This window comes from Chlorocebus sabaeus, chromosome 16 (genome assembly GCF_047675955.1).
Source record: "Chlorocebus sabaeus isolate Y175 chromosome 16, mChlSab1.0.hap1, whole genome shotgun sequence".
NCBI classification, from domain to species: domain Eukaryota; kingdom Metazoa; phylum Chordata; class Mammalia; order Primates; family Cercopithecidae; genus Chlorocebus; species Chlorocebus sabaeus.
The window spans coordinates 61,553,859-61,690,974 of NC_132919.1; the positions used below are offsets into that span (position 1 = coordinate 61,553,859).

Below are 137,116 nucleotides of genomic sequence, written 5' to 3' on the forward strand. Positions count from 1 at the left end.
AGACCCCATCTCTACTAAAGATGCAACAATTATCTGGGCATGGTGGTGTCCACCTGTAGTCTCAACTACTCGGGAGGCTGAGGCAGGAGAATCGCTTGAACCCAGGAGGTGGAGGTTGCAGTGAGCCGAGATGGTGCCACTGCACTCCAGCCTGGGTAACAGAGTAAGACTCCATCTCAAAAAAAAAAATCATGCCTATGTAATGAAACTTCCATTAAAACCTCTAAATGATGGGGTTCAGAGAGCTTCCAGGTTGCTGAACACACCAAAGTGCTGGGAGAGTGGCGTGCCCGAAGAGGGCAGGAAAGCTCTGGGCTCATTCTCCCTTGCCTTGCTCCATGCATCGCTTCCATTTGGCTCTTCCTGAATTGTATCCTTTGTAATAAACCAGTAATATTAATTAAGCACTTTCTTGCATTTCACTAATCATTCTAGCAAATTGTCAAGCCTGTGGGAGGTGGTCATAAGAACCCCCAAATTATAACCAGTTGCCCAGAAGTATGGGTGGCCCGGGACTTGCAACTGGGGTCTGATTAGGACAATCTTGTGCGACTGAGGCCTTAAATCTGTGGAGGCTAATGCTAACTCTGGGTAGTTAGTGTCAGAATTGAATTGAATTGTAGGACACTCAGTTTGTGTTGGAGAATTGGTTGGTGTCAGGAGAGGAAAAAAACTCTCACTTGTGAATATAGATGCAAAATCCTAAATAAAATATTAGCATTTTTGCTAAGGAATTAGAAAAAATCAAGCATCCATCTAGGATTTATTCCAGGAATACAAAAGTGTTTAATATTCTAAAATCAATCAAGGGAATTCATCACATTAGTAGGAAAAAATAAGATCATAAAATCATATTGATATATACATAAAAATGATGAGTTGATAGATACATAAAAATGGTGACTTCAGAAAATGTGGTTTCAAGAAGTAACATCAGATTCAGTTTTCTTTCCTCCTTTGGAGTTCTGTCCGTCCAGTCTAGATTGATTTGTAGGAGAGAACTGCAGTCTCTTCCATGCCTAGCCTGAGCCACGGCCTGCACTACCTGTTATGCTGTAAGACCTTCTGATTTCTGGGACCCTCTGGCTTTGGATTTTGGTCACTATCTTTGGTTCTGCATGTTTTATACTGATGGTTCAACCTGCAAGACAAAAAAGAAGGAGGTATTGTTTAACATCATCATTGACATATTTAATATAATTATTGTGTCAGACACTCTGGTAGGTTCTGGAAAGACAAATGTGAACCTAAGTTCTGGAAGTCTAAGTAACTCATCGAAAGTCCCACTGCTGGTAAATGACAGAGCTGATATGTGAACCAGTCAGTCTGGCTTTGGAATTCATACTCTTACTCATTGTGTCACTAACTCTACATGACCGACCACAATACCATTCATTAAGTGTCAAATAGATGTAAGTTACACAGGCTGTGAAAGCATAAAGAAAAGACATCAGTTCTGGCTAGGGGTGGGTTGGTTCTGGAAGGCTTTTAAAGAAAGAGTATTTAAGCTGATACTTAAAAGATAAAGATTTTTAACTGGCAGAAAATAAGAATGCATTACTCAGGATAATTTAGATTATGCTGTGGTAACACAGGTTTAACCCAACAAGGGTTTCTCTCTCTTAAGAAAACGATAAGTCGGCCAGGCGTGGTGGCTCACGCCTGTAATCCCAGCACTTTGGGAGGCCGAGGCAGGTGGATCATGAGGTCAGGAGATCGAGACCATCCTGGCTAACATGGTGAAAACCCCGTCTCTACTAAAAATACAAAAAATTAGCCGGGCGTGGTGGCGGGCACCTGTAGTCCCAGCTACTCGGGAGGCTGAGGCAGGAGAATGGCATGAACCTGGGAGGCGGAGCTTGTAGTGAGCCAAGATCATGCCACTGCACTCCAGCCTGGGCGACAGAGCAAGACTCTGTCTCAAAAAAATGAAAAGAAAAGAAAAGAAAAGAAAAGAAAAGAAAAGAAAAGAAAATGCTAAGTCAAGTTGGGCAGTGTCCAGGGCCCTCCCTTGATGTCTTGACTCAGCTGTCTAGGCCGCTACCATTTAGACTTTCTCATTCCATCACATGTGCTCCATCACTGCGCAGGGGAAGAGAGAAAAACATGGAGAATTGGTACTTGCCCTTCAAGGCTTCGGCCTGAAAACCCACACAACACTTCTGCTCATGGCCCATTCATTCTAACTCAGAGAACATAGGCTATTTGGCAAGAAGTTGCTGCTTCTGCTCCAGAGAAAAGGAGCATTTCAGGCTGAGGAACAAGCACGTGCAAAGGCACGAAAGGGTAAAACTGCATGGTATGCAGGGGAGAGCAAATAGATCCAGGACACAGCAGGTCTTCAATGCCATTCATAGACAAATGGAAGCTCTCATGGAGGAGCAGCAGAGTTTGCCTTGTTCTGCAAAATTATAGATGGTTTTAGATGTGCAAAATTATAGATGCAAAAAAGGAGGGCATGCAGAGATGAAAGACCAATGAGCTGGTTATAGCCATGCCCTTGGACTTCCCAGCCTCCATAATTGTGAGCCAAATAAGCTTCTTTTCCTCGTAAATTACCCAGTCTCAGGTATTCTGCTGGAGCAACAGAAAATGGACTAAGACAGATGATAAAGAAATACTTCCTGGCCGGGCGTGGTGGCTCAAGCCTGTAATCCCAGCACTTTGGGAGGCCGAGACGGGCGAATCACGAGGTCAGGAGATCAAGACCATCCTGGCTAACACGGTGAAACCCCATCTCTACTAAAAAAAAATACAAAAAACTAGCCGGGCGAGGTGGCGGGCGCCTGTAGTCCCAGCTACTCGGCAGGCTGAGGCAGGAGAATGGCGTAAACCCGGGAGGCGGAGCTTGCAGTGAGCTGAGATCCGGCCACTGCGCTCCAGTCTGGGCGACAGAGCGAGACTCCGTCTCAAAAAAAAAACAAAAACAAATACTTCCTAGAGGAAGTGAACTTGGAAGGGAACCCATGGTATGGCCAAGCAGAGAAAAAGGAGGAGTAAACCTTTCTGTATCAGCGGGAAATAATCATGCAGGAGAGAGCGTAGTTCAGGCAGAGGCAATGAGGAAAAGTAAGAGAATATGGTCACTAGAAGCACTATAGATGAGTCTCGTGTACTTAGACACTGCAATCCTAATTGCACAGGAGCTCAAAAGGGACAGCAATCATGGGATGGTCCTGTGGTTTGAATGTGACCCCCAAAAGTTTGTGTGCTTGAAACTTAGTTGATAATATATACAATTTGGTGAAGGCAAGAGAATATGATTCTAAGATTTCCTACCCCTCTGCCAAGCCAATAGTGGTAGTCAGTATCTAAAATAGGAAACACAAAAGAAAGCAGCCTGTTTTGAAAGAGAAAAACTTGTTTGTGATGTGCTCTGGAACACATACACAGAAATGTGTAGGAGACAACTGGAAATACAGCCTCAAGCTCTGGTGTGAGGAGAGGCATCCCAAGATGAGGGTACAAGAGAAGCAAAGGAATGGAGATAGGAAATATCAGGGTATACAGGAGACCTACAGTAAGAATGAAGGTCATTCCTCACCCATTTACTCTGTCCTTGCCACCCTCCTCAGAGTCACCTCCCGCTGCCTGCTACACATCTGCACCCGGAGGGCCCCTCAAATGCAATCAACTCTTTGGCTCCTATCAATAAAATCCAGAGCCATCCATACATACTGCTCTGTCTTCATTGAACTGTTTCAATCTTGCAGTAGCTATTTTTCTGCCATTAATCATAATTCTATGCAGCATTGTATGAGCCCTCAGTTCACAAAGTCCTTTTAACATATATGCACGTAGCCGTCCTCTGAATGAGATCACTGGTTTTTCTAGCCTCCGTGAAATTGAAAAATAGATCATGTCAGCTGTGTGACACTGGGCCAGTTAATTGACCTCTCTGAACCTTAGTATTTTCATCCACTAGGGAAAAAAACATCTAATATCTGCTCCATCTATTTAAACGGGTGGTTGGGATCAAATGAAAATAATGAGTGTGAAATAGTTGTATAATCCCTATGGGCAATATAGGAACAGTGACAATAGGGTGAGAGTGTTAGTGATAGAAGTTATCGTTGTCACCATATGCCTTCTAGGGACCAGTCAGTAAAGACACATAAGAAAAACTCAGCTAGACAACCTAATGCAAAGAGAGAGATTTAATTGAATACTTTTTATGGATCCAGTGGTATGACTGCTACAAATAAACGGCATACTCGTTGTCCTCTGGGAGCTGGGGTGATAAAGTATACAGACAGAGATGATCAATGCACAGCACAGAATAAAAGTGCGTCTCATGTGAATCATACAGATCCTAATTGCACAGGAGCTGAAAAGGGACTGTGATCACAGGCTGCGTCTATGGGTTTGAGTGTGTTCCCCAAAAGTCCATGTGTTGGAAACTTAGTCACTAATGTAACAGTATTGAGAGGTGGGGCCTTTTAAAAGGGAATTAGGTAATAAGGGTAGAGCCTCATAAATGGATTAATGCTGTTTGTGAGAGAGATCATTTCCAAGGAACTGAGTTAGTGCCCTGAGGTCTCTTTGGCATGCACTCTCTTGCCCTTCCACATTTCTGCCGTGTTATAATGCAGTATGGAATCCCTTACCAGGGGCCGGGCGCAGTGGCTCACGCCTCTAATCCCAGCACTTTGGGAGGCCGAGGCGGGTGGATCACGAGGTCAGGAGATTGAGACCATCCTGGCTAACACGGTGAAACCCCATCTCTACTAAAAATACAAAAAATTAGCCAGGCATGGTGGCAGGTGCCTGTAGTCCCAGCTACTAGGGAGGCTGAGGCAGGACAATGGCGTGAACCCGGTAGGCGGAGCTTGCAGTGAGCCAAAATCGGGCCACTGCACACCTGGGTGACAGAGCGAGACTCCGTCTCAAAGAAAAAAGAAATTCTTACCAGAAGCTGTCACCATGCCCTTGGTCTTCCCAGCCTCCATAACTGTGAACCAAATAAGCTTCTTTTCTTTTTAAATTAGCCCATCTTAAACACTCTGTTATAGCAACAGAAAATGGACTAAGACAGATGGTCAATAAATGCTTCCTAGAGAAAGTGAACTTGGGAAGGAGCCCATGATATGGCCAGGTAGATAGGAAGGAGGTGTAGACTAACCTGGATATATCAGAAGAGAGCTGAATCAGAAAAATCCTAATTGCCCCCTCCCTCTCAGCCAGCCTGCTCCTGAAGCTAGAAGGCTCCAATCTTCCCAAGGAGGGAAAGAGTATGGAACAATGTCTTATGCCAATACTAAGGAAAGGGATTTCCTATTTCAATCTCTGTTGCTAAACAAGCATTTGCAGCTGAACCACAATCTCAAGAAACGGGCCAAGATCAGGTGCACAGGGAAGGCTCTGAGGAGAGCCTTACCACTCAGCATTCCGGGCACAGCGCCAGCCACTCAGACAGCATGCAAAACACGGCTGGGGCTCCTTGTGCAAGACTGACTGCAAGCTTTATCTGCATGGACACTTTCTTGGCTCACAGAATTGTTTTGGAACAAAAGCTATTCATTTCAGCTTGATTTGGAGCCACAGTCCTTGGCTTTCTGCAGTGTCAGGGCTTGGCAGTGTTTCTGGCCACTGGGTCAGCCATGAGGCCAACAGCAGAGAGGGGAGCAAAGGCACAACCCCCGACTGTATTGGGGGATGCTGAGAGGTGGTCCTGCTCTTCCTGGGATGGCCAGGGGACTGAAGAGCCAAGGCTGCTGGAGTGATTCTTTTCAGCAGCAGTCAACGGTCCCCTCCTCCCCAACACACACACACACACACACACACTCTCTCTCTCTCTCTCTCTCTCTCTCTGTTATGCTAGTTTCTGATGACAAGGCTTAAAGCATCCTCGTCCTTTCAGTCACAACTTTTCAGATTATAAATACAGTACTTCATCAGGTGAAATAACCATCTCCTTAGTAGTGAGGCAGAGGCAGCTAAATGGCGGATGGTGGAGTTGTACCTACTTTGCCAGTTAGAAATTTAAACTTCTCTGATAAAAATGGCAGTCACTCTATTTCTTTCCCTTTGTGTTTAAAAAAAAAAAAAAATCAATCTCTGAAGAATTTGCAACTACCCCTCAAAGAAGATTAACAGGAGTTATTTCTAAAAGCACAATCAAGAGGGGCTTTCCAGCGATGATGTCTCTTTACACAAAGGAGGGATTTGCTGGGAAGAGGGGAGTCTGTGTCGTGAACATTTTTAGGAGTCTTCCCGTGAGGGGACAGAATAATCTTCCTCCAACCATTTCCCATGCAAATTCACTTAAGGGATTCCTTTTGAAATTGTAATAAGTCTAAACTACAAAAAATATGACTGACTCCTTGGGTCCGGAATGGTCTTCAAGAGGTGATCTTGGTGTCCACTCACGACGGGAGAAAACCCACCTTGATATTCAAGCTCCCCAGGAAGGGTGCAGCTGTGGCCTTTCTCCAGGCCAGCCCTTCTTCTGTCCAGCGTGCATCCCTTCTGAGCTATCTCCTTTCATGAGATACATTGAAGACCCCCGGTCCTTCCCCATACCGTCACCTCCCCACCCCACCCCACCACCGTTGACCAGACCACAGCTGCCCAGTTCTCCCAGAATCCTGACTTCTCCACAACTATTTCCTGAGGCCTCAAACAAATGCTGCACAAAAGGGTCATCACTGGGCCAGGCACAGTGGCTCACATCTATAATCGTAGCACTTTGGGAGGCCAAAGCGGGTGGATCACCTGAGGTCAGGCATTCGAGACCAGCCTGGCCAACATGGCAAAACCCTCTCTCTACTAATAATATAAAAATTAGCCAGGTGTGGTGGCAGTTACCTGTAATCTCAGCTACTCAGGAGGCTGAGGCAGGAGAATCGCTTGAACCCAGGGGCGGAGGTTGCAGTGAGCCGAGATCGCACCACTTCACTCCGTCGGAAAAAAAAAAAAAAAAAAAAAGCGTCATCATTGGACTCTCTCTGACCTCATCACAGGCCTAGCATTGCCCCTCTCAGATTCCAGCTGAGTGAGGTATGACATTGAACATTTTAAAGAACTCAGACAGTCACTAAAAGTATCAGAAAGTGATAGTCTCAATATTCCATCCATCCCATAGTCACAATTTCTTCTCATAGTAAGTGGGCGTCACGCTCTACAAGATTTCGGGGACTAGAACTTTCCTGTAATCCAGAGCAGGCTTCCTGGAAGACAATCGTAATTATGTGTTTGCTGTGCAGCGATGTAAATAGTGACCCCAAACCATTGTGCTCTTTTTTTTAGTAGGCAACTCACATCCCAACTATAGCACTGCCAGCCACAGTCCAAATGCCCAAGTCTAATATGCCCTGTTAACTGTACCCAGCCTCAGAAACGTCTCTCATCTCTATTACATTCTCAATGACCCGTTTAATGTGTCTCCCAGGTTTTTCAGGCCCTGCCTCCAGACACATAATTGCCTACTGGACATCACCATCTGGCTCTGACCAACAGCTGACACACAATAGATCCAAGTCAAGTTCACGTTCCTCTTCTACCTTTGTCCCAACCCTCTTCCTGGCACCCTATCTGCCCTAAGAACAGCCTCACATCCTGAAGACCCAGAGAAATCACCACCATATCTTTCAGAACGCTTTCTTGACATTCCACCCAGGATAAAGTAAAGGCCCACACTTAAGCACCCTCTTTACCCTCCAGCTGTCTGCATGGCACCTGCGCCATGCCACTGAGTTGATACATGTGGCCATCTCCTACCACTAGACTACAAGTCACTTGAGAACAGGGACTGTGTCCTGAAGGTCCTGAAGTCTGTGTTATTACAGTGCCTAACTATACCTGACACATAGTAGATGCCCAATAAATGTCCGTTACATGGAGGAATGAACCAATGATACAAGCAATTCTAAATTCCACCCAAGCCTTATTAAGACCCTTCCTTCCTGTAGCCCTCATCTAAGTTCAACTCTCTTCCTGGAACCCCATCTGCTGCAAGAACACCCGCACATCCCCAAGTTTTCCTTAAGTCAAATAGGAAAGCATTTTAGAAGTCCAGATGGAAATGTTTCCACCTCGCCCCAGGTGGTCAGGGCTGCGGGAACACAGGAAATGAGAGGCTAGGCTGAAACAAGAGCCCTGCATGTGCTGGAGGCCACAGCAGGTTGCCCAGCCCTGCTGTTTAGTTCACTATGTGTCACCAGCTAACACCCCCAGGCAGAGCCGCTGGACAGGGGAATTCTTCATCTCCTTCTACACATTAAAAAAAAAAAAAAAAAAAAAATCTACGTATGTATTTTTGAGACAGTGTTTCACTATTTCACCCAGACTGGAGTGCAATGGTGCAATCACAGCTCACTGCAGCCGGGACCTCCTAGACTCAAGCGATCCTCCAACCTCAGCTTCTCGAGTACCTGGGACTATGGGTGTGCACCACCAAACCTGGCTAATTTTTTTGTTTTGTTTTGTTTGTTTTTTGTAGAGACAGTGTCTCACTCTGTTGCCCAGGCTGGCCTCAAACTGCTGGGCTCCAGCCATCCTCCTGCCTCAGCCTTCCAAAGTGCTGGAATTATAGGCATGATCCACCATGCCCAGCCTCCACCACATTTTAAACAAGTCCAGGCATCAGAGGTGGGCATCAGCTTGGCTGGTTGGCATCAGCTTGGCTGGTAGACATACCTACACAAGGCTGCATTGAGGGTGGGACATCACAGGAGAGATAGGTGTGAAAGCCTCGACAATCACAGGAGAAGGGCCTTCTGACCAGCACCACTCCCTCTGACCCCATGGAAAGCTGTCATTCCTAGGTGACTGGAGTCGCAGACAGCACAGAAAGACACTGCGTGAATTCTCTTGGCTCAGGGAAGGAAATATATCCCATCCATTCCTCTGGCTTATATTAGAGTCCTCGTTTGAATGTAAATCTGGCCACTTCACTCACCTGCTCTTTGGGGAAAAATAGCACCACCTTTGTAAGGCATAGACCTTTCCTTTCCATCCCTGCCTGCCTGTCCCACCTCACACTCCCCTTGTACTCTATGCTCAGCGAACAGCAATCAGCGTGCCCTCAGACACGCCAGACTCATACATCGCTGTGCTTCGGCAGGGGCTGCTTCTGCAGCCACGGTCTTCCTTCCTCTGCCCAGCGGAAGCCTCAGGATCCTCCAAGCTTCAAGGCTCTCTCTTTATAGATGACTACCCCGACTCTTCATGTAGAATTGGAAGCTCCCTCTCACCACAGTCTTAATTTTATGTTTCTCCTGGCTGGGCACAGTGACTCATGCCTGTAATCGCAGCACTTTGGGAGGCCAAGGCAGGCAGATCACATGAGTTCAGGAGTTTGAGGCCAGCCTGGGCAACATGGCAAAATCCCATCTCTATTAAAAATACAAAAAAAAAAAAGAAAAATGAGCCAGGCATGGTTGTGCCTGCCTGTAGTCCCAGTTACTTGGGAGGCTGAGAAGGGAGAATCACTGGAGCCCAGGAGGTCAAGGCTGCAGTGAGCCGAAATCACGCCACTGCACTCTAGCCTGGGCAACAGAGTCAGACTTTGCCTCAAATAACAATAGTAATAATAATAATAAAATAAATAATGATGTTTCTACAATTGTAGTGAGACCAGTTTTTCTGTATCATGTCAACAGTTCTTCCAGTGTTAGTCCTTACCAGCCTCAGTTTCCTTACCTGTAAAATGGAGATAATAGTTGAACTACCCTTTCGCATGGGTGGGAAGATTGATCCCCGAAAGCAGCTGGTGCCTGGGGAGGTGGGACGGGGCAAGTAAGGTGGGCAACGCAGGGCTCATTCACGAGCAGCAACCCCTGTGGGCCACCTGAGTTCTGCCCTACTGGGAGCCTCTGGGAGAAACAACGTAGAACACCCTCAGAAGAGCACCCCCCCCCCCGGGGGGGTGGGGAGGAAGCTGGGTACTTTTTATCAAGCAACTATTTTTCACTATCATTTGCAGGTTGATCCAGGGGGCATCCACTCCCTGGTACTCTGGCCACGTGTGGCAGTCATGTTCCTACAACCAGAGAAAACCCCCTGAGCAGAGAGGCTCAGGCACTTCCCGTGTAAGTCCCTGATGCTGGGTGGGATGTCGACACCGTCTGATGTCATTCACCTGCAGCTCTGCCATTGGCTGGCTGAGGGAACTTTGCTCCTCTAGAAGGTAGATATATTTGGCCAGGTGCAGTGACTCATGCCTGTAATCCTAGCACTTTGGGAGGCCGACGGGGGCGGATCACTTGAGGTCAGGAGTTTGAGATCAGCCTGGCCAACACAGTGAAACCCCGCCCTACTAAAAATACAAAAATTAGCCAGGTGTGGTGGTGCACACCTGTAATCCCAGCTACTCAGGAGGCTGAGGCAGGAGAATCGCTTGAACCTGGGAGGTGGAAGTTGCAGTGAGCCAAGATCGCACCACTGCACTCCAGCCTGGGTGACAGAGTGAGACTCTGTTTCAAAAAAAAAAAAAAGTAGATATATTTGACTGGGGGCACCCTAAGGTACCTTGTGGTGGGCCCAGTCCTCCATCAGCCCACATTCCCCAAGGCTGGGCACTGTTAAGCTGCCCTTGGGTGGGCCACTTAGCCTCAAGGGACTTTGAGGGCAGGAGCCATGCTCATTTTGCTCATCATTGTGTTCCTGGTACCTCGAGCAGTGCCCAGCAGGTGCCAGCCTCCAAGTCCACATTGGCTGCCTGGCTGACAGAGAGCACGTGGTGCAGAATGAGGTTATAGCAAAGGAAACCCTGACATTCAACCTCAAACCTAGCCCCAGGACCCCAAGCAATGGAAGACCATGACCACTGCCTTTGCATCTGTGAGTAGGTTGTGGTGTAAGATACGCTTTTAAGATCTATGTGTGTAAGATACGTTTTTAACTTTCAAATATCACACTTTAGATCCAGAAAGGGCAACTTATAGGAGCTTTAAATTCGTAGGAGGCTGTCTGGGTTACCTTATGTGACTCAGAGCTGGGGCGGGCCGCCTGCACTGCAGTCCGTGGATCTCTGTCTTGGTCTCCAGGCCCAGGACGCAGCTTGCAAACCTAAATGGAATTGTCTTTTTCACAACTCACACCAGTCACTTAATGAAATCGAGTTGCACAAAACGACCCAAAGGGGTGCCCTCCACTCCTGCCCCACGTGTCCTCGTACGCTTCCCAGATGTGGTCCCCGCCCACTTCCCAGGGCCCAGGTAAGGGACCAGGGTTACCTTTTGGAGAAAAGCCATCCTCGGCCTGTACTGCAGGCCTTGGTATCGGATTTTCATTCCGGCCCCTGGATGGATTCACAGCCAAAGCACCAGTGGGAGACAAGAGGAGAAGCCCCCCAAGTTCGAAAGGCAGCCTGGCTCGCTCCAGCCCTGGGTGGTCGACGGGGAGGCGGCTGGGCAGGGAGGGCGTGGGCCGGGACCCCCGACCCTAACTAGGCGCCTCCAACTTGGAAAGCAGCTGGAATCCGCGCCAGCCAATCCGCGAGCGGCGCCGCGGGCTTATTAGCATGCGCTGCGCCGGCGCCCACCTGCCGCCAGAGGGCGCTGTCCGGCCCCCGCCGGGACCCCGCCGAGCGGCAGGTGAGACCCGCAGGGTAGGGCCCCGGGGCGGGGGTGGAGGGGCCGGGGAGAAGGAGGAGGGAGAGGAGGAGGAGGGAGAGAAGGTGGAGGAGGAGGTAGAGGAGGAGGAGGAGCTGTCGCGAGGAGGGAGAGGAGGATCTGTGGCAGAGGGCGAGCCTTAGACTGCACCACTAACGACTGGGGAAGTGAAAACAGATGTAACACGCTTTGGCTCCCTGGCTAGCCAGCCCCCAAATCATTGAATGGCACTAAGCAAATTATTCGGTTTTTGCCATTAAAATGGCAAGCCACAATTACTTTTGCACCAACCTAATATTTAAAGTTTGTCAGCATCAGTTTCCCCAGCTAACACAAGAAAAGCAAGTGGTTAGGAAATGACTCATGTGCTGTGAGGACTGAATAAATATCTGGGTTAAGGACTGGCAGTGGGGTGTGCTTGGTAGCGAAGAATGCTGCTCACGGGCCAGATGGGCTGGCTCTGAGCCCTAGATTTGCCATCTAGCTATAGGATCTCAAGCAAGTTATGGAAGCTCTCTGGCCTTCCTTTGTCTCATCCGATAAGTGAGAATCACTGCACCCTCTCCAGGGGGCGGGCAGCGGTTTGTTTGGTTCTGGTTTTGGTTTTAAGATTACTGAGCTGATTCATGTACAAGCACTTAGAACTATGACTGACACTTGGTGAATGTCCAATAACCAATAGTTTCTCTCTTATGTCTCTTGGGACTCTAAAAAAAAAAAAAAATTTACTAGGCGTAGTGGTTCCATTATATACATAGTCTGATATACTGATATATATATATATATATATATATATATATATATATATATATATAACATTCTGAAAATAATTCTCAGAGTTCTCAAAATAATATGAAAACTGTTGGAGTCGTAACTGGAGGTAAAGTATAATCTCTGGAATCAGATTACTTGGGGTAAAATATCAACTCTGTTACTTACCCTCTGTGTGACTTTGGGCAAGTTACTTAACCCCTCTGTGCTTTGATTTCTGTAAAATGAGGATGGTGCAATGACAAGGGACAAAAGAGTAAAGAATCAATAAATACCAGTTGTTGTTAGTATTATCAACATTAAAATCTTTAAAGATAGTTTAAATATGGAATGCTAGCTACATCTCCGGCAGGAGGAGATTTTCCAGGTTTAACATTCAGGATCAGGGACGTTCCCATCTTTTATTTCTAGAGCCAGGTGGCCTGAGCATGGCAGACAAAGCTGATGTCAGATGGAGGCATGTGGGCATTTGTTATAAGAGGTATGCTCAGAAGATATGTCTTCAGATCATCTGCGTCTCATTCCTATGGAAGAGCCACGTTTCCACCAAGCTACCGAGACATCTTAGCTCCAGGTTAGAGTACTGGAATAAAAGTTTCAGAAATGAGACTCTGAAGTCTGGTTGACTCACAGGGAAATGTCTAGGCAGAAAGCCCTGAGATGTAGCTTCCAGCCCTAGTTTGGCCACGGCCACAGTGAATGACAACGTGGAAACCAGGTTTTCAAATTTAGTTGAATCGGTTCAGCAAAGCAATTTCAAAATCATTTCAACTTCGTGTGTTTCTGTGATTGGTTCCCATATTCTCTTATTTTGCTAATTTGGGCTTTCTGTCTCTTTTTTTTTTTTTTTTAAATGGAGTCTCGCTCTGCAGCCCAGGCTAGAGCGCAGTGGCATGATCTCAGCTCACTGCAAGCTCCACCTCCCGGGTTCATGGCATTCTTCTGCCTCAGCCTCCCAAGTAGCTGGGACTACAGGCCCAGCTAATTTTTGTATTTTTAGTAGAGACGGGGTTTCATGCTGTTAGCCAGGACGGTCTCGATCTCCTGACCTTGTGATCCACCCGCCTCGGCCTCCCAAAGTGCTGGGATTATAGGCTTGAGCCACCGCGCCCAGCTTCTTTGATTCTTAATGAGGTTAGATAGTTATTTTTTTATTATAATGAGATGCATGTATTATTTTTCCTTGAGAATCAGGGTTTTTTTTGAAAGTTAGAACTTTAGGTCGGGCACAGTGGCTCAAGCCTGTAATCTCAGCACCTTGGGAGGCTGAAGCAGGTGGATCATTTGCGGTCAAGACCAGCCTAGCCAACATGGTGAAACCCATCTCTACTGAAAATACAAAAATTAGCTGGGCAGTAGTGGCGCGTGCCTGTAATTCCAGCTACTTGGGAGGCTAAGGCAGGAGACTCACTTGAGCCTGGGGGGCAGAGACCATGTGAGCCAAAATCGTGCCAGTGCACTCCAGCCTGGGCGACAGAGTGAGATCCTGTCTCCAAAATAAATGAATAAATATAAATACATAAATAAAAGTTAGAACTTTAAAATTATTTTGCCATCAGATATATATGCAGTTTAGTTAATAAATATGAGGGGGTCCTGTAAATTACAAATATCTTTAGGTATATAGAGTGACAACTTATGTCAGGTTGCATTTATTGTCCTGAAATAGCTAATGGTGCCCTCTTGCACTATCAAAAGTGACTATGTTTAGGCCGGGTGCAGTGGCTCATGCCTGTAATCCCAGCACTTTAGGAGGTCAAGACAGGTGGATCGCTTGAGCCCAGGTGTTTGAGACTAGCCTGAGCAATATAGTGAGACCCTGTCTCTAGTAAATAAAATTATTTTATAATTAAAATAAAATAAAACAAAAAAAGTGACTATGTTTGGATGATAACTCATGTGGCTACCCTCATCACATGCTAATTTCCTTCTCTAACAATTATCAAACCAGGCCTCCTTGTTTCCTAGATGAGGGAGACACCCATGGTGTGCTGGAAAGTTAATATGACTAGGACTTGTGACACTTGGATTCTAATCCCAGATCTACTGATTGATTAGGGAACTTAGACAAGGCACATTATTTCTCAGAGCCACATTCACTGATCAGACGTGTTCAGTGTTTCCCAAAGTTTGCTCAAAGATCAATGTTTCTCAACATTTAATGCAAATGTTCGTCTCCTGAGGATCTTGTTAAAGTGCAGATTCTGGCCGGGCACAGTGGCTCACACCTGCAATCCCAGTGCTTTGGGATGCTGAGGCAGGAGGACCGCTTGAGCCTAGAAATTCAAGATCAGCCTGGGCAACAAAGGGAGACCTCCCTTTCTACAAAAAAAATAAAAATATGAGTTGCATGCTGTGGCGTGCATCTGTAATCCTAGCTATTCAGTAGGCTGAGGTAAGAAGATCTCTTGTGACCGAGAGTTTGAGGTTGCAGTGAGCTATGATCACACCATGGCACTGTAGCCTGGGCAACAGAGCAAGACTGTCTCAAAAATAAATAAATAGGCTAGGTGCAGTGACTCATGCATGTAATCCCAGCATTTTGGGAGGCTGAGGCGGGAGGATTTCTTGAGGCCAGGAGTTCGAGATCAGTCTGGGCAACAAAGTGAAACCTCCATTTCTACAAAAAATCAAAAATAGGAGCCGGATGCTGTGGTGTGTGCCTGCAGTCCTAACTACTCAGGAGGTTGAGGTGAGAAGATAGCTTGTACCCAGGAGCTTGAGTATGCAGTGAGCAATGATCGAGCCACTGCACTCCAGCCTTGGTGACAGAGCAAGAACCTCTCTCAAAAATAAACAGGCTGAACATGGTGGCTCACGCCTGTAATCCCAGCACTTTGGGAGGCTAAGCTGGGAGGACTGCTTGAGCCCATGAGTTTGAGACCAGCCTGGGCAACATGGCTGGTCTCAAGTCAGATGAACACCTTGTCTCTATTTTTTTTCCTTCTTCTAAACAAACAAACAAACAGGCCGGGCGCGGTGGCTCAAGCCTGTAATCCTAGCACTTTGGGAGGCCGAGACGGGCGGATCACGAGGTCAGGAGATCGAGACCATCCTGGCTAACATGGTGAAACCCCGTTTCTACTAAAAAATACAAAAAACTAGCCGGGCGCGGTGGCGGGCGCCTGTAGTCCCAGCTACTCGGGAGGCTGAGGCAGGAGAATGGCGTAAACCCGGGAGGCGGAGCTTGCAGTGAGCTGAGATCGGCCACTGCACTCCAGCCTGGGCGACAGAGCGAGACTCCGTCTCAAAAAAAAAAAAAAAACAAAAAACAAAAACAAAAACAAACAAACAAACAAACAAAAAAGGATACATGTGTAGAACATGCAGGCTTTTTACACAGGTATACGTGTGCCATGCACCTATTGATCCATCCTCTGAGTTCCCTCCCCTCACCCCCCACTCCCCAGCAGGACCCGGTGTGTGATGTTTACCTCTCTGTGTCCATGTGCTCTCAGTGTTCAACTCCCACTTATAAGTGAGAACATGTGGCATTTGGTTTTCTATTCCTGTGTTAGTTTGCTGAGGATACTGGCTTCCAGCTTCATCCATGTCCCTGCAAAGGACATGATCTCATTACTTTTATGGCTGCATAATATTCTATGGTATATATGTGCCACATTTTCTTTATCCAGTCTAGCATTGATGGGCATTTGGGTTGGTTCCATGTCTTTGTTATTATAAATAGTGCTGCAATGAACATACGTGTGCATATGTCTTTATAGCAGAATGATTTATATTCCTTTGGGTATATACCCAGTAATTGTATTGCTGGGTTAAATGGTATTTCTGGTTCTAGATCCTTGAGGAATTGCCATACTGTCTTCTGCAATGGTTGAACTAATTTACAGTCCCACCAACAGCATTCCTGTTTCTCCACAGCCTCATCAACATCTATCGTTTTCTGACTTTTTAATAACTGCCATTCTGACTGGCATGAAATGGTATTTCACTGTGGTTTTGATTTTCATTTCTCTGATGATCAGTGATGATGAGCTTTTTTTCATGTTTGTTGGCCACATAAATGTCTTCTTCTGAGAAGTGTCTATTTATATCCTTTGCCCACTCTTTGATGGGGTTGTTTTTTTCTTGTACATTTGTTTAAGTTCCTTGTAAATTCTGGATTTGAGACCTTCGTCAGATGGGTAAATTGCAAAAATTTTCTCCCTTTCTATGGGTTGCCTGTTCACTCTTGTGATAGTTTATTTTGCCGTGTAGAGCTCTCTAGTTTAATTACACCTCATTTGTCAATTTTGGCTTTTGTTGCAATTGCTTTTGACATTTTAGTCATGAAGTCTTTGCCCTTGCCTATGTCTTGAGTGGTATTGCCTAGGTTTTCTTCTCGGGTTTTTATGGTTTTGGGTTTTACATTTAAGTATTTAATCCATCTTGAGTTAATTTTTGTATGAGGTGTAAATTTCTAATTTAATTAATTAAATGTATTAATTTAAATTTATAAATTTATTAAATTAAATTAAGTAAATTTAAATGTATAAAAAATTATAAGTTTATTAAATTAAATTAATAATTTATTTTTAAAATAATTAAAATTTTTAAAATTTTAATAAATAAATAAAGTACAGTTTCTGATGCAGTAGTTCTGGGGTGAGGCTGAGATTCTGCACTCCTAACAGGCTGCCAGGTGAGGCCCAAGCCAACCTCAATCTGAGTAGCAAGATGTAAAAGCAATGGCACGTTAGCTTCTAACAGCTGATACAAAGAAATATAAGAAATGGGGGTACAGGCGGGGTGTATTATAGCCAAACACATTCAGAAGTCTGTGTGTTTAGTACATTTAAAAACGATTATTGCCGGACACAGTGGCTCACGCCTGTAATCCTAACACTTTGGGAGGCCGAGGCAGATGGATCACCTGAGGCTGGGAGTTCGAGACCAGCCTGGGCAACATGGTGAAACCCTGTCTCTACTAAAAATACAAAAATTAGCTGGACATGGTGGCAGGCACCTGTAATCCCAGCTACTGGGGAGGCTGAGGCAGGAGAATCGCTTGAACCTGGGAGGCGGAGTGAGCCGAGATCACGCCATTGTACTCTAGCCTGGGCAACAAGAGCAAAACTCTGTCTCAAAAAAAAGGGAGGGATATTTTTTAGTGCAGAGCTCCCCAAAGCCTCTAACATACTTCCAAATAGAATGACTTAAGCAACTCAGAAGAAAAGTTTTTCAGAAAGACAAAAGTGTTTATTTGCAATAGAGGCAAGAGGGCAACTGGTTTTCCCACACTCCTGCCCAATCCCTCTCCCAGATGAACAGATGATGTCTTGCCATACTTAAACTTCATTGCAAAGAAACTGGTTTCATCCACATCTCCCTTCACATTCCCACCCAATCCCTTAGCTTCCATTTTGCACCATGGGACTTGACTCACAGACTGGCAATCAACTTGTAACACGGCCAGGTATAAAAGGATGACCTGAGCCTGGGCAACGCAGTTAGACTCCGTCTCTGCAAAAAAATTTTAAAAATTAGCCAGTGGTGGTGGTGCATGCCTGTAATCTCAGCTACTCAGGAGGATGAGGTGGGAGGATCACTTGAATTCAGCAGGTCGAGGCTGCAATGGGCTGTGAATGCACCACTGCATTCCAGCCTGGATGATGGAGAGAGACCCTGCAAAAGAAAAATAAAAATAAAAAGATGACCTGGACCAATCAACGACATGATCATTCTTGGAAACAGCCAGTTGAGCCAGTTGGTAGAGTTGGACAAATTTGAAAAGGGTGGCATCAGGCCAATGCTGAGGCAAAGCCACAGGAGAGCAACGTTAGGAGGGAAGTGAACTCTGAGTGGGCAGTGAAAGCCCACGGTAGAAACAGAAGCAGAATGTTCTGTTCCAATATGGAACAGAAGCACAGAGCACTGCAGAGATGCCCCAAGAGCTCTTAGAAATGGAAGTTGATACGGTGTGGATGTGTGTCCCCTCCAAATCTCATGCTGAAACGTGATCCCCAACGTTGGAGGTAGACATGGTGGCAGATATTGGATCATGGGGGCAGATTTCTCAAGAATGACTTAGCACCATCCCCTTGGCGATAAGTGAGTTCTCCTTCAGTTACTTCACATGAGATCTGGTTGTTTAAAACCGTCTAGAACCTCCCCTTTCTCTCTCTTGCTCCCTCTCTCACCATGTGACATATCTGCTCCTGCTTGGCCTTCAGCCGTGAGTGAAAGCTCCCTGAGGTCTCTCCAGAATTGCAGGGGATTCTGGCACCATGCTTCCATTACAGCCTGCAGAACCGTGAGCCAATTAAACCCCTCTTCTTCAGGAACCAACACAGAAGGGAAAGACGCTGGGAGCTATTGCTGGGTCAAAAAGAGCAGCTTAGTTTTTCATGATGGTAACAGGCTACAGACTAGAAGAATAATACAGTTACGTTTCAATGAGACTTTTCTGTTTTTCTTGTTCGTTTGTTTTTGGGATGGAGTCTTAATCTGTCACCCAGACTGGAGCGCAGTGGCGCGATCTTGGCTCACTCACTGCAACCTCCGCCTCCCAGGTTCCAGTGATTCTCCTCCCTCAGCCTCCGAGTTGCTGGGATTACAGACGCATGCCACCACACCCGGCTAATTTTTGTATTTTTAGTAGAGACAGGGCTTCACCATTTTCAGACCAGAGGGGAAAATGTGAACTTTGCCCCCTTCCCTCTAGAAAGCCCAAAGCCAGTTTGCAGCCAACTTAAAGCAATAGTAGAAGTTTATTGCCTTTATATCTTCATTCTCTCCAACCTCACCCTATATCCACCCTGGTCTTGACTCCATATTTAATTTGTTTTTTTTTTTTTGTCCTGATTTTTAATTTATACTTTATCATTTTATTTGATGCATCTCCTAAATGCTTTGTCGACTCACTTGTGAAAAGACACACAACAGCCGGGCACGGTGGCTCACACCTGTAATCCCAGCACTTTTTAAGAGGCCGAGGCGGGTGGATGACGAGGTCAGGAAATAGAGACCATCCTGGCTAACACGGTGAAACCCATCTCTACTAAAAATACAAAAACCAAATTAGCTGGGCGTGGTGGCGGGTGCCTGTAGTCCCAGCTACTCCGGAGGCTGAGGCAGGAGAATGGCATGAACCCGGGAGGTGGAGGTTGCAGTGAGCCGAGATCACACCACTGCACTCCAGCCTGGGCGACAGAACGAGACTCCGTCTCAAAAAAAAACCAAAAAACAAAAAACAAACAAAAAAACAGAAAACAAAAGAGACACAGAGACACAACAATAAATAAATGTACCAGATGAGAGCTAAGTGAAGTGATTTGTGTCTGAATGATCATAATCCCAATTCCTTCTATTAATCATCATCACAGGCATAGAGATAGGTCTATAGAAGCATGTCACAGGATTCACCCAAAACTGCCTCCTGTTAAAAATTAAAATGATTTAGATAACAACATTGATGACACACTGTTTACATTTTCAAACAAAGATGCAAGTGGAAAGAATGACTAACACGTTAGAAAATAGGATTTGCTTCCAAAAGTTCTTGCCAATCTAAGGGTAAGCCAGTGTGCTTTCAGGAACTGATCAAATCTCCACTGTGAATCAGCATCTCTGGGCTAAAGTTCAGTGTTACAGTTTCCCACTATTATCTAAAATCATTATAAGAATTAATTGTACTGGGTGCTGTGGCTCACGCCTGTAATCCCAGCCCTTTGGGAGGCCAAGGCAGGCAGATCACTTGAGGTCAGGAGTCGAGACGAGCCTGGCCAACATGGTGAAATCCTGTCTGTACTAAAAATACAAAAAAAATTAACTGGGCACAGTGGCTGTAATCCCAACTACTGGGAAGGCTGAGGTGGGAGAATCGCTTGAACTTGGGAGGCGGAGGTTGCAGTGAGCCAAGATCGCACCACTGCACTCTAGCCTGGGTGACAGAGCGAGGCTCCATCTCAAAAACAAACAAACAAAAAACAAAACAATCAAACAAACAAACAAAAACCACAAGAATCAGTTGTGTGAATTTCTCTTTGAAAAAAAATTGTGATTCGACACCAATGAGATCCAAACATTGTTGTCAAAGAATTACCCATTCTATCTCTCTACCATGTACAATAGGAGAAATTTCTTTCAAAGTTTAGTACCAAGAAAAACTTAATTTTCCTTAAAAAAACTCAGAATGTTTCTGTGCTCAAGAGAGATGTTTATCATGTTTCTTTTTTCATCGTGACCATCAAATCCCTTCAGATCTGCCATCAGCCTCCCTTGGAATAAACATTTGACTTCTAATATTTTCTCCACTCTTTTCCTATTTTGATTCCTATACAATTGGCTTTTACTATCTGGGCTTTTATCTATTGGTAAGCCACAACAACTTTTTTTTTTTTTTTTTTTTTTTTTTAGAATGACTTGGGATATAAATAAACTAAATATATCCTATTTGAATAACAAGTGGAAGACAGCTTGATGAATTGGACAAGGTAGGTGAAAAAAGGGCAAAAAGGAGCAATCTCAATAGTTTTCAAGATAAATAACTATATCAAACTGATTTTTTGAATCTACGTTGTTTTACTTTGGTCCAAGACATCTGCTAGAGGGAGAACAGTCTGAAGAAGTGTATTCAGGTTTGATAAGCTTGCTCCTTCTTATCCTTACATTCTTTTGCATCTTTGTTTAAAAATGTACACTGCTTAGAGCACCTCTCTCCATCTAAATGAACTGGCTTTGCTTGACAGTAAAAGGATGTCTTGTTCCCACAAGCCTGGAACTCTGTTCTTCTCCCTCCACCTCCACCATTTCCAGGCAAGGTGGGCCAGTGAGTAGGTGAGGAAGGGAGGAGTGGGGAGGAGAGTGGGTTTTAGGGATTTCATGGAGAATGATTTGACCGAAGACAGACCTCCTGGTCACCTCCTCCATAGGCTACCCTACAATAAGAGATGTTTCCTCCTTTCCATCCTAAGGAATGGAGTTCCTGCAGTGGTAGAAATTTCCCAGAAACACTTGCTAGAAATTATCAAAGACAAATATGGCAATACCATCCCGTCTTCTGACCTCCCCCCATGACACCCCACATGCCTCCTTTAGACCAAAGTCAGATGAATTCTAATATTAATATTGATGTCTCTGCTTTCGCAAGTCTCTTTTTCTCCACTATAAATATTATACGTGTCCCCTACTGAAAATTTAGAAAATAAAGAAAAGCAAATTTTTACAGATGTAATAATATCTGCACCAGGCATGGTGGCTCACATCTGTAGTCCCAGGTACTCAGAAGGCAGGCAGGAGGATCACTCAAGCTCAGGAGTTCACATCTGCCGTGAGCTATGACCTTGCCACTGTACTCCAACCTGGACAACAGAGCAAGACTCCATCTCTAAAAACAATGAATCTGGGAAAAGAAGTCTAAAAGACGTGAAATTAAATGTATGATAGAAAGGGATGTACTGAGAGTCAGAAGACTTGGATTATAGCCTCACACCTGCCGTAACTATTAATAGCTGGGGTGATCTTGGGCAAGCAATTTAGCCTTGATGATTTTTTTTTTTTTTTCACTTGTGAAAGGAAAAGGTTAGGCTGGGCAGACCTGCTCTTCTAGCATTCCAGGATCACAAAATGGTTCAACAGGAGACATAATAATCAGTCTGTCTGGGTTTATATTCCCAACACTGCCACTTATGAGTTGTTTGACTTTGGGTAAATTTCACAGCCTCTCCACGTTTCAACATCCCCATCTATAAATGAAAAATGATAATATCTCTCACATATTGATGATTTGGTGAATGTCAGCTACTGTTATCTCTCCCTTCCCTTCCCTTCCCTTTTCCTTCCTTCCTTCCTTCCTTCCTTCCTTCCTTCCTTCCTTCCTTCCTTCCTTCAATCCTTCTTTTTGCAATAGGGTCTTGTTCTGTTGCCCAGGCTAAAGTGCAGTGGTGCTATCTCAGCCCACTGCAACCTCCACTCCTGGGCTCAAGCAATCCTCCCGCCTCAGCCTCTCAAGTAGCTGGGACTACGGGAGCACACCACCATGCCTGGCTAATTTTGGTATTTTTTGTAGAGATGGGGATTTTCCATGTTGCCCCAGGCTGGTCTTGAACTACTGAGCTCAAGCAACTGCCCACCTTGGCCTCCTGAAGTGCTGGAATTACAGGTGTGCTATTATTATCTTAAACATGGCCCAGTCTACCTTTCCAGCTGTATCTCATGTCCCACAAGACCTCTTTTCTGAAAGCCACATGTCCAATGCTGTCTACCCAGCAACACCATAACCTCACATGTCATTTGGGATCTCAACTTTGTGATATCCAAAACCCAGTGAATAATTTCTATGCACCTACAGTCCGTGTCTCCTTAACTGTTTCCTATCACAGCAGGTAATACCAACACCTACTCACTTGCTCAGCTCAAAGACCTGGGAGTCAACCAGAGACCTCTTTCTCCCTTACTCCTGAGAGCCAATCAATCATTAAATTAATTAAATCTGTCTCCTTAATGTTTCTTTGATGGATCAATTTCAGTCATCTTCACTGCCACCCACCCTACCAGTATCTCTTGCCTGGGCAACTCCCATGGTGCCTCACTGGTCTTCCTGCATTTGCTCCTGCCCCACACCTCCTTCCAGCTTCCAATTCATTCCTCCACTGTGGCCAGAGCAACTTTTTTTTTTTAACTCTGTATTTAGACATTCCACTTTTCTGCTTAGAGGGCTTTAGTTGTCTACCACAGCTCTTAGAAAACAGCCCATTTGTAATGAGTCCCGCATGGCCCCCCAATCTGGGTGCTGCCCACCCCAGGGATCCCCCCCATGCCCCTCTCTTTATGGATCTCTGTGCCCCGGTCACACTGTTCCCTTTCCATTTCTGGAACAATCTCAGCTTCTTTTTGCCTCGAGCCTCTTATGTGTGGCCAAAACTAATCTTCACTTACCTTTTACCCAGCTAACTTCTCATCCTTTGGGCTCCAGCCAAAATAGAACTTCCTCAAGGGAAAACCTTCCCTCTCTTCCCCTACTAGGTTAGATCCTTCTATTATGCCTCTTTTTAGTCCACTTTCCTTAACCATACTTTTTTTTCGCTTGTAAAAGGAAAAGGTTAAATGTACACCCATGTTCATAGCACCGTGATTCACAATGGCCCGAAGGCGGAAGCCACCCAAGTGCCCATCAACGGATGACCCAACAAATAAAATGTTATATACATGCCATGGGACATCGTTCAGCCTTAACAAGGAAGAAAATCCTGACCCATGCTGCAACACGGATGAGTTTTATGTGATTCTCCATATTGTCTGTCTTGCTCATTGGTTTGTCAGTCCCTGCAGGGCAGAGATTTTATTATTCACTCTCTCTACCCAGCACTTGGCTCCATACCTAGCACAGAGCAGTTCCTCCATCAATACACAAAAGAAGAAGATTCAGAGAGAGATGCAGAGACCAGAGATGGGAAACCACACAGCCCCAGGAGCCTCTGTTTCTGCCTGCTGGGTTCCAGCCCTGGAGAAGCTCAGCTGTCCGCTGTCCATGGAGGCACAGACATATCATTTAAATTCCTTTACTTAAGGTGGCATGAGGTCCTTTTTCTTCCTGGAGAGCTGGAACTTTGCTTTTTCCCTCTTCAAAAGAGAGGCCGATGTGAGCCTCATAGGCCAGGTGTGGTGGCTCATGCCTGTAATCCCAGCACTTTGGGAGGCTAAAGCAGGAGGATCACTTGAGCCCAGGAGTTCGAGACCAGCCTGGGCAACATAGTGAGACATCCTCATCTCTACAAAAAATAAATAAACACAATTATCCAGGTGTGGTGGTACACACCTGTGGTCCCTGCTTCTTGGGAGGCTGAGGTGGGAGGATCACTTGAGCCCAGGAAGTCAAGGTTGCAGTGAGTCAAGATCTCGCCACTATATTCCAGCCTGAGCAACAGAGTGAGACCCTATCTCAAAAAACAAAAAACAAAACAAACAAACAAACAAAAAAGCACTCAAGGCCTTTCATTTAATAGCAAAGGTAATAACCAACATTTACAGAGTCTATCTGTAAAACATTCATATAAAGACCACTCATTTAATCTTCATGACCAGCCCCTGAGGGCGATATGGTGATAGCCTCCTCATTGTTCAGATGAGAATCTGGAGGCAGGTGTGGACTTGGCACAGAACTGCGAAGTAGCGAAGGTCAGATTCAAAACCTGGGTAGTCCAGCTCCAAAGTCCATTGCCGAACCATTATACTGATTGCAACGCCCTGCCCCAAGTGTGGCATAAAAGTGTTTGTAGAATAGACATAAGAGACATGGAGTAGCTGAATGTTAGGGGAAGGCTTGCTCCCCATTCCCCTTTTCCTCCTTGAGTCTGCCCCTTTGCTGGCTGGGCCCTAGGAGAGGTGGAATGACTCACTGGATTAATACATTTGGGAAGAACTGTATAATGAAAAATAAATATTATAAATCTAATATAAACTATATTCATACTAATAAAATATTTATACATTATAAATATAATATATAGCTTATAAAAATATATATAACTGTTAAATTTATTTATTCATTTTATTTATTTAATTTTTTTGAGATGTAGTCTCGCTCTGTCACCAGGCTGGAGTGCAGTGGCGTGATCTCAGCTCACTGCAACCCCCGTCTCCCAGGTTCAAGCCATTCTCCTGCCTCAGCCTCCTGAGTAGCTGTGATTACATGTGCCCGCCACCATGCCCAGCTAATTTTTGTAATTTTTAGTAGAAATGGGGTTTCATCATGTTGGCCAGGATGGTCTCATTCTCTTGACCTCGTGATCCGCCTGCCTCGGCCTCCCAAAGTGCTGGGATTACAGGCGTGAGTCACTGTGCCCGGCCGTTAAATTTATACATAAAACATGAATATATAACATATTTCTATTAATGCCTTTCCTCTTAGGCATTGAGCTTCCTGCAGACAGCATCTATTCTGCATTACTCCACCCTAGACCAGCCCCTGCCTGGGGCCAGTGTGACTGTGACCAGGTGGGAGAGTCCACCCCACTCTGACTTTAGGCAGGCCCGTTTGGCTCTCAGACTAAGCTAAGGTCTTCACTTAGCCTGTGTCAGAAATGAAAGCGTAGGCCAGGCAGAGGCATGAGGATTGCTTGAGCTTAGGAGTTTGAGACCAGCCAGGGCAACATACTGAGACCCCTGCCTCAGGAAGGAAGGAAAAGAAAGAAAGAGAGAAGGGAAGGGAAGGGAAGGGAAGGGAAGGGAAGGGAAGGGAAGGGAAGGGAAGGGAAGGGAAGGGAAGGGAAGGGAAGGGAAGGGAAGAGAAGGGAAAGGAAGGGAAGGGAAGGGAAGGGAAGGGGAGGGGAGGGAAGGGAAGGGAAGGGAAGGGGAGGGGAGGGAAGGGAAGGGAAGGGGAGGGGAGGGGAGGGGAGGGGAGGGGAGGGGAGGGGGAAGGAGGAAGGAAAGAAGGAAGGAAGGAAGGAAGGAAGGAAGGAAGGAAGGAAAGAAAGAAAGAAAGAAAGAAAGAAAGAAAGAAAGAAAGAAAGAAAAGAAAGAGAAAGAAAGAAAGAAAGAAAGAAAGAAAGAAAGAAAGAAAGAAAGAAAGAAAGAAAGAAAGAAAGAAAGAAAGAAAGAAAGAAAGAAAGAAAGAGAAGGAAGGGAAGGTAAGGAAGGAAGGGCAGGCACACTCCACACCCATTAGGATCTTAAGGGAGTACTGAGTGGTCTGGGTGGAGGGCTGGGGTTCAGTGCCAGGCCCCTTTGACTCAGACACCCGAAGCTGAATTCCCAGTAGCAGGCACTCAGCCATGAGTTAAAGGATCATAACCCACCTTTACTGGGTGTTTGGGGTCCCCACCTCTCAATTCATTTAATTCTCACAAAAACATCCCTATGAGAAAGCAGCAATTATGATCCACATTTTATAGATGGGGAAACTGAGTCCCAGAGGCTTTAAATCACTTGGGGAAACTGAGTCACAGAGGCTTTAAATCACTCGCCCGGGTCCTGTAGCTTTGAATGGTAAGTGGCAGCACTGGAGTTTCGCCCTCGGCAGGCTGGCTCTGGAGTCCACACTCCTAACCCTTCCCGACCCCTGCCTGGGCTGCTTCGGCCAAAGAGACACCAGCTGATGGCCCTCAGAGACACCAGCCACCAAGACCTCCCTAGGGGTCTTAGCATCCCTAATGTTCCTGCTACTCAAGCTGAGCCTTCCAGACCCCCAGCCCCTCCTTCTGCTTCCGGCAGGCATCTCCTTCCGTGAGCAGCAGATGCGGGGAGCAGGAGCCGGTGTATCCACCCAAGACGCTTCACCACAGGGACTTTCCGGTTCCCACCCCTGCTGCTCTCTACCCCTGATTTTCCTGGGAATGGCAACATCTGGAAGGGTGCAGGAAGATGACTGAGCCAGGATATGCAAAGGAAATGAAAACGGGAGCACCTGCAAGGATTTTGTTTACTATCCCACAAGTTCCACTTTCTTTCTTTAGACAGGGAGTTTCAGATTCCATCTCCTTCAGTCTTCAGGTCCTCCCACCCTAGTGTGAAGACTCTCCCTCAAGTCCTCCAGGTGTGGGACCATTTGCGTTACGTTTCACAAAACATAACTGTGACATCACATCAGGACACTCCCAAGGCTCACCATCCGACTAGGGTCCGTAAACTGTTCATCCCCTTCTTGAACTTGGCAGCTCTTTTTGCAGCTCTTACACATTAGCCCATCTTCTCAAGCTCCTGACCAAGGCTTCACTCCTCTCATTCTTGGCAGGTGACAATGCATTTGCTTTGCTAAGCTAAGCAGCTGGCAGCCTTGACTGCTACTTCCCCCACCACAAATGCATCTTCATCTGCAGTGTTAGAGGGTGATGTATCTCTTTCCTCTTCAAGGCCACCCCCTTCAGCTGTGCGTGCTCTCCTCCTACCTCCTTTTTGACCTAGCCCACCCCTATTCTCTTGGTCTATAAATATGCTAAAGTCATTTCTATCCTTTATTTTTATTTATTTATTTATTTATTTTTATTTATTTATTTATTTTTTTTTTTTGAGACAGAGTCTTGCTCTGTCACCCAGACTGGAGTGCAGTGGCACAATCTTGGCTCACTGCAACCTCTGCTTCCCGGATTCAAGTGATTCTCCTGCCTCAGCCTCCCGAGTAACTGGAACTACAGAGGCCTGCCACCATGCCTGGCTAATTTTTGTGTTTTTAGTAGAGACCAAGTTGACCAGGCTGCTCTCGAACTCCTGACCTCAGGTCATCTGCTTGCCTTAACCTCCCAAAGTGCTGGGATTACAGGTATGAGCCACCGCGCCTGGCCACCTTTTCTATCTTTTAAAAAAATATAGTCCTCCCTTCCCTGCCCTCAGCTACCACTTTGATCTGTTTGCTACCACGCTATCTGTTTTCAGCCCTTCTCTGTGCCTTCTGGGCAGTGGTTGTCTCTTGCTCTCCTCCCAGCTACTCCCTAATCTGGGGCAATCTGGAATTGGCCCCATCCCTGTTTCATTTAAACTGCTCTCTCCACAAATGTCCTGCCAAATGTCAACTGCAAGAGACACCCCGCATTCATTCTGTTTGTTTGTTTGTTTGTTTGTTTGTTTGTTTTTTCCAGACAGGGTCTTACTCTGTCACCCAGGCTGGAGTGGCATGATCATGGCTCACTGCAGCCTCAACCTCCGGGGCTCAGGTGATCCTCCCTCCACCTCCTAGATAACTGAGACTACAGGTGTGTGCCATCCACTCACTCCCAGCTAGTTTGTATGTATGTATATATGTATTGTAGAGATCAGGTTTTACGCTGTTGCTCAGGCTGGTCTGGAACTCCTGGGCTCAAGCGATCTGGCCACCTCAGCCTCCCAAAATGTTGGGATTTGCAGCTCTATAAAAGAGGGCCAGTCTGCCTGCTCCCCTTTTTTTGTTCTATCTGCAACATTTCACACTGCTCACCTCTCCCTTCTTGATGGCTCTTTCTGGGTTTCTGGAACATGACTCTATTCTAGTTCTTATTCTTCATCTGATAGCTATTTCTTGGTCTTCTTTGCCGGCTCCTCAAGCTGCCCAGTAAACGTGTGTGTTCTGCAAGAGTTCACTCTTTTTTTTTTCTTTCAATACTTTAAGGTCTAGGGTACATGTGCACAATGTGCAGGTTTGATACAAGTTGGTTTGCTGCATCCATCAGCTTGTCATTTACATCAGGTATTTCTCCTAATGCTATCCCTCCCCCTATGACAGGCCTTGGTGTGTGATGTTCCCTGCCCTGTATCTATGTGTTCTCAGTGTTCAATTCCTGCCTATGAGTGAGAACATGCAGTATTTGATTTTCTGTCCTTGTGATAGTTTGCTGAGAATGATGGTTTCCAGCTTCATCCATGTCCCTGCAAAGGACATGAAAGAATTCACTCTTAGTTCATCTCTCTTCCCATTCTTCATGCTCTTCAAGCTGACCTCACTCATCCCATCATGGTTAACCACCCTTATATGTTGATGATGTCCAAGTCTCTCCTTTCCAGCCCCACCTACGCTCCAATCTTCTAGCTGACTGCTGTGCAATAGAACTTGCTGTAATGATGAAAATGTTCTATAAACTGAGCTGTCCAATATCGTAGCCACTAGCCACATGTGGTTACTGAGCACTTGAAATGTGGCTAATGGCCAGGCATGGTGACTCACACCTATAATCCCAGCACTTTGGGAGGTTGAAGTGAGAGCCCGGAAGTAGAGACCAGCCTGGGCAACATAGTGAGACCTCATCTCTATATATTAAAAAAAAAAAAAAAAAAAAAAAGAAATGTGGCTAGTGTGTTTAAGGAACTGAGTTTTAGACGTTATTTAATTTTAATTTTAATAGCTACAGGGCCAGCTCCCGCCTGTAATCCCAACACTTTGGGAGGCTGAGGCAGGTGGATCACGAAGTCAGGAGTTCAAGACCACCCTGGCCAACATGGTGAAACCTCATCTGTCCTAAAAATACAAAAATTAGCTGGGCACGGTGGTGGGTGCCTGTGAGCCCAGCTACTCAGGAGACTGAGGCAGGAGAATTGCTTGAACCCGGGAGGCAGGGGTTGCAGTAAACCGAGATTGCGCCACTGCATTTCAGCCTGGGAGACAGAACAAGACTCCGTCTCAAAGAAAACAAAAAAATAAAAAATAAAAAAATCAATAGCTACAAGTGGCTAGTGGCTACTCTATTGGACAGTACAGTTGTAGACCTACATTGCCAACTGCCTGTGGACATCTTGATTAGGATGTCTCTCTGGCTCCTCAACAAATCCCAAACTGAGCTTATTAGCATCACACTCTCCCCTACCTTCGCCTCCATGCCCATTAGCAAAATGAAAACCTTCTCTTTCTCTTGATTTCCCTTCCTGAATTGACAGCATCAACACTCATGCCTTTACCCAAAGCCTAAACTTCTAGACTTCCAGGCTCTTCCTTTTCATTCATCTTCTATAATTATGTGGTTAATTCTCCCTCCTAAATTTCTTGTAGCTCCATCCTTACCTTTCCAAACCTTCTCAAAGGCTTGAGTTCAGAATTAAAGCTTCTCTTGTCAGGCTATTACCAATTCCCTGCACCCAGCCTCTGCCAAGCCACCAGCAGACCTCTGAGCTGGACAGCCTTCCTTTGCTTCTCCAGATGCCTTCTCCGTCTCCACCCTCTCCATCCTGATGCCCTAGTAGCTGGCTTCTATAGACTCTGTCACCTGGACTTCTTTGCTCTTGGACTTCCAACTAGTTCAGGAAGATTGGAAGGCGGGAAGAGGTTGGTGTATATAACCCCTGAGCTCCTAGGGTTGTCAGTGGCTGCCTTGCTCTACCGAAACGCATGTCCATGAGGTGGCCACTGGATTCTGGTTCTCACTCTTTTCACTTGCTGCTTCCAGCCTAGATGCAGTAAGAGTTCCCTGCTGTGGTTCTGCTGGGGCACTGAGCCGCCCTTTGTTGTTTCCCTAATCACTTCTCCATCCCCCTGCACATCACCCCCCAACTGTTTTGTTTTTTGTTTATTTGTTTGTTTTTTTGAGACAGGATCTCACTCTTGCCTAGGCTAGAGTACAGTTGCCCAATCATGGCTCACTGTAGCCTCGACCCCCTGGGTTCAAGTGATCCTTCCAACTCAGCCTCCCAAGTAGCTGGGACAACAGGTGTGTACCACAACACCCAGGTAAGTTTTTTTGTTCTCGTTTTAATTTTTAGAGATGAGGGTCTCACTATGTTTCCCAGGCTGGTCTCGAACTCCAGGGCTCAAGCAATCCTCCCACCTTGGCCTTCCAAAGTTAGAATTACAGGCGCAAGCCACTTTGCCCAGCCTTTCTCAAACCTTTATTCATGGTCCATTTATTAAACTCTCCTTGGTTGTCCAGATTCAGTGTGTTATCCGTTTCTTCTGGGACTTGATTGATATTTCTAAGCTTTGAAATGCCTCATCGTCATCCACAGGAGAAAAATAAAGCCTGTGCTTACTTGAAGAGCACCTGAAGTCACTTATGATCTGTTTCCTGCCTGCTCTTTCCACTTCATCTCCCACCTCTCCTTCTCTTGCACTTTATAGTCCTATGATGCCAGGTTGCTTATATGCCTAGAAGGGGCCCTATTGTTTCCCACCTCCATGCCTATGCCTGCCAAACTCTTGCTTAACCTTTAAAACCATTCTCCAGATGTTGCCTCCTCTGTGAAGTCCCCCAGGCCTTCCTTTCTACTTCTACTGTATTTTGTAGATATTTCCATTATTTATGACATCATGATATATTATAATTTCTTGTTTAGGTCTGTATTGTCTTTTCTGCCCATAGAGTGCCTCTTAAGGAAAGGACTAGACCAGATGTGGTGGCTGACACCTGTAATTCTAGTGCTTTGGGAGGCTGAGGCAGAAGGTTCACTTGAGGCCAGGAGTTCAAGACTAAGCTCAGCAACGTAGTGAGATTCCGCCTCTACAATAAAATTTAAAAATTAGCTGGGCAGGGTGTCATACACCTGCAGCCCCAGCTACTCGAGAAGCTGAGACAGGAGGATCACTTGAGCCCAAGAGTTTGAGGCTACAGGGCTACAGTAAGCCATAATCACATCACTGCACTCTAGCCCAGGTAAGAGAGTGAGACCTTATCTCTTATCAAAAAAAAAAAAAAAAAAAAAAAAAGTAAGGCTATAAATATTAACAAATAAATAAATATATTTAACAAAATATTTATTGATCCTGGCATTCTAGGCGCTAGATAGCTAGAGATATCAGTAGTGACCCCTTTCTACAAGCACTGTGAGAGAAGTACAATTGTCCCTATCTTAGAGGACACCCAGAAGGCCGAGGCTCCTGTGATGTGCCAGGTTCAGAAAACTGGCAAGAGGTTTGGATTTGGTGTGAAACCGAGTCCTTCTAGCTGCACAGTTCATACTTTTGGCAACAGTTGTATGTTGCTGTGGGTCTTGCCAAGAATAGTTTTATTAAGACTGGCGTTACAGGTTGAATTGTGACCCCCTCCCATACTCACAAAAGGATCCACTGAAGTCCCGACGCCCACTGCTTCAGAATGGGCCTTATCTGGAAAGAAGGTCTTTATAGAAGTAATCAGGTTAAAATGAGGGTCAAGGCTGGGGGCAGCAGCTTACGCCTGTAATCCCAGCACTTTGGGAGACTGTGGCAGGAGGATCACTTCAGCCTGGGAGTTTGAGACCCACCAGGGCAACACTGTGAGACACTATCTCAATTATATTTATAAATATATATACACACATATATGTACATATTGTTACATATTTATTTACTATATATTTATAGTTTAAATATATTTTATTTAATATATATTTATATAATATATAATAAAATTATATATTAAATAAAATATAAACAAATATGTTATATATTCATGTATTATATATAAATTTAACATTTATACATAATAGAATATTAAAATAATATTTATATAAGCTATATATTATGTTTATATTAATTATATTAATATGAATACAGTTTATATTAGATTTATAATTTAACATTTATGCATAATAGAATATAAAAATAATATTTACATAAGCTATATATTATGTTTATAATATATTAATTATATTAATATGAATATAGTTTATATTAGATTTATAATTTAACATTTATACATAATAGAATATAAAAATAATATTTATATAAGCTATATATTATGTTTATAATATATTAATTATATTAATATGAATATAGTTTATATTAGATTTATAATTTAACATTTATACATAATATAATATAAAAATAATATTTATATAAGCTATATATTATGTTTATAATATATTAATTATATTAATATGAATATAGTTTATATTAGATTTATAATATTTATTTTTTCATTATATATATGAAAAATAATAAAATGAGGTCAGGGGGCCCTAATCTAATACGATTAGTGTCTTAGTAAACAGAAAATTTGGACACAGAAATACAGAGGGGAGGTGGTGTGAAGATGTGGGGAAGAGACAGTCATATAAATAGAGATGCCAAGGATGCTGGCCAGCAACTGAAGCTGAAAGAGACGAGGAAGCATTCTTAACCCAGAGCCATCAGAGAGAGTACGGCCCAGCTGACGCCTTGCATTTAGACTTTGAGGCTCCATAACTGGGAGATAATAAATGTCTGTTGTTTTAAGCCTTTCAGCTTTTGGTTCTTTGTTATGGCAGCCCCAGGAAACACATACATCTGGGGAGGCTCAAGCCCCTCCTCGCTGGGAAGCGGGGGGGGGGGTTTGGGGGGGGCGTTGGGATCCTAACTGGATGTGGAGTCCCCCTGGGGCCCTACTGGGAGTGCCAAGTGGATCCTGGCAGTCACTGAGTAGGCTTCTTTGCGTCATTTTGCTCCAGTATTGACCTGACAACTCAACAATTATTTTTCTTTTTCTTTTTTTCTCAGAGACAGACTCTTGCTATGTTGCCCAGGCTGGTGTTAAATTCCTGGGCTCTCGCTCTGCATATTCTCAGTGCAATAAAAAAAGAAAAAATAACGTGGCAGTCAACAATTTTATTTTTTGGTGTTTTTTTGTTTTGTTTTGTTTGTTTGTTTGAAACGGAGTCTCACTCTGTCACCCAGGCTGGAATGCAGTGGCGTGATCTCAGTTCACTGCAACCTCTGCCTCCTGGGTTCAAGCGATTCTCCTGCCTCAGCCTCCCAAGTAGCTAGGATTACAGGCATGCACCACCACACTTGTCTAATTTTTGTATGTTTAGTAGAGACAGCATTTCACCATGTTGGCCAAGCTAGTCTCGAACTCCTGACCTCAGGTGATCTGCCCGCCTCGGCCTCCCAAGTGCTGGGATTACAGGCGTGAGCCACTGTGCCTGGATGCAGTCACTGATTTTAAATTACGCTTCCAACTGGCTCCGGTGACCCCATAAGTCTGTGACATGCAGTAATTTGTAAACCTGAGTCTCCTGTCCCAAGGATGTGATCCTCAGCATGCTCAAATTCTCAGCTCCCAGCACAGGGCCTAACACCCCCCAGGTTTCCAGTGCTGGGCACTGAGTCAATAAATTCTGCTCAACTAAGGCACCAGGAGTCCGTGGAGTGCTTGGGATCTGGACGGGTGTTGAGGAGCCTGGTAGAGCTATTGTCTCCCTTCCCAAAGGCCAGCCCCCAGGACATATTCCAGTCTCATGCCATGGTCAAAACAAACAAGTCAAGTTTCAGGATGCTCTAGTGGGTTCTACTGACTGTTTCCCAGGGTGAGTCACTGCTTCAGGGAGAGAAGCGGGCTGGGACTCAAGTGCCTGTGCTTGCTTTTTCTTTCTTCTGTCTTTCCAGGAAGCCCTTGGAACAGGATGTAAAAGCAGCACTTTCCATCCAGCCTGACATCCTGCTTCCAGATGCAGAAGGCTGAGCAGGCCACCAGGATCACATTTAAGTGGCTGTGGCCATGATGTTCCAATTTGAAACCTGGACTCCACTAACTTCCATACTCATCCTTTGCTCTCAGCCCTCTCCCTCCCCTCTCTAGGTCCTCAGGATGATCTGAAATATATATTACACTTTTCTTCCTCACTAAATGTCAACATGTTGGAAAGCAGGGACCTTGATATATTAATCCTTAGGGCCTTGGGTTCTGCTGTAGTTAAGACGCAACAAATGTTGGGTAAAATGAATTTTAAAAACAACTTGTTGCCGGGCATGGTGGCTCATGCCTGTAATCCCAGCACTTTGGGAGGCCGAGGCGGGTGGATCACCTGAGGTCAGGAGTTCGAGACCAGCCTGTGCAACATGGTGAAACCCAGTCTCTACTAAAAATACAAAAATTAGCCTGGCGTATTGGCGGCACCTGTAGTCCCAGCTACTTGGGAGGCTGAGGCAAGAGAATCACTTAAACTCGGGAGGCAGAGGTTGCAGTGAACCGAGATTGTGCCATTGCACTTCAGTCTGGACGACAGAGCAAAACTCTATCTCAAAAAAAACAAAAAACAAACAAACAAAAATACTGGGGAGAATCAGGCATAGTGGTGCATTCCCGTGGTCTCAGCTACTTGGGAGGCTGAGATGGGAGGATAGCTTGAGCCCTGGAATTTTTTTTTCTCTTTTCTTTTATTATTATTTATTTGTTTTTTAATTGAAACAGAGTCTTGCTCTGTCACCCAAGCTGGAGTGCGGTGGCACAATCATAGCTTATTAGAGCCCAGCCTCGATCTCCCTGGGCACAAGTGATCCTCCTCCCTCAGCCTCCCAAATAGCTGGGACTACAGGCAGGTACCACCATCCCCAGCGAATTTTCGTATTTTTTTTTGTACAGACAGGGTTTCACCATGTTGCTCAGGCTGGTCTTGAACTCCTGCCCTCAAGTGATCATCCTGCCTTGGCCTCCTAAAGTGCCAGGATTATAGGCGTGAGCCACTGTGCCCTGCCATATTTTTTTTCTTTTTTTATTGGACTGAGAATATGTAGAGCAAGAGCCCAGGAGTTTAAGGCCAGCCTGGGCAACACAGCAACAGTCCGTCTCTAAGGAAAAAAGAAAGAAAGATAAAAAAGCAATTGTGGAGTTTTCAGGTCAATACTGGAGCAAAATGACACAAAGAAGCCTACTCCGCTGGGGTTTGCTGGGCACCCATCCCATCGGGGTCCCACTGGCACCACCCAGTTAGTGATCCTCTTAAACAAGGACTCCACAATTTTACAGTCTCCTCATCCTCTTTTTTCCGAGGTTCTCAAAGCTCCAACTCCCAGAGTAGGTGACAGGAGCTGAAATGAACTGATGTTTATGTGGAACATGACTGACGGTGCTATTAAGTGAAATAGATGCCAGAGGTTTTTGCAAGTGTCTAATAAAGGGAATGGGACTTTTAATATCCCTGGGTCCATGATGAGAGCTGAGCACCCCAGAATGGGCAGGATAGGAGCATAGAGGATCAAGGAACATGAGTGACCACAGGTCAAATCCCGTGGCCCAACCCCGGCCTCACATTTGGTAGCAGCCTGTTTGGGTAAACCCATCAGGGTACGATTCCTCACGACTCTAGCTAAGAAAATACATTTATTCATGCAGTATCATTGTCTGGGCCTCTGTGTGGCAGCAGTTCTGCTTGTGCCAGGGAAAAGCTTTTAAGATTTTTCCATGTGAAAAGTGCCACAATGGCACTATCATTCAACCTGTTGAATGACAGTACTGAGCTAGGGGATGCACCTGACCATCAGGCATCTATTGAGCCCTTATTGGGACCATTATTATTAGTAGTAGTATTAGTATTATTATTATTATCATTACTATTTTGTGACAGAGTGTCACTCTCGTTGCCCAGGCTGGAGTGCAATGGCATGATCTCAGATCACTGCAACCTCTGCCTCCTGGGTTCAAGCAAATCTCATGCCTCAGCCTCCCGAGTAGCTGGGATCACAGGTGTGCACCACCACACTCAGCTAATTTTTGTATTTTTAGTAGAGACAGGATTTCACCATGTTGTCCAAACTGGTCTCAAACTCCTGACCTCAAGTAATCTGCCCGCCTCCATCTCCCAAAATGCTGGTGTGAGCCACCACGCCTGGCCAGAGCCCTTATTATTAAGCCTTTGGGAAACCTGGTGGTCCCTTGTTTCTGGGAGGTCATCTTATTGATACCGAACTTACTGCAGACGCCCAGTTGGTATAGTGCACTATAGCCCAGAGCTCCAGGACTCAAGCAATCCTCCTGCCTCAGCCTCCCAAGCAGCTGGGACTACAGGTGCATGCCACCAGACCTGTATGCATGAATACCAGGCATAAAGTCACATTGGGGCCACCCTGGAGGCCGGCTACTGCTAGTAGTGAATTGTGTCTAGAGACCATGAGCTCCACAGGAGTTCAGATGAAAGGGAGAGAAATGAAAGGTAGAGGGCTCAGGGCATGTTCAGATTATTATCTGGTCTATAAGCTAGATCTTGAGGGAATGTCTTTCCTCATTTCTTTCTCTACATATTCCTCCCTTCAGCAAAACTCAGAAAGAAAGGAGGATGGAGGACAGGACTCACAGTCAGAAGGGCAAGAAGGAAGCAGGGAAATGTGAGGAAACGTTTAAAAATAGTCGAGCAGGGCCTGATTTAGGGGCGGTGAAGAGTAGACTGACATTGAAAAGAATAAAAAGTTTATAAATAATGAAGATGAGGCCAGGCGCATTGGCTCACACCTGTAATCCCAGCACTTTGGGAGGCTGAGATGGGCGGATCACTTGAGGTCAGGAGCTCGAGACGAGCCTGGCTAACGTGGTAAAACCCCGTCTCTACTAAAAAAAAAAAATACAAAAAATTAGCCTGGCATGGTGGCACACTCCTATAATTTCAGCTACTTGGGAGGCTGAGGCAAGAGAATCATTCGAACCTGGGAGGCGGAGGTTGAAGTGCGCTGAGATCTCGCCACTGCACTCCAGCCTAGGGGACAGAGCAAGACTTTGTCTCAAAAAAAAAAAAAAAGATATAATAAGATGAAAGAAGCTGAAAGAAGCAGTGGACCCATCAAGGAGGGCCCAAAAAGCCAAGAAAACACATTTTAACTAGTTGGAGTAGAAAGTAAATGTTCAGGGCCTAAGACTTTGAAAACAAATTCCTGCAGGTTTGTTTAAACTGGAGGATTTGAGGCTGGGTAATGGATGGTGGGAGGTGTGGGGGTGGAGGGGTGGGGGTGTGGCAGATTGTGGGAGGGTGTGTGGAGGGTGTGGGGATGGGTTGGGGGGGTGGGGGGCGGTGTGTGTAAAACTTCTCCTCTAAAGGACATTTGCTCCTACACAAGTTAAGTCCTGATGGGGTCAAGGCAATACCAGGAAAGGGACTTTAATAGCTTCCTTATATCAGAATAGGAAGCACAAGTTGATAAGAAGTTGGAATCCAGTATCCCAACTGGAGGGGAAGCCTCCCCAAAGGAAAAGCTGCAGTGGGAGATAGTCTGTGTTTACACAGCACGCCTGTAATGTCTGCAGTTTACACAAACCGTATCCTCGGGCCAGCCTGAAGATAGAACTGCCTGACCTAGAAAAGCCTGGGTCTGGGAGCGGTGCCCAGCCAGCTCCGGGAGGAAGCGTCTGCCCAGACCCACCCAGCCAGGGGGCTCTAAGCTGCTGGGACATGCTGGGGGCTGGGGGAGAGGGGCGGGGACTGTCCGCACACTGCTGGCTCCATACTGCAGGCTGGGCAGAGCCATGACAATACCTTAAGTATCCCCTTCATGTCCTGCACAGAATTACAAGTTCAGTTCTTCCAGTTTATTCCAATGAGAAATAGGGAGTACCTCATGACACCCCCACTTCATGACTTTGGTCCACTCATCAAAACCATAATAAAACCTAATGTTTTGTAGACCAGTGTGGGGTTCCCTGGTGCTCCCAATAGGCCGCTCAGTGGTTTGCAGATCTGCGCTGCTTAAAGAAGTGGACATGAGTCAGGCTTTTATGGGTTTGAATGCGCACCATTCTTTGAGTATGACCTTGGACAAGTGCATTTTACTGCTCAGAGCTCAGTTTTTCCATCTGAGCAATGAGGAGAAGGCTAATAGATGGGAAGCCCTTGAACGGTGCCCAGCATGCAGCAAGAGCTCAGCAGACAACAAGCGCCATCATCATCTTATTATCTTTGCATTATTATTCCACATCTCTGTGTCTCTACCCCACGTGGTTCCCCAGCCCAGAATGATCTTCTTCCCCTCTGCTGCCTAGGCGGGAATGCAATGGCCCCATCTCAGCTGCCTCCCAGGTTCGAGGGATCCTCGGTCTCCCAAGTAGCTGGGACTACAGGTGCATGCCACCATGCCCAGCTAATTTTTGTATTTTTAATAGAGATGGGGTTTTGCCGTGTTAGCCAGGCTGGTCTCCAACTCCTGACCTCAGGTGATCCACCCGCCTCGGCCTCCCAAAGTGCTGGGATTACAGGCATAAGCCACCATGCCCAGCCTCTTCCTCTTCTTTTGAAACTCATGCCAAGCTCCAGGCTGGTTCTTACTCTCAGAGTCCTGGGCAGCTGTCCCTGCCCCCATCATGGCACAGAGCACTTAGCACTGTAGGAGCTGGGTGACACATTTGCCTCGCCCAGGTTGACTGTGATCACCCCATAAACTCTTACTCCCAGCATCTAGCCCAGTGCCCGACCCAGGGCGGGCACTCCTCACATGTCTGAACAAGGCAGTGTTGGGCTTGTTTCACATAACAGAAAGTGCAGTCCATGGGTCAGTCGCTGAGTGCCAGCAGCCTGAGTCCCAAGAGGCTTGCTTTTGACCCGGACTGTCTGCGCGCAGCGACTGGACATTGCGAGACTCAGGGGAGTGGAAGATTAGGGAAGCTGAGGGGAAGGGGAGGAGCAATTTCCCCAGAAGAGCCTCTTCCATGAGGCACAGCAAAACCTAAATTCACATTAGAAGTAATGCATTTCCCAGGGAAGGCGTCGGGGTAAGAAATAGCAAGCCAGAGAGCCCAGGGGTTGCCTTCTAGCCTTTTCCCCTCACTGCTGAGTATGAAGCGCCTTTAATTCGAATCCCATTTGGACCCAGCACCTCAAAGAGTTCCCTAGAACAAAGGAGTGTTTCTCAACAAACTCAGAGACAAAGTCCAGGGTCACTGTGATTCAGAGGGTGGGGTGGGTGTTACACATTTTACATTTACTTTTTAAAAACCCATTAAAAAAATACAGATTCCAGGGTCTGGGTTCAGTTATCTGTCTTAGGGAGTCATGTCCTAACCAACAGAATCACCCTGGTTCACTGAACTTTTCAGTGTCCACCCAGTCTCCCAGACACGTAGGCCCCAAGCTTCCTGCCCTCTCTGGCTCTTTCCTCTAAAGAGCTATCTCTAAACAGCCTGGCTGGTTTCTAAGTCCTTTGGAGTATGGCTTTATAAAGTCTCTGAATGGTTCTATTGGCTCACATGCTAGCCAGGTGCTTTCACCACATACCTGAACCACTGCAGCCATCTCCAACCTGCTCTCACTGGATGGTGTCTCTTTTTTCTCCATCCCCTCACAGGCACTGGTGCCAGACAGTTAACCTAAAACAGTGCTCACATTGCCTGCCCCTTGCTCAGAAATATTCCAGTTGGCTGGGCGTGGTGGCTCATGCCTGTAATCCCAGCACTTTGGGAGGCCGAGGCAGACAGATCACTTGAGGTCAGGAGTTTGAGACTAGCCTGGCCAACATGGGGAAACCCTGTCTCTACTAAAAATACAAAAATTAGCCAGGCGTGGTGGCACATGCCTGTATCCCAGCTACTCGGGAAGCTGAGGCAGGAGAATCGCTTGAACCCAGGAGGCAGAGGTTGCAGTGAGCCAAGATGGCACCACTGCCCTCCAGCCTGGGTGACAGATCTCTAGCTAAAAAAAAAAAGAAAGAAAGAAAAAAAGAGAGAGAGAAAAAAAAGAAATATTCCAGTGGTTACTGTTTAACGACAGAATAAAATGCTAACCTCATAACCTGAGGTCCAAACCCTTCCCGATTTGACTCTACCCTGACTCATCAGCCTCAGCTTGTTGGTCCAATAATCAAACTGGCTTCCACATTGTCCCAGGCTCACGCCAGCTGCATGCCAGCTCTCTGGCTATTCCACCTGCCTTTCCCTACTCCTTTCCTCATATCCAATCATTCAAGGCTCCTGCCCACTTGCCATGGACTAGCCCAGGAAATAACTGCTAGTTCCAGGTAACTACTGAACACTTGAAATGTGGCTAGTGTCACAAATTGGAATTTATTTCATTTAATTTTAATTAACTTTAAGACTGATCCTTAACTCTGACTAGAAATTGTGTGACCACATTTGGAGCAGCTTGGTTTTGTGAATCTACTTTTCCTACTGCAAATTTTATGAAATCCAAATACAGATGAAGTATCTCTGATGAAAATTTCACATCTGAACTCAGATTGCTGCAAATGTAAAACACACACACTGGATTTTCTTTTCTTTTCTTCTTTTCTTTTCTTTCTTTCCCTTTCATTTTTTCAGAAAAAATTCTTCCTCCAGACACACTGGTTTTTTTTGGTGGTGGTGGTTGTTTTTTCAATTTTTTGAAATGAAGTCTCACTCCGTCACCTAGGCTGGAGTGCAGTGGTGCGACCTTGGCTCACTGCAACCTCCACTTCCCAGGTTCAAATGATTCTTCTGGGTCAGCCTCTGGAGTAGTTGGGACCACAGGAATGCACCAACCAATTTTTGTATTTTTCAGTAGGGATGGGGTTTCACCATGTTGGCCAGGCTGCTCTCGAACTCCTGATCTCAGGTATTCTGCCTGCCTCAGCCTCCCAAAGTGCTGGGATTACAGGCACGAGCCACCTTGTCTGGCCAGACACACTGGATTTTGAAGACTTAGTCTCGTATCTCTTAAATGATCTTTATATTGATTACATGTTGAAATAATACCTTAGAGATATTGGACTTGATAAAATATTATCAAAATCAATTTCACTTTCTTTTAATATTTTTATTTACACAATTTTAATTTTTAAGAAACCTCACCTGGACTTCTAACCTTTCTAATGTGGCTACCAGAATATTTAAAATTATCTAGGTGGGCTTGCATTGTGTGTGTATGTGTGTGTGTGTGTGTGTGCGTGTGTGTGTGTGTGCGTGTGTGTGTGTGTATATATATTTTGGAGGGACTGGTTCTTTATTTCAAAAAGTCACTTATCAATATTCAGTATTAAAACAGTCACACTATTGATTTCTCTTTCTCCCAATCGACCCCAAAGAGACCACATGAAAGGAGAGTACATTTTAAGCCAATAAGCTGCAGGATGTACACCCAACAGACCTCCTAGAAACCTTACCAGAAAATGGGGACTGGGTAGGGAAAGAAATTTTAAAAGATCAACAAACTGCCAGCTCACGGACTGCCGAGGCTGTCACAGCCAGATGGGGTGGCCAGGCTGCCACAAACCCAAAGAAGCAAAGTTTCAAAATACTATGAAATTTTAAAAGTTTTGTACATAAGCTATTCAAGATTTCTCCAGCACTGACTGATACAAAGCACAATGAGATGGCACTTCTAGAGACAGCAGCTTCAAACCCAGAAAAGGGTAATGAGTTTCACATGGTTTAAATCAGTGGCAAAAACACAATCTCTTTCTTTCAAGGAGGCAGGAAAGCAATTACATGGTCACCTCAACATAAGAGAGACAAGATCCACTCTGTAAGCAGTTGGGAGGGGGTAAAGATGGGATAAAATTTTGGTCTCAGAGGTCTTACCATCTTAATTTGGTCACTTCTAATGAAAAAAATAAAAAATAGAAATAACATTATCCAACGATATCTTAAAGTAAAAAACGTGAACAGCACATTTTTTGTTCTTGTTGTTGACTAACTCCTCCTGGAATCACCTTTCTGGTTTGGCTAGTACTTTGTACAGAGCAATGAGGTTTCCCACAGGGGAGTCTCCCTGGGCTCTGCTTGGCTCTCAGTAAGGCAGGCCTATACCTTTTCCTCTCCCCTATAGAGAGGGGAATATGCATGCACTAAGGTGAAAAGTCACCTTCCAAAAGTGAGAAAGGGATTCGATTGCTGCTTCAGGGCTGTGGAATTATTTGGAATGTTTTACAAATGTTGCTACAAAACCACAAAAAAGGTAATGACAAAATGTGTACATCACCACATGCTTTTTAAAGACATTATGCATTGTGCTCACATTCCCTTAAATGTTTCCAAAGGTGCTCAGCCTCTAGCCCAGCTGGAATCTCGGGGAAGAGGCAGAGACAGTTTGGCGAAAAAGACACAGGGAAGGAGCGGGAGGCAAAAGGAGAAAGCAGCCTTCCAGTTAAAGATCAGCCCTCAGTTAAAGGGCAGCTTCAGGCAGGCTGGCCTCAGGCGGAGTCTGGGTCAGAGGGAGGAGCAGCAGCAGGGTGGGACTGGGGTGTTCTACATCTCATTCAGGTCAAGCAGAGTCTGGTCCAGCATCCTTTGTGTACAGAGGTGTTCCTCTTTGGTGCATTTCAGTTTATCTTCCAAGTCATCAATGGTCTTTTCCAGCTTGGCTACCGATCTCTCTGCAAACTCAGCACAGGTCTCTGCCTCCCTGAGTTTATCACTAAGAATCTTGATCTCTTCCTTATATTTGTCTTCTTTTTGAGAGTATTTTTCTTCAGCAGCACTCAGACACTTCAGGTTCTGGTCCATCAGTCTAATTTGCTCATCCATCTCTCGGCAACGGGACTCTGCCAGCTCAGCTCATTCCTCTGTGCATTCCAAGTCTCCTTCAATGATCAGTAACTTATAGGCCACCTCTTCATACTTCCTATCTGCCTCTTCTGCAATGTGCTTAGCTTCTTTGAGTTGGATTTCCTGGAGTTCTATCTTTTCTTCATGTTTTAAGGCCCGGTTTTCAATAACCTTCATACCTCTCTCACTCTCCTCAGCAGCTTTTTCCAATTCTTCCAGCTTTTGCAGGGCAGTGGCCAGGCGCTCCTGAGCACGGTCCAGCTCCTCTTCAACCAGCTGGATCCTACAGTTCAAGGAGGCCACCTCAGCCTCTCCCTGTTCCCGGGCACGCCTTTCTCCCTCAACTTCTCGCTAGAGGTGCTCAGCTCGCTCCTCTGCATCATCTGCCTGCTGCTGCAGAACCTGAATCTTGCGCTTCACCGCCTGGATGGTGGTGATCCCAGCCATGGTGCCCACACAGTGACTCGCATTGTATTTATATTAACCGTGCTCTGGTCGCTGCATTCCTGAGGCAATGATCAGCACACCTTCTTTAAAACTTGCCGGGCGCGGTGGCTCACGCCTGTAATCCCAGCACTTTGGGAGGCCGAGGCGGGCGGATCACAAGGTCAGGAGATCGAGACCATCCTGGCTAACTCGGTGAAACCCCGTCTCTACTAAAAATACAAAAAACTAGCCGGGCGAGGTGGCGGGCGCCTGTAGTCCCAGCTACTCGGGAGGCTGAGGCAGGAGAATGGCGGGAACCCGGGAGACGGAGCTTGCAGTGAGCGGAGGAGATCGCGCCACTTGCACTCCAGCCTGGGCGATAGCAAGACTCCGCCTCAAAAAAAGAAAAGAAAACAAAACAAAACAAAAACTCAGCATATGCAACTTCGTGTTGGTTTTTTAAATCTTCGTATGTATATTACGAACTCATTGTTACCATTTTTTATCTCCATTACCTAGCAGCAAAGGCTACTATTTCTGGACTCCTGTTATGGGACAGGCACTTCGCCAGCTGCTTTACATATGTTATCATACTTAACCCTTTCAGTAACCCTGAGGTGTGGGCATAATTAGCTCCATTTTTCAGATAAGGTAAACGATGCTCAAAGAACTTAGGTGGGTCATGACTGGGAACCAATAGATGTGTGAGGTGCCAGAGCTGGGATTTAAAAATGCCTGCTGACTTCTTTCTGACCCCAGCTCACATCTGACAGGAGGGCATCCATGAAGTATCTGCTGTTGATATAGATGGCTGAAGTTCTGGTTTACCCTGGCCCACACAGGGAAACGTGACTGTCCCGCTCGCCCGTCTGTGAGTGGGCTACGAGACTGATGTCTGTTGTATGCTGTTGTGCCCCAATCTTCCACACCCACCCCAACATACATACATCCTTAATTAGATCCACTTCATAGCCCACAATGTGGTATTATTTACCCCCCGACCCTTTTCTTTTTTGAGATGGAGTCTTGCTCTGTCACCAGGCTGGAGTGCAGTGAGATCTCAGAGGATCTCAGCTCACTGCAACCTCCGCCTCCTGGGTTCAAGCAATTCTCCTGCCTCAGCCTCCCAAGTAGCTGGGACTACAGGCATGTGCCACCATGCCCAGCTAATTTTTGTATTTTTAGTAGAGACAGGGTTTCACCATGTTGGCCAGGATGGTCTCGATCTCTTGATCTCGTGATCTGCCCTCCTTGGCCTCCAAAGTGCTAGGATTACAGGAGTGAGTCACCGCACCCGGCCTATTTACTCATTTTTAGGTAGCATAGTGTGCAGTAAGACCCAGGACTCTGGTTCTAACAAGCAGAGATGAGCCAAAAGTCTCTTTTCTAGTCATTGCCTAGTTCCCTATAGTTCTGGTGGACAGAGAATCCAGCTCCCAACCCTCAGAAATGCAGGAAGAAGGGTGGCTGCCTGGAGATGATGCATACTCATTTAAATTATGCTCAATTATTGCATCTTGGCCAGGCGTAGTGGCTCACGTCTATAATCCCAGTGCTTTGGAAGGCTGAGGTAGGTAAGTCGTTTGAGGCCAGGAGTTCAAGATGAGCCTGGGCAACACAGCAAGATCCCATCTCTAAAGAAAATGTTTAGCCAGGTGGGGTGGCTCATGCCTGTAATCCCAGCACTTTGGAAGGCTGAGGCAGGCGGATCATGAGGACAGGAAATCGAGACCATCCTGGCTAGGATGAGATGGTGAAACCCAGTCTCTACTAAACATACAAAAAAAATTAGCCAGGCGTGGTGGCAGTTGCCTGTAGCCCCAGCTACTAGGGAGGCCGAGGTAGGAGAATGGCGTGAACCCAGGAGGCGGAGCTTGCAGATCATGCCACTGCACTCCAGCCTGGGCAACAGAGCGAGACTCCGTCTAAAAAAAAAAAAATTTTAACTAGCTGGCTGTGATCATACCACTGCACTCAAGCTTAGGCAACACAGCAAGACCTCGTCACTACAAAAAATTTAAAACTTAGCCAGGTATGATAGTGCACAACTGTAATTCCAGCTACTTGAGAGGCTGAGGCAGGAGGATCACTTGAGCCCAGGAGTTCAAGGCTACAGTGAACTGTGATTGTGCTGCTGCACTCCAGCCTGGGTGACAGAACAAAATGCAGTCTCTAAAAAAGTAAAAAATGTTAAAAAACACTATTGGGCCTTTATTATATGTCATGCTAGGTGCTGAAGATACAGAATAAGTTAGCTGTGTCCCTTACTTGAACCCCTATTCTGGTGTGGTAGGCAAGGAAGGGGACAATTACAATCTAGGGTGACAAGAGCTGTGATGGAAAGAAGTGAGGATGCCATAGAACCTCAGACGCAAGGTACCTTGAGCAGCCTGGGAAAGGAGACTAGGGAAGGAAGAGCTGGGAGGGAGGCAGGGGAAGGAAAGGATAGGAATGGGGGCAAGATGGACTGGAAACCAAAAACAAGGAGAGCTTTGTGTGTTTTCTACCACTGCTGGTGAAACTCGAAAAATGGCTGGCACTAAATGGACATAAAATTAACCAAGACAGTAATTTGTCAAAAAAAAAAAAAAAAAAAACTTCCTAAGAAAATGTTGTTATTCTGACCAGCCTGGCCAACATGGTGAAACCCCATCTCTACTAAAAATATAAAAATTAGCCAGGCGTGGTGGTGGGTGCCTGTAATCCCTGAGGCTGAGGCAAAAGAATCACTTGAACCCGGGAGGTAGAGGTTGCAGTGAGCCAAGATCATGCCACTGCAGAAGGATGGACGGAAGGAAGGAAGGAAGGAAGGAAGGAAGGAAGGAAGGAAGGAAGGAAGGAAGGAAGGAAGGAGAGAAAGAGAGAGAGAGAGAAGAGAGAGAGGAAGGGCGGGTGGGAAGGAGGAAGGAAAGGAAAGGAAAGGAAAGGAAAGGAAAGGAAAGGAAAGGAAAGGAAAGGAAAGGAAAGGAAAGGAAAGGAGAGGGAAAATGTTATTTTAAGAGAAGACTAGGTTGAGGGATGGAGGGAAAGACGTTGTAGAAATACTTCATAGTTTCTGCCTATTGATAAAGTGATCACTACCATTATTTGTTTCCTCTTTTATGTCAAGGATTAAGTAATTAAGAATAGGACCACTGAGGGTCAAATCTATTAGGAAACAAGACATAAAATTGTTAAGTATGTAGTTTGTTTAGCTTTTCCGTCAGAACTCATGTTGCTCTCCTTGGTGAGTCTATTGGGTGAAGACTGTTTGTCCCAAGGGGAATTAAATAGCACTCCTTTTCCCAATTCCTTAATTGTTGTAACAAATTAGCCCCCAGTCTCTGTGGATCTGTGATCCTTAGAAAACCATCTAAGACAGTAGGTGTTAATTTTTTCTTTTCTTTTTTTTTTTGAGACGGAGCTTTGCTCTGTTCCCCAGGCTGCTCTCTGCAACCTCCCCTCCCAGGTTCAAGCGATTCTCCTGCCTCAGCCTCCCAAGTAGCTGGGACTACAAGCACACACCACCACGCCCGGCTAATTTTTGTATTTTTAGCAGAGATGGGGTTTTACCATGTTGACCAGGCTGGTTTCGAACTCCTGACCTTGGATGATCCACCCTCCTCAGCCTCCCAAAGTGCTGGGATTACAGGCATGAACCACCGCGCCCACGCCCAGCCTGTAGGTGTTAATCTTTATAAATCTGAGCACCTTGCACCTTCCACTCTTCTGAATGCCTACGCTTAGCTCATTAATCATGGAGGAAGGGGCTTAGGGGCTTCACACCCTGCCTCAGGGCAGAACTCTCACCTCCTCTTGAAGTGTGTTTAACTCCTTGAGGACAACTCTCTTCCCTTAGCAGAAATCCAGGGTGACAGAATAACTGAGGGACAGTCCAAAATGCATTTTATATCTGCTGTTCTATAAAGTGCCCTTTGGGTTCTTGCCCTGGGTAGCCTTGGGAAGGGGAGTGACCACAGGAGCCTCAGCAGGCTCCCACGGGAAGGGCACAGACAGTCCCCTGCCAAACTCTGGCTACTGGATAAATTCAAGGCAGTGTTTCAGCTGAACATTCAGTGTCCCCATTGGGATCCACTTCCAGAGTCTGGGAACTTGGAGGTCTCGTTCAGCCCCTGTCAAACAGGGGCAATTTAGATGCTATTGCATTATGTCTTCCCAGCCAGTACCACTCTTAGCTCCAGGCAACAGAGGCCCCTGCCCGCCTGAGCTTTAGAGGATCCTGCTCTGGCCCTCACCTGGTGCTACCCCTACACATGAAGCAAGGCCAAGGGACTTACCAGAGCCTGTACTTCCCCTCAGACCAAACCCTGGGTATGGGGAACTCCAAGGCTCTTCATTCAAGCAGGCCAAGGTCTGGGTGTAGGGCTGTGCTGAGGGAGGACTGCAACACTGATGTGCCCATCCTAGGCCTGAGGGCTGTCCAGTGGCAGCTGCTGGGGGTGAAGGAGTGCACAGAGCATGGGCGGGCGGGCTGACTCATCCACATTCATGCCCACGAGGCACCCCCCATTGCCCATGACCTTGATGGCATAGATACCAGTCCATCAACTGGACAATGAGCACTTTGCTAGAAGAAAATGTGGTAACATGGATAGCCTGCTCTTTTATATAACCCCTACGAAACCCTCTGAAATTATAATGTCCAGTTTCCAGATTAGAATACAAAGCCCAGACCGGGTGTAGTGGCTCATGCCTGTAATCCCAACACTTCAGGAGGCTGAGGCGGGCAGATCATTTGAGGTCAGAAGTTCGAGACCAGCCTGGCTAACATGGTGAAACCCTGTCTCTACTAAAAATACAAAAAAATTAGCCAGGCATGGTGGCACACACCTGTGATCCTAGCTACTAGGGAGGCTGAGGCAGGAGAATTGCTTGAACCTGGGAGGCAGAGGTTGCAGTGAGCCGAGATCATGACACTACACTCCAGCCTGGGCAACAGAGTGAGACTCCGTCTCAAAAAAAAAAAAAAAAGAATATAAAATGCGCTCCTTTTTCTTCCCCCTTTTGCACAAGCCCCCACCCCTTCAGATAAAAGCTTTTGCTCTTACTGTACAGTGCCAGCATCCCTACTCGAACCTCTGCTTTCTGTCTGGCTGAAGAAGTAATTCCTTAGGCTCGTAGGAATAAATCCTTCCTCTCTTCAGAGTTGAGATTCTGGATATAACCCTAAATAGGCATGGTTTTTTTTCTTTTTTTTTGAGACGGAGTCTGGCTCTCTTGCCCAGGCTGGAGTGCAGTGGCCGGATCTCAGCTCACTGCAAGCTCTGCCTCCCAGGTTCACGCCATTCTTCTGCCTCAGCCTCCCGAGTAGCTAGGACTACAGGCGCCTGCCACGTCGCCTGGCTAGTTTTTTTTGTTTTTTTTTGTTTTTTCAGTAGAGACGGGGTTTCAACGTGTTAGCCAGGATGGTCTCGATCTCCTGACATCGTGATCCGCCCATCTCGGCCTCCCAAAGTGCTGGGATTACAGGCCTGAGCCACCGCGCCTGGCCATGTTTTTTTTTTTTTCTTATTGCTGCATCAGGCCCTTTCCACCAGAAACAGATCCTGTTTGGGGACACACCTGTGGTTGTGAGTGAGCCTGAGCATGAGAAAGGGAGCAACTATGTTTAAACCACAGAAGGAAGGGCTTTGTAAAGATACAGCAAGAGCATTCTGACAATAACAACATTGCTAAACCTTCAAAGGGCTTTTAAAGAAATTTTGTTGTTCCTTCCTCAAAAAATCTAAAACTAAACCTCCCATTTATGGACAAACACTGAGTCTGGGGGTTCTGTAATCTAATCCTACAATAAATCTGTGTGTATAACTCCCAGTTTACAGATAAGAAAGGCAAAGCTCTCTTCTATTAACTGAGTTCTCCCTGGGGTTCTCCCCACTGTACTGCATTCTTCTCTGGAAAACCAAAAGAATAGCAAACAATCTGATATGGGTCGGGTGCGGTGGCTCAAACCTGTAATCCCAGCACTTTGGGAGGCCGAGGCGGGCGGATCACGAGGTCAGGAGTTTGAGACCAGCCTGACCAACATGGTGAAACCCTGTCTCTACTAAAAATACAAAGATTAGCCAGGCATGGTGGCACGCGCCTATAATCTCAGCTACTCAGGAAGCTGAGGCAGGAGAATCTCTTGAACTCGGGAGGCGCAGGTTGCAGTGAACCGAGATCGCACCACTGTACTCCAGTCTGGGTGACAGAGTGAGATTCCATCTCAAAAAAAAAAAAAAAATCTGATATGATCCATACTGGTTTCCACAGAAGTCAACTCCCTCGCTATCTTAAAAGTATATATATATATGTGTGTGTGTGTGTATATGTATATATGTACATATATATGTGTGTGTTTATACATATATATACACACACACACATATATATATTTGATATAGAGATGGGACCTTGCCATGTTTGCCCAGGCTGGTCTCAAACTCCTGGGTTCTAGCAATCCTCCCACCCTGTCCTCCCAAAATGCTGGAATTACAGGCATAAGCCACCACACCCAGTATCTCACTATCTTAAGGGAGTTTTTCCCATTATAGTTCTGCTTATTAGCAAAGAAAGGGGAAACAATCACAAATACACAATTGCTTGCCACACACCCAGCACCTTCCTTTGTTTTTATTTTCTCTTCTTCTCCTCCTTGGGCCTGGCATAACTTTTCCACAACCAGGAGAAAGCTAATAACTAAAGTATATGAGGACCAGCTGCAGTGGTTCACGCCTGTAATCCCAGCACTTTGGGAGACTGAGGTGGGCAAACTGCTCAAGCCCAGGAGTTCAAGACCAGCCTGGGCAACATAGTGAGACCCCATCCCTACAAAAAAATTAAAAATTAGCAGAGCATGGTGGCACGTGCCTGTGGTCACAGCTACTTGGGAGGCTGAGGAAGGAGGATCATTTGAGCCCAGGAGGTCAAGGCTGCAGTGAGCAGTGACCTCACCACTACATTCCAGCCTGGTGACAGAGCAAGACCCTGTTTCTAAATAAATAAAGTAAATGAGGGACCTCAGCTACAGTGCCTCATCTGCTAAGCCCTTTAAGTCTGTCATTCTGACTCAGCAGTTGCTACCTTTCCCTGACTGCTATCGTGAGCAGGCCTTTCCTTTCTGTAGCAGCTGACACAGGAGTTTAAAGAAAACTTATGATACTGTTTGTACTGGGAGCCCACATGTTATGGTCTGACAAAGGCTGCATGGACTGCATCTCAGCACCCTCTGAGCCCTTTCTGCTCAATGATAAACTCAACCAGCGGACATGCCCTGGCATTCTGCACTGAGGCAAAGGCCAGGTCTACAGGCCATGACATGTGATGCTACCTGTAGACAGAGCAAGCTAGCCAGAAGTGTGGTTGCTGGAAGGGGCAGGTCCAAGCTTGCTAATCCAGTGTTCCGAGGGAAAGAAAACTGGTGCCTACTGCCGGGTTGCGAGCAGAAGATCTTCACGTGGAGGAATGAATTGAGACTGCCAACTTGAACTTCACTGGAGAAACAGAATTTATGTTCAAGCATCCTTAGGCCAGGCACAGTGGCTCTCCTCTGTAGTCGTAGCACTTTTTGAGGCCGAGGTGGGAGAATCACTTGAGGCCGGGAGCTCAAGACCAGCCTGGACAACAAAGTGAGAACCTGTCTCTACAAAAAATAATTAGTCGGATGTGGTGGCCCGTGGTCCCAGCAACTTGGGAGGCTGAGGTAGGAGGGCCCCTTGAGCCTAGGAGTTGGAGGCTGCAGTAAGCTATGATCTTGCCATTGCACTCTAGTCTGGGTGACAGAGTGAGGCTCTGTCTCATAAAAATAAATACGTAAATAATTTTAAAGTATCGTTACCCATTTCTGGCAAGGGGCAGCGCACTGACAGGCAATAAAATACTAAAAACGTATCCCTCTGCTTTAAAAGCTGTAAGTAAAAATAAAGGAGAGGGGGTAAGCACGATGTTTTGAGTGTTTCCGAATCTCAGATTTACGGGCAAAGCCTTGTGATTAGTGTTACATAAAGAGATTGCCCTTAAACCTTTCTCATGCAGTGAGCAAGGTGGAAGGATTTTATGAGTGCCAGTGTGCCTTTAAGACAGTACCAGCTTCTGACCTTGGGGGAGCTGAGGTCTCAGCTGGTCAACAGCAGCCCATAGGTCTCTTTTGGAGGCTGAGAAAAATAAAACCAATAATGAAAGTCATGTTTTCCGTTATTAACAACAACAAACAAAACCACCAACAATTTGATTCCACATGTCTAGTTTCATACAAAATTTTCCACATGAGAGGCTTATTCTGGTAAAGGCAACACCAAATTTCATTACACACACACACACACACACACACACGGTTTTCTTTTTACATCTACCTCATGGTAAGTGAACAACGTGTGGGGCTTGTGCATCATACAAATAAACAAACAAGTTTGGCTCTTCTTTTCTTATTTCTCCATCAGCCACCTGGAATATTTTACAAACCAGAGCCTGAGTTAAAAGTACAGAACATCTTACCAGGATCCATCTGAGCTGGGGAACTTCAAGATGGCAGTCAGCCTGAAAGAGGCTGGAAAAATAATAAAGAAAGTACTGAACTCTATGGTGCCTGGAGGTTAAGTCCAGTTAGCTACTTGTCTCAGGTTTGAAATTCATACAGTTGAGCATTCTGGGCACTACGGCAATTTTGGTACATCAAAAAGAGCACGGAGGGCCAGGCATAGTGGCTCATGCCTGTAATCTCAGCACTTTGGGAGGCCAAGGTGGGGGGATCGCTTGTGGCCAGGAGTTCAAGACCAGCCTGAACAACATAGTGAGAGCCTGACTCTTAAAAAACAACAACAACAGAGAAAGTCAAGAACATTGGGGCAGAGTACAGTCATTCATGTCTATAATCCCAGCACTGCGGGAGGCCAAGGCAGGAGGATCACTTGAGCCTAGGAGTTCAAAATCAACCAGGGCAACATACTAAAACTTAAAAATTTTGCCAGGCCTGGTAGGGCACAGCTGTAGTCCTAGCTACTCAGAAGGCTGAGGTGGGAGGATCGAGGCTACAGTGAGCTATGATAGTGCCACTGCACTGCAGCCTGGGCAACAGAGTGAGACCTTATCTTTTACCAAAAAAAAAAAAAAAAAAACAACACTGGAGCTTCCAGTTCCAGCTCTGCAACTGGCCACAGTGAATGAGGCTTTCAGAGAGTCATTTGCTCAATGGGAGCGAGGTTAATGTTGGGTGTTCCTAGTCAGGTTACTGTGAGTAGAGAATGAGATAAAGTAGGTCAAAGTGCTTTGAGGCATTTAAAACATGACACAAATGCAAGGGATTTGTATTTTGGGAGGGCTTGGGAATTCCCTTCCTTTCCCTACAGAAAGTAAGAAAAGTCTACGCCTGTTTTATCTGTAAGGAAGGGTTAGAATCCACCTATTTTGTACTGATGGTGAAACAAAAGAGAGTTTCGTAATAAGAAGGTTGGATTAACACAAAGTTTAACCATCAAGTAATGTGACGGATTTTTAAATAAACATATGTAAATGGGCGTTGTCCCATCCTGAGTAGTGAGTAGTCACTACTACTTGGCAGGGGAAACACTTATTTAAATTATATTTCCCATCAAAAAAAATTTTTTTAACTCCTCTTTTGGAACTGTTCCTACAGCCTTTGGCACATTCTTCTGAATATGTCTGTGGGTGACATATTTTTTGTCCTTTGTGGATGATTCTGATTTTTGTAAACAGCCCAAAGTTATTTGGCACAAAGTAAGACCTTTTTTTTTTTTAATTGAAAATAAACTGTAACTATAAGAAGCCTATCTTTCCAGAAGAGTTAGAAATAGATTTCAAGACTGGCAGTATTGTTGGAAAGAGCTTGTTTCTTTCTAAGGTGACAAGAGGAGAAAAGCTATTTTGAAATGTATTTCCTTTTCAGTCGCACCTTTAATTATTTATCTTGCAAGACTGACACTAAACTGAGTTTCCAGAAAGAAACGAACATTGCAACTAATCAACTGCTGCAACTATTTTATCACAGCTCCACAGGGCATCTCAATCCATTTGCATATGGATTAACGGGCTAGCAACAAAACAGATGCTTCCAATGAGTTCACATCTGGGTCCGTTGGAAATACAGCATCCAGCAGATTCAATTCTAACTAGCAGACTTTATACTCCCTTAAAAAGTTTGGATTTTTTTAAAGTTACAAAACAATATACCTGAAAATTAAAATATCATTATTATGATTACAATGTAACTTGAAGCAACTGCTAGATTTCCTTCTGTTGCAAAGAATTTCAGTTGTCAGTATTATTTTGAAATAAACACAATGGCACTTTCATTCTTTGAATGTTGCACACTGTGAGCACTTCAACCTTAAATGCCAATGACTTTTTACAGAAAATATTTTTCTGGCTGGGCACGGTGGCTCACGCCTGTAATCCCAGCACTTTGGGAGGCTGAGGTGGGCAGATAACGAGGTCAGGAGTTCGAGACCAGTCTGGCCAACATGGTAAAACTCCGTCTCTACTAAAAATACAAAAATTAGCCGGCCATGGTGGTGGTGCCTGTAATCCCAGCTACTCAGGAAGCTGAGGCAGGATAATTGCTTGAACCTGGAAGGCAGACTAAAAATACAAAAATTAGCAGGGCATGGTGGCAGCGCCTGTAATCCCAGCTACTCAGGAGGCTGAGGCAACAGAATTACTTGAACCCGGAAGGCAGAGGTTGCAGTGAGCCGAGATCATGCCACTGCACCCTAGCTCTAGGTGACAGAGCAAGACTCTGTCTTGGAAAAATAAAATAAAATAATAAAATAAAATAAAAATATTTGTAGTATATATATCATAAATACATAATATATATTTATTTTTCCCCCAATTCATTTGTTTTATTGTGGCAAAATTCACATAACATAAGATTCATCATGTGGCGATTTTACAGTGTAGAATTCAGTGGCATTTAGTACATTCACAATGTTCTGCAGCCATCATCACTATCTATTTCCAAAAACATTTTCGTCATCCCGAAACGAAACTCTGCACCGTTAAGCAGTCTCCCCACATCTTCCCTCATCTCATCTGCTGTCTTATTTTATGGATTTGCCTATTCCGGACATTTCACGTAAGTGGAACCTTATAATATGTGGCCTTTCGTTTCACTTAGCCTACTATTTTCAAAGTTCATTCATATGGTAGCACGTGTCAGCACCTCATTCCTTTGTATGGCTGAATAATTGCAATGCATAGATATATGACATTTTGTTTATCCATTCATTCATCGATGGACATTTGGACATCTTTTGGTTATTCCCTTGTTGTTGTTGTGGGGTTTTTTAAACTCTTATTTTAGGTTTAGGAGTACACATGCAAGTTTGTTATGTACGTAAACTGCTCATCTCAAGTTTGGTGTACAGATTATTTGGTCACTCAGGTAATAAGTATAGTATGCGACAGGTTTTGTTTTGTTTTGTTTTGTTTTGTTTTGAGATGGAGTCTCGCTGTGTCTCCCAGGCTGGAGTGCAGTGGCGCGATCTCGGCTCACTGCAAGCTCCGCCTCCCGGGTTCACGCCATTCTCCCGCCTCAGCCTCCCAAGTAGCTGGGACTACAGGCGCCCGCCACCACGCCCAGCTAGTTTTTTGTATTTTTAGTAGAGACGGGGTTTCACCATGTTAGCCAGGATAGTCTCGATCTCCTGAACTCGTGATCCACCCGCCTCGGCCTCCCAAAGTGCTGGGATTACAGGCTTGAGCCACCACGCCCGGCCTTGTTTTGTTTTTTGAGACAGAGTTTCGCTCTTGTTGCCCAGGGTGGAGTACAAAGGCGTGATCTGGGCTCGCTGCAACCTCAGCCTACCAGGTTCAAGCAATTCTCCTGTCTCAGCCTCCTGAGTAGCTGGGATTATAGGCATGCCCCACCATGCCTGGCTAATTTTTGGTATTTTTAGTAGACACAGGGTTTCGCCATATTGGCCAAGCTCGTCTCGAACTCCTGACCTCAGGTGATCCGCCTGCCTTGGCCTCCCAAAGTGCTGGGATTACAGGTGTGAACCACCATGCCCGGCCAGGTATTTTTTTTTAATCCTCTCCCTCCTCCTACCTTCCACCCTCAAGTAGGTCCCAGTGTCTGTTGTTCCCCTCTGTGTCTTGTTTTTTAGAGACAGGATCTCGCTCTGTCACACAGACTAGAGTTCAGTGGCATGATCGTAGCTCACTGTAGCCTTGAGCTCCTGGATTCAAGCAATCTTTCTGCCTCAGCCTCCTGAGTAGCTGGGACTACAGGTGTGTGCCACCACATCTGGCTTTTTTTTTTTTTTTTTTTTTGAGACAGGGTCTGGCTCTGTTCCCTAGGCTGAAGTGCAGTGGTGCAATCTCGGCTCACTGCAGCCTCCACCTTCTGGGCTCAAGCGATTTTCCCACCTCAGCCTTCTGAGTAGCTAGGACCACAGGCACACACCACTTTCAGCTAATTTTTATATTTTTTTTTGTAGAGACAGGGTTCCACCATGTCACCCAGGCTGCTCTTGAACTCCTGGCTTAAGTGTTTGGATTACAGGTGTGAACCACTGCGGCCAGCTAATCTTTTGGCTACTATAAACGGTGCTGCCATGAATGTGGGTATACAAGTTATTGTTTGAACATTGTTTTCAACTCTTTTTAGTATTTTGGGGGCATACCCAGGACAAAATTACTGGGTCACTTGGCAATTCTATGTTCAACTCTTTGAGAAACCACCAAGTCTCTAACTCATTTTTATGTTTACAATTTACAAGGCGTCTTGATCACCAGTTAGAAGAAGCTGGACAGCTGCAGCCAAACCCCAGGTTGGACCCAAAGAGGTCTCTTTTTCTTTCATTAATTCATTCCTTTTTTTTTTTTTTTTGAGACAGTCTCACTCTGTCACCCATGCTGGAGTACAGTGGCGTGATCTCAGCTTACTGCAACCTCCACCTCTTGGGTTCAAGCAATTCTCCTGCCTCAGCCTCCCGAGTAGCTGGGACTACAGGCGCCCACCACCATGCCCCACTAATTTTTGTATTTTTAGTAGAGATGAGGTTTCACTACGTTGGCCAGACTGGTCTCGAACTCCTGGCCTCAAGTGACCTGCCCGCCTCAGCCTCCCAAAGTGCTGGGATTACAGGCATGAGCTACTGTGCCTGGCCCTCTTTTTCTTTCTTTCTTCCTTCCTCCTTCTTCTTCTTCCTTCATTTGACTTTCAGGTCAAAGAGGTCTCTTTTTAAAAACTACACTGAGTAGAAGAGCCAGACTCGATGTGAGCCAAGTTTGTTCCAAGGCAAGCTTACACGCAGGACTTTGAACAGCTTTCTCTGCTGCTCTGCATGTCACAACATGAACTGGCTGGGCAGGAATACCTTCCTGCCTCCTAGGCATTCTTGGTTTTCCATTATGTTACACACTTCTGAAAAAAGATGTTAACTACCAACTTACAAGTGTCTCTCCTCTGTCTTTGTTGGAGTTCAGATTAGCACCTGGGGTCAATGCAAAAATAGTGCTTGGGGACAGGTTCTATGCCCCAATCCTAGGAGAGGCGAGTTCTTGCATGCTGAGAGAACAGGGCCTCCCAAACACTAGATGGGATGATGGAGAAATTCTCCATCCAGGGCAGGCTTTTACCATATATCTTGCCTGACAGCACTGCTCAGTGATTCTGACTCTACCAATCCACAGATAGCGGAGGTAAGCCTACTGTACTTACATACCGTATGTTGTCCAACCTCCAGGCTTGCCAGAGCCACAGGAGATAATCCTACTACAGGCATTGTTTACTGCAGCCAATCTACTGAGTTGAGGCTTCTCAGTCATTAACCCAATCCCAGATAGTAACTGATTAGTACCGATTTTAAAACTTAAACCTGTTCAGGAGTTTCTTGGAATGCTGACCTCTTACCTCAGCTCCCTCACACATAGGACGTTTCTGAGCCACAGGAGCCCCAAGCTATGTTGCACTGCCAAAAACAAGGACAGACCAAAGTGGCTTTTTCCACTTGAAACTAAATACTAAGAATGAAGAGGTCGGTTTTAGGGGGTCCCGGTTAAGCAGTCTCTCTGCCAACCCACAGCAGTCCCTTGAGGCTTGTCTCCTGGCCTCCTTTCAGGTGTCCTGGCCTGAATCTGCCAAAAAAGGCTGGGCGCGGTGGCTCAAGCCTGTAATCCCAGCACTTTGGGAGGCCGAGACGGGTGGATCATGAGGTCAGGAGATCGAGACCATCCTGGCGAACACGGTGAAACCCCGTCTCTACTAAGAAATACAAAAAAACTAGCCGGGCGAGGTGGCGGGCGCCTGTAGTCCCAGCTACTTGGGAGGCTGAGGCCGGAGAATGGCGTGAACCCGGGAGGCGGAGCTTGCAGTGAGCTGAGATCCGGCCACTGCACTCCAGCCTGGGTGACAGAGCAAGACTCGTCTCAAAAAAAAAAAAAAAAAAAGAAAGAAAAAAAAAAAAGAAAGAAAAAAAGTCCCTTGACGGGTCATATCCTCTGTAATCTGGCAGGAAAGCTAAAATTTGTGTGCTCCCATTCCTCGTTGTGTTTGTGTATTTGCTTCCTTGTTGGGAAGAGCCTGCATCACAGTGTCCGGTGTGGGGGATTTTCACCATGACCTCACCCTCCTGCTGCCACTCACTAATTCCGGCTCGGCCAAGCGTCCCCGAAGTCACATCACAGCCCAGGTGGAATGCACGAGTGAGCCATTAACAGTCCCTCGTAGCACGTCTCAAGTGAACATCAACTTCAGTTCTTTCCCCTCACAGATGGCCCTGGCAGGGGTCTGAAAATGCCAGAAAGAGCTGGAAGTGGGGGTGGATGACGTCTGGTTACCGTTCTGGGATTTGAAGACCAGAGAAGGTCAAGGGAGTCACCTTAAGAAAACACATCAGGCCAGGGCCCGCTGGCTCTGTCTGGAATCCCCGCACTGTGGGAGGCCAAGGCTAGAGGATTGCTTGAGCTCAGGAGTTCGAGACTAGGCTGGACAACATAGGGGAACACCCCTGTATCTAAAAATAAATACAAAAAATTAGCCGGGTATGATGGCACACGCCTGTAATCCCAGCTCCTCGGGAGGCTGAGGCGGGAGGATGGCTTGAACCTGGGGGGCGGAGGTTGCGTGAGCCGAGATCGCGCCACTGCACTCTAGCCTGGGCGACAGGGTGAGATTCCGTCTCAAAAAATAAAAAATAAAATGAAATAAAGAAAATGCACCAAAGGCCTGCCAGGCTCACGCCAGCTGTTCTGTTCAAATAACTTTCGAGTTCGTGGCCTCGAAATGGGTCGGGTGGGCGGTAACAGCGGGCAGCGGGCGCGCAACGCGGGAGAAACGGCGGCTAAGTGGGAGCCCAAAGAGCCGCGTCCGGGACCTGGTCTCCGGCCTCCAGGCCTCGGACAAGCCCTTCTGCCCACAAGTAGGTTCAGACCATGAAAGGGAAACAGAAAGTTGTGCTCCCTAGCCCGGACCACGTGACCGCGGTTCCTCATCCCTCCCCGTGGGCACCCGAGCGACACATCGAGCGCGTGACTCGCCGCCCTAGGCGGGAGGCGGGGGAGCGGCCACGGCGTGCGCGCGCGCCTCCGGGAGACAGCGGGAGCGCGCACGCTCCGGGGCCACCGCCCCTCCCGGGTCGGGCCCGCCCTCCTTCCCTCCCTCCCCCGCTCTCCTGGCCCGCCCTGCTTGGCCCGCCCTGCGAGTCAGTTCGCTGGTTCCCTCCCTCCCTGGGCGCGCTCGGGCCGCCACCGCGCACCCCGCCCTCGAGCCGCGGTGCCGGAGCCGCTCGCCGCCGGAGGAGGAGGTGGAGGGAGCCGGAGGGGCCCGCCGAGGCGGCGGCGGCGGCGGCAAGATGGCGGACTTCCTGCCGTCGCGGTCCGTGCTGTCCGTGTGCTTCCCCGGCTGCTTGCTGACGAGCGGCGAGGCCGAGCAGCAACGCAAGTCCAAGGAGATCGACAAATGCCTGTCTCGGGAAAAGACTTACGTGAAGCGGCTGGTGAAGATCCTGCTGCTGGGCGCAGGCGAGAGCGGCAAGTCCACCTTCCTAAAGCAGATGCGGATCATCCACGGGCAGGATTTCGACCAGCGCGCGCGCGAGGAGTTCCGCCCCACCATCTACAGCAACGTGATCAAAGGTGCCGGGCCGGGAACGGGGTCCGGGGGTTAGGGGCCAGGGTGCTGGGGCGGCGGCGGGCGCGGGGCCGGGCACCGCCCTCGTCCGCTCTGTCGCTGGCGGAGGACCGGGCCCGGCGGGCGGGCGGGCGGGCTGGCGGGAAGGGGGCGCGCCCCGGGAACCGACCCTGCCCGCCCGGGGTGCCCTCGCCCCCCAGGCAAGAGGATGCTCGGGGTCGCCCTGCTCTCCCCCTTGTCTCCCCGGTGGGCGTCACGGCAATTCCCCCACCCCCCACCGCGTCCTGGTCTCGCCCCCTACGAGAGGGAAGTGGGGCGAGCTGGGTGCTGCCTCGGGGTGTGGGGAGACCTCTTCTGTCCTCCCCGCTGCGGATGAGGCAGGAAAACCCAACAGCAGCCCCAGCCCCTTCACCCCCATCCCCTGCTCGGGCGATGTGGGCCGAACCTCGTTACCCCGCTGGGTGACCCCAGTCACATGGGGTCGCATGCGCTCCCAACTCCCTGTTTCCTTGGCAGTCTCCTAAGCAAGCGAGTTCTGGAACCGTCGCAATAAGGGAACTTTTTGCCCGATACTTCTTGTCAAGAAGGGCGTAGGGTGACAGCCTCCTTTTAAGCAAGGATATGAAACTTGAGAGAGTGTCAGGTTCACCGTACTGGAATCAGAAGAGAATGGACCCGTACAGTTAGTCTGAAAAAGTAGCCTCTGTGCTTTTTCGCCCCAGTGTCACGGTCAGGTAGGATGTTTACGTGTAATTTCTGTGCAACACGTTCCACTCTCCTTTTCGCGAAGTAACTGGGAGCTGGCGGGAAGGGAGTACCACTACTTCTGTTTAGATGAAATGTAGTGGTAAGAAGACTGGCCTAAAAGTCATGTGGATGCTGTACAGATGGAAACAATGAATGAGTGTTGAGTTAGATAATTGGTTCTGCCCTTTATTGACAGTAGTTTTAAAATTAAACTTTGTTCTTAAGTTAAAAACAAGTTGTTTATTTCTGGGCATTCAAAGAAAAAAAGACGGTTTTTGTCATTTGAAAGATAATTAACACTCGTGTTTCCGTGTGTCAGGTGTGTTCTATAGAAAAGACGTTTTGGCAGAATTTAGGTGCAGAGCCTGGTACCTCAGGTGCATCTGGATTTTATTTTATCTGGGGAGCAGTTTAGGAGTTTGCTACAGATTGCAGGTCTTTTTAAGTGGGATTTTTTGGTCAGGAAGTACATAAGGGACTTCTTCATGTCACCCCTGCTCCCCCACCTTCCAGCGTTTGGGTAAAGGAAAAACTGCCTAAAGAGACAGGCACTGTGGAGTAATGAACTAGAGAGAATCACTAGACCACAGCCCGCTGTAGCCCTAGTGCCTCTGCAGTTAAACTATAAAGAACAGTTGTATTTATCCTGCTGTAATGTTTAGCACAAAACTAATTAAGGTCTCTTTCAAGGCTGCAGACTCTGCCTTGACAGTCCTTAATTGAAGGAACCTTTGTAACCTGATGCAGCTGAACTTAAGGAATTATGTTAATGAATAGCATCAGCATGTTAACTGATTGTGAGCCAGGTAAACACCTCTTCTTAATGTACACTGAGTTGTCTAAGTGTGATCTACTTGAGCATTGATTGCGAGATGATGTAAGTGGTCAGGAATGTAGTTTTTCCGAGTTGACATGAAATTTGACAGTAGAACAGTTTTGCAGGCTGGGCGTGGTGGCTCACTCCTGCAATCCCAGCACTTTGGGAGGCCACAGTGGGAGGATGGCTTGAGCCCAGGAGTTCCAGACCAGCTGGGCAACATAGCCAGACCTCGTCTCTATTAAAAAAACAAAAAACAAAAAAAAACCCAAAAACACCAGTTTTTCAGTTATTCACACAGATGACTTCCTAATAGCCAAGTGACTGTTCAGATTGATCAAAGGCAATGAAAGTAGTAAATCAGTGATATGAAAAATGAGTTTGAACTAACCTCTGTGAGCTGGAGTCCGATTTTGTATTATTTTGCAGTTGCTCTTCCTCCGTTTTAGGGAAATTGAAGGCCGTCCTGTGACTTAAACTGGATTGAAACTTAGGCTGGAAGAAGTTTTTAAATTTTGAATGTGTTCCTAGAAGACTCAATGTTGGGTTACGGTGCCGAAGGAACAAACAGAACATGGAGCTATAATATAATAGTTGGTTCTTAGTGTGTCATAAATGAACATCTTTTAGTCTCGTAAAATCTTGGTTGTGTCCGTTTTCTTGTGAGCTTGGACGTTGGTCTGTGCAGCATAAGTTCTTTTTCCTTCTTGAGTTGGGTTCTTTTTTGACTACCTTCTACCTCAGAAGTTATTTTATAAATTGGAACATGTTAAAAATCCTTCAGAAAGAGGAATTGTGCTAATAGTATTTGCTTTTCAAGGCTCTAATTTTAAGACAGTGAGCAACTGTTTTTTTTTTTAACCTCTGAGAAGTTACATTTGTTTTTAATGTTGGTCTTCATTTTTGAAGATTTGTCTGGGATAATTCAGAAGTGTAAGGAAATAATACTGAAATAAAAACTTATGATAATATGTAATGACTCCTCTCCATACTTTTTTTTTTTTCTTCTTTTTAAACAAAGGTATGAGGGTGCTGGTTGATGCTCGAGAGAAGCTTCATATTCCCTGGGGAGATAATTCAAACCAACAACATGGAGATAAGATGATGTCGTTTGATACCCGGGCCCCCATGGCAGCCCAAGGAATGGTGGAAACAAGGGTTTTCTTACAATATCTTCCTGCTATAAGAGCATTATGGGCAGACAGCGGCATACAGAATGCCTATGACCGGCGTCGAGAATTTCAGCTGGTAAGAGATTTGCTCTTTTAAAACGTGTGGTTTTATTTTAACGACGTTTAGTAATACAGGTTGCACATCCCTAATGCGAAAATTCGAAAAGCTCTCAAATCTCAAAGTATTTGAGTTGGAGGAACAGACTGAGAGGCTAAGGGATAGACCTAATGTGTCCTAGTCTGTAATGACTACTTGTAAAAATAGTGCATAAAATTACCTTTAGGCTGCATGTCTTAAGGTATATATGAAACATAAATGAATTTCTAGTTTAGACTTGAGTCCCGCTCCCAACATATCTCATGTGTATGCAGATATTTCAAAAATCTGAAAAAATTACAAATCCAAAACACTTCTGGTCCCAGGCATTCAGATAAGGGATGCTCAACCTGTATCTGATTTTAGCACACCTTTTTCACTGACTTCCATAATATAATGTATCTATCCAAAATTGTAGCCTCAGAAATTTGTTTTTTTGGGGTTTATTTTGACATGGAGTCTCACTGTGTTGCCCAGGCTACAGTGCAGTGGCGTAATGTTGGCTCACTGCAACCTCTGCCTCCAGGGTTCAAGCAACTCTCGTGCCTCAGGCTCCTGTGTAGCTGAGTCTACAGGCATGTGCCACCACACCTGGCTAATTTTTGTCTTTTTAGTAGAGGCGGTTTCACCATGTTAGCCAGGCTGATCTGGAACTCCTGACCTCAAGTGATCCGCCCACTTTGACCTCCTAAATTGCTGGCATTGCGCCAGGCATTTTTCCCCTTTTTCCTTAAAGGAGACTACCCATAAAATACTTTGTAGCTGTTACACAACATTGAAGACAGGTTTGGAAAAAAAGTATCCAGTCCAGGTTAAAAATACAGAATACAGTTGAAACAGATTTTTAATCAAGTGTTTGGTACTTTAACTGTGAATGCTGTGATTGGGTTTTATTTGCCAAAGGCCAGAAAGATTCCAGCAGTGATAGAAATCTAGACTGTATGCCATTTGGAAGTAATTCAGATCTGAAGTGTTTTACTCTAATATGATTAAAATGGAGTCACAGTTAAAAGTAAAACTGCTGGGTGGGTGCGGTGGCTTATGCCTGTAATCCCAGCACTTTGGGAGTCTGAGGCGGGTGGATCACCTGCCTGATGTCAGAAGTTCGAGACTAGCCTGGCCAACATGGGGAAACACCATCTCTACTAAAAAATACAAAAATTAGCCGGGCGTGGTGGCAGGCACCTGTAATCCCAGCTACTCAGGAGGCTGAGGCAGGAGACTCGCTTGAACCCAGGAAGCGGAGGTTGCGGTAAGCCGAGTTTGCTCCACTGCACTCCAGCCTGGGCAACAGAGCAAAACTCCGTCTCCAAAAAAGTAAATAAATAAACTGCTTAGGAAGTTGTTTGATGATGTCACCAACATTAATCCACATTAATGGGTGTGGCTACAAGGTGATGTACAACCAGCCATCCTTGCTGTTATTGTTTGTACTTAGAAGCAGTCTTGCCTTTTAAAAGTTCTAGGAAAGTGTTCCTGATAGCTTTTTATAAAACTGACACCTTAATTTTGACTGTATCTGAATTATAGCTTTTATATCTGTCATTCAACTAGCATTGGATTATTTACCGTCTTGTATAGTTCTCTTCTATCATGTTTGTATCTTGTCTTTTCAAGTAATGTGTTTATTTCTGTCTCGCATTGTTGTTAAAATGAATAGCTGCCAGTATTGCATGTTGAAAATGATGAATTTAACTTGACAAATGACCTCCATCCAATTCCCAGATTTCTGGTTAGTTTTGTCCTTTGATGAATGTTTCTTGCTTTATTTTTGGTAGACTTGCTTGCATGAGTTCTTCCATATACCCCTTCCCATCGCCCATCACCCTACCTCCTGTTTTTCGTTTTTTTTTGTTCTTTTGTGTTTTTTTGAGACAGAGTTTTGCTTTTGTTGCCCAGGCTGGAGTGCAGTGGCTTATTTTTGGTAGAGATAGTGTTTCTCCATGTTGGTCAAGCTGGTCTCAATCTCCTGACCTTAGGTGATCCGCCTGCCTTGCCCTCCCAAAGTGTTGAGATTACAGGTGTGAGCCACTGCGCCTGGCCATCTACCTCCTGTTTTTAAGTGCTGCTTATTCTCCTTTCTTCTTAGTTCATTTTGTCAACAAACCACACGCTTTCAACTCAGTTTTCTCAGGCTCTATTCATCCTTCCAGATCAGAGAAGAAACATTCATCTGTAATAAGCGTACAGTGCATATGGATTAAATGAATAAATGAAGAACTGCATACCTGAAAGTTCTCTGTGGGCAAGTTCCATATTTGCCCTAAGTCCGTTTAATTAAAATTGGGTTTCATGGACAGTTTTTTAATTTGGAAGCTTAGGTCTAACTGTCTCACATCAGGACTGTCATGTCATCATCGTTGAGAAAGCATCCCTAAGTATATCTTTGTGATTAAGAACGAATAGGTAAAACCACTCAGGATGAGGACCTGCTTGTTGTTGACTTGAGCCGCTTGATGCTTAAGGAGCAAAGAAGTCCTCAAAGATGAGGAGAGATAAGTTCCAGAAACACTTTTTTCCATGATGAAAAGTAGGGACAAGAAAAGAGGAACAGAGCAAGATCTAATTTTAAACTTCTGGAGGACAGAGATTCTTTTTTCCTGGGTCTATGCTCAGCATTGTTTTTTGTTTCTTTGCTTTTGTTTCTTAAGAGACAAGGTCTCACTGTTGCCTAGGCTGGAATGCACCGTTGTGATCATAGCTCGCTGTAGACTCAACTCCTGGGCTCAAGTGGTTCTCCAGCTTCATTCTCCCAAGTAGCTCGGACTACTGGTGTGTGCCACCACACCCAGCTAATTTTTTAAAAACTTTTTGTAGAGGTGGGGTCTTGCTATGTTGCCAGTGCTGGTCTTGAACTCCTGACCTCAAGCAGTCCTCCTGCCTTGGCTTCCCAAAATGTTGCGATTACAGGCGTGAGCCACTATGCGTGGCTTCAGCATTGTTAATAGCACCTGACACATATAGATGCTCCATTATTATGTTGACTTAATGGCTCTTAAACTCTTGGATGTGCTGTGGTGCTTGGCATAGTGTCAGGCACTGAGAAGGCACTGGCTTACTTAAAATTTTCCTCAGAGTCATCAATTCCATCTACTTATCTACATGCAGCAGCTCCCCACGTTCTGATTTTTCTACCTCTGTAACATGTCTTGTATTCATTCCCTCCATGTTATTGTCCTGCTTCCTCTTGCTTGGACTCCAAGGCAGTCTTGTTCAAACACAGCATTGCTTTGCTCAGAAAGCTTTGGTGGCTTGCCGTTGCCTCCAAAACAGAGTTCAGCTTCTTTGTGTGAGTCAAGACTCTAGCTAGCTTACCTGTGATTCCAATATATTTCATTAGGCCACTGGACATACTCTGTAATCTCTTGATTCCCACATACCCTAATTTTTTGCTTCTATAGCTGTCGTCATGCGTAGTCCCTCTGCCAGAATTATTCTTTACCCTGTCTGTTATTAGGTCTTGCCCTTCACTTAATGCAGTGATAATCACACTCATTGTGGCCCACGGACCCCATGGACTGGAATGCTTGTTAAAACAAACAAGTAGATGCTCAGACTTCATACCTGAGGATCTGATTCTGGATTCTGGGATGGGACCCAGTGATCTGTATTTTTAGCAAATAGCCATAGGTGATTTGGATGAATTTGCCCCATGCCTCCCTTTCCCCAGGACCAGTGCATTAGGGGCTATGTCTCCTTCTTTGAAACATCTCCAATCTTCCTGGCTAGAATGGAGATCTCTGTGTCCTTTGCTTTCCCTAGCATGCTTACTTCTGTCACTCCTCACGGTACCCATTATGTGTGTTAGAGTTACAACTTTCATGTGTAGCTGTCAGTCATGTAGATGTCCTTTGGTATGCCTTGTTTGTCTTTTTCTCTCCCACTAGCATAGTGCCTGACACTTTTGTTTCCTCATTTTTCAGACATTCTTAATTACAGAGGTCTTCTAAAAAATATCTGTAATCCCAGCTCTTTGGGAGGCTGAGGCAGGCAGATCACTTGAGGTCAGGAGTTGGAAACCAGCCTGACTGACATGTTAAAACCCCATTTCTACCAAAAAAAAAAAAAACAAAAATTAGTCAGGCATGGTGGCATGTACCTGTAGTCCTAGCTACTCAGGAGGCTGAGGCACAAGAATTGCTTGAACTCAGGAGGTGGAGGTTGCAGTGTTGGGGATCATGCTAAGCACTCCAACTTGAGCGTCAGAGTGAGACCCTGCCTCAAAAAAATAAAAATGTAAAAATAAATAATATAATTTAATTCTGCCCTTTTGAGAAATATAGATTATTTCTTTAACCATTTCCTAATTTTCTAGGTAGTGGAAAGTTCTTGTATAATTATAATTTTTATTTGGGGGGGTTTGGAATGTGTTATTGTTATGTTTAGCAACATATTTTTGAATTTTGGTTAGGAAAAGTAAACATCAGAAGAAATAGGAGAGGTTAGCAGATAAAGTAACTAAAATTAAAATTAACCTTTTCATTTCAACTAATGATTTGATTATTAAACTTATTAATGAAAATTAAAAACTGACAGGTTTTAAGGCTCTACATGACTTAACATTTTGCTTAAGATGAACAACTGCCCTTTAATCAATTTTCAGGACAAGGGATAGGGTATTGATAACACAGCTTAGGTTTTTAGCAGACTACTCATTTGTTAGTAATAACTTTGGGTGTAAACATGAATGTTTTTCTTTCTAAGTTCCCAAAGGCAAACATTTCCTTTTTTGGTTAGTTCATTATGGGTCAGCTAAATAGCTTACTGTGGAAAAGAAAAATACAAGATTCACATTCTTGTTATAACTTAAGGTACCTTTCTAGTTATTATAAATCAGCACATTGAGGATAATATATTGTAAGAAGTGGCCTCTTTTAGTACTGAATTAAATATTTAAAATACTCTACTTTGACTGTACGTTCAGTATGCCTGCCACTGCACTTTTGAGTTACCCTGTTTTAGAAAACCTCATGTGACAATAACTAGATAATTTGGTAACTCAGATGAATAAAGAGATGGGAGTCAGGAGTTGGCTGGATGATACAATTGGAGATATGGATGAAAGCTAACAAAATGGCTAGGAGTCATTTCCAACTAATTTTTTTGTTTAATTTGTATTCGCTTATTGAGAAGTATAAGCAACACTGGTTATGTAGGACAGGACAGCGTGTGTGACAGTGGGAGGAACATCCCACAGCTTCCTACTTTCTGTAAACAGTTTAACATTGTCAGCATTAATACAGCTTCCTGTAATGGCCAGTCTGTCTTTGCAATTCCTGAAACCAAACTGTTTTTGCTAATCATGGTACCTTCAGTTAGACTTAATTCTCTTCTTTTTGTGCCTGATGTTATTCTTGAAGCCCATAAGGTAGTGTATTCATTAACACAGAGATTTACTCCCTCAATCTGTGTAACAAGGTAACCATTTAGCTCCATGACTGGCGTGTAAAAAGCTGAGGTCCAACTAAGTATTTTAGAAACTTCAGTTTCAGCTAATTTTTTAAAAAATTTATTTGCACTGCAGCATGTATTTGAAATATAATACAATCAAGAGTCATTTGAAGCTCCTGTAGTCCCAGCTACTGGGGAGGCAGGAGGATTGCTTGAGCTCAAGAATTCAAGTCCAATGTGGGCAACATAGTGAGGGCAGCCCCCGCTTAAAAAAAAAAGAATCAGAGTCATTTATTTATAAATTAACGCAAATTTGGATTTGCTTTAAATAGTAAAGAATTGCTACTTTCAGTTGCAAAATATTATGTTTCTTTTGGATGATTGGTCCATTTTCTCTATAAGTATAGTCAAGCAAGGACTTTGAGTTGCTAAAAACCTATTGGGTATCTTTTGGTTCTAGGGTTAGTGTTAAATACTATCCCATATAAAATAAAGATTATATATAACATTAGAGGTAGTAGAGGTTTTTATCTTACTTTATTAATAGTTTTTAGAGACAGAGTCTCACTAAACAGGCTGAAGTGCAAGTGGTGTGATCATAGTTCCCTGTAACCTTGGAACTCAGGTGTTCCTCCTGTCTCAGCCTCCTGAAGTGCTGGGATTACAGTAGTGAGCCACCTCACCCAGCCAGAGATAGTAAAGATTTTAAAATTGAGTTTAATTTCCTTGTGATGAAATTGATCAGATGTCAGAGTGGTTACATTTTATCCAAATCTTGTAAACCCAGAGCTTTATGTTTATTTACGTTAAACACAAAGGTTTTTTTTTTTCTTTTTAATTTCTTTTTTTTAATTTCCGTCAGTTCCTTTAAGTTTACACTTATAGTTTTAATACAACTTTGTGAGGTGTGTGTGCATGCACACATAGGTGATATCATTTGATGTATTCTATTATGTTGAAATTTTCATGTTTGCATTTTTTTGGGTGAAAACTTGTCAGGCTGTAGGATGTCTGGATTCTTGTAAAGGGGAATTGGAAAATACTTGCTGCTCTCTGTATTACCTTTTATTGCTAAACAAAGCTAGTGGCACAATAATTTATGATTCTCTGAAAATGGTTATTAAACAACTAAGAGGTGGAACAAGTAAATAGTTTTGTTATGAAAAGTAGACTTTAGTTTCAGAACTCTCTGCCTAGAGTATGAACCTAACCCAGGAAAAAGGTTTGTGAGCTTACTTCAAAGAAAAGCATAATGGCCAAAGGACTCCTTGGATTGAATGTTCCCTGCTCATCTTTCACAGATATGCAGCAGCCAACCAAGTTGGGGTATCCAGTCCTGTTAGCCCAAAACAGGTGCCAGTTTCTTTCTTCAGAAAATTAATTCAGGCTGAAAATTGCTTGAGGCCAAGAATTCCAGAACGGCCTGGCCAACATAGCAAGATCCTGTCTCTACAAATAATTTTAAAAATTAGGCAGGCGCAGTGGCACGTGCCTGTAGTCCCACCTACTTGGGAGGCTGAGAGAAGGAGATCGCTTGAGCCCAGGAATTTGAGGTTGCAGTGAGCTATGATTGCACCACTGCACTCCAGCCTGGCCGACAGTGAGATCCTGTCTCAAAAATAAATAAAAATAAAATTCATAGTACTGATAATTATAATAATTGTTTAATATAATAACTGTTTAATGCCTTATGTTTTATAACATTTGCTTTGCACTTTTCAAAGCCTTATCACATTCATGATCATATAGTCCTATATTTAAAAAGGAGACAGAATCCTGAAGTGTCAGGTCCCCCAAAAAAAGAGCAAAACAAGATATACTGTTATGCCCATTTCACAGATTAAAAAATGGAGACTCAGAAAGATTCCTTGAGTTGCTTCAATTCACAGACCTAGTAAATAATAATAGATTAGACACCGCAGTCCCAATCTGCTGACTCCTAGTCCACAGCTCCGGCCACCAAACCATTTTACTGGCACTCAGACATGGCGTCTGTGGAGCATTCTTCTTGTCTTTCATTCCCAACTTCTGACCACCACCCATACATACAAATAATTAACACTTCCCTATTAAGTTCTAGCACATTATTTTAAGTGCATGTAAGGTTTTATTTAAGAGTGTTTGGTGTTACGCTCATAGTCACATAGTTATTTTTATATCCTGAACTTTCCTAATATCCTTGTACCATTTCTTCTTTATTATAGTAATGATATAAGTAATCTTAAGCGATGTTTAATAGTAAATTTACTAACTCTGAATGGTACATTTTATCCTAATCACTATTCAGCTTGGTAAAGGTTCAGTTTGAATCTTTACCTCCTTGAAAACTAACTGTAATAGTGATTCTCAACTGATGTTTCATCAGTGGACCCAGGTGTTTTTTTTTTTGTTTTTTGTTTTTTTTTTCAGACAGAGCCTTGCTGTGTTGCCCAGGCTAGAGTGCAGTGGCATGATCCCAGCTCATTGCATCTTCCAATTCCCAGGTTTAAGCCCTGACCCAGCCTCCCGATTAATTGGGACTACAGATGTGCACCACCACTCCCAGCTAATTTTTGTATTTTTAGTAGAGATGGGGTTTCACCATGTTGGCCAGGCTGGTCTCGAATTCCTGACCTCAGGTGATCTGCATGTCTCAGCCTCCCAAAGTGCTGGGATTACAGGCGTGAGCCACCGTGCCTGTCTGAACACAGTTTTTAATGTATTCTGAAAAATAGAAGTTTAGTGGCAACCAGTTAGCTGAAAGAGATTGCCAACATTTTTCTAGGATAGTGCCATTTGGAAATTAGTGCCTGTCTTATATGTAGTTGGTCAGATTTGAGTTTGTTTTAGAAAAGAGGACACCAGAACTTTTTTTTTCTTTTTTTTTTTGAGATGGAGTCTCACTCTGTTGCCCGCATTGGAGTGCAGTGGCGTGAACTTGACTCACTGAGACCTCCACCTCCCAGGCTCAAGCAATTCTCCTGCCTCAGCCTCCCGAGTAGCTGGGATTACAGGTGTGGGCCACCATGCCTGGCTATTTTTTGTATTTTTAGTAGAGACAGGGTTTCACCATGTTGGCCAGGCTGGTCTCGAACTCCTGACCTCAAGTGATCTGCCCGCCTTAGCCTCCCAAAGTGTTGGGATTACAGGCGTGAGCCACTACGCCCAGCCTATTGTTAACTTTTTGTGAACTCCTTTGAAATGCTTCCCGTGTAATCATGTCACAGTTTTCATACTGCCTATGAGCACTTGAGACTGCAATTTGTCACAGTTTTTTCTTCTTTTTCGTTTTTTTAAGAGATGAGGTTTTGCCAAGTTGCCCAGGCTGGTCTTGAATTCCTGGGTTCAATTAATTCTCCCACCTCGGCCTCCCAAAGTGCTGGGACTACAGGCGTGAGTCACCACCATGCCTGGCTTTTCACAAATTTTTGTTCCAGTTAAAAGTGACCTAATTTTTTTTTTTTTAAGTGTGTATTTCTGGAAATTAGAAGTGATTTTTATTTCCCTGCTTGAAAGTATTTCGTTTTTCCCTAGCTATATACTATTCACCTTTGTCTATATTGTGAACCTGTCTTGTTTGCAAGATGCCTTTTATTCAAAAGAACTTGTTATAGCCACATTAGCAGAGCATAGAATGAGCTGATATGGATCAAGAAAATAGTTTTGTTTTGAAAACTGAACTTTAGTGCACTTGGCCAAAGTACTGATCTGTTGCGTTGATGGTAGCTGTTTATCTTAATCTTCCAAATGTAATCACTCTTCTTTTGGCAAAATGAGTTGAAAGTAGTTTTTCTTTTTCTACTTTTTGACGCAGGGTGTTGCTGTGTTCCCCAGGCCTGTGTGCAGTGGCACAGCCATGGCTTACTGTATGTAGCCTTGACCTCCCCAGCTCAAGCAATCTTCCCACCTCAGTCTCCTGAGTAGTTGAGATTACCAGCACATACTACCACACCCGGCTAGTTTTTTTGTTATTTTCAGAAACAAGGTCACTATGTTGACCAGGGTGGCCTTTCCCCTGGCCTCAAAGGATCCTCCCATCTTGGCCTCCTAAAGTGGGGGGATTTCAGGCGTGAGCCACTGTGCCCAGCCTCAAAAGGATTTTTAAATCCATTCACTGGGTAAACTTTTTCATCCCCATCTACTCTGCAGTAGATCCAAAATACTTCAGTGGAAGTCTTTGTTGATTTTTGTTTGTTTGTTTTTTGTTCTTGTTTTCATTTTTTATCAATCCTGGCCTACAGATATTTTTGTTTTTTAATCTAAGTAGTAAAATCTGTGTGCTTGGTTGTGCTGTGACTTTTTAAAAGCTTTTATCTTCCATACAAATTAAAAAATAACCATATTTTGTCGAAGTGTAGTGACTCACATCTGTAATCTCAGCACTTTGGGAGGCTGAGGTGAGCAGATTGCTTGAGTCCAGAAGTTTGAGACCAGCCTGGGCAACATGCCAAAACCCTGTCTCTACAAAATACACAAAAATTAATCCAGCATGGTGGTGCACACCTGTGGTCCCAGCTACCTGGGGGTCTGAAACAAGAGGACTACTTGAGCCTGGGAGGCAGAGTTGCAGTGACCTAAGATTTGCACCGCTGCACTCCAGCCTGGGAGACACAGCAAGACCTTGTCTCAAAAAAAAAAAAAAAAAAAAAATTAATAAACGTGTTCAAACTTAATGATTTTATGTATTGCAAAACATTTTTACTTTTGGTTTCATGTGATGGCCTTAAGATTGGATTTGATTTTGTGCCGTGCTGTGGGATAACATGGAGTAAGGCAGCAGCCAGAGTTCCTGTTCTGGCTGCCACTCCCTGTGTGAGCTCAGGCAAATCCCTTGGCCTCTCTGAATTTCTAATTCTGCAACTGTAAAATGAGGATGATCTATTATTAGGGGCCTACTATTATTATTGTGATGAGGACATGAGATCACCCATGTAAAGCCCCAGAGTACCTGACTTGTATTAACCATATTAACATTATTAATATTCCTCATGGTCTTTATGTACCTAAGTAGCTTCATAGAAAAATAAAGCACTGTAAACTTTGATTTGATTTACTCGCTAAACCTGATTACCAATAAAAAAAATTCTGAATAATGTAGAATATATTACTTGTGTTTTCTTATTAGATTGTATGTTGTCTGTAGGACCACATGTTGAAGAGAGATTTGAGGTTTTCCTTGTTATATTTGTTCTTTTTCTTGAGATGAAGTCTCGCTCTGTTGCCCAGGCTGGAGTGCAGTGGTGCAGTCTTGGCTAACTGCAACCTCCCTCTCCCAGGTTCAAGTGATTCTCCTGCCTTGGCCTCCCAAGTAGCTGGGACTACAGGCCCGCGCCACCATGCCTGGCTAATTTTTATATTTTTAGTAGAGATGGGGTTTCACTGTGTTTGCCATGCTGGTCTGGAACTCCTGACCTCAATTGATCTGCCCACCTCGGTCTCCCAAAGTGTTGGGATTATAGGCTTTACTGCGCCCAGCCACCTTGTTATGTTAGTTCTTGTTGCCTAGTGATACCGCTGTGCTTGATTTTTAGATCAAAAACTTATGATGTGGTTCTTCTTTTTTTTTTTTTTTTTTTGAGGTGGAGTTTCACTCTTGTTACCCAGGCTGGAGTGCAGTGGCGCGATCTTGGCTCACGGCAACCTCTGCCTCTTGGGTTCAAGCAATTCTGCCTCAGGCTCCCGAGTAGCTGGGATTACAGGCATGTGCCACCATGCCTGGCTAATTTTGTATTTTTAGTAGAGACAGGGTTTCTCCATTTTGGTCATGCTGGTCTTGAATTCCTGACCTCAGGTTACCTACCCGCTTTGGCCTCCCTAAGTGAGGGGATTACAGGCGTGAGCCACCACCGCTGGCTGGTTCTTCATTTTTTCACAGTGCCTTTTTAAACAAGTGAAAACATTTTACAAACAATAGGTCTATATTTTTATGGCTAGTCCTAGTGTGTCTTTGTAAATGTGAAAACATACAACTCTAAAGAATCAAATGTCATTTGAAAATAATAGACTGTTGTATAGATGGTTGGTGAAACTAACCAGTATTGGTCCTTCTCATTATCACGATGAGATTTGTAGCCAGAATTATTTGATTGTTTGGAGAATGTGTTCCTGAAATGCCTCAGACGTACCAGAGTGAGACAAGTCATTTATCTTCCTGCTGGAGGCATGGGCAGATAACCAGTGGCTCAGGTGCAGAGTGTTCACCGCTCCCACTGAATGTGCTGCTTTCGTCCCCTCTTCCTTCACCTTTGTCTCTGAGGTGCTCCCCACAGCCCTTCCACATGCACAGACGGACATACTCTTTCCCTTTCTGTCATTTCTCTGCCCTGTGACTTGGCAGAGGCGTTGAGAGTACTTAGTTAAAGAGGGTGTTAGAGCTTCATTTCCAAGGTAAAAAAATTCATATGTTCACAAAATACAGAATTTTTTTTTTTTTTTTTTTTTTTAGATTCCATGTTTTTTGTGAGATCTCAGCACTTCTGTTTTGTGTAAAAACCAACTAAAAAGTTAAGCTGGAGGATATCTGCTTTTTCTCAGAGAGCAAAATTAGCAAATTTCAAATTTGCTCCTCTCAAAGAAAAAAATATTGAATTTAGCATTTAAAAACAAAACTCTTCTATACCACCTCCCTCTCCCCAAAAATCATAAAACAATGCCATTGGGTTCTTTGAGCCAAGGCAGCTATATTTAGCTTGTAAGTAGGCCATTTCTTTTCTCTTTAAACTCTTCTGGAAAGGTTAAAGAAAAAGAGCTGGAATAATGAATAATTGGGGTGAGAGACTTTCACTTTCCTTTTCAACATCTTGGTTACTGTTTTCTTAGTCTCTGGGTAACTTTAAAAAATTTTTCTGCTAAATAGGATGAATTGGCTCAGAAATTATGTAGAAAATCAGATATATCATCTTGTGATTTTTATTTAAGCATCATGATGTGAAATGTTGTTGTGTCTTTTCATTGATATTAAATAAACACTTATGGAAGCTACTAGCAATGAACAGCTGCCGCAGAATTTCCATGTTGCTAGAGAGTTGCTCACAAGTTATTGCCTGGCCAGCTCTGCTACAGTCAGCCTAACACATGAGAGACTGTACAGGAGTATACTTTAGAAAGATAAAGTTGCTATTCAACTATAAGATGGTCTCTAAATTTTTAATGGGTTTTTAAAAACCTAAATTATTGGCTGGGTGGGGTGGCTCATGCCTGTAATCTCAGCACTTTGGGAGGCCAAGGCAGGCAGATCACAATGTCAGGAGAGCGAGACCATCCTGGCCAACAGGGTGAAACCTGTCTGTACTAAAAATACAAAAATTAGCTGGGCATGGTGGCATGTGCCTTGTAATCCCAGCTCAGGGAGGCTGAGGCTTGAACCAGGGAGTCGGAGGTTGCAGTGAGCGGAGGTTGCGCCACGGCACTCTAGCCTGGTGACAGAGCGAGACTCCTTCTCAAAAAAAACAAACAAACCCTGAATGATACTGTATGTTCACAAAGTTGCAAATACTGTTTATCCTAATTGCAAATTTTAAAAAGAAAATATGATTTGTCCAATTCAGTTAAAAATATTGTAATACAAATGATTTGCTATTTTTAACTGTTACCAGCTTGCCACATTTACTGTTAAACTATTTGCCACAGTTTCAAACATGGTAGGGACTTTAAACTGTTGCCATAAAGATAATATACATTTCAACTCTAGACTAGAACAAGGAGAATTATACTTGCTTCCATTTTGTCTTGACTTTTCCAATTATGGTATGTTATAATTAAATGTTGCAACCGATTTTAAAGTTGGTGCTATAGTTTAATCGTTTAGTAAGAGAACCAAGGTTCCCCTTGTTGTATAGTATTTTGCACAGTTGGCCTTAACTGTATCTTTTTTTTTTTTGAAAAAGAGTATTTTATTAAAAAGCTTCATTTTGTAAAAATACTTTTTCTGATAAGAATATGTTCATGTGATATTTTTGTATGTAATTATATTTTTTTTCTATATGGAAAGTAAATAGCGAATGTAAAAAGTGATGAGGACAAGAAAGCCCTAGGTAGTGAATTACAGGAAATGTGTTATTCTGAAACAGGTCTGGTAACAGTTCACTGGTAGCTTTCAGCAGCCATGCAGTCACATGTTACTGAACACCTATAAATGAGTCAGTTACCTTTTTGTGGGCTAGGTGTTTGCTAATGAACCAAATGAAAGTAATCTCTGCGTTGATCTTAGGTGCTAGTCAGAGTAGTGAAATATGCACACAAATATGTAATGACACATGTGGTAAATGCTCTGAAGGAAAAGAAACAATGAGAGACCAGGAGGATGGTCTGAGGAGGCAACATTTAGGTTAAGATCCCATGGATGAGAAAGTCCTCTAGGAAAGGAGGGGGAAGAATGCTCCAGGCAGAATAAGCACCGTCTGCACAGTTGGAAAAAAACTTACTGCCGGTCAGAAAACGTGATCCAGGCCAGGAGGGAGGAGCAAGTGAGGGAGAACTGAGGTGGAGGAGGCAGGCAGCAGCCTGTGACTGCCAGGCTTTATAGCCCATGTTGAGGACCCCTTGAGGTTTCTCTGCCTTAGGAAGCCACCAAAGGATTTTAAGCAGGATCACTCAGGCTGCTGTGTGGAAATTAGAGGGGAGTGAGGAAGAGCCTTTGCACCAGGTACTGTTTTTGGTCCTAACCAGTTCCAGAGTTAGGAGACTATTGCAGAGCAAGCAGCTTGTTGTCAGGTGGTGGCCACAGAGATAAGAGAAGAAAATGGATTCAGGATATACTTTGTAGGGAAAATCATTGGAATCTGATAGATTGAATGTGGGGTAGGGGAGAAAGGCATATATTAAGAGTGACTCAAGTTTCTGGCTTTATCAACTAGGTGGATATTGGTGCTATTTACTCAAATCACAGATTCATGGGAGAATGATATCTGAGGGGGATGATTAAGAGTTTAGTTTGGGCTACAGGCAGTCCCTGATTTACTGTGGTTTGACTTACAGTTTTTTTTTACTTTATGGTGGTGCAAATGCAACACACATTTAGTATAAACTGTACTTCAGGTACCCATACAACCATTATGTTTTTCACTTTCGGTATAGTATTCAGTAAACGTTGTGAGATATTCAACACTTTATTATAAAATAAGCTTTGTGCTAGATGATTTTGCCTAGCCATCAACTGATGTGAGTGTTCCGAGCATGTTTAAGGGAGGCTAGGCTAAGCTGTGATGCTTGGTGGGTTAGATGTATTAAATGTATTTTTGGGCCAGGCACGGTGGCTCACACCTGTAATCCCAACACATTGGGAGGCCGAGGTGGGCAGATTGCTTGAACCCAAGAACTCGAGACCAGCCTCACCAACATGGTGAGAACCGCCCCTGCCCGACCCCATCTCTACTAAAAATACAAAAAAATAGTTGGGTATATGGTGGTGTATGCCTGCGGCCCCAGCTACTCAGAGCTGAGGTGGGAGGATCCCTTAAGCCCAGAAGGTTGAGGCTGCAGTGAGCCATGATTATGCCACTGTGACTCAAGCCTGGGTGACAAAGCGAGACCCTGTCTCTAAAAATAAATGGTTTTTTTTCTTTTTCTTTTTTTTTTTTTTTGAGATGGTGTCTCGCTCTGTCACCCAGGCTGGAGTGCAGTGGCGCAATCTCGGCTCACTGCAACCTCTGCCTACCTGCTTCAAATGATTCTCCTACCTCAGCCTCCTAAGTAGCTGAGATTACAGGTGCGTGCCACCAGGCCCAGTGAATTTTTGTATTTTTGGTAGAGACGGGGTTTTCCCATATTGGCCAGGCTGGTCTCGAACTCCTGACCTTGTGATCTGTCCGCCTCAGCCTCCCAAAGTGATTACAGGCATGAGCCACTGCACCCAGCCATAAATGATATTTTCATCTTAAGTGCTGGGTTTGTTGGGGCATAACCCCATCAGAAGTCAATGAGCTTAAGTACTAGGTTGAGATCTCTGTGAGATGTCTGGGTGGAGATACCAGGTAGACAGCTTGATACATGAGTCTTGAGTCCAGAACAGTTTGGGGCTAGAGATAGAAATTCAGGAGGTGTTTGTATCTAGGAGATATTTAAAGTCTGTGAAACAATTACTGAGTATAATTTTTCTGATATGATTACTCAGGGAAAGGGTGTAAAAAGAGATGAGGGCTCATGGTAGAGTCTTTTTTTCATTTTTGTAGAGGCTGGGTCTCGCCATGTTGCCTAGGCTGATCTTGAACTCCTGGGCTCAAGCAGTCTGCCTGTCTTAGCCTCCCAATGTGTTGGGATTACAAGCGTGAGCCACTGTACTCAGTCTGACAGTAGAGTCTTGAGAAACCTCCACATCTTTTGAGAATGTTCAGAGGAGGAGATCCTAGCGGAAATGGCCAGAAAGGTAGGAGAAATTTAGGAACATGCCATGTCATGGAAGCCAGCAAAGTGTTTCAAGAAGAAAAAAGTGGTCAGCAGTGTCCTGTGCCGGTGAGAGGTCTAGGAAGAATGACACGTGCATTGATGTTTGGCACAGGAAAGTTGCATATGCTGACTGGCAGCAGGTGCCCTGCTGAGGGAGATGCCAGCCTAGAAGGACTTGAGAGAGGTGAGGAAGTGGAGAAGATTCAATTGAAGTCAAGCCAACTGTTCTCTTGACCCTTTTACGGTACTTTCAACCCTCTGGCTTAGTAAGTTGTAGTTTTTCTGATTTTTTTTTTTTTTTTATACTTTAAGTTCTAGGGTACATGTGCATAACGTGCAGGTTTGTTACATATGTATGCTTGTGCCATGTTGCTGTGCTGCACCCATCAACTCGTCAGCACCCATCAACTCGTCATTTACATCAGGTATAATTCCCAATGCAATCCCACCCCCCTCCCCCCTCCCCATGATAGGCCTCGGTGTATGATGTTCCCCTTCCCGAGTCCAGGTGATCTCATTGTTCAGTTCCCACCTATGAGTGAGAACATGCGGTGTTTGGTTTTCTGTTCTTGTGATAGTTTGCTGAGAATGATGGTTTCCAGCTGCCTCCATGTCCCTACAAAGGACACAAACTCATCCTTTTTTATGGCTGCATAGTATTCCATGGTGTATATGTGCCACATTTTCTTAATCCAGTCTGTCACTGATGGACATTTGGGTTGATTCCAAGTCTTTGCTATTGTGAATAGTGCCACAATAAACATACGTGTGCATGTGTCTTTATAGCAGCATGATTTATAATCCTTTGGGTATATACCCAGTAATGGGATGGCTGGGTCATATGGTACTTCTAGTTCTAGATCCTTGAGGAATCGCCATACTGTTTTCCATAATGGTTGAACTAGTTTACAATCCCACCAACAGTGTAAAAGTGTTCCTATTTCTCCACATCCTCTCCAGCACCTGTTGTTTCCTGACTTTTTAATGATCGCCATTCTAACTGGTGTGAGATGGTATCTCATTGTGGTTTTGATTTGCATTTCTCTGATGGCCAGTGATGATGAGCATTTTTTCATATGTCTGTTGGCTGTATGAATGTCGTCTTTTGAGAACTGTCTGTTCATATCCTTTGCCCACTTTTTGATGGGGTTGTTTGTTTTTTTCTTGTAAATTTGTTTGAGTTCTTTGTAGGTTCTGGATATTAGCCCTTTGTCAGATGAGTAGATTGCAAAAATTTTCTCCCATTCTGTAGGCTGCCTGTTCACTCTGATGGTAGTTTCTTTTGCTGTGCAGAAGCTCTTTAGTTTAATTAGATCCCATTTGTCAATTTTGGCTTTTGTTGCCGTTGCTTTTGGTGTTTTAGACATGAAGTCCTTGCCCATGTCTATGTCCTGAATGGTATTACCTAGGTTTTCTTTTAGGGTTTTTATAGTACTACTTCTGATCTTTTTAAAGTTTGAGAGGACATTGTATTTATATTAACCAGTTTATTTGAATTACAATCTCAGAAGTATTAAATATTCATAAGATTGTTAATCTGTTAGGTCAGGCAAATACAGAAGAGTTTTTCACTTTGTACTTGATTATTTTATTTATGATCATTTCCAATTTAGTTAGGGTAATAACCTGATCAGTTATATACATGCCACTCACTCATTCATTCTTCAGCAAACGTGCTGAATACCTGCCCCTGGTATGTTCTTGGCCCAGACTAGGCCCTAGCAACCCAAGTGAACTGCCTGTCTGGCTGCCTTAATGGGGGCTCCCAGTCTAGTGGGGAGCAAATGAAATGATCAGTGCGATCATATACTGCACTTTTGCAGCTGTTTTGCCAAGAGTGTGCAGAATTACTCTTTATTAACCTAAAAAAGACCTAAGAGAGCATGTAGTCGAGTTCTGTTCATGTTATATGTAGAGCATAGGGCCACAGAGGTGAAGGACACATAGAGGTTAAGGTCACAGCTAGTTTTATTTGTTTATATGTTTATTTATTTATTTGGGACAGAGTCCCACTCTTTCACCCAGGCTGGAGTGCAGTGGCATGATGTACGCTCACTCCAACCTCTGTCTGCCAGATTCAAGTGATTCTTATGCCTCAGCTTCCTAAGTAGCTGGGACTACAGGCGTGCACCACAACACCCACCTAATTTTTGTAGTTTTAATAGAGACGGGGTTTTGCCATGTTGGCCAGGCTGGTCTCGAACTCATGGCCTCAAACAATCCACCCGCCTTGGTCTCCCAAAGTGCTGGGATTACAGGCATGAGCCACCGTGCCTGGCCCAGCTAGTTTTAGTGATAGAGCCAAGATTCAGACTCCGGGTTGTAGGATTCCAAAGCTCAAGCCTGATACTCCACTGCCTTGCTTTATTGCTTCCTTAGTAACAAAATTAGCCAGATGGGACTTAGAAACAGGAGCTGATGTGCCATTATACATGTTGAGCTAATTTTCACATTCATCAGCTTTTGAAAATATTTAGAGGTTGGCCTGCTTTGCTGCCTGACTGGTTGAAGGATAAAGATGGGAAGGTATTTAGTGCTCCTTATAGGCTGTGTGGAAATTTTCTGCTGGAGAGAGTTTGGTTGGGATAATGATCGAACTCGAAACTGGGAATAAAGTCATCTGGGTTTTCCTTTCACCTGTTTTGTGATCATGTGTGTAGAATTACTTAATTAGTGTTGATTATTGTGTAATGTTTGACTTGTAGGGTATTTTTTAGCACAGCATCACAGAGCAGAATTTTCCGTCTGGAGTACATTCACGGGGACTTCGGGGTATTATGAAGCACTCTTATAGGCCGTTCTGTTTAGATACTAGGGGAATTGAAACTGCATTTGGGAAGTATGTCCTGTGTTGGAAAGCAGCATATTCTTTTTTTCTTTTTAATAATTGAAGTCATTTCTTTTTGGGAATCAAAAATTTTTTTTACAGTGAAGGGTTCTAGTTCTGACAGAGCTAAATATTTCTTGCTATGCTGATGGGATTATATATGATTGGCCCTTTTCAAAAAAGTATTTTAACCTTGAGGGATTTTTCAAGGCTCAGAACTCTGAAGCTTTGTTATCATTATGTGAAAACTCAAGAGTAGGAAAGTGGTTTGTCTGTTCTGAGGGAATGACTTACAGGCTCCAGAACCTAAATTAGCTTTTTTTTTTTTTTAATTTTAAAATTTTAAAACTACATGGTTTCTTGTAAAATATCCAGTTAGCCACTATCCTCCCACCTCAGGACATCTCCGCTGACATTTTCGTGTATTTCCTTCCAGTATTTGAATACAATATTGGTTGTTGAGGTAAGCTTGTTTGTACTTTCTGTACAACTTTATATCCTGTTAATTTAATGTTGCAACATTAGCATTTCCTGGAGGAGGTGATTTTCTCAGAGGAACAGCAAGGCATTTTTTAGAAATAGATGTGGATTTCTTATTTAAATGGAAAATTCTTCCCTGTATATATGTATTTTTTTAGCCAACAGAAGATAGTGGTGCTAAATGGTAACATGGAGCAAATATGGTTTTAATATGACCATGTTGCTACCTGATTGATCAGCAATATGTATAATGTCAGAGCTGACCCATTTGTGCAGTATTAAACTCCTTTCTCACATTTACAATTTGTACTTAATTTTGTTAAGTACCGTGGCTCATGCCTGTAATCCCAGCACTTTGGGAGGCCAAGGCGGGCCGATTGTCTAAGGTCGGGAGTTGGAGACCAGCCTGACAAACATGGAGAAACCCCATCTCTACTAAAAATATAAAATTAGCTGGGCGTGGTGGTGCATGCCTGTAATGCCAGGTGCTCAGGAGGCTGAGGCAGGAGAATCACTAGAACCAGGGAGGTGGAGGTTGCAGTGAGCCAAGATCGTGTCATTGTACTCCAGCCTGGGCAACAAGAGCAAAACTCCGTCTCAAAAAAATAAGATAAATACTAAACATACAACTAAAACCTTTTTCTCTGTTTCTCCACGATGAAGCATTTTAGTAAGGTCCTTTTTTTGTGACTTCTGTAGTAGGAGAATTACTAAACTGCATTGTACATTTTGTGTTAACATTTGATAGGAGTGTGGAAATACTCCTAGAACACTTGGATCATTAAGATGATTAGCCTTGGGCCGGGTGCGGTGGCTCACACCTGTAATTCCAGCACTTTGGGAGGCCGAGACGGGAGGACCACAAGGTCAGGAGATCGAGCCCATCCTGGCTAACACAGTGAAACCCCATCTCTACTAAAAACACAAAAAATCAGCCGGGCGTGGTGGCGGGTGTCTGTAGTCCCAGCTACTCCACAGGCTGAGGCAGGAGAATGGCGTGAACCTGGGAGGCGGAGCTTGTGATGAGCCGAGATAGCATCACTGCACTCCAGCCTGGGCAACAGAGCGAGACTCCATCGCAAAAAAAAAAAAAAAAAAAAAAAAAAAGGATTATTAGCCTTAAATTATTTTGGTGATAAAGCCAACACAGCAACTTGATATAAAGAGGAAATTATTAATTTGTGAGCAGCAACAAGAAAAAGGCAATTTCTAGAATAAAGTAATAAGTTCTTTCCAAAAAAAACCTCTTATTTCATGTGCAGTAATTTATTTTTGTAGCTTATATGCTAGAAAACATTGAAATAACTTAATGAGATAAAGGTAGTGTTCTACTCATGCTATTATAGACTGTCTTACATTGGTCTGAAAAGATACTTAATTTGAAAAAGAAATTTTCAAATATTGGGATGGTTTATGATGTAACTGATTTTAGTTCTTTTGGACTTTTTTTTTTTTTTTTTTTGAGACAGTCCTGCTCTGTGGCCCAGGCTGGTGTGCAGTGGGGCGATCCGGCTCACTGCAACCTCCACTTCTGGGGTTCAAGTGATTCTCCTGCCTCAGTCTCCCAAGTAGCTGGGACTACATGCACCCGCCACCACTCCCAGCTACTTTTTGTATTTTTAGTAGAGACAGGGTTTCACCATATGGCCCAGGCTGGTCTCAAACTCCTGACCTTGTGACCCACCCACCCTGGCCTCCCAAAGTGTTGGGATTACAGGCATGAGCCACCAAGCCCAGCCTCTTTTGGAAATTGTAACTGATAAACATAGAAATTGCTGGCAAGAAATTTGGAACTGTGTATTCACTTGGAGTCTGCTTAATTTTTATATATCTGCACAGCAAAGGAAAATGGCTTGTTGGCTATAAGTTTTGTTCCTCATGAACTAAACATTTTACTCCTCCTGAACTGAACAGAAAGGCATGACGGGTGGTACTTTAAGTATGCTGTAATTTTTTAAAATTGTTTTTAAAGGCAGGGTCTCATTTTGTCACCCAGGCTGGAGTGCAGTGGTGCAATCATAGCTCACTATGGCCTTGCACATCTGGGCTCAAGTAATCCTTCTGCTTCAGCCTCCTAGTAGCTGGACTACAGGTCTACCACACACCCACACCCAGCTGATTTCTTCTCTTTATTTAGAGATGGTGTCTTGCTCTTTTGCTCAGGCTGATCTCGAACTCCTGCATTCAAGTGATCCTCCCACCTTGGCCTCCCAAAGCATTGAGATTACGGATGTCAGCCAGTGTGCCCAGCCTAACTATGCTCTAATGATGATGATGACAGTATTACCCTTGTTGAAAACATACGCTATGCATCACATCAAGTACTGTGGATTTTGTTTTGTTTTGTTTTGTTTTTTAAGATGGAGTCTCGCTCTGTTGCCCAGGCTGGAGCGCAGTGGCACGATCTTGGCTCACTGCAACCTCTTCCTCCTGGTTTCTTGCAATTCTCCTACCTCAGCCTCCTGAGTAGCTGGGATTACAGGCGCCAGCTACCACGCCCGGCTAATTTTTGCATTTTGAGTAGAGATGGGGTTTCACCAAGTTGGCCAGGCTAGTGTGGAACTCCTGACCTCAGATGATCCACCAGCCTCAGCCTCCCAAAATGCTGGGATTACAGACATGAACTGCTGTGCCCAGCCTAATACTGTGTTTTTTTCCCAGAGAAAAATGAAGTTGTAGAGAAAGCCATGGGGCCAAAAAGGCAATATCAACATAAAGACCAATAGAATAGGTCCCTTGTGACAACCAGGCAAAATGAGAATGTTGGAAAGGCATTAAATAAAAGAAGTGAAACTGGTCCATGGTAAGCTCTGAGAACCAGGAGGAGAGTTTTGTATGCTGTATGTAAGCCAGCCTCTGGACTGGGAAGGCCTTCAAGGTAGTATATTTCAAATGTTTGAAATAAGATGGTTCCAAGATTTTTAAACTTTAAAATCATTTTCAAAGCTGTGAATAAACTTAAAATATAACCAGGCCTGGTTTTGTATTTACTGTCTTTAAGGAATTGCATGTAATAGACTTCAGATAAATAGTCTAGGCAAAACAATATCATGGTATATTTCATATTTTTATGTTAATATGTGGAGAGACAGTAGAGAAAGGACAGATAGGATGGGAAATTGAGTGTAAGTAGTAACAAATATTACCTTCTGTCTTTTTACTAGCCATATCCTCAGATTGAATCGAAAAGTCTTGGTTGATTAACCAGCCTTAACCCTAGAGTTTTCCATTTTGTATCTATTTATGTTTGACATTTAATTCTTGCTGAAAACTTTATGTAAGTACATGCTAGATGGAAAGTCTTCTGAATAGACTCCATTATAAGCCTACTCTTGTATTGAACTTGGACTGAAGTTATTACTGTATACGTATGTGAATTATTGATAAAAGCCTATATCTAGGTCTCTTTTATACATGCACACACACACACACACACGGTCCCTCTATGTTGCCCAGGTTGGTGTAGAACTCCTGGGCTCAATAGATCCCTCTGCCTCAGCTTACTGAGTAGCTGGAATTACAGGCATGCACGACCATGCCCAACTCTTAGGTCTTTTTTAAAACCAAGGCAATAACTTTGCTATTGAATAGCTTTCCCCAAGCATATGCTTAATGAGTCCTGCCTAATGAATATTTAGAAAACATTTTGACCTGGATTTGTTTTGGGATTATAACTCTGATGGAAATTAAAGGCATATTATAGGTCTATAAAAACCTTATGCTAATAAAGGTCCTCACAGTTGTGATTAAGTATGAATACACTTAGATTTCCAGTTTTCTCTCATATCACTTGATTCTTTTTCCTCTTTGAAATGTTCCAAACTTGCAAAACAAAGGACTTAACATATGCATGGGAAGTGTGTAAACCATTTTAAACCATTAGGCTTAGCTATTTTAGAAAGCAGACATTTACAGTCGTGTGCCAGGAAGATGTTTTGGTCAACGACTGACTGCATACAGATGGTGGCCCCATAAGATTATAAGGGCGCTGCCCTATACAGGTGTAGCATTTTAAAATCTTTCATACTATATCTTTACTGAAACTTTTCTATGTTTAGATACACTAATACTTACCATTGTGATACAGTTGCCTGCCCTATTCAGTACAGTAACATGCTATACAGGTTTGTGCCTAGAAGCAATAGGCCATATCATATAGCCTAGGTCTGTAGTAGGCTGTGTGTACTAGTACTTAATTTAGATGTCCTGCTCTTTATAGCACTTGGTTGGTTCTCTATAAAGAAAAACTGGATATTAAGTTTGAATTATACTTTCATTTGTGGAATCACACGTATACTTCGGTTTCAGAAGAAACTCTACTTAATTATCTTGGTAATAAGATTGTTTGTTCTTAGAAAGATTGTTTTACTTTCAATATTTTTTGAGCTGTTTACTTTTAAAAGACGCATATAGGTGATGTTAGCCTCATAACTAAAGAGATCTCAACACATAAAAATTGGATACTTTTTTAAAAAATTGAGATGGGTTCTCGCTCTGTTGCCCAGGATGGTCTTGAACTCCTGGGCGCAAACAGTCCTCCCACCTCGGCCTCCGAAAGTGCTGAGATTACAGGCATGAGCCACCACACCCAGCCAAAATTGGATACTTTTTAATTCACTTTAGTTCTTTATAATTGGCTTGTTTTTTTCAAAGTGAAGTTTCTGCCATTTACGTACATACGTAATTGGCCTGCAATTAAATTCTGGACATTTTACAAGACTAAGCAATGATGTTTTATTTTAGTAGCAAACAAACTTGAATAGCCTACTTCAGTGTGACCTTCATTGTAATGTGACCTTCATTATAGCCTATAAAATCCAGTAAAATGAAGTTAATTACATGTGTGTTACATATTATTACCTAACATTCTCATTGTCAGAATTTGACCTTTGTCAAATTCCCAGTATTAATCATTAGAATATATACTGTCTATGACAAAAACAAAACCTTTCAAATTCTGCATAATCTGTGATTCTTCACTAGCATCTGGAGATATAATCTTGGAGTAGTTAATAGCCCTGCTTGGTCATTACTTTGAATTTGAATCTGCTAAAACTTCAGGTTTAAAAATATTCTGAAAGTTTCTAAATCTGCTCAGAGAAAAAGCAGTTAGGGAGATTTGTCATCATCTTTGCCCCTTCCAAATTCTATCTTTATATTATTTTCTTTGAACTACCAGGATACTTTATTTCTCTTTTATGGGATGTCTTTTTGATTGATGTTAACACTGAATGGTTACTTACATGGAGTAGGAGCTTCCCATTTTGTCTTAGCATCTTCCCAAACCTCTGCCTACAGTGCTCTTCAAAGCATTCAGACTTTCTTTGAAAAGAGTCATGCACTTTATGCCACTGAAGATCTTTGCGATGTACATTTGAGTTGATCTCTTTTTCTGTCTTTAGCATTTACATTTATAAACAAGTGGAATTTAGTGGCAGAAAGTTGCCTTTAAAAAAAAAAAAACCTTCCCGTTCAATGTATTATGCTTGTAACAACTCTGACATTTGTAGAAATAGTAAGATGGAAACAGGATGTCATAAAGGGGAAGTTATAATACAAAAAATTCAACAGATGTTTATGTAGCTATTGCTATGTACAGGGTAAAATTGCTATCCTAGGATACAGGGAGGTGTAGCAAAGAGATTTGGAGTCTAAATTTGACATATAGGACTACATATAAAAATAAAGAAGTGCCATGAGTGGTATAAACTATAAGTGAAAAAGATACTGAGTGAAGTGTCTGATTACCAAGAGTTGGGAAGTTGCAGTGGAGGTAGGGGAAAAATAAGAATCAGGATATATTGAATTCTTGGTTCTGCCACTAAAACAGTTTTGTTGGCTAAGCCACCTAACTTCCCTGACCTTTAGGCTTCTCATCTGTAAAATGGAGCATAAGGTTACTTGTTCTCCAAGCTGTCTTTCAACTTAAAATTTGTCTTTGTTCCCTGTATAATAGTAAGAACCCCAGAAAAGGAGAAGGGGAGGTGGAGGCAGAAGCGTGTGGGGGAAATGGTGTTAGGTAGAGGAGGTAGGAATATGCACAGAATTTTCCAGAAGCATGAGGAGATGAGCATGGAGCTTGTTTCATAGGGAAAAGTAGGAGATAATGTTGGAGATAGTTGGGACTAGCTGGAGAATTCAAACATGACATGCTAACTGCATAACTAATTCAGCATTTTATCAGATACTATTATCTTTCTCCTATTTTAGGTAGTTCTTGGTAAATACTTTTTGACTCAGCAGCACAACCCAACAGTATCCTTGATCCTTCAGTGTTCACCAAGTTTCTCCCAACATCTTTAACGTTTCTCATTCAGGTGAACTTCTCAGTATTATATCAGTAACTCTGCCTCTTTTTTTTTTTTTTTTCTTTTTCTTTCTTTTTGTTTTCACCTCCTTTTTAAGAAACAAAATCTGTAGTATTCCTCTTTAAGGAAACTGTCACCTAGTTGGGGAAGGCTGGATTCTAGAGACTGCGTGCAGAGGCTGTAGCTTTCTGGAAAGTGTGTATGTGGGGAAAGGGGGCTGCAGATTGGAAGAAGAAGGTGTTGTGGAACTGAAGAGTGAAGTAGGGAGGCAGGAATTAGAGATAGTTTGATCTGTTTTCCTTGACTTTCATCTTTCTTGGTGACCTGAAAGTTGCTTAAGGTTGTGGCGCTATCATCCTAGTGCTGAAGCAAGACAAGTGATCTAGAGTCATACCTTTCATGATATATGAAATAGTCTTCTTTTTAGGCTCAAGTATTTCATGAAATGCCCTAAGTACCAGTGAGCTCATTACTTCAAGAGGCAACTGCCACCATTTAGGAAAATTCTAATTACAGTGGTTCTTGCAAGTAGATGATGAGCAACCTTAAGAGTCACCTGTGAAGTGTCCCCCCACCCCTTTCTTCCTTATATGGTAGGTGGTATTCTTTTTTCTTTGTCTTTTTTGAGACAGTCTCACTCTATCAGGCTGGAGTGCAGTGGCGTGATCTCAACTCACTGCAGCCTCTGCCTCCTGGGTCAAGCAGTTATCCTGCCTCAGCCTCCCAAGTACCTGAGACTACAGGTGCCCATTACCATGCCCGCCTAATGTTTGTACTTTTAGTAGATGGGATTTTACCATGCTGGCCAGCCTGGTCTCAAACTCCTGGCCTCAAGTGATCTGCCCACCTTGGCCTCTCAGAGTGCTGGGATTACGGGCATGAACCACCATGCCCAGCATTGTTTTCTTAAATGATAGAAATTTTGAATATATGGTTTTATTTTTGCCTCTCCCATCATTCTTAGGAAAGCCTTTTGTTGTAAAGGAGAAATTAGCATGTCAGTGTTCCTAGTTTCAAGAAGAGTCCAATTCTGTGATACTCATTTTTTTCAAACGTATATATTATTTAACGCTATATGCAAATAATACGAGGGATACAGTGACTAATAAGGCAAAAACCATCCCCAGGAACAATCCTTCGTAGAAAAGGAAATAAAACAAGTACACAGATGATCGCGATGAGGTAGAAACTGACTCGTGCCATAGGAGGTACTGATAAAACCGCCATGGAAATTTAAGCAAAAGATTTTCTTAGTTTTTTAAAGGGTCCCCAGTGGCTGGATGTGGTGGTCCGTCTGTAGTCCCAGCTACTCGGAAGGCTGAGGCGGGAGGACTGCTTGAACTCAGGAATTTGAGACCAGCCTGGGATACAAAGCAAAAACCCATCTCTTTAAAATAAATAAATAAATAAATAAAAGGGCAGGGGAGGGGTATGAGGCGGGAATTTGGCTTTACTGTATAAATCTGGATGATTTGAGAAAGACAGGTGCACTTTGGATTTCTGAGGCAAGAGAGGACATAAAAGCGTTAGTGTTAAGATCAGAATTGTAGAAAAATGCTTAGGAAGTCAGTAAACTAGATTTTCACAAAATGATTTATTTCCTTCTGCTTCAGAAAATAGTGAGCCTTAAGAATATGCTGGGAAAAAGAGACCAGGTGCAGTGGCTCACGCCTGTAATCCCAACACTTTGGAAGGCCGAGGCAGGCGGATCACCTGAGGCCAGGAGTTCGAGACCAGCCTGACCAACATAGAGAAACCCTGTCTCTACTAAAAATACAGAATTATTTGGGCATGGTGACTCATGCCTGTAATCCCAGCTACTTGGAAGGCTGAGGCAGGAGAATCACTTGAACCTGGGAGGCGGAGGTTGCAGTGAGCTGAGATTGTGCCATTGCATTCCAGACTGGGCGACAAGAGCAGAACTCTGTCTCAAAAAAAAAAAAAAAAAAGAATATGCTAGGAAAAGGTTCATGTGTATGTCTTTATAACCACTGTTACATTTTGATGAGTTTCCTTATAATCTCATTTTCTGTGCAGTTTTCTTAAAAGGGGGTTCATACTATGTTAGATCTTGTATGATCTAGAAGTTCTGTATTTTAATGAACCTCCTCTGCTTCATATTTTTTAAATTATACTTACTTTGGAAATGGCTTTGTTTTATAGTCCATATAAACTTGGCTTATGATTTGTGAAAATGAGTACTGTTTTGTTTTTGTTTTTAATGGAAAGTCTTATGTCTAAGCCATAGAGTATTTTTTAGTCATGGCTTCCTGATACTGATAAGTATTTATGGATCATCACTCCCTTTGGGGATCAGATGATAAAGTGATAGATTGTAATTATGTTGGTATTGGGACTCTGACTTGACTCAGAGGGATAGTGTAGTCTTGATTTGAAGGATTTGAGGTTTAAGGGTTGGATGTGATTTTTGTTTTATCTTATGGGGTTTTTTTTATTTTGGCGGAGAGTAGTGATTTGGTCTTATTTTGGGAGTATAAAATATAGAAAATCGTATAGTTTTTGGGTTTTTAGTGACGATTAACAAATATATAAAATGATAATTATGTTTGGCAGGGTAGGCCTCTCATTTTAACTCTGAAAATTAAAACCTTACACATTACTTATAATTTTTATTTGTTGTGTCTTATCTGCTGTTTTCATCATAGTGCAGTTTTTTACCTGTTTACCACATAAAAAGATGGAGAGTGCTGCTTTTTAGTTATGGCTCACTGTAGTCTTGAACTCCTAGGCTCAAGTAATCCTCCCACCTCAGCCTCCCAAATAGCTGGGACCACAGGCGTGCACCACCACACCTCGCTAATTTTATTTTTTTGTAGAGATGAGATCTCTCTCTCTTTCCTAGGCTGGGTCTCGAACTCCTGGGCTCAGGCCATCCTCCCACCTTAGCCTCCCAAAGTGCTGGGATTACAGGCATTGAGCTCCGGAACCTGGCCAGGGAGTGCTGCTTATTAAGCATTTTTAATTGCTTATTTACCTATTATGCAATGTGTAAGTGTCTATTATAGAAGCAAATTAATTTTGTAAGTTTAAGTGAGGTTTCAGGTTCCTTAGGGTCCTATTGCTAAAATATAAGTAGCACTTACGATAACTTTTCCCATTTGCACTTCTTAGCACGTTCAGTAATGTTAATCTGGAGTATCAGGTCCATTAATTTTTAACCACAAAGTCTGAGTTAGCTTGAAAGCTGTGGACTATGGTGAACATTTGAAAATAGGCTCTAGGGGTATAGACAGGTAGGCAGCTAGAGCTATAGTACAGTAGGAAGTAAAATTTGTCAGAATTGTCTAAGTTGTTTTAAAAGAGGAAGCTATATGTAGACTTAATTTTATTGTTTATGATTCAGATGTCCCAAAAGAAGGCCTGATGTTTTCTTGTGAGACATGGTGAATTATGAAGAATGCAAATGCTGCTTGAAATTCACTCTTACAGCTGGGTGCAGTGGCTCCTGCTTGTAATCCTAGCACTCTCGGAGGCTGAGGTGGGTGGGTTGCTTGAGTCCAGGAGTTTGAGACCACCCTGGGCAACATACTGAAACCCCATCTCAACTAAAAATACAAACAATTAGCCAGGCATGGTAGCGAGTGCCTGTACCCAGCTATGCTGGAGGCTGAGGTGGGAGAATCACCTGAGCCCAGGGGTCAAGGCTACAGTGTGCTGTGCTGACATTTGTGCCACTACTCCAACCTGGATAACCAAAGTTGAGACCCTGTCTCAAGGAAACAAAAAACAAACCTATTTTTACAATAAGATAAAACTACGCTAAATTTCTTACCTTGGCATTTTTAGAAGACTTTAAAAACAGATTTATATGTTTGTATAATTGATCCTAAAAGATGAAATTAATATGGAATCCAGTTTTGAGTAAAATATATATCCAGATTTGAAGTAATGCTAGGTCTGACTGCGTCACAATCAATTCTCTTGGAACTTGCTAAGATTTTGATTGGGTGGATTTGTTTGGAGACCTGGTAATCTATTTTTAATAAGCACATTAGGTAATTCTGATAGACTACTACCAGGATTAAGAATCATTGGTCTAGAAATGCATAAAGGGTCAGATAGTATAATATTTTAGGTACTGCATGCCAAGGGAAGAAGTCAAGGGCATTATGTATGTATTTATGTAACAATTTTTATCAATGAGATTAAAAATATAAACTTGTGTGTGAGTTTTTGTGGCTAGGAATGTGAAAAAAATTGGATTCTTTTGCAGGGATAACATTTTGCTTATTGGGATTCGACATTTTAGCTTTTTTGTCAAAATCAGTTGCAAATGTTCCTCAGTTCTGATCTGTAATGAGATTTTACACATTTCATCCTCAAAAATATATTTTCACACAGATACTGCCAAATGAACATGTGATTTTTTTTTTTTTTTTTTTAATTTTTTGGAGAAGGTCTTGCTCTGTCACCCAGGCTGGAGTGCAGTGGCAGGGTCACAGCTCATTGCAGCCCCAACCCCCAGGATCAGGTGATCCTCCTACCTCAGCCTCCCTAGTAGTTGGGACTACAGGCACATGCCACCACACCAAGCTAATTTTTTAACTTTTTGTAGAGATGAGGTCTCAGTATGTTGCCTAGGCAAGTTTTAAACTCCTGGGCTCAAGCAATCCTCCCGCTTTGGCCGCCTTCCAAAGTGCTGGGATTACAGGTGTGAGCCACCGTGTCAGCCACAGCATATGATTTTTATTGAGCATAATCATTGCTTGAGAGATACTTACAGAATTCTGTTAGATTCTTCTCAGTGTTTGCCTCTTAACGTGTCATTACATTGCAGATTAACCACTTGAAGGTTAGGTAGAAGCTCTTCATTTGCATAAATGGATTTTGAAATATGGAAATTTTCTTTGCACTTACATAGGGGTCTGAAAGATGCTGTTGGAACTGTAGTTAGAGTTTAGAAATACTGTGTCCACTGGGAATTTGTATGGGAATGGAAGTCTCAATTCTTGTTTTAACTTTTGACAGCAAAGGAAGTATATAAAGTGGTTTGACATTGTTTTGATTAAAACTATGCTAGCTGTCGAAATGACTGCCAGAGTGTAAGTTTCACCAACAATGCCGTTTTGCCTTGTAATTTTAGACTGAATTCATTCAGAAATCAAATCAAGTCTGCCCTCAGGCTAATTTCCGAAACCATTCAGTGTTCAACAGTAGTGGTTACGGGTAGTTCTTGTTCAGGAAAAGAAATGAGTTCCATCCCTGTGCTCAGAAAAATGTCAGTAAAACTTCAGCACTGCTAAGACATCAAACAGTCAGAATTTTCACTTTTTGTTTCTGACAAAAACTCGTGACCTGATGATGGTCAAGTACACAGGAGCGTGTTAAATTCATCATTGACACTACTCGTTCAGGAACACATGATAGATTCCTGTGTTTCCCACAGGGAGGGTCCATGCTCATGAGTAATGCAGTGAATAACCCTTACACACATTTTGTATGTTTGACCCCTTTTCTGTTCCACGCATTTTTACCACCGTCAGTTGTAACACAGCCTAGAATATTCCGGCTTAGGTTGTACTCATTTAGTGTTTTCTCAGCTTCTCTGAAAATACTCTCACACGTAGCTCTTCCGCATGGTCTATTCATACAGGCTGGTTCTTCAGTCACTTCAAAGTTGGCGTTGCTTCCCCAAGTAAACAACAACTGAGCATTGTGGTAATAAACTCAGCAAAAGCCAAGGAAAACCACTGAACTAATTTGCCATGTTTCTTAATTGACAGTTGATGGTTGTTCCCAGTGTCCTCAACTCTGAGCAGCTGATATCACTGAAAGGCCAATAGTCTTAAACAAGATTATTTTCTCAGGCCATATTTCTTCAGCTGTTACAATCAAACATGAGTTACTAACTCACTTGGCAAATGGCATCCCTTGCTTGTCTAACAAAAACTTTGAAAACACTTTGGTTGCAGTCTCATTTCATTTTTTGTTTTGGTGAAGAAATTCTGCAACAATAAGCTATTCTATTTTAAAATTTTGTGTGTGTTTGGTTTTTGTTTTATGACCGTTGCTTTTCTGTGGATTAGGAGGATTGAAGAAAGCTTAGTCTGTAAATGTTGGCATACATTGTATTCTTCTAGCATAGCTATGGTGTCATTGCATAATAAATAATGCTTTACCATGGAATTTGATAGCAAAATTATTTACATCCCGCTGTGCCTTAAAAGTGTGGTGTTCAGGGCCTTCTTTTTATTTGGATGGATGTGTATTTACTACTTTTTTTTTTTAATGTCATGGTGTGGCAATACTGGTGACACTTGCAACATTTTCAAGTTCTAACTGTCAGTGCAGTTTGTGGTGTACCAGGCAGTGGTGCAAAGCGATGAGAGCGCCACACTGCCTCAGTCTCCACCCCTCACCTCTGCTGTTGGAGCCTGGAAGTTCCCATAGACAATATACCAACAGGTGAGCGTGGCTGTGTTCCAATACATTTTTATTTATGCATATTGAAGTTTGAATTTCATATCAGTTTTACATGTCATGAAATCGTCTTTTAATTTTTTTCCCCCAACCATTTAAAAATGAGCCATACAAAAACAGGCATTGGGCTGGATTTGGCCTTCAGGCTATATAGTTTGTGGACAGACCCCTGGTCCAGAATCTAGATAAATACAAGGAGCAATCCATTTGCTCTCAACCAGCTCTTCCTTCTGCCGTAATAGTACTTCACTAGCACTGTTGTAGTTGTGTATACTTTTTCAGTGGTACTGTGTTGAGGATCATTTGAAAGATCTTAATACATATTGCCAAATGGCTTTCTAGAGTATGTTTAGCTTCTTTTTATTAGAAAATCTATATTCGATACCCATCTCTATAAACTTTCTGTTATATTCTTCAGGCATGGATCAGACTTTGCTAAGACTCTCCTCTTTACCTATTTTCTATAAGCAGAGTTGCCGTTTTCTTATTGACATAAAACCAGTGGTGTTTTAGAGTATGTTCTGAAACAGGAGATCAGTTCTTCTTGTGTGTTTTTTGGCTATCCAGCTTAAATTCCATATCCTTTTAAAGAAGTGTATTCTGAATCCTTTCCTTTATATATTTTAGCTGTGCAGAAGAGAGCATTGAATACAAATGTCACCTGTTCAGTAACTGGGTCGATAAGCTGCTAAGCCTCTCTATGACTATGAATTTGTTTAATAGAAATTATTTTCTAACTTTTGTTCTTAGCTTTTCTGTTACCTTCAGGCTTAGGACTCCTGACCCATTTTGTCTTTACAAGCAAAGAATGTTTATAACAAATTATTCTTGTGAAGTGGGGGCAACATTGAGGCCATTCTAGCTTAGACACTACTTTGTAAAACTTACGTGAAATATGGTTCATGGAACCTCATAGACTTCTAATACTCAAAGGGTAACTGAAGCTCACCTAATATTGTTCGTTGACTTTGTCAATAATAAAGTCTATCTTGTGGCTAGAACCCAGGTCCACTGGCTGCTATGCCATTTAAATGGAGCTGAAATATCCACAAGACTAAAGAAATATTGGAACACTTTTCAGAGTGCCATGCTACTTTATACTTTTCAGCCTTACTACAGTAACCTAGAAAGTTACCTGTAGTGTTCTGAACAGAGAAGCTAAAGGCAAAATAAAACATCTTAAGTTTTTAAAGTGTTAACTGTGAAATGAAATTTCTTTGAAAGTTTATTTTTAAAATTCCCAGGCCAGTCATGGTAGCTTATGCCTGTAATCGCAGCACTTTGGGAGGCCGAAACGGGTGGATCACCTGAGGTTAGGAGTTCAAGACCAACCTGGCCAACAAATTAGCTAGGTGCGGAGGCGCAATCCTGTAATCCCAGCTACCCCAGAGGCTAAGGCAGGAGTATGGTTTGAACCCGGGAGGCGGAGGTTGTAGTGAGCCAAGATCACACCATTGCACCCCAGCCTGGGCAACAGATTGAGACCTTGTCTCAAAATAAAAAACAAAAACCAAAATTCCCTTCAGTAACATAAAATGAACTGGGAAAAGTCTCAAGTCTCAAGTTATAACCAGCGAAAAGTGAGTCTTAAACCCATAATATTCTTGCCCACTACCTTAAATCGTTTACTTATTAGCAAAGAATGTGGAAGCAACACCACTTGAATGAGTCACAACAAAAGCAGATTTAGGATTAGCAGCCACATGGCATATGAGGAAAGGAGAACTTAACTTTAAATCAGTGGAACTAACTGAAATTGTTGCACAGGGCGGAACTTCAGTGGTTGGTTATCCATTGAACCACTGAACTTCTTCATGTAACTCTGGGGGAAATGGAGGCCTGAAGAAGTTTAGAGACTTGGCCAGATCACTCCTTGTTAGAGAAAGGACTGAAATTCACATCTTTTCCTTAACATTAATATTAGACAACAAGAAGACTTTGATCACTTCTGAAATTGTTAGGAAAAAATTATTGAAGGGTAACTTTCTCATCTGCCAGACCCTTTAGGAAGGTAGGAGGAGAGGAAACTAGTTGCCTAGTACTGAGCTTCGTATAAAATTTGAATGAGGACACAAAACAGACAAAAAGAAGTGATAAGAAGCTGTTGAGCTCACTGAATCCAGAGACGACATCATGTTTCCATGGCCTCCATTTTTATTTTTTTAATTTTTCTGTTTTTAATTTTGGTGGGCACATAATAGATTCATATATTTCTGGCGTACATGAGCTGTTTTGATACAGGCATGCAATGCATAATAATCACATCATGGAAGTATAGGGTATCTCTCCCTTCAGGCATTTATTCTTTATGTTACCAACAATCCAATTATACTCTTTTAATTATTTCTAAATGTACACTTAAATTATTAGTGACTATAGTCACCCTGTTGTACTATCAAATACTGGGCCATGTTCACTCACTTTAACTATCTTTTGTACCTATTAGCCGTCCCCACCTCCTGCCACCCCAACCCCTGCTGCCCTTCCCAGCCTTTGGTAACCGTCCTTCTCTCTATCTCCATGGGTTCAATTGCTTTGATTTTTAGCTCCCGCAAATAAGTGAGAACATGCAATGTTTGTCTTTCCGTGCCTGTCTTACTTCACTTAACGTAATGACCTACAGTTCCATGCATGTTGTTGCAAATGACTGAATCTCATTCTTTTTTATAACTGAGTAGTACTCCATTGTGTATATGTATCACATTTTCTTTATCCATTCATCTTTTGATGGACACTTAGGCTGCTTCCAAATCGTGGCTGTTGTGAAGAGTGCCGCAGTAAACATGGGAGTACAGATATTTCTCTCCTCCATATCCTCATTTCCTTTCATTTGGGTATATACCTAGCAGTGCCATTGCTGAATCATATTGTGGGATCTTGAGACCAAAAAATTACATAACTGCTACTTTCAAGTCTTGTTACTCAAAGTATGGTCCAAGGCACTCCTTGAATCGCAGAAACTGGGTTCCCACCTAGACCTACTAAACCGGAGCCTGCAGTGTGAGGAGATCTTATGATTCCCGGGCATACTAAATGAGGTGCTGCTTTCAGGAACACTTGGAAGTAGCTTCAGGCAGGGGCCGTGCTGCAGCTGTAGAATCCCGCGGGAAAGGAAACGCAGCGGGTGAGGACTAGGAGACTCGGACACAGAGCCCTTCTTTCCCAAAATAGTTCCCCTGTTTTCTGTGTCCTCTGGTCAAGCGTTTTCATGTTAGGAATGTATTCTCATATAGTTTAGATGTTTGAAATTGCTTGGCGGTTTCGTAGAGAAAACTGGGCTCAGAGAGGATAGGCCACTTGGTAGAAGATGTATTGGAGATGTGAAGCCAGCAGCACTATCCAGGACCTTCCTGAGCAAGGCACTCCTGTTCCTGCCTGTGACTGGGGGATTTTGTATAGTATTCTCACCTCATCTCTGGTTTGGTTTGTCTCTGAAGATAACTACCATCACTACTAACTTACTCACTTTAGCTAGAAAATGTAGACAAAAAGACTGTCACTTAAATTTCAGTTTTCAATTTGTTTTATCTCAAAAGCAGTTTTCTAATTATATGTCTTCACTGTGGGTACATAGTTATAGCAGAAAGCATGCGTGTAATTCTGTCCAAATAGATGATCACTTGGGATATTGATGCTATAAAGCATTTGTGAAATCAGCCTGCCTTTGCAGATTTAGCATTCTGTGACAGAACAGACGTTTTATATGTTTTTAGGAAGGTTAGCTGTCTGAAATTGGTGACTAAACAAAGTCTGTTTGGGTTAAGTATACAACCAGACAGTATAATATAAACTGTTGTAATAAGATCTTCCATTTCTAAGCCCTAATAACTATTTGTTTTCTTCTTGTTTTTAGGGTGAATCTGTAAAATATTTCCTGGATAACTTGGATAAACTTGGAGAACCAGTAAGTGTTTAAACTGAATGTTTATGTTCAGTGCCATTTGAAAGCAGAAGTCAGGATATCGATGTTAGGAAATTTAGAAAAATTATGTATTAAACTATTTCTCTCTCTCTCTCTCTCTCTTTTTTTTTTTTTTCAAGTGATGGCATTCTCATTCTTCCCTGCTTTATTTAGAGTGATTGGTAGCTCAGAAAATTGAATGATTTTTATTTTTTCAAAATGAAAATATTTATATTGTTTAATCATGACACTTTTTTCTCCCTCTAACTGTCCAGGTCTCTACCATTTTCTTGAGGAATGCTTTATCTGCTATTTCTTGGAAGTAAAACTGTTTAGAGAAAGAAGTTTATGTTTGAAAATGATATTGTGCATTATCTATTATACTTTAGTGTCTTTGGGTGTTTTGTTTGTAAACAGAAATAGAACACAGTGGGCTGACTGATTTCCAAATCTTTTGACAAATGACATTTTCGAATTCATGCCCCCTTTGTGTTGAGTTACGGAGCAGGAGGGCTAGATTCCGAAGGCCTGCTGAAGAGACTCCGCGAAGTAGGAGGAGTCGCCCTTGGAAAGAGAGTTTGTCATTTTCCTGTAGGTATTCCTCAGAGCCGGCAGCTCTAAGCTGGCGCTGTGGCCAGCGGGGCCCACTGCAAGCAGAGCAGCTCCGCTTGTTTGACCTCCGTATTGGACGTACACAGAAGAGTTCACTGGGAGAAAGGTTTCTGCTGTTTAGGAACATTTTGAAAATCATTGCCTTAGAGTCATCTGTTACTCTCTAAATGTGGTGCAGCTTCATTTGCCTCCTCATAAGGCAGATTTCTTCTTCTTCACACAGCTGGTATGAGTTTGTCCTCATCAACATACTCTGCTCTGCCAGACTATTTAGCACTTGATTACATGAAGTTCTGTGCTTCATGTGAAGCAGCCTTTAGATTGCCAACTAGATTGTTAGCTTTCATAGAGACAATAATAGAGAACTTTTTATTTTTATGGAATTACATTTTTTCAAAGCTCAGGGCCAGCATGAAGGAGCTGGTGTAGGTGTATGCTGTAAATTGGTATTGCCTTCTAGAAAGCAGTTGGGTGTTAAGTATCCAGAGTCATTAAAATGTTTGTAACCTTTAATCTTATAATCGTATCCCTAATTATTTTAATCTTAGGAAATAGTCCAAAATTAAAAATAGGCCAGGCGCGGTGGCTCACGCTTGTAATTCCAGCACTTTGGGAGGCCGAGGCGGGCGGATCATGAGGTCAGGAGATCGAGACTATCCTGGCTAACACGGTGAAACCCCATCTCTACTAAAAATACAAAAAATTAGCCAGGCGTGGTGGCAGGCGCCTGTAGTCCCAGCTGTTCGGGAGGCTGAGGCAGGAGAATGGTGTGAACCCTGGAGGCGGAGCTTGCAGTGAGCCGAGATCACCACTGCGCTCCAGCCTGGGCGACAGAGTGAGACTCCGTCTCAAAAAAAAAAAAAAAAAAAAAAAAAAAAAGAAAAGAAAAAATAATGTGCTTGAGAATTTTAATTGCAGTATTTCTGTTCATTATGGCTAAAAATTGGAAACAACCTTAATGACCACTAGTAGGGGAATGTTCATGTGAAGTACAACACATGAATACGTTTGGTCTATGTGATTGTCTTGTAAAATGAGGTATGACTGTATCAGCATATGGAGCAGTTCACAAAATATTAAGCAAAAACATAGAGGTAGGCTGAACATTGTGTGCATATGCTGATTATAAGTAAAGTAGGTGTGTATGTGAACAAAAGCTAGAAGAAAACATGGAAAAGCTAACACTTGAGTCCTAGGGTTATTTAATGAATGGCTGTTGGTTGCCAGTAGCTAAGAACTCGCCTACTTTTTAAAAATTCTTAATTCTGGCTGGGCGCAGTGGCTCACGCCTGTAATCCCAGCACTTTGGGAGGCCAAGGCGTCCCAAATCACTTGAGGTCAGGAGTTCGAGACCAGCCCGGCCAAAATGGTGAAACCCCATCTTTACTAAAAATACAAAAAATTAGCCAGCCGTGGTGGTGCACGCCTATAGTCCCAGCTACTCGGGAGGCTGAGGCAGGAGAATCGCTTGAACCCAAGAGGTAGAGGTTGCAGTGAGCTGCACTCCAGCCTGGGCAACAGAGCAAGTCTCCATCTCAAAAAAGTATGTATATATATGTTCTTAATTCCACTGCAGTATTTTGAGACAGTGAGTATTCTTGTTGTAATGAAATTTCAAAATCATATTACACTATTCAGAAAGGCATAAAGTGCAGCATTGTGAATAACGGTGAGCATTGTTTTAAATCCTGCCTTGATTTTTAAAATATTTTGACCTTGATGATAAATATTAGCTGTTCTGTTCATGTATTACCAGAAAGCTGTGTTGTAGTTTTGGAAAAATGCTAGACTAAGAAGGAAGAACCAGTTACATTGCATAAGGAAGTGTGCCATCACAGAGTAGCTGGTGACTTGTGTGACCAGCAGCTTCTGTTTGTTCAGGGTCTTACAGTTCACTGACCAAGAGTGCAGAGAAGAGCTCATTTGATCCTTGCAACAACCCTCCCTCCCAGGTAGACAGGCCAAGTGTGATCACCTCCATTTCACAGACAGAGGTGCTGGCACTCAGAGTAAGTGACTAGTTTGAGTTCTTGGGTCAATAAGTAAGAAAGCTAGAACATAGTTAATTATAGGAGAGAAAGGGTTTTTCACACGTAATACAGCAGCAGTGAAAACATAGAAGTTCTAAGTCGTGAGTGGGGTTGCACAGTAAAGGAACTTTTAGAATAGGTTAGAGAGAGGTGGGCAGAACTTGGAACTAGGGAGTGATCCTTGTGAATTGGCACTGGAATCAGATCCTATGCCTTTTTTTTTTTTTTTTTTTTAGACGAAGTCTCACTCTGTCACTCAGGCTGGAGTGCAGTGACGTGATCTCAGCTCAGGCTCACTGCAAGCTCCACCTCCCGGGTTCACACCACTCTCCTGCCTCAGCCTCCCAAGTAGCTGGGACTACAGGCGCCCGCCACCACACCTGGCTAATTTTGTTTGTATTTTTGGTAGAGACGGGGTTTCACTGTGTTAGCCAGGATAGTCTCGATCTCCTGACCTCGTGATCCGCCTGTCTCAGCCTCCCAAAGTGCTGGGATTACAGGTGTGAGCCACCGAACCCAACCCCCATGGCTTTTAATAGATGAGCAAGGAGCAGTGTGGAGAAGGTGGATATGCAGACAGGAAGATCACTCTGGCTAGAACCAAGAGTGGCTAATAGTGGGGAGTAAAATTGCAGGTAGATATATAGCAGTGAGGGCGAGTGAGAACAATTGATAAGACTTCAGCTTAAATTTGGAGTAGTATTGCAAGGATGAAAACAAGTAGATTCTGGCCATTTGTAGTAAATTTTGAACCCATCCTGCTAACATTTTAATGTACCTTGGCTTTTTTGCGGGGAGCACAAATGAGGTCTTGCTCTATTGCTCAGTGTACTCTCAAGCTCCTGGCTTCAAGTGGTCCTCCTGCCTCAGCCTCCCAAAGTGCTGGGATTATAGGCGTGAGCCACCATGTCTGACTAGTCTTAACATTTTATAGTAAGCATAATCTATCTGAAAATGTCATTTAAAAGGTCATTTTGTTGCATATCTATTCACTAGTCCAGTTAGTAGTCCATTAAAAATTCGAATTACTTCTGGATTGCTAAGTATAAAACAATTTTTCCTTTTCCAGGATTATATTCCATCACAACAAGATATTCTGCTTGCCAGAAGACCCACCAAAGGCATTCATGAATATGACTTTGAAATTAAAAATGTTCCTTTCAAAATGGTTGATGTAGGTGGTCAGAGATCAGAAAGGAAACGTTGGTTTGAGTGTTTCGACAGTGTCACATCAATACTTTTCCTTGTTTCCTCAAGTGAATTTGACCAGGTGCTTATGGAAGATCGACTGACCAATCGCCTTACAGAGTCTCTGAACATTTTTGAAACAATCGTCAATAACCGGGTTTTCAGCAATGTCTCCATAATTCTGTTCTTAAACAAAACAGACTTGCTTGAGGAGAAGGTGCAAATTGTGAGCATCAAAGACTATTTCCTAGAATTTGAAGGGGATCCCCACTGCTTAAGAGACGTCCAAAAATTCCTGGTGGAATGTTTCCGGAACAAACGCCGGGACCAGCAGCAGAAGCCCTTATACCACCACTTCACCACTGCTATCAATACGGAGAACATCCGCCTTGTTTTCCGTGATGTGAAGGATACTATTCTGCATGACAACCTCAAGCAGCTTATGCTACAGTGATGTACAAAAGACTTGCTGTTTTAATATCTTTTTGTGTTTTTGATGTTTTCTGTTTGTTTTGTTTTTTAAAATAGCAGTTTACAACCAGAATTAGAACAATCTTAATTCTATGTTTAACTTCTTGAAAATCTTAGTACTTTTTCTGTGGCCTTTGGTTTGTGGCTGAAAGCTGTTGAGTGACACATCACCAAGATTTGCTGTAATGCAGGCTTTGATCTGTTTCACCATGGCGTCTGTTCAAGTCCGGTTAAAACTTCCCAGCTGACCTCAGACTAGGCATATTTCAGGCTTTAAATTATTCTACTTTTCAAACTGAATTCTCCTGCAGTGCCAAGTATCAAAGGTGTCCTTAAATACTTGTAGGGATGAGGTTAGGAATATTCAGTTCCAAAGCAAGTAAGGTATCTTCTGTCCGCCTTACACATAGCAGTGCCACTTGTTGCCTAACTCTATGGTGACCTCCCATTTTGTAAGGGCTATTAGAAAAAAGTTTGATCTAAGAAATGGCATTCTATAGATTCATAGAAGGTTTAGCGTTCATGTTTTAATTGCTTGTGTACACAACAGCTGTTTTGCTTTTAGATTTCTGTGTTTCTGAAGGTAATGTTCTTCGTGTTTTCAAGTTAACATAAGGTCTTTGGTCTGATGCTGATGAAGAATTCACAGGTGGTACGGGAGAGCAAAAGGCAAGCAAATGCTATTTACCGTGTTTTGGTCAAACGTAATGAGTGAAATAGAATTTGCCTTTCTCATATTTAATTATCATATAGTTTAATGTACCATATGTGAAACGTTCTGGCCATAGCAGCAACTAAAAACTGCAAGCAACTTGGTAACAGAACTTTCTAAATAAACTTAACCTGTTCCAGAATGTCATATAGTTGACTTTTAAGCCCTATCTCAGTTGGTCAGTAAAGACCAGTCCTTACTGTAGGAAATCATTGTGTATCATCACAAACATCTATCTTTTGCTGTCCTGTCCAGTCCCATCAGCTCCACACTGTGGCATTTGTGGGATTGTTTTGTTTATTTGGAGCTTGCCAAGGGCAGTATTTTTCTGTCAAACTATTCAAGAAGGCATTATTTGAGATTCCTGTTCATTCTTGGTGTGTCTCTAAAAGATACAGTATGTATACATTTGTATAATTGTTGTTTATGAAAGTCCAGCTTTTTTGAGGTATATTTTAAATGTTTTAAGGATGCTTCTAAGGATAAGTAGGAATTTTTTTAGTTCGCACCTGAAGATGATTACATTGACACCCCCCCCCCACTGCTTACCAAATTAAAATGTGTCGATGAAGTAGCTTTGTGATTGCAGATACATTCATAGTGAACTCATCAGAATGGCTGCTTTGCAGTACTGAAATACTATCTTGTGTAGGCTGTATGTAGTGTTACAGTTAGATCAGAGAAACAGAAGTCCAAGGCTGGCAACAGCTTGAAAAGTCTGACAGCTTTTCTACTTTTCCTGAAAATTTTAAGACTGTGATATCTGTCGTTTTACTGTATAGCTGACTGTGTACTCAGGTATTTTATTGGTCCTTGAAAGATTGGTCGTTATGGATCACCCAGCCTTTCCAAGTCAGTGGCTGTTCTGTCTTGATGTCTGATACGAGAGTGGGGCTCTTCAGTAAACTAACCAGGGATTGTTCTTGACATACCTGACTTTTCTCACATTTGAACTTCCACTATCATTGTATCCATATAACTTCCAGTGTTTTCATGCCATGGTAATACATGAGCTACACATACGTAGCCTGGCACCGTGATGCAGGTGTTCATGGTATCATTCATGCATGTTTGAATAGTTCTACATCTAGTGCTTCTTGCCAAAAAGAATACATTGCTGAAATTCACAAAGTTAACATAACCGCAGTGCTGATGAATATCGGAATGTGTGCACAGTAACATTTGGACTATTCAGTGGAGAGTTTACCCATACATTTAGCAAATTGAATGGCCAAAAACATTTGACTCCGGTGAGGGCTCAAGTTAGATCCCTATAGAAAGAGGACACTTCATCTTACTGAAGTCATAATTAAGATCTGTGATATGAACCATAGATATTGCCAGACAAAGCAGAAATCACCAAGTTTCCCCCTTTTGACTTACCACCAAGAAGTGTTAAAACACCAAATAGATAGCGTGTTATTTTGGGCATTTGCAGTTTTCTTCCCTGCTGCATGTAATGTCTCAGAATCAACATTCTTTTAAAATCTAGACTATATTTTGAGGCAGTGAATTACTTATATTCAACTTGGGCTTGTTTTGACAGTCAGTAGAACTTTAAGTTCAATCTAAAGGCTTTAGTCCACATTTTTTTATATGTTTTATTTTCAAACCATTTGAAAGGAGTCTTCTACCTGTATCATGAAAATAGAATCCTTTTGAAATACCACTATAGGGAGAGAGAGACGAAATTTAGTGAACAGAATTGAAAAGGTGCTCATAATTTTCACTATGCCAACTTACCCCAGTCTCTAAAAAAGTAATTTGGATATAAAGTTCTTTGATGTATTTGATTTTCTAAATCTTTATGGTTATGATTTGGAATAAAATGTGCCTAATCCTGTATTACATTCTGTTCTTAAATCTGAATGCCTTCTCATTTAATTCTGAAGAAATACCACACAAGTGTCTTCATTGACCTTGAAGAAATGTATACACAGTTGCCTTATAAAACAAATTTAGACCATAACTTTTATAGAGAAAGGGTTTTGTCAAATGTTTTCTGAAAATGTGAGTAATTCAAAGCATGCCTCTGCCCCTTTAATATTTTTAATAACCTCCATAGTTGCTGTCTGCCAAATATTAAATTGAAATCTTCATTGCAGTTTTATTATCTGGAAAGGGCGCTGGATTGCTCTGCAACCAAAGAAAGCAAATGTGGAATGAAACAAATCATTCACTTTGTCTTATTTTAAGGTGTATTGGCATGTGATTTGCATAGAGAAGGTCCTCTGGTTAGTCTCTCAAATTGAGGCTGTTTAGGGAAATCCTTATTCAATTGGTGGCAGTGGTTGGTTTAAAGTAGAAGGAAATAAGATCACCTTAATACCAGAAATGATTAGAAGTGCTGATTTAGATTCAACAGATACCATATGCCCTTATCGTTTCTTGTGAGAAGAAATGGGTAAGTCCTAACTTTCAGTGTGTACCCAAATACTTGTATTTATGCTTTTGATAAAATGTATTTTCAGCATTATTACACATCCGATTATGCCTTATTTATATACGAAGAGTAAAGTTACCATGTTAGACTGTTATGTCCTAAAATTCAAATCACTGAGAAACCCTCAAATTGGTGCTTTCATTATATAATGATACATTTAGACAAAACCCCAAACCAAGCCATTTGAAACAAGATTCTCTCCATTGCAGTTTGTAGCAATGTTATTTCTGTGTATATCATGAGAAGGCTAAATATCAGTGTTAATTTCTTGTTTGAATCCATGAAATCGTGCCTGTAAAGCCCAAACGTTTGTAACAAACTCCCTAATAAATTTAGAGAAAGTCACTCTGTTACCATTTCATTTATTTTAGTTTGATTTGAGAAATTAAGATCAGAAGTTTTGCTCATGTCTTTTTCACTTAGAAATCTGACTTAGTACCTAGTTTGTCTCTCTGCCATCATTTCAAGGTGTTCACTTCTGTTAATCACAGATGATCCATCCTTGTGTTGTGCTGCTTGACTAAAAGCACTGATTTCGTTTGTTTGTTTTTGAGGATAGGATACAGGGTGGCTTTTCAGTCTAGTAAACATGAGGAGGGGAGAGATTGGGTGGGTGTGGGTGTGTCTGCATGTCTCAAATATAGCACATGCCCACTTTTTTATGGTACGAGGTTAGGGCTTAGTAAATGTATACTAGAGTTTGAAGTGTAAGTCTAAGTCTGAACATTTTAAACAAGTTGGACTTTATGGCTTTTTCAGGTTCCATCAAGGAGATACTAGCCTTAGGCTGGTAGGTGATTAACAGCATTATTTGGAGTACAGTGTTTGTACCACTAGCATTCTTATGTCTGTACTTGAATGTATAGTTAGCATTTAAGTTATGTTCACTCTTGCAGCGTTCAGGTCTCACCATCTGGGTTCAAATGCGTGAGCTTATATGGAACATTGTTTTGAAAGCATGAATGATACGGCAGTATTTTATGGCTTGATAAGGAGAGTTTTGTGACTTATTCAAATCTGCTGTTGATGATGGAAGTTTACAGATGGATCAGCGTGTGCTGGGACTCACTGTGCATGAATTTTCAGTCAGTGAATATTACTGAAAGTCATATACTACTTACTTGGTATGTGACTTTGGTTTGTATTAAGAAAGCTTGTTTATAATATTTCTTACCATAGTAAATGATAAATTTGTCCTTAATCATGCCTATTTGATGGTACTAGGAAAGAAAGGGGTAGAGATTAATTCTTGCAAAGTATATGCAACAGTGCAACGAACTGTGCCATTTACCTTTTACCTCTTACTTGAAGGCAGAACCGCAAAATGTTTGAAATGGCTTTTCTAAACTACTCTACTCTGCTGAGAGCTCATTGACCACAAGAAGCCTTAGAAAGTATATTTTGTAATAACCCCATAGATACTGTACCTAACTAAACATGATTTGTATTAGCTCTATAAAATACTTGTGGCTTAGGGTTTTTTTTTTTTTTTTTTTAACATATGTCTTTTTATAACTTTCCAGGAACTAAGCACATTATCTGATAATTGTACATTTTTTTGTCAGTGCTTTAGTTCAGGATGGGCAATAAATTATTTCTAAAGGAGGTCTAAAAGTGGAAAGAATGGTTTGATTTTATAAAATGAGTTGCTAGTTCATGACAGCTTTTTACTTTTGTACATATTTTGCAAAACATTTGCCTCTTGCTATTAATATTTGCTTTGTAAAAATTACATTTAATAAACATTTGTAAATGATTCAATACTATGATGTTATTTAACAGTTTGGTAATTGTAAAGTGTAAAGCAGATGCTAAAAGTTTGAAAGCAAAAGTTTCATCTAGAGACCGAGTTACGGCACAGAAATCTACTTCAGCAGAATCCCAGCACCACTTGGCTTGAATATTAGTCTAGAAACTTCTTACTAGAAATGGAGATGTGGACTTCTTCCAAGGAAGTTCTCAGCCACTTAATATATTTTGACAAGGGAATAGGGGAAGAGAAACCACTTGTTTTCTCTGCTCTTATGGCCGCTGAGACTGTATTAGGGTGTACCTGAGCTCAGTTCATCCAGCTGCGACGGTATTGTTACGTCTGCTGTAATTAACGTCTGGAGACAAACCAACATTGACCACTCATCTTTTTTTAAAAAAATAAACTTTATATTAGATTATGATTTACAGAAAAATTTGCAGACAGTGCACAGTTCCCCTATACTCCACACCCCTTATAATGGTTCCCGCAGTTACCGTCTTGCATTACTCTGCATTTGTCATAATTAATGAACCAATGCCGATAGTGTTATTAACTAAAGCCCGTACTTTGTTCTTATTTCCTTAGTTTTCCCCTAATGTCTTTCTTGTGTTCCAGGATCCATCCAGCACATGATGTTACATTTACTTGTCATGTCTCCTTCAGCTCTTCTTGGTAATTAACAGACTCCTGTTTCTCAGACTTTCTGTTTTTGATTACTTTGGCAGGTGTTTTTTTATTTTTGTTTTTTCTTTTTGATACAGGGTCTCACTCCTCTGTCACCCAGGCTGGAGTGCAGTGGCCCGATCTCAGCTCACTGCCGCCTCTGCCTCCCAGGTTCAAGTGATTCTCTTGCCTCAGCCACCCAAGTAGATGGGATTACAGGTGCACGCCACCACACCCAGCTACTTTTTGTGTTTTTAGTAGAGACAAGAGTTTCGCCATGTTGCCCAGGCTGGTCTCGAACTCCTGAGCTCAAGCGATTTGCCTGCCTCGGTCTCCCAAATTGCTGAGATGATAGGCGTGAGGACTTTGGCAGTTTTTAGGAGTACTGGTCAGGTGTTTTGTAGAGTCTCCTTCTGTTGAAATTTGTCTGGCGTTTTTCACTTGATTAGACTGGGTTGGGCCGGGCGTGGTGGCTCAAGCCTGTAATCCCGGCACTTTTGGAGGCCGAGACGGGCAGATCACGAGGTCAGGAGATCGAGACCATCCTGGCTAACGTGGTGAAACCCCGTCTCTACTAAAAAATACAAAAAACTAGCTGGGCGCGGTGGCGGGCGCCTGTAGTCCCAGCTACTCAGGAGGCTGAGGCAGGAGAATGGCGTAAACCCGGGAGGTGGAGCTTGCAGTGAGCTGAGATCCGGCCACTGCACTCCAGCCTGGGCGACAGAGCAAGACTCCGTCTCAAAAAAAAAAAAAAAAGACTGGGTTGTGGGTTTGGGAGCCACAGAGATAAAGTATTCTCATCAAATCATATCAAGTGCACCTTCTGTGGTTGCTACTCATCTTTTCCCTCTACACTTTCTGCTAAGTTAGCAGTTGTCAAATCATTTTTGGCATGTTTACACCTTTTCTTAACTGGTGTGTATTGAAAGCTATGACTGGGCGTGGTGGCTCACACCTGTAATCCCAGCACTTTGGGAGGCCAAGGCTGGTGGATCACTTGAGCTCACGAGTTTGAGACCAGCCTGGGCAACATGGTGAAATCCTGTCTTTACAAAAATTAGGTGGGCATGGTGGCATGAGCTTGTAGTCCCCCAGCTACTCGGGAGGCCGTGGAGGTTGCAGTGACCCAACATCGGGCCACTGCACTCCAGCCCGGGTGATAGATCCAGACCTTGTCTCTAAGTAAATAGACAGACAGATAGATAAAGCTGTGCTTGTCCTTTTCTTCCCCTAAACAGAATGAAGGGCTTTCTCTTGGTGTTGCAAAGCAGGTGTGAGGAAATTAATGACTGTACTCCTGGCTGCTCTGGCTCCAACCTCTCCGGCAAATAAAAATTATTTTCCAGGTTCCCACCTCTAACATGAAATTTATGTTGATCTCAAGAGAAACTGGAATAGAAAATTTGGACTTTGAGTCTAACTATTAATATCTAAAAATCTGTGACTTTGGAAACAGGTCATTGAAGCCTTTCTGGGAGAGATTTAAGATCTTTAAAAATTGAAACTAGACTCACTTGAGCATTTGAATCCCCAAACAAACCAAGAGGTCATTTAAAAAACAAAAAGACCCTTTTTTATGCTGTTGTTGGAACAAGGGAATATTTATCTGTGTAAAAAGAAAGAATACAAACTGTCGTGTAGCAAAGTGGCCACAATCCTGGTTAACTGGCACCGGGGGATGTCGTGTCAGTACAGGATGCTCTCCCAGAATGACCTGTTTCATTGCCCACAGAGTGGGTTGTTGGAAAAGAAAAGGGAGACTTTTCGGTCCTCAGAATGTAGGAAACTCAAGGTTTACAGGTTAAACCAGAGGTCTGTTTTGGTGACTTGGGAAATGTGGCAAATCCTCAAAAAACAGATGGCCTAGGGCAATGTTTTAAAATACAAGCTGTAGACCGGGTGTGGTGGTTCACGCCTGTAATCCCAGCACTTTGGGAGGCTAAGGTGGGCAGATCGCTTGAGGTCAGGAGTTTGAGACCAGCCTAGCCAACATGGTAAAACAATGTCTCTACTAAAAATACAAAAATTAGCCAGACCTGTGGCGGGTGCCTGTAATGCCAGCTACTTGGGAGGCTGAGGCAGGAGAATTGCTTGTATCTGGGAAGCAGAGGTTTCAATGAGCCAAGATCGTGCTACTGCACTCCAGCCTGGGCGACAAAGCAAAACTCCATCTCAAAAAAAATTAAAAATAAAGGCCAGGAGCGGTGGCTCACGCCTGTAATCCCAACACTTAGGGAGGCCTAGGCGGTCACCTGATGTCAGGAATTCGAGACCAGCCTGGCTAACAGTGAAACCCCATCTCTACTAAAACTACAAAAATTAGCTGGGTGTGGCGGTACGCGCCTATAGTCCCAGCAACTCAGGAGGCTGAAGCAGGAGAATCACTTTAACCTGGGATGGGGAGGTTGCATTGAGCCAAGATTGTGCCACTGCACTCCAGCCTGGGCAACAGAGCAAGACTCCAGCTCTAAATAAATAAATTAATTAAATAAAAGTACACGCTGTAATTTTTCCTCAGAAATTAATGGGGCCTCTGAAATACGGTATTGTGGTTGGCATTAAGGGGTATCCATGCAAATGCTGTGCAAGAATGTTTCACAGTGTTCCTTTTTCTTTGAAGTATACCAAGAAAAAAGGCTCAAACAAGTATGTGATACAAATTGGCCATTCAAGGAGGCTGTGTTCAGCTTCTCTGTTTGCCACAAGAATACTGAGGGAAGTTGTGTCCAGAATTAACATTTATACTGAGTGGAGGAGTATGTTGATTTTTCTTTTCCCCATGAAGGTTCGTGGTAGGAAAACAGAAGCTATCAAGTTGATGATTCTTCCGTAATGACTTACACTGCAGCTTTAGACACACTTGATTTTCTGCCCCTGCCAACTCGTGAAAGGGAGAAGGAACATAAGATGAACTGAAGGCCAAGCACTGCTGACCTTGAGGGGAGAAAAAGTCGCTGTTTCGTTTTACTTTCCTGTTGTTCTACGTGGAAAATCCCCAGTTCTTGTAAATTTTGTGGGATTAACTAGCTGATTTTACCATCAGACTTAGTTGAAATTTTATTCTGAAAAAATCAACCTCCCTGGGCACTGGTAGCTCACACCTGTAATCCCAGCACTTTGGAAGGCCATGGCGGGTGGATCACCTGAAGTCAAGGGTTTGAGATGAGCCTGGCCAACATGGTGAAACACCATCTCTACTAAAAATACAAAAATTAGCTAGGTGTGGTGGCATGTGCCTGTAGTCCCAGCTACTCAGGAAGCTGAGGCAGGAGAATCGCTTGAGCCTGGGAGGTGGAGGCTGCAGTGAGCCGAGATCGCCACTGCACTCCAGCCTGGGCGATGGAGCAAGACTCCATCTTGAAAGAAAGAAAGAAAGAAAAAATGAACCTCACAGTGCCCACAGATTGGCTCTATTAATGAAATTACAGATGAAGGCTAATTTTCTGCAGGCAATCCTTGCTTTGTAGCAGGTTATAGTCTGGGGGAAGATGCCACACATCGATATAAAAGGGAAATACATTCTAGATGAAGAGCCGGATGCCCAATTTAAGGGAAATAAGAAGCGTTAATCCAACACGGGAATACCGGACATTATTCCTTTCTGTAGTGCATGAGACAGAAAAGTGTTCAAACTCCCTGCATGGCATCCACATCATTCAGGACCCAGCATCAACCTTTTTCTTTCTTTCTTTTTCTTTTCTTTCTTTTTTTTTTTTTTTGAGACGGAGTCTTACTCTGTCATTAGGCTGGAGTGCAGTGGCTCCGTCTTGGCTCACTGCAATCTCCGCCTCCTGGGTTCAGGCGATTTCTCTCACCTCAGCCTCCCCAGTAGCTGGGATTACAGGCACGCGCCACCATGCCCGGCTAATTTTTGTATTTTTAGTAAAGACAGGGTTTCACCATGTTGGTCAGGCTGGTCTCAAATTCCTGACCTTGTGATCCGCCCGCCTCGGCCTCCCAAAGTGCTGAGATTACAGGTGTGCGTCATTGTGCCCAGCTGCATCAACCTTTTTCTAACCGGCCTTCCCTTCCAGCTTCCTCCACTCCAGCTAAACTAGATGGCTCCTTTGCCCCACACCTCTTCTCTCTGGTTCTGTTTGCCACGTGGCAAACCCTACTCATCCTTCAAGACTAGTTCAAAGGAGGATTTCCCAATTGCTATGCATCCTGGGCTAGAAGCAGTTCTTTCTCTGAGTACTTATCCCATGTTATTGCTTTTTCAGGGCACTTAAATCATTCTACATTAATATTATTATTATTATTATTATTACTACCATTATTTATTGAGATAGAGTCTCACTCTGCCACCCAGGCTGGAGTGCAGTGGCACAATCATAGCTCACTTCCGCCTTGACCTCCCAGGTTTGACTGATCCTCCCACCTCAGCCTCTCAAGTAACTGGGGCCACAGGTATGCACCACCACACCTGGCTAATTTTTTTTTTTTTTTTTTTTTGTAGAGATGAGGTCTCACTATATTGCCCAGGCTGCTTCTCTAACTCCTGAGCTTATAATCTGCCCACCTCAGCCTCCCGAAGTGCTGGCATTGTAGGCATGAGCCACCTCGCCTGACCTCTCTACATTATTTTGAAGCTATTATTGTTCACAGATGCTTAGCTCCTCCACTCCACTGTGCTGTGAACTCAGTATTGCTACACAGATGCTCCTGTTAAGCTCTTTGAGTGCCCATCGGACTCACCTAATTCAAATCTCAATCACACTGTGATGAGAATCTGACTGTGGAGATTACCTACCAGTATGGAGACTGGTTCTCCAGTTTTATAGTATATGAATTATACTATTTTTTAGTATATGAATTATATCTCAATAAGACTGTTCAAAGAATTTGAGACTTCAGTCACTCCACAAAGTTAGCAAAGAGACTAAAAGTAAATATGGTAAAATGTTAGCTTTTCTGAGTGATAGGAATCACAAAGTATTTTGTCCTCTTTACACTTTTCTGTTTTCTAAATTTTCTACCAAGAGGATTGGTTACTTTTATATGAAGAAAAAACTTAATAAACATTTAGAGGCAAAAGATCAGCCCTGCATTTGACCTGCAAAGAGTATGCCTCTCCTTGCTTGCTTTACAAGAGTTCACCTACTGCATGGATTTCAGTCATCACATGTGTAACTATTTGTCTTCTAGTCTGACTTCTAGATTAGACTGTAAGCTCCCTGAAGTCAGAGATCACTGTATTTGTCTCATTTACCTCTGAATCCTCAGTCTAGTAACTTGATAGGTATATATAAGTGCTCAAAAAATGTTTGTAGATTTTGACTGAATTTGTTAAATATCTACCACATCACCCATGTGCTGGACACTTTGCGTGATAAGAAAATGATCCACAGATGGAGTTGAATTTAAGATGCTTACAGTCCAGCAGGGGAGAAAATATAGGTGCATAAATACTTAAGCCAAGATAATTCGAGGGGACTAGATAAAATGCTCCAAGCCTTCAGAGAAAGGCAATTCCTTTCATCTAGGTGGAATCAGGGACACTTTTTTTCTCTTTTTTTTTTTTTTTGAGATGGAGTTTCACTCTGTCGCCCAGGCTGGAGTGCAGTGGCGCGATCTCGGCTCACTGCAACCTCCACCTCCTGGGTTCAAACAATTCTCCTGCCTCAGCCTCCCGAGTAGCTGGGACTACAGGTGCCCGCCACCACACCCGGCTAATTTTTTGTCTTTTTAGTAGAGACGGGGTTTCACCATGTTGGCCAGGCTGATCTCAAACTCCTGACCTCAGGATATCCACCCATCTCGGCCCCACAAAGTGCTAGGATTACAGACGCGAGCCACTGTGCCCAGTCTTTTTTTTTTTTTTTTTTTTTTCTTTCCTTTTTTGAGACAGAGTCTCGCTCTGTCACCCAGGGTGGAGTGCAGAAGCAGGATCACAGTTCACTGCAGCCTTGACCTCCTGGGCTCAAGTGATCTTCCTGCCTCAGCCTCCCAAGTAGCTAGGACCACAGGTGCGTGCCACCGTGCCCAACTATTTATTTATTGTAGAGTCAGGGTCTCACTGTGTTGCCCAGGCTGGCAGGGATACTTTTGTGGAAGAGAAGGTGTTTGGGCTCGGGCTTTAAAGATGTCTTAACTTTACCTAGACCTGAGACGCAGGAAACGCTGCATGCCAGATGGTGGAACATTGTGTCAGTAAGAAAGCTGGGAGTTCTTTCATTATCTAGCTTTGATCTTGCACCTTTCATTGAATAGCCTTCTGGAAAGTGATGAGGGTAAGGAGGAGAAACAATTCCCTGATCCCCACCCCCCAAAGGTTCACTGTTTAGTAAGGGAAACAAAAATAAGAAAGACTGTGATAAAAGATGAGTCAGACACAAGCATGGAAGGGAGTCCTAGACAGAAGGTTCCGCACGTGCGAAGGCACTGAGGTGTGTGGGGCTTACGAGTTGGGTGGCAGCAAGAACCCCAGCCAGGTGGAAGACAGAAAGGTGGCGGATAAGTAGAAGAGGTAAAGCTGAGGAAATGAGCAGGGAACATGTCATGGGGGTCCTCACATGCCAGATGAACACCCTTGGCTTTTATCCCGTGGGCATGAAAAACCAGTAAGCATTACAAGAAGCGGCATGGGGCCGGGTACAGTGGCTCATGCCTGTAATCCCAGCACTTTGAGAGGCCAAGGCGGGCAGATCACTTCAGGTCACGAGTTCGAGACCAGCCTGGCCAACGCAGTGAAACCCCGTCTCTACTAAAAATACGAAAACTAGCCAAACATGGTAGCGCATGCCTGTAATCCTAGCTACTTGGGAGGCTGAGGTGAAAAGAATCACTTGAACTTGGGAGGCGGAGGTGGCAGTGAGCCAAGATCACACCACTGACCTCCAGCCTGGGCGACAGAGCAAGACTCTGTCAAAAAAAAAAAAAAAAAATTAGCCGGGCGTGGCACACTCCTGTAATCCCAGCTACTCAGGAGGCTGAGGCAGGAGAATCGTTTGAACCGGGAGGTGGTTGCAGTGAGCTAAGTTTGCCCCACTGCACTCCAGACTGGGTGACAGAGTGAGACTCCATCTCAAAAAAAAGAAAAAAAAAAAAAAAGAAAAACAAGAAGCAGAATGACATGACCTCAGTGGTATTACAGTAATCCCTGTGAGGGTGACAACTGGCCAGAGGCAAGAACTAAAGTGAGGGCTGCTGAGGTACAGGAAAAGCAAGATACCTGAGCTTATACATTAGCAATGGAATTAGAAGGAGGTGAATGAAAAGGATACTTCAGGCAGAAAACTGGACGGAGCACCTGGAAGCAGCAGGTAGAGGGAAGAGGGTGAAACCTAGCAGGCTCCCCAGGTTTCTGGTGGAGCAACTGGATGGAGCCGTTCCTGAAATGGAACATCTAGGGGGAGAAACAGACTTGGGCGGGCCAGGTAGGCTCTGAGGGACATGCTGCGTCTGAGGTCCTTTTGGGGTATCTAACGGCAGCTGGATCTACAGGTCTCAAGCTCAGTGGAGAGGTCTGATAAATAAAAGCACAGAATGTAAGCTGCACGCACAGTGGCTGAAGCCATGGGTTGTAGGGAGATTGTTCTAGGGCAGTGGTCCCCAACCTTTTTGGCACCAGGGACCGGTTTTGTGGAAGACAATTTTTCCACGGACCGGGTGGGGATAGTGGATTTGGGATGATTAAAGCATGTTACATTTATTGTGCACTTTATTTCTATTATTATTACATTGTAATATATAATGAAATAATTATACAACTCACCATAATGTAGAATCAGTGGGAGCAGTGAGCTTGTTTTCCTGGAACTAGATGGTCTGATCTGGGGTTGATGGGAGCGACAGATCATCGAGCATTAGATTCTAATAAGGAGTGCTCAATCTAGATCCCTTGAATGCACAGTTCACAGTAGGATTTGCGCTCCTATGAGAATCTAATGGCACCTCTGATCTGACAGGAGGTGGAGCTCATGGTAATGCAAGCAATGGAGAGCGGCTGTAAATTCAGAGGAAACTTCCCTCATTCACCCACTGCTCACCTCCTGCTGTGTGGCCCAGTTCCTAACAAACCATGGACCAATACTGGTCTGTGGCCCAGAGGTTGGGGACCCCTGTCCTAGGGGACTGACTGCCTTGAGTCAGGAGAGAAGTGGGCTAGCAGGAAACCTTGACTTCAAGAGGAGGACAGAGAACTGTCCGAGTAGGAGCAGCAGAGAGGTGGGTGCTCTCGGAGGGAGGGGTATCAAGGAAGCCAAGGAGGAAGTCGAGGAAGAGAGAGAGACAGAGACAGAGAAATAAAGCAAGTGGCAAGATAGTAATTGTCCATTATTTTATTCTTAGGTGTTCATGATTCTTTTCTTTCAAATTTTGTGTATGCTTGAAACTTTTCATCATAAAAAGTGAGAAAGAATAAAGAGATCATGCCCTCACTGGGGAAAGGTTGTAAACACAGTCTGTTTCAAAGCCTGGGCTTGAGTAGGGTCCACACCAGAAGGCATGAAGGACTGAGTTATGCTGGATCCATGACCATCAAGATCTTTCATCTCAGCCAGAAGCCCCTCATGGCCTCATTATAATGAAGCCCTGTAGGGCAGCGCTTTCTTGCCAGCCTTACTGTGCTCCATTTCTTTAATGGCCTTTTTGCTCAACAATACAAGAGATCCAAACTGCTGATTCCGGCATAGGATGTAACTCACTACATTTTTTCACTCAAGCTTTCAACTCTGACTAAATGGATTTCCTTTTCTTTTTTTTTTTTTTTTTTTTGAGATGGAGTTTCACTCTTGTTGCCCAGGCTGGATTGCAGTGGCACGATCTCAGTTCACTGCAACCTCTGCCTCTCGAGTTCAAGTAATTCTCCTGACTCGGCCTCCCGAGTAGCTGGGATTACAAGTGCCCACACCACGCCCAGCTAATTTTTTGGTTTGTTTGTTTGTTTTGAGACGGAGTCTCACTCTGTCGCCCAGGCTGGAGTGCAGTGGCGCAATCTCTGCTCACTGCAACTTCCACCTCCCGGGTTCAAGTGATTCTCCTGCCTTGGCCTCCCGAGTAGCTGGGATTACAGGCATGTGCCACTACGCCCAGCTAATTTTTGTATTTTTAATAGAGATAAAGTTTCACTATGTTGGCCAGGCTGGACCATGTTGGCCAGGCTGGTAATTTCTCTATTTTCAGTAGAGATGGGGTTTTGCCATGTTGGCCAGGCTGGTCTCAAACTGCTGACCTCAGGTGATCCGCCAGCCTCAGCCTCCCAAAGTGCTGGGATTACAGGCATGAGCCACCCCACCTGCTAATGGATTTTCTAGAGAATTGCTGTGCTGCTTTTTTTCTTTTATTTTGTGAGATTCTTTAAGGAATGAGAGTAGGGGGCTTCTGTGACCAGTAAACAAGAACATGGGCTTTAGCCTAAGAGGGACTTGGATTCAGATCCAGGCTTCTGTGTTTACTAAGCTGTGTGGCCTTAGGCAAATCCAGCCTCTCTGGGTGTTGCTTGCCTTACCTGTAACACCTATGCGGCAGTTTCAGTTTGTTGTTAAACATCAAATGCAGAAACCACTACAGTGCCAGGCATGGGATAGGAATTGGGGGTAGCTTTTTTTTTTCCCCCTAGAGACAGGGTCTCACTCGGTTGCCCAGGCTGGTGTACAGTGGTGCAATCATAGCTCACTGCAGCCTCCTGGGCTCAAGTGATCTTCCAGTCTCAGCCTCCCGAGGAGTTAGGGCGACAGGTGCGTGCGACAACATTTGGTAAATTTTTAAAAATTTACTTAGAGTTGGGGTCTTCCTATGTCACCCAGGCTGAAGGGTGGCTATTTTTATTTTTATCTACTTCTTTTTCACTCCCTTTGCTTTGCCTTCCTTCTTTCCTCTTTCTCTATCATCCTCTTTGTTTCATTTGGGTTTTGCTTTGGCAATTTCCCCCCCAAGAAACTGGAAACCAGGCTGGGTGTGGTGGCTCATGCCTGATACTTTGGGAGGCCGAGGTGGGTGGATCATCTGATGTCGGGAGTTCAAGACCAGCCTGGCTAATATGGTGAAACCCCATTTCTACTGAAAACAAAACAAAAACAAACAAACAAAAATAGAAAAATTAGCTGGGCATGGTGGCGTGCACCTGTAATCCTGGCTCCTCAGGAGGCTAAGGCAGGAAAATCACTTGAACTCGGGAGGCAGAGGTTGCAGTGAGCCAGGATGGAGCCACTGCACTCCAACCTGGGTGAAGGGTGACACTCTGTCTCGGTCAAACAAACAAAACACACACACACACAAACAAAAAAACCCAAAAATCTGGAAACCAGTGTGTGAAATTCTCGGGCTGTGGCATCACCTTTGCCACCCTGCAGTGATAGTAGAGCTAAAAGTCCCCTGAGAGAGGAGTCGAGTTGATGGTGGTTGAAGTGGGAGGGTGGAAATGGAGAAGTTCAGCCTTATATTAATAGGATCTGTAGGTAAAATTCACCAGCTCCCCAACCGTGTGGTTGGCTGAGCACCACAGGTGTAAATTATTATTAACTCCATGCCCAACAGAATTCAGCTCTCCTCTATTTTTACTACAGGAAAACACACAATAGCTGTTTAATTTTAAATTTTTTTCTTTTTCCCTCTGTGACTCAAGCCAAAGAGCAATAGCTATTTTTTAAAGTTAGCATTGTGTTCAGGCAGATATTAAACATTCCTCAATGGGCAAGGGTTTTAACATTCTTTACTTTTGTCTCTTTTTTTTTTTTTTTTTTTTTGAGACAGAGTCTCACTCTGTTGCCCACGCTGGAGTGCACTGGTGTGACCTCGGCTCACTGCAATCTCCACCTCCCGGGTCCTGGCCGCAGCCTCCAACTAGCTAGGATTACAGGTGCCCGTCACCACGCCCAGCTCATTTTTGTATTTTTTTAGTAGAGATGAAAGTTCGCCATGTTGGCCAGGCTGGTCGAACTCCTGGCCTCAAGTGATCTGCCCACCTTGGCCTCCCAAAGTGCTGGGATTACAGCATGAGCCACTGCGCCCGGCCTTAACATTAATTTTTCAACACGTAATTCAGGCAAGATTAATAGAAAGAAAATGGGGTCCCAGATTGCCTTGCCCCAACCCGATCTTCTTTTGGCTTTTGGAGTATGAAAAAGGGGACGTGCTGTGGTCTCCGCCTGAAGCTAGCTCGCTTGGGAGCCCTCCTGGACCCGTAAGGAGAACAAACCCTGGCAAATCCAACTGGCCCGAAGTGGATTTGCTAGAGTGACAGGCAGCAAAATTAATTCAGTAAGACATTCGTAAGTGTATCACTTCACAAAGGAATAAAAAATGCAGGAATCTGATTGCAAAGATGCCAAGCAAAAGGACTGGGAGAAAACATGCCTACTGTGTACATTTGACTCTGTTTTGTGCCTTAAGAGCTATGTGAGAGGCCGACTCTTCCGCGGTTAGAATGGAGAACCCAGGGAGGCTTCCTTCCGGATGAAGAGTGAGGAGGGAAAGCTGCCAGGATGCAAGGCTGCTCTGGCGACAGGGTGTTTTCTCCTGCCCCTTCACCCCTGTGTCTCTTTCTCTGTTGTCCGGTTCTCTACAAATTGTCCAGCCCATTGCAGGGAGCAAGTCTGATGGATTCAATACTTCGTCCCATTGGAGGGAGTCCTCATGGGCCACCCATCAGCCAGTGGACCTGTTCTGGTCAAGTGTCCTCCCCTGATCTCCAGTGACCTAGGTGGCGCCCAGTCTGGCTTGCCTGACCACCTTCCACCTCTGGTGGAGGGCAGGCATCATGCATGTGTTTGGAAAATACATTTGATTTTATAGTTGAATTCTGGACAATGGTCTTGGGACTGTCTTCAATAGCAAGGATCATGTGACCAAGGCTCCATTTCTTTCCACATTTCAGCTGCCTGATTTACTCCAAAAATGTACTCTGTGTGCTGGGTGGGGAGATTCTGAACTGGCTACTGATTCTGGCTCTAACATCAGGGGACCAGCCTTAAGACTTGGAGCAAGCTGCCACTTCTTAGGGTCCCAGTTTGCTGTCCTGTGGCACAGCAGGGTTAGGAGGGAGGAGCGCAAACTAACCTGCCATCACCCCGTGGCTGAGTTGGGATTTTGAAATGCTGTTGTTATACATAATAACTGTTATGACTTCGGGCACCGAGAGAGGGAGGCCCTAATTCCTTTACCAGAACTCGAATCCTTGTGTACATAACGTTTTTAGGAATCTATGTTCATAGCTGGGGGACAGAGTGGCAGAATGGTGAAGTGTTCCCCCTGGCGTCACACCCGTCTCAGTGAGAATCAGCCTCTGTCACAGACCTGCTCCGTGACCTCGGGAAGATGATCTGACCTCTCGACACCTCGTTTTCCTCCTCTGGGAAGTGGGGATACTAATAGGTCCTCCCCTCTGGCTTGCTGGAGGAGTAAGAGGCAACACATGCAAAGCACTTAACCTGGAGCCCGGGTAGGGACCTGGCTGTGAGTTCAGAGACCGGGATTTGTGGGATGGCCAGTGTATGCACTTCCAATGACTGCTGGCATTACCACAAACCCCCGGTAGCTTACACAACAGAAATCTACTCTCACAGTTCTGGAGGCCAGAAGTCTAAACTCCATACTGCTCAGCTGTGCACTGGCTGCGGGCTTCAGGGGAGAATCCGTTTCTGGTCTTTTCCAGCTTCTGGTGGCCAGCAGCATTCCTTGGCTCATGGCTGCATCACTCCAGTCTTCAAGGCCAGCATGTTCAAATCTCTCTCTGCTCCATCTTCACACGGCCTTCTCCTCGGTGTGTCTAATGTCCCTCTGTCTCCCTCTTACAGAGATACCTGCATTGGCCAGATGCAGTGGCTCACACCTGTAATCCCAGTGCCTTGGGAGGCTGAGGCGGGAGGATCACTTGGGGCCAGGAATTCAAGATCATGCTAGGCAACATGGTAAGACCCCATCTCTACAAAATGAAAATAAAAGAACTGTATTTAGGGCCCACTCATGTGATCCAGGATAATCTCCTTCCATGTCAAGACCCTCACTTGATCACATCTGCAAAGACCCTTGTATTCACAGGTTCTGGGGATCAGGGTGTGGATATATTTTGGGGAGGGAGACATTTCAGCCTATCACACCCAGCTGCGGGGGGCATGTTCCAGTTGGCTGTCCTTTTCGCTTCCACTGTCCGTTTGCTGTGGAGTTGGGCCCTCGTCTCCTCCAAGCTCCCCTAGCCGCCCACGTGTCATCTTTCCTGAGCTCAGCTCCCTATCCTGAGACTTCCTATTTCTGCCCACAGCCACATCATTTTCTCTACCATCTTCCCCAGAACTATCTTTGACCCTTATGCTCCTTCCCTTTCCTGACGCCACCCCACCCACACTTTACATCAGTCACCAAATCTCAGCATCACAGTCCGACTGAAAGAGAAACTTCTCATCTGACTTCTCTGATGCACAGAGATGGAGCTGAGCCCTAGAGAAAGGGGGTGACTTGCTGGGGGCGAGGCTGGACCACAGCCCAGGCCCCTGGGATCCACTCCTACCCTGACTGCCCATCGGCAAAATGCTTCCTGGGGACGAGGCTCTCTGCATCCTTCTGTCCCTTCCTCAGCTCTGCCCTCACCTCCCCTCCTCGGGAGGCTGCGGAAGCCTCATGGGCCTTCTCCAGCCAGCCTCTCTGGCCACTCCAGCATTCCTTTCACTGCTTTCATTTGGGTCACCCCTATGGAGGTAGCGTCAGTGTTTCCCAGTGACCTAGAGGCAAAGTCCATCTGTTTGCAAGCATTTATTGAGCATCTATTATTATGTGCTAGGGGCTGGGGAGCCCAAGATGAACCAGGCATAGGCCCAGCCTTTAATCAGCCTGATCCATATGCTGCCTTGGCTGAGATTCACATTTCCACCTGCTCCTCCTGCCCGCTACACTGACCTACCACTGCCCCAAGCAGCCTACATCCACAGCAGGACGCCTGCACTGCTGCTTCCACGTGTGCTGGCCTGCTGGCCCTGTGTGTGTAGTATCCTGGCTCCTTCCGGCCCCATCAGAGCTTGTGCTGTCTTCAGTGCCCAGCATCTGTCCCTGCCCTGTACTCCATCCAGCGCCCTGAAGTCGGTCCCTTCGCATGTGCGCCCTACTGCAGCCCTCTAGCCTCTGTGGCTGGGTGGCGAGTTCTGCTTCTGTCCCGGGTTAACTGAAGCCTTGGCAGCTGCCCTTGCTGCCTCATGGGGTGTTTTTTGGCCTCTATCCCTCTCTCCCTCCACTCCACCCTCCCTTTTCGCTACTGCCTGACTCTTCTGGTTTTTGCTATTGCCTGGAAGGTAGGCTACGTCACGGTGCTCTGTGCAGTAGAGGTAGTCCTGATTCCATGGCACTGACACCCCCACCTCAAACGCAGCTCCCCATGATGTTTCCTCTCTGGGGAAGCACAGCCGTGGCTGAACAGACACAGGCGAGCCCTTCAGCCTGGGTGCCTGTCCCCACACCCACCCAGGATCCAGAAACCTGGGGTCCTCGCAGGAAATTCCTGCTCACTCCCCAACAGGAAGTGTTCCTGCCTGTGTTAGAACTGGGCATGTCCTTGCTTTCGACCCGGAGAAACCTGGCTGGTTGGAAGGCACAGATTCCTAACATTTTGAGGGACATTTAACTTTTCCTGACAATGTGAGATTTTATCACCTATTGCTACATAACAGACTAAAAACAACCAAAATGCTATTTGCCCACAAATCTGGGGGTCTGGAATTTAAACAGGGCATACTGGGTGCTGTTCCCTGTCTGGGGGAAACATCGCCTTCACCTAGACATGGGTTGCTTTGCTTAAACATTCCTGATCTTTTGCATACCCAAGAATGATCCATGTTAACTTGCATCTTGCACACCCAAGAATGAGTTGAAGATGTGGCTTCACCAATCCCATGTAAAGGGGTCCCGGCCGGTGTAGCTGCAGAGTCCAGAGAGTGGCTGGGTCAGCTTGAACATGGGCACATGTCTGGCTGAGCTCCTCGTTCTCCTCCATATAGTCTCAGGGGCCTCTCACTCTCCACGTGGCCTTTCCAACAGGAAAGTAAGCTAGTTACAAGGTGGCTCAGGGTTCCCAGGATTACAAATGTGGAATCCACTAAGGTTTCCTAAGGCGTAGCCCTAGAGCTTGCACAGTCTTCAAAGCCCAGCATCTGTCCCTGTCCTGTTTTGTTTTGTTTTGTTTTGTTTTTTGGGATGGAGTCTCACTCTTGTCGTCCAGGCTGGAGCGCAGTGGTGCAATCTCAGCTCACTGCAACCTCCACCTCCCGGGTTCAAGCGGTTCTCCTGCCTCAGCCTCCCAAGTAGTTGGGATTACAGACGCCCACCATCATGCCTGGCTTATTTTTGTATTTTTAGTAGAGATGGGGTTTCACCATGTTGGCCAGGCTGGTCTCGAATTCTTGACCCCATGTGATCCACCCGCCTCAGCCTCTCAAAGTGCTGGGATTACAGGCATGAGCCACCACGCCCAGCCTCCTGCCCTGTTCTTCATCCAGCACCCTGTACGTGTGCCCCTTGGCACAGTTGGCACAGTGTCACCTCTGTCACATTTTGTTGTTTCAGGCAGCCCAGATCCAGTGAAGTGATCTACAGAGGGCATGAATACCAGGAGGTGGAGTTCACTGGGGGCTACCACTGTAACAGATGACTACATATGTCCTGTCTTTCCAGCTGGAGTCTAACTCTTCAAGGGATGCAGGGATGTGTTCTATCCCACAGCCCCTTTCAGAATGCTCACTCCTAGGAGTTGCTTGATCTGCATTCATGTTATTGAGAAGGAAACAGGATGATCAGAGATGCCATGGGGCCATCTTGGAGGGCCTGTCATGCTGCTTAACCCTTCCTCACCAAGCACTTCCCCTGGCGTTGGCTGGAAGGAAAGGTAGCCATTTGGGCTACGTTTGATAGAGGAGAAAGCTGAGTCTCAGTGAAGTTTTTAGTTTATACACTTGCTAAGGACCAAATAATAAATTGGCAGATTGGGGTTGAAAGCCTAGTGTGCTCATTTTTGTTGAAAACTAGGGAAATAAATTTACTTTTCAGAAATTGATTTTCAGGTAAATTTATCTTAATGCATCTGTAGAGCAAGACATATATGTTTGTTTTTTACCTTTTTATTTTATTATTTTTTAAATTTTAATTAATTAATTTTTTTTTTTTTTGAGACTGAGTCTCACTTTGTTGTCCAGTCTGGAGTGCAGTGGCGTGACCACGGCTCACTGCAGCCTGGACCTCCTGGCTCCTGGGCTCAAGTGATCCTCCCACCTCAGCCTCCCGCCCTGAGGAATGTGCCACCACACCCACCTAATTTTCTTGTATTTTTTTTAGTAGAGAGGGGTTTCTCCAGTGTTGTCTAGGTTGATCATGTGATCCACCTACCTCAGCCTCCCAAAGTGCTGGGATAACAAGCATGAGCCACCACACCCGAGGGCTTGTGTTTGACCAGATATCACTCTCCGTGAGTCATCCACCACTGTGCCTTGCATGGGGACAGATTTGTTATTTGTGTGGTATGTGTCTTTTTAGCATACAGAATTACCTTTCTTTCCTTCTCGAAACTGTGGGTAGGTTATATGAGTTATCATGAGGTCACCACCACCTCCACCAACTTGGAAATAGGGAACTAAGATTTCCCTTGGAGAGAGGGTGGCCAGGTTTTACAAATGAAAATACAGGGTGCTTAGTTAACTAGAATTTCAAATGAACAAAAAATAACTTTTAATGTTAAGTATATCCCATGAAATTTATGGGACATGTTTATACTAAAAAATTACTCATTGTTCATCTGAAATTCTGATGTGATTGAGAATCCTGCATTGTTTTGGCAATTAGAAAACTGTAAAACTGTAAAACCAATGCATATGGATTAGAACAAATATAAACTTCTAATGTAAAGAAACGTAAAGTTACCTTAAGAGATCAGAATGGGTTCTTTAGCAAGAGTTGGTTACAACTGAAGTTTGTAAAAAAAAGGTATATTTACAAAAACACTTCTCACCTCTTGTAAGGTATGTTAAGAACACGCCAATCAGAAAGGGGGTTAGGGCCGGGTGTGATGTCTCACGCCTATAATCCCAGTGCTTTGAAAGGCCAAGGTTGGAGGATCACTTGAGCCCGGAAGTATGAGAGCAGCCTGGGCAACATAATGAGACCCCATCTCTACAAAAAAATAAAAACTATCTGGGTGTGGTCGGCTGCGTCTGTAGTCCCAGCTACTCAGGAGGCTAAAGGAGGAGGATTGCTCAAGTCTGGGAGTTTGAGGCTACAATAAGCTATGATCACGCCGCTGCACTTGAGCCTGGGTGACAGAACAAGACTCTATCTCAAAAAAAAAAAAAAAAAAAAAGTGAGGAGATCGATCAATAATAGAAAATGAAAGGTCAAAGAGAAAAACTTTGGGCCAGGTGTGGTGGTTCATGCCTATAATCCCAGCACTTTGGGAAGTTGAGTGGGTGGATCACTTGAAGTCAGAAGTTCGAAACCAGCCTGGCCAACATGGCGAACGAAACCCCATCACTACCAAAAACACAAAAATTAGCTGGGTGTGATGGTGCATGCCTGTAATCCCAGCTACTCGGGAGGCTGAGGCACGAGAAATTGCTTGAACCCAGGGGGCAGAGGTTGCAGAGAGCTGAGATCGTACCACTGCACTCCAGCCAGAGCAAGGCTCTGTCTCAAAAAAAAAAAAAAAAAAAAGAGACAAACTTTGGTCATTTTCCTCAACGCCATCTGGAAGCACCAACTTCCAGGCTGAGACGGCTCCGATCTTACTGTGGAGATGCACTTGCCAAGTGTCTTAGTCAGCTTGGGCTGCTGTCACGGAGTACCATAGGCTGGGTGGATTATACAACAAGCATTTATCACTCACAGCAGAGGCTAGGAAGTCCAAAGTCAAGTGCCAGCATGGTTGGGTTCTGGGGAGAGCTCTCTTCCTGGTCCTCAGATGGCCAATTTCGTGTTGTATCCTCACATGACTGGGAGAGAGAAAGAGGATGCACCAAACTTAGAGGGATAGGAACCATTAGGGTCATCAACTAATTACCCATGTTTACCAAGAAAACTTGTTATAAATTGGCTTCCCGGCTGGGTGTGGTGGCTCACGCCTGTAATCCTAGCACTTTGAGAGGCTGAGGCGGGTGGATCATCTGAGGTCAGGAGTTGGAGACCAGCCTGGCCAACATGGAGAAACCCCATCTCTACTAAAAATACAAAAATTAGCTAGGCATGGTGGTGGGCACTTGTAATCCTAGCTATTCGGGAAGCACTGGAACCCGGGAGGTGGAGGTTGCGGTCAGCCGAGACCACACCACTGCACTCCAGCCTGGGTGACAAAAGTGAAAGTCTGTCTCGAAAAAAAAGAGAAAAGAAATTGTCTTCCCGTGCCTTCCGGGAGTGAAGGTGCTGATCTATGAACCTATGTCCCCAACCCTCTGAGGGTGACGATTCAATACAAAGTCATTGGAATTTTTCTACATCATTCTCTCTATGAGCTTGGATGATATGAGACTGATCCATTCTTTGATTTTTTGTTTTTTTGTTTTTTTTTGAGACAGGGTCTTGCTCTGTTGCCCAGGTTGGAGTGCAGTGGCATGATCTTTGCTTACGGCAGCCTCAATCTCCCAGGCCCAGGCGGTCCTCCCACCTCAGCCTCCTGTGTAGCTGGGACCACAGCTGCATGCCACCACACCTGGTTAAGCTGATCCATTCTTGCTGTGATGAGTCACCCCCAGGTGACACTCAATATCAGTTAGTCGTGTTTTATACCAACAAGTACGCTTTGTTTTTCTGGATTGCTACTACAGCAAATGGCAGATTCCATTTCTTCAGGGTATAAATTCACAATAAGAACAGGTAGCATCCAGGCTCAGTGGCTCACACCTGTAATCCCAGCACTTTGGGAGGCCGAGGCAGCACATCACCTGAGGTCAGGAGTTCGAGACCAGCCTGACCAACATGGAGAAACCCCCTCTCTACAAAAAATACAAAATTAGCTGGGCGTGGTGACGCACTGTGGGAGGCTAAGACGGGTGGATCACTGGAGTCCAAGAGCTCACGACCAGCCTGGGCAACATAGCAAGACTCCAACTCTAAAAATGTTAAGATTAAACAGGTGTGGTGGCACATGCCTGTAGTCTCAGCTACATGTGAGGCTGGGGTGAAAGGATTGCCTGAGCCCAGGAGGTCAAGGCTGCAGTGAGCTGTGAGTGCACAACCTGGGCAACAGAACATGACCTTGTCTCTAAAAAAAAAAAAAAAAAAACAAAACCAAAACGAAACAAATCACTGCATTATTTTAATAAAAACATTTGTATCTTATGGGCCGGGTGCAGTGGCTCATGCCTCTAATCCCAGCACTTTGGGAAGCCGAAGTGGGAGGATTGCTTGAACTCAGGAATTCAAGACCAGCCTGGGTAATACAGTGAGACATCGATATTACAATTCAAAACAACAATAAAAAAATGAGCTGGGCATGGTGGCACACACCTATAGTCTTAGCTACTCGGAGGGCTGAGGCAGAAGGATTGCTTGAGCCCAGGAGGTCAAGGCTAAAGTGAGCCCTGATTGTGCCACTGTACTTCACCCTGGGTGACACAGTGAGACCCGGTCTCAAAAAAAAAAAAAAAAGAGAAAAAGGAAAAAAGATAGCTACGTAGATAGATAGATGTGTCTGCAAATCATTCCTAGGAGCAGCCCAGGCCTAGAGAGTTAAACCACCCATAGTGACTCACATCAACAGGCCCTTTTGTCAGCGGGCATTTCCATAATTAGAACTTGTGACCAACATGTCCAACCACGAGGATATATCACACGTACTTGTCTCCAGCGCTGGTTTCTTAGCACAGAAAGAACCTGTTACATGTCAGGGCTTTGTGTTTTTGCCTTTGGGCTTTTGCCAGGCCTCGTTATTGGGCACCTTCTGGTAATAACCAGTTAGTTAAAAGGAGCTGTTCCCATGTCTTCTTTAATCCTCTCATTAACCCTGGGGGCCAGAGGTTCTTACTGTCCATACCCCTGGATAAACACACTGAGTCCCAGAGAGGTAAAGTGCCTTGGCCGGGGCCACCCAGGAGCTGGTGGTGCCTCAGTTGAACCCAAGGCCACGGACCGTGATGTTCACACACTCTCACTGTGGCACATGGGCCTGAGCCTCAGGAACACTGGAAAGTAGGTCGGCTTCCCCCTCACGGAGCCCCTACCCGGGACAGCCGCAATCCCTCAGGGCCCCTCTAGGTGCCTGCTTGGCTGACTAAGCAGCCCGGAGAGAACAGTGACCCAGAAAAGCAAGAGGAGAGTTTCCAGGAGGACAGAACACTGGTGCTATCAGGTGCCAGGAGCAGCGTGTGCCACACATGGTCCTGCTCTGCTGTGGCTTTGTGTCTTTGGTACGTGCTGTGCCCTCAGCCTGGGCTGCCCTGGACTGGCCGTCCCTACCCCTCCAAGACTTAGCCCAAAATCTTACTTTTTTTTTTTTTTTTTTGGAGATAGGGTCTCTCTCGGTCCACCGGGCTGGAGTGCAGTGGCACAATCTTGGCTCACTGCAACCTCCACCTCCCAGGCTCAAGCGATTCTCCTACCTCAGGCTCCCGAGTAGCTGGGATTCTAGGTGCGCCCGCCACCATGCCCGGCAGATTTTTATATTTTTAGTAGAGATAGGGTTTTGCTATGTTGGCCAGGGTGGTCTTGAACTCCTGACATCAGGTGATCCATCTGCCTCGCCCTCCTAAAGTGCTGGGATTATAGGCATGAGCCACTGCACCTGGTTTCCAAAATATCACTCTTTTCTCCAGAATGGAAATACAATTATTATTCAAAATATAAGAATAATCTTGGCCGGGCGCGGTGGCTCACACCTGTAATCCCAACACTTTGGGAGGTCGAGGTGGGCAGATCACGAGGTCAGGAGTTTGAGACCAGGTTGGCCAACATAGTGAAACCCCGTCTCTACTAAATATGCAAAAAATTAGCTGGGCACAGTGGTGTGCACCTGTAATCCCAGGTACTTGGGAGGCTGAGGCAGGAGAATCGCTTGAAGCTGGGAGGCAGAGGTTTCAGTGAGCTGAGATCGTGCCACTGCACTCCAGCCTGGCAATAGTGTGAGATTGTCTCAAAAAAAAAAAAAAGAAAAGAAAAGAAAAAAAGTAATTAAAAAAAATAAAAATATATAAATTTTAAAACTTTTTATATATACACGTAAAATTTATATGCAGATTATATATATGTTCAAATGTGTGAATGTATTTTTGTATTTGTATACACTTAAACTAAAATATGTAAATTTATGTATAAAACTATAAATTATGAACATATTATACTATGTACATATTTTGTAACCCTTATTTTCACTCACTACAAAATAAATGTATTTTATATGGTAAGTTAGATTTGCATAATTTTTTCCAGGTAAATAGTTTAAAAAATGTAAAACTAGTAAATGCTCATTGCAAAAAAAAAAAAAAATTGTTAAAAAATATCAAGAAGAAAGTAAACATTACAAAAAGCCCTCCTTCTGAAGACAACCATTATTAACATTTTGGCAAACATCCTTTTTTTTTTTGAGATGGAGACTCGCTCTGTCACCCACTGCAACCTCCGCCTCCCTGGCTCAAGCAATTCTCCTGCCTCAGCCTCTGGAATAGCTGGGATTACAGGCGCACACGAAAACATCCAGCTATTTTTTTTATATATATATTTTAGTAGAGACGGGGTTTCACCATCTTGGCCAGGCTGGTCTTGAACTCCTGACCTCAAGTGATCTGCCCGCCTCGGCCCCCCAAAGTGTTGGGATTACAGGCGTGAGCCACCGTGCCCGGCCCAAACATTCTTTTTTACACACATACACACCCATATTTTTACATCAATAGTCTCAAATTACATATACACAGTTTTGGGACTTTTAAAAAAATTTCAGCAAGATCTTGTGGACATCCTTCCATGATAATACACATAGCATGAGATTGTTCTTTTTAATGACCACATAATATTTTATTGTGAGAGCATAAATGTATTGAATTTATTTATAAACACTAGTGGCGAGAATCCATTTTTCAGCTTTTCAGAATTAAAAACCACACTGTGATGAGCCATCTTTATATATGGAATCTTTCTGGAATAAGAAATAAATGGACTGAAAAATTAGAATATACAATTCCAGAGGTCCCACGTTGTCAAATTACGTTGAAAAATGCACCACGAAAAAGTCTAAAAGTTCAGCCAAGTTTCACTTGGGTCATTTCTGGGCAAAAGGACCAGACATGATTTTGTTTTTCTTCCTATTCTTCTGTCCTCCTCAGCTTTTCTATTCTAAGTGTGTCCTTCGTTATGCTGATGCAAGTTGGCATTTTTACATTGCACAAGAATATATGGTTGTAATCCACGCAAGTGTCGCCTCTGACGACACTCTCTTTCCAGTTCCTCCTGCACCACACTTGCTCTCATCACCTGCTACAGGGGAGGGACCTGCTAGCCCTGTGCCTAAGTTAGCACCAGCAGGAACCCACAGGTGTTCAGTGGGGAGCTGCTGACGGCCTTGGAGAAGTGAATTGGAGACAAGTTGTTAATGGCTCATGGTCCTAGGGTAACCCCCTCGGCTGGCACCTGCATTTAGCACAGCAGTGAGCCAAGCTGTTTCCAGCTTGTGGGAAAGAAGCCTTGAGGGGTCCTTAAGGGCAAGAAGGTCTTTCCCAGCTCAGTCCAATCAGATACCCGCTGTGGCTGTGCTGCTTCTGACCACAGGTCCCTGTCTTTGTTGGTTCCCTGCACTGACCTGGCCAAAAGGAAGCTGCTTGTTTCTGGGCAGCAGCTATCCCCTACCCCAGAAAGTCTAAAAGGACACAGAGGACGTCTTCAGTATTTCCGTAGAGGTCACAAGTGAAGCGGGTTGCTGTTTTATGTTTGGTTGTTGCTGAGACACTTCCTCTTTCATTTACATCTTATTCAGGCCACCTCCTCCATCCCCCTTGGAGACTGAAAAAGGGGAACTCGAAAGAAAAACTGAAAATTTCAGACCGAGCTACAGCGCAGGAGACCATGCTGTCATCCTGAAGCAGAGGCTGGGGACACCACCAAGAGGATCACAGCATCCTCCAGGGTTCACTGACGCCACTGACCCAGGTTTTCTTTTCTTTATTTTATTTTATTTTTTTTAAATAGAGATCAGAATCTTGCTAGGTTGCCCAGGCTGATCTCAAACTCCTGAGCTCAAACAATCCTCCCACCTCAGCCTCCTAAAGTGCTGGAATTACAGGCTTGAGTCACTATACCAGGCCTGACCAGGAACTTTCTTCCTCCCCTCATTTGAACTTTCTTAGCTCCCACTCAAGTCTAAATGCTACGTGGTATCCTTGGAACTCCTAATTCCTAATTTTTCAGGAAGTGAAATGATATTCTTAAAGTAAAAACCAAAATCTGCTTTTGCTTGATTCTTTGAATTTACTGTATTTATATGCCATATATACATATATAGAGAGAGAGACAGAAAAAAGTACATATAGATATACATGCACATATGTACACACACACACATCAGATTGTGGTAGCTTTTGGAAACTCTCTGAGGCACAGAAAATAAGTTGCCTGACAAGACATCAAAGAATTGCAAAAGAGGCCACAGCCCCAAAGGCCTTACTGACTGCTTTGTGATTTGTAGCATGACAACTGATAAGCATCTATTGGCTTCAGTAAATAGAAGTTGAATCATAACATTTGTTCCAGGAAACAGTAACTGAAGTCACAAATCATAAATAATAAAGCATGAAAAATCTTCTTTTAGTCTAATGGACTAAAAGATTTCTTGCTTTTTTCATTTCTGCTAATGGCCTCTCTCTCTTGGCACTGCCAGAGCTGGCCCATTAAAGGTGAATTGAGCCTCAATTTGCAGGCAGGACGTGGTCCAAAAGATCATTTGTAAGTTGGTTGTGTGGACCAAAGAATGTGTTTTCCCCTAGAAACCATTTTTCTCAGGGTGACTGGGTTCTCAGGGTCGCTTGCACAGTGCTGTTCAACTTCTACTGAAGCTGAGCTCTGGGTCTTTGAGGGCAGGTTCTCTGCAGTGCAGGAGGGAGAAATCAGGTCACCTGCTGCTTCTTTGCATAGAGCCCTGGCTCTGAGCACAATTTAAGCATAAGTTTTCTTTTCTACGTTCTCAACTCCCTTTTGGTGTCCAGGTCCAGGGCCCTAGTCCCTGGATTGCAGCACCCTCTCCTAATGTACTTTACCCACCTCTGGGCTGCTTGCCTGCTGAGGCGGGCCTGGGACCCCAAATTACCCATTTATTCCTGCTTCCTGACCAATCAGACTTTCATTCCCTTAGGGCGGTTGATATCAGCTAAGGGCCAGCAGGGAAAGCAAAAGGAACAGATATGAATTCACACTAGTAGGTGAATCATAGAGAACCTCTTAACCCTCTTAATACCTTCTCATGTTAAAAAGAATTAGTTGTGGGACTTGAGAGTCCTTGTCAGGCAGTATGGGTCAGGGATGAACAAGGGACTAAGGATTCATTTTCACGCACACATTAGTGGGATTCTTAGCCTCTTTACTGCACCTGCTTCCAGAACACTGGCAGTCAGTCAGGAAACGATCCTACTCTGGAAAAAAGTGGGATTGTCATAGAGAAGAAACTCTCAGGTTCAGACACTGGGGAGACTCCCCTCAGTGAATAAGCTGGTTCTGTGCCAGATGCCCTCTGAGAATAAGCCACCTTCATGCACACAGAACCCTCCACCCGTTTTCTGTACCTCATAATGAAATCTTAACAGATGGCCAGAGATTACCAGATGTTTATGGAAAGTCCTAACATGAAACAAAGAGACCAAAAGAGAGGAAACAACAGAACAAATCTTTAAAAGTGGTACAGTTACTATCTATAGAGAAATAAGAAAAGACATTTTATCCATGAGACATTTTATCCATGAGAGGATGTATTTTAGACTGCTTGGGATGCTATAACAAAAAGGATACACTGGGTGGTTTATAAACAACAGAAATTTATTTCTCACGGTTCTAGGGACTGGAATCAAAGATCAAGGCACTGATTTGGTGTCTGGAGAGGGCCTGCTTTCTGGTTCAGAGATAGTGTCTTCTTGCAGTGGCCTCACATGGCAGAAGGGGTGAACTGGCTCCCTAGGGTCTCTCCCTAGGGTCTCTCTCTCTCTCTTTTTTTTTTGAGACGGAGTCTCGCTCTGTTGCCCAGGCTGGAGTGCAGTGGCACGATCTTGGCTCACTGCAAGCTCTGCCTCCTGGGTTCACGCCATTTTCCTGCCTCAGCCTCCCGAGTAACTGGGACTACAGGCGCCCGCCACCTCACCCGGCTAGTTTTTTGTATTTTTTAGTAGAGACGGGGTTTCACCGTGTTAGCCAGGATGGTCTCGATCTCCTGACCTCGTGATCCGCCCGTCTCGGCCTCCCAAAGTGCTGGGATTACAGGCTTGAGCCACTGTGCCCGGCCCGGGTGTCTATTATAAAGGCACTAATACTATTCATAAGGGTTCCATTCTCATGACCTGATCACCTCCCAAAGCTTCCCATCTACAAATACTATCACTTTGGGGGTTAGGTCTCAAGATATAAATTTTGGGGAGACACAGACATTCAAACTATAGCAGGGTGCAAAATAAAATAATCATAATAAGAAAGGGATTTTGGCTATGAAAAAGCAGAATACTTTAAAGTAAGTATTCAAAAGAAAAGATAGAAAATAATTGATAAGGCCGGGCGCGGTGGCTCACGCCTGTAATCCCAGCACTTTGGGAGGCCGAGACGGACGGATCACGAGGTCAGGAGATCGAGACCATCCTGGCTAACACAGTGAAACCCCGTCTCTACTAAAAAGTACAAAAAACTAGCCGGGCGAGGTGGCGGGCGCCTGTAGTCCCAGCTACTCCGGAGGCTGAGGCAGGAGAATGGCGTAAACCCGGGAGGAGGAGCTTGCGGTGAGCAGAGATCCGGCCACTGCACTCCAGCCTGGGTGACAGAGCCAGACTCCGTCTCAAAAAAAAAAAAAAAAAAAAAAAAAAAAAAAAAAAAAAAAAAATAATTGATAGTCTGGGTGCCATGGCTCACACCTGTAATCCCAGCACTTTGGGAGGCCAAGACGGGTGGATCACGAGGTCAGGAGTTCAAGATCAGCCTGGCCAAGATGGTGAAACCCCGTCTCTACTAAAAATACAAAAAAAAAAAAAAAAAAAAATTTGCCAGGCGTGGTGGTGGGGGTCTGTAATCCCAGCTACTAGGGAGGCTGAGGCAGAGAATTGGTTGAACCCAGGAGGTGGAGGTTGCAGTGAGCTGATATCACATCACTGTACTCCAGCCTGGGCGACAGAGCAAAACTCTGTCTCAAAAAAAAAAAAAAAAAAAAAAAAAGAAAAGAAAAAGAAAAAGAAAATACTTGATAATAACTTCAGAACATAGTACAAAAAGATGGAAAAATGTGAGAGATAAGAACATTTGAGGATCTATTCTGAAAGTCCAACATCCAGTAAGAATGGAGGGAAGGAAATTATTTTAAAAAATACCAGAAAATTTCTCAGAATGAAAGCATAAGAGTCTCAGTATCGAAGGGCCTGCTAAGTGAGCCACAAAATGAATGGGAAAAAAGGCTCAGGCTAAGGCACATCTTTATAACCCTTCAGAACTCTAAGGATAAAAAGGAGATCCTAAAATCTTCCTAAAAATAACAGATAACATACAAAGGACTAGGAATCAAAATGGCATTGAACATCTCAGTAGCAACACTGGAAGTCAGAAGAAACTGGAGCAAACTATTTGTAATTCTGAGGGGAAATGATTTGCAGTCTAGAATTCCACACCAACTCAATAAATTCTCAGTTAAGTGTGAGGGCAGAATAAAAACATTTTCGGATGTCAAAGATCTCAAAGTATTTACGTACCTTTATTCCAGAAGGTTCTGGGGATGTGCTACTGAAACCAAAGAAATAAGCCAGGAAAGAGGAAGACACAGAATTTAATAATTTAAGAAACAGGGGATCCAACAGAGCAAAGTGTAGTTGCAGCCCTAGGAACAACTATACAGTAGGCCCATGGATGACCAGTACAGATAGGAATGGGGAGGTGAAAGTACCCAGAAAAAAAATGTAACCAGTGTGCATGGGCCATGTAGAGAAGCATTAAAAAACAAAGTAAAGAATCAGAGAATCATAAAAAATGAGGCACATGCATATTATATGGTTTTTTTAAAGAAAATAAATAATAGAAATCAAGTGATGATTAACTCCAGGCAAAAATAAAGAGGTTCTACAAGAAAGAAAGCATGGTCATAGTACACTACTTGGCTCTGTAGTGCACAATGTTTGCATAATCATCATAATGTAAACACTGACCACCAGATTCAACCAAAATGTGTGATATAATCACAAGAGGAATGAGAGGTGGAAAGTATGATGTATGAAAGTTAAGTCCTCATCTCTCATGGCAATGAATTAACAGATGCTACCTAAAATTAAAAGATCAAGAAATCTCACTATACACACATTGTTGAGAAACACTGAGATAAATACCAGAAAAAACAGCCAAGGAGTTGAGAACAGTAGCCTCTAGGAAGTTGGCCTATGGGGTGGGGACTATTACTTTTCATTACAATGCTTTTAGTACTTCTTAGCTTTTAAAAATGTGTACTTGGAATATTTTCATACATATAGTAACTTTATTATTTGTTTATTTTTTAAGACTGAGTGTTGCTCTATAATCCAGGCTTCATGAAGTGCAGTGGTGTGATCTTGGGTCACTGCAACCTCTGCCTCCCAGGTTCGAGTGATTCTCCTGCCTCAGCCTCCCAAGTAGCTGGGACTACAGGTGTGTGCCACCACACTTGGCACACTTGGCTAATTTTCTGTTTTTTTGTTTGTTTCGTTTTGTTTTTTTAGCAGAGACGGGGGTTCACCACATATGCCAGGTTGGTCTCGAACTCCTGACCTAAGTGATCTCGAACGCCTGCCTTGGCTTCCCAAAGTGCTGAGATTACAGGCGTGAGCCACTGCCCCCGGTCCATATAGTAATTTTAAAATAAAGTCAACAAATTAGGAAGACAAAGGATGGCTTGGTTGTTAATCTAAACGAATCTCTAGTTAGTGGTGTGTTGATGTAAGTAAAATTCAGAGACCATAGAAAAAATAGATTGAGGAGCAGTTGAAAGCCTAGGCAGAAAGACAGAGGCAGGGAACCACCTAGAAAGCATGTAGAAGCTGTTATGCCCAAGGGTCATTTGTATATTTAGGAATGCCTAAATATTAATACACTACTAACTTGTTAAATTGCTTTCTGACTGTAAAATTAATAATACTTATTATAGAAAGTTTGGAAAAGACAAATTAATAAGTAAAGTGGGAGAGAGAAAGAGAAATCAAAACCACCAAATATCTCATTATTCACAGATTATTACTTATCGGCACTTTTTTTTTTTTTTTTTTTGACACAAAGTGAGTGCAGTGGCGCAATCTTGGCTCACTGCAACTTCCGCCTCCCAGGTTCAAGTGATTCTCATGCCTCAGCCTCCTGAGTAGCTGGGATTACAGGCATGTCCTACCATGCCCAGCTAATTTTTGTATTTTTCAGTAGAGATGGGGTTTCGCCTTGTTGGCCAGGCAGGTCTCGAACCCCTGACCTCAGATGATCTGCCCGCCTCAGCTTCCCAAAGTTCTGGGGTTACAGTCATGAGCCACCATGCCTGGCCAAGCACATCTTTTTAAAACAAAAATAAGGTTTACAATGTATAGGCCAGGCAAAGTGGCTAATGCCTGTAATCCCAGCACTTTGGAAGATGGAGGCATGCAGATGGCTTGAGCCCAGAAGTTCAACACCAAAACAAGCCTGGGCAACATGGTGAAACCCCCTCTCTACAAAAAATATAAAACATTAGCCAGGTGTGATGGTGCATACCTGTAATCCCAGCTACGTGGGAGGCTGAGGTGGGAGAATTACCTGATCCTGAGAGGTCCAGGCTACAGTGAGCCATAATCACGCTACTGTACTCCAGCCTGAGTGACAGAGTGAGGTCCTGTCTCCAAAAAAAAAAAAATTACAATGTGTAAACATTTCTGTGTCACACTTTATTTTCCCTTAGCATTTCTCTAGGTCACTATTGTCTTTGAGAAACAATTTTTTTTTTTTTTTTTTTTTTTTTGAGACAGTCTCGCTCTCTCACCCAGGCTGGAGTACAGTGGTGTGACCACGGCTCACTGCAGCGTCCGTCTTCTGGGTTTAAGTGATTCTCCTGCCTCAGCCTCCTGAGTAGCTGGAACTACAAGCATGCGCCACCATGCCTGGCTAATTGTTGTATTTTTAGTAGAGACTGGATTTCGCCATGTTGGCCAGGCTGGTCTCAAACTCCTGACCTCAGTCAGCCTGCCTCAGCCTCCCAAAGTGCTGGGATTACAGGCGTGAGCCACTGTGCCCAGCTGAGAAATGATTTTAAATAGATGCTTAGTATTCTAAC

The 137,116-nt window shown here is 43.9% G+C and overlaps 1 protein-coding gene, 2 long non-coding RNA genes and 1 pseudogene across 6 annotated transcripts; 2 read left to right on the forward strand and 2 right to left on the reverse strand.

Moving 5' to 3' along the window:
• Positions 1–762: 762 nt before the first annotated feature.
• LOC103243185 (uncharacterized) lies at positions 763–53,980 on the reverse strand. 4 transcript variants are annotated; one of them, XR_012088860.1, is made up of 7 exons: positions 47,533–53,980; positions 17,713–18,644; positions 15,761–15,882; positions 11,178–12,543; positions 10,921–11,010; positions 6,808–6,892; positions 763–1,141 (listed from the first exon to the last, which is right to left on the reverse strand). It is a non-coding gene; the product is annotated as an uncharacterized lncRNA (long non-coding RNA). The 4 variants fall into 4 exon arrangements; XR_012088861.1 differs by lacking the exon at positions 47,533–53,980 and having other exon boundaries at positions 17,713–17,951; positions 18,467–20,099; XR_012088859.1 differs by lacking the exon at positions 47,533–53,980 and having other exon boundaries at positions 17,713–20,099.
• On the forward strand, positions 11,490–37,285 carry LOC119622205 (uncharacterized). Its single transcript, XR_005238877.2, has 3 exons — positions 11,490–11,537; positions 20,685–20,761; positions 34,000–37,285. It is a non-coding gene; the product is annotated as an uncharacterized lncRNA (long non-coding RNA).
• On the reverse strand, positions 37,434–43,470 carry LOC103243183 (tropomyosin alpha-3 chain pseudogene; annotated as a pseudogene).
• Positions 53,981–58,845: 4,865 nt separating the features above from the next.
• GNA13 (G protein subunit alpha 13) lies at positions 58,846–105,671 on the forward strand. Its single transcript, XM_008012068.3, has 4 exons — positions 58,846–59,332; positions 61,913–62,139; positions 97,823–97,873; positions 101,582–105,671. Exons 1-4 carry the CDS (start codon positions 59,050–59,052, stop codon positions 102,152–102,154), a joined length of 1,134 nt encoding a protein of 377 aa, XP_008010259.1. The 5' UTR covers positions 58,846–59,049; the 3' UTR covers positions 102,155–105,671.
• The last annotated feature ends 31,445 nt before the right edge of the window (positions 105,672–137,116 follow it).

Coding starts and splice junctions, on each gene's coding strand:
- GNA13 (XM_008012068.3), top strand. CDS start 59,050: ATGGCGGACTTCCTGCCGTCGCGGTCCGTGCTGTCCGTGTGCTTCCCC. Junction 59,333..61,912: donor CTACAGCAACGTGATCAAAG/GTGCCGGGCCGG, acceptor TTTTAAACAAAG/GTATGAGGGTGCTGGTTGAT. Junction 97,874..101,581: donor TGGATAAACTTGGAGAACCA/GTAAGTGTTTAA, acceptor TTCCTTTTCCAG/GATTATATTCCATCACAACA.